Consider the following 138,139-nt stretch of genomic DNA (forward strand, 5'->3'; position numbering starts at 1 on the left):
TCTGGTAAAATAGATGATATTTTACTCAAAGAAAATGTTTGTAACATTTCGATTGACAATAGTCATGATAGTGGTAAAACTTTGAGGAGCAGTGTACACACTATTCAAAATGATCTGAAATTAAAAGCATTTATGTTTTAAAGCATATTGTATTGATTAAAGAAGAAAACTGGAAAATAGGATAAAATTTGTTACTTTAAATTTTTTCGTAAGAAAAATGTTAGTTTTAGTTTAAATGTAATGAATTTTGCTATTAGCATCACATTCATAAATTTAACGCACTGTGTGCATTTAAACTAGACCAAGTTCAAAAGCAAAATATAACGAAATGATTTCCAATCCTGACCCCTTTTCTTAAAGTTTGCGACCAGCGAAGCTTTCAGCAATTTAACCAACTTATATGTACAGTAGTTATTTGAATACATAAATAAATGACGATTAAGAAAATACAAAAATTAAAGATAAATTGGGATTTTGTTTTGCTTTATTTTCATTCAGAACTTTTGTTGCTAAACTTTATTTATTAGTACACATTTCTTATGCAAAATACGAACTTATTGCTCGTTATTCTATTTTGATACATAAAAAGTGTGCAATAATCAATAAAATGAAAAATCTAAATCCATAATTCAGAAGTGGAATACATTAAAACAAATTACATCCCAAACAATTGCAACATCCATAGTACATAATATTACACGATTGCATACTAATACTTGGAAGTTATATGATCAATGATTGAGTGCCAGAAGAAGCATCAATATCTGGAGATAATTAGCACCCCGTTGAATAATCTGGCCATGGTATTAGTATCATCGCTTTCCAAAAACCGACAATGACAGTGATCAGCCAATCAGATTACAGTAAACTAATCGGTGTCCATTAATATAGTATAAAAACTCCAGAAACCCTTGCCAGGACAGCTTTAGATTTGTAGACTTGTAAGTATTACAGCGTGTTTCCCTTCATTCCTTTCCCCTTGTACCATATACCTAAAAATTTCAAGCTTAAAATATTTTCAAGATTTTTTTCAAATACTGAACCGATAATGACTAATATAATCAAGGGAGGCTGAACATTTAACATTATTTTATTTTTATTGGATTTGAATTAGTACTATAGAACGGAAAATAACGGGAAAATAATTGAAAGTAATATGCTTTCTTTGGTGCTTCCTTTTTGAAAAAAAACTCAACTGCTAGACAGGGAATCAATCACTTAACACCCGAAAGTGTAACTTTTTTCTTCTCTTCGATCCTTGACATTTAGAGCTATTCTTTTGCAGAGCTAGAGCTGTGTCGGCAATTCTAAACGGACTTGTCCAGAGTATATAAAGTCTCCTTTACATTTTCGCTATATCAAGATGGCGTCTCAAATCGACCCCAAGGATCCTGATTATCCATACTTAATGGTAGATAGGAAGAAGTTATTGGCGCAACAAACCAAGGAATTCGATGGCAAGAAAATGTGCTGGATTCCCGACGATAAAGAAGGATTTGTTAAGGCTGAAATTCAGTCCACTAAAGGAGATGATATTACAGTGAAATGTATCGACTCTAACCAGGTACAGTCCTTTTTTATCCTTATATATTTATTTATCTCGGGTGCTTTACCTTTGTTTTAGCCTACGGTTTTATATAAATAGAGCTGATTTATTTTTATTAATGCTTTATAAGATGTTCGCTCCTCTGTTTTAAATAACAATCTTATAAAACAAAATGAACGATAGGATCTAAAGAAATTAAATTAAAAATCAGAAAAATTAAAGCTCATTGCTTTGTTTTGGAGATTTATATTTAATTCATATATATAGACGGGAATTGATTATACATGTGTATCTGTATTTTTATACATTTAACATTGTGATCTATTTTCTCGCAAGAACTATGAAAAATATCAAATATTTTCAAAAATGTTCAAAAAGTGATTTTAAAACTATATGTAATAAATTATGTTAGCGAGCACATTTTATATTGGCACTCAAATTAAAGTTTTTCAAATATCTGACAAATTGACAAAATCAAGAATAGCGTACATCCTTAACTGTTTGGTTTATATTTAATGTTAAGAGAGTACTTGTACGCTGTGACATAAAATGCTTGAGACGATGTTAGATAATTAACACGCGATGTATTGGAAATAAATTATTACTTGATATCGGAAAGACGAAAAAATTATGGTAATTATCACGATCCTATCACTTAAGCATAGTATAGTTTTGAAGATACATATAATATTTGACACCTGGACGTAAATAATCCACCATTGCAAAAAATGCAGTTAAAAGGACAAAAACAATCAGAATATAGAAAAATATGCCACAAAAAATAAGAGAAAAATGGATAAATATTTAAAAAATAGAGAAAAATAAGCAATACAGATCAAGAATAGAGAAGAATGGTCTAAAGAATAAGAAAAATAGAATCCCAATCAGATCTTCATTATACTCACCAGAGATGTTTTATTTCTTTACAGGACAGAACAGTTAAAAAGGATGACCTCCAACAGATGAATCCACCAAAATATGAAATGATTGAAGATATGGCCAACATGACATTCTTAAACGAAGCTTCTGTACTTCACAATCTTAGAGCTAGATATTCAAACTCACTTATTTACGTAAGTTTGTTAATCATTGAAGGCAGAGAATTGTTGTTAAAAATTCCTTCTGTCTTCATGTTGCACTTTATGTTAATTTTTTAGTAGTTAATTTGATTTCAATGACAAAATATGTTACTACTGCAAATTTCTGTTTCCTTCGTAATGGCCATTTAAATATTGATATAAAAGAAAGGAATCCTTGGAATTAGATAAAATATACTTTTGTCTCTTGTTAAGTTGTCTCATTGGCAATCTCACCACATCTCTTTATTTTCATATTTAAACAGTTCAACATAATACTCTATTGGGATATCCAGAGACCTCTTTTTGTCAGAAAACACTGTCAAACATCCAAACACACTATCCACACAGATCTGTGTCCACACTAGTTTTTATATTTGAATATAGCAATTTTATCTTTGCCTTACAGACTTACTCTGGACTCTTCTGTATTGCCGTCAATCCCTACAGGCGTCTGCCAATCTACACAGACAGCGTTGTTGCTAAATTCAAGGGCAAGAGGAAGACTGAGATGCCTCCCCATTTGTTCTCTGTGGCTGACAATGCTTACCAGTCCATGGTGCAAGATCGTGAAAACCAGTCTTGTTTGATTACGTAAGATCTAAAAATATATTTTTCGGTATTTTTTATAATTTGGTTAAACCCTTAAAATCATTGTTGTATTACAAACAAAATATAGGAAAGTACAGCTGAAAATAATAATAATAAAAAAAGAGATCTAATGTGAACATTCAAATCTTTGTGTTGAATGAGTTCTTTTTCGTGTACATAAACGGCCTTCGATAATTTTTCTTAATTTTTCTTTCTTACTTCCAATAAATCATTTCAAGCTCTGAATAAAATAAAATCGATTTCATGTCATTCAAATCATTTTCCCTTACAGAGGTGAATCCGGTGCAGGAAAGACAGAAAACACCAAAAAAGTTATCATGTACTTCGCCAAGGTCGCTGCCTCTCTTGGAAAGAAATCTGACGAGGAATCAGAAGCAGCCTCTAAGAAGGTGAATAGTCATACATACTATCATTTATATTATTTGTCAGTTTGAAATGTAAATGTATTAAAAGTGTTGACCATTAAAAACAGTAAGATGAGACAATTTTTAAATGGAATTTACTTAGCAGCTACTTTGTTTTGAACTTTTAATTTTTGAAATGAGATCTGTTTTCATTATACATTAAAAGGGGTACTGTATATTTGTAGGGTTCATTATATTTGTAGGGTTCATTATATTTGTTTTTATTGTACATTAAAAGATGTGTTTGTATATTTGAAGGGTTCATTAGAAGATCAGATCATTCAGGCTAACCCTGTACTTGAAGCCTACGGTAATGCCAAGACTACCAGAAATAACAATTCATCAAGATTCGTAAGTATATTCAAAATGCAGTGTTAACTTGTTATTTCTCACTTTGGAACGTTTAAAATCGTATAGTACCTACAAATACAAGTAACAGAATCATTTTCATAACAGCATGGACAACCGCAATACTTTTGTTGGTAATAATACTAAATGATTTATTACTCTAGTAACTATAAATACAAGTTATAAGTATATTCATCTTTTAACCAAAACAATGCAGTGTATCTGTGTCTGAAAATTAAATGTATTTTGATAGATGATTATAGTTTTTTTTCTTTCTACTTCGTTAAAATTAATTTTCGAAACGTTGACATTGTTTCTGAAAAGAAATATTTTTTTTCTATTTTACAGGGAAAGTTTATCCGAATTCACTTTGGTCCTGATGGTAAAATTGCTGGAGCTGATATTGAAACTTGTAAGTAATTAATTGTTTCTGAAATACTTTTTTATATAAAAAATATTTGAAAGTTTCAAGCTATTATTCCATAATAAATTAACTAAGGCTTAGAATACATAAATTGGATATAAGCCATATAAGACAGATTTCTTAAGGAACTGATAAAACTTGTTCTAAACTCGTTTTTTTTAACAAATTCCGTAACACTAACTTATTTCTTTCTAACAGATCTGCTGGAGAAGTCCCGTGTCACCTTCTGTTTATCTGCTGAGAGAAATTACCACGTGTTCTACCAGCTGTTGACACCCGCCATGGCAGACAATCATGAAATGATGTTGGTTACTCCAGATCCAGCTCTTTATACATTTATCAACCAAGGTGCTCTTACAGTAGACTCCATTAATGATAGTGAGGAAATGAAGGCTATGGACGTGAGTACAAAAATAATGCCATTCGTCACAACTCGGCCGATTCCGTACCTTCATCTGAGAGTAGCGGTTTCTCCCGAGGATTGCCGATTGAAAATAATGCTTCTCGAAACCGAAGCGCTTTAATTCTTACCGCGGATAATATCAAGACTTTTTATGAGATATATACATTCAAATTGGATAGCAAACGTATGTGTAGTTCGGTAAACGAAGAGTTGTTCTGTTAATTTATCTTCAACTTTTATTGATCTGAAATACTGGCAAATTGCGAGGATCCTTACATAAAACGTGAAGTTTATTCAATGTCTTACCGAAAATACTGTTATCTGCTCTTTGGTCGGGTTGTATGACACACTGTACATTTCCATTCTCAATTTTATTTTCCAAATTGAAATGATTTCTCAAAAACTTTTTTTTATAAGCATCATATAGCATAGGATAATGTTTCGAAGCAATTTCCTCCATGCCGATTTTTGCATGATCACGATATTATATTAAAATGAAATATGGCTCAAAACATTTAAACCTCTATTATTTTTTGTTCAGGAAGCTTTCGACATTCTGGGCTTCTCAAACGAGGAGAAGAAGAGTTGTTACAAGTGTACCGCCTCTATCTTGCACATGGGTGAAATGAAATTCAAACAGAGAGGGGAACAAGCTGAACCTGACGGCACCACAGAGGCTGAAAAAGTTTCATTCTTGCTAGGAGTTAATTCAAACGATTTCATTAAATGTCTTGTCAAACCAAAGATCAAGGTCGGCACAGAGGTCGTGGCCCAGTCTCGTACCAAAGATCAAGTCGTCAACTCCATCAGTGCTATGTCCAAATCTTTGTATGATCGTGTGTTCAACTGGTTAGTGAAGAGAGTCAACACAAGTCTTGATACTAAAGCTAAGAGAAACTACTATATTGGTGTACTGGATATTGCAGGTTTTGAAATCTTTGATGTAAGTGCTTTATTATTTTATGATGTCGATCATATTATCTTTTTTTCAAAATTTGAAATTCACAGCAACAAATTATTTCTGATTGAACAAAACTGGAACAGGTTTCATGAAAAATATGTCGCGCCTTTTGTATTGTGTCCATGTAGTAACATAGACAGTTAAGTATAAATTAACAACATCGTGAAATATTAAAAAAAAACACAAATATATATCATAAGAAAAGTCTTTTTATTTCTAGTCTTCATCTTGATTATCAAATAAATGAAATAAAAGACGGTTGCATATATAACCAGTTATTTCATATTTTTTTCGCAGTTCAACACATTCGAACAATTGTGTATTAACTACACCAATGAGAGACTCCAACAGTTCTTCAACTACACCATGTTTGTACTGGAGCAGGAAGAGTATAAGAAAGAAGGAATCCAGTGGGAATTTATTAACTTTGGTATGGATTTGCAAGCCTGTATCGATCTTATTGAGAAGCCTATGGGTATCTTGTCCATCCTTGAGGAACAGTGCATGTTCCCTAAGGCTGATGACAAGTCCTTGAAAGAAATGATGTTTGGACAACACATGGGTAAATCACCCAACTTCACAAAACCAGGAAAGGCTTCCAAGGGCAAGAATGGCGACTTTGAACTCCACCATTACGCCGGAGTAGTAAGTATATAAATAGTAACAAAAATGTTTTGTGAAGTGACAAAACCTTTAATGAGAACGTTAAATGACGTACAATTGCATGTATACATAACAAAGAAAATCAAAATTTAATGCATGGAGAACAAACTATATTTGTTTTCTTTTTTATTCTCAGTTTACGCATCTGTTGAAATAAAGTAATTATTTTATCTCTAATCTCAAAGGTACCATATAACCTCAAGGGATGGTTGGACAAAAACAAGGATCCCATCAACGAAACTGTAGTAGCATTGTTGCAACAATCAAAGGAGCACTTAGTCCAGACCCTCTTTGCAGCAGAAACACCCGCTGAAGGAGCTGGTGGACCCAAGAAGAAGAAGAAGTCCTCTGCTTTCCAAACCATCTCCGCCGTACACAGGGTAGGTCAATCTATAGAGACGGTGTACTCAATTCGCTCCTTAATTTTGAAAAATCAAATATTCATTGGAGATCTTATATTTGTATATGTTTTTTTACCATTCATTCCAAACTCTTGAAATATAGAAATTGTTTAAATTGATGAGATAAAATATCTAGATAAATATTTTCAACTTGTTTACATTATATAGTATTTTGACAATATCATTTTCATTTTCATTTTCATAGGAATCTTTGAACAAATTGATGAAGAACTTGTACGCCACCCATCCTCATTTCGTCAGATGTATCATTCCAAACGAACTGAAACAGCCAGGTAAATGTGTATAACAAAATACGCGTTTTAACATGGTTATTGATTTTCTAGCCATCAGAGTTTAAGCAACGAAAATCGTGTCTTAACCAGTTCTTCCAAATATATGTCAATTATTTTAAATGTCCATATCAGATAGTGCTTTTATATCTTACAACCGGTAATAAAACCTAAAAAAATATCAGAGTCAAACTGGATTAAGTATAAAAAAATATTTTTTAAATACTGACACAGAAAATTATCTATAAATAAAATTGAGAATGGGAATGTGCCAAAGAGACAACAACCCGACCATAGAAAAAAACAACAGCAGAAGGTCTTCAATGTAGCGAGAAATTCCCGCACCCGGAGGCATCCTTCAGCTGGCCCCTAAACAAATATATACCAGTTCAGTGATAATGAACGCCATACTAATTTCCAAATTGTACACAAGAAACTAAAATTAAAATAATACAAGACTAACAAAGGCCAGAGGCTCCTGACTTGGGACAGGCGCCAAAATGCGGCGGGGTTAAACATGTTTGTGAGATGTCTATGCATATATTGAATAGCTTAACAAGAAACATGACATAATGTTGAAATCATTTTAAGAAAAAGCTTAAATTTTTTAAGTGGGGTATACGATGAAAATTAAGATTATTACCACGAGAGTAGTCCGATAGCGTTGTGCGCTTCTTTTGAAAGCTAACACTTGCATTTTGAATTGTTTCCAGGTCTTATTGATGCTTCTTTGGTATTGAACCAGCTTCAGTGTAACGGTGTACTCGAAGGAATCCGTATTTGCCGTAAAGGATTCCCAAGTAGAATAATATATGCTGAATTCAAACAAAGATACTCCATTCTCGCTGCAAGTGCTGTTCCACAGGGATTTGTTGACGGCAAAGTTGTCACAGAAAAAGTACTGTTGGCTTTGCAGCTTGATCCAGCAGAATACAAACTAGGAGGAACTAAGGTCTTCTTCAAAGCCGGTGTTCTTGGAAACCTAGAAGGCATGCGTGATGAGCGTCTAGGTGCTATCATTTCCATGATGCAAGCTCATGTCAGAGCCTTTTTGATCAGGAAGGCCTACAAGAAACTTCAGGATCAGAGGTTAGTAATTGTATTATACCATTTAATTATTGAAATAAAAGAACATACTGATATCAAATGTTTATTTTACCATTATTTTAAACTATTTCTTTCTTCATAATTAGTATTTTGAAGTTAAAAAGATTGTAATAAAAGTCATAAAAAAATATGTTTATGCTTCTATTATACTATTTCTTTGTCTGATTTTCACAAAATGCATAAAGTTTTTATTGACACATTTTAAACGAGACAAAAATGTTATCACCAAAATATCCTTAACTTCCTATCTATCCTATTTTAAAAATTTTCACAAAACCCTTAACACATACTTTCTTTTTATATTAGAGTTGGTCTGTCTGTCATCCAGCGTAACATCAGAAAATGGTTATTGCTCCGCAACTGGACATGGTGGAAGATGTATGCCAAGGTCAAACCTATGTTAAACATTGCCCGTGAGGAGGAAGAAATGCAGAAGAAACTCGAAGAGATGAACAAAATGTCAGAGGATCTAGCCAAGGTTGAAAAGATTAAGAAAGAACTTGAAATGAAGAACGTTGAATTGTTGGAACAGAAGAATGAAGCGTACTTACAATTGCAATCTGAGCAAGACAATGTCATCGACCTTGAACAAAGAGTAGAACAACTTATCCAACAGAAGGCTGAATTCGAATCACAAATGAAAGAGATGGACGAACGTCTGCTTGATGAGGAAGATGCTGCTGCTGAGCTGGAAGGTTTGAAGAAGAAAATGGAAGGTGAAAATTCCGAGCTGAAGAGAGACATCGAAGATCTCGAAACATCCCTAACCAAGGTAACCATGATTTATATTTCTGGAAATGTTTTAACAAAGTATCGAACTTCAATGCAAATTTGAAAAACGGGGAAGTCCATACAACCTGGCAAATTAAAATGCTGGACTATATCAACATACGGAACAATAAATGTTGAATTATATAAAATATCCTATTTTCCAGTATGAAGGCATGACACTAAGCTTTGTTAGTATAATTTAAAAAACATTTTTGTTTTTCGTTTTACTGATATCATAATGATAATGATAATGATAATGATAATGATAATGATGTTGATGTTGATTTTATTGAATAGGCTGAACAAGATAATACTCACAAGGAAAGCCAAATCAAGACTCTCCAAGGTGAAATGGCACAACAAGACGAAAAAATTGGCAAAATGAACAAAGAAAAGAAACACTTGGAAGAGGTTAACAAAAAGACAATGGAAGATCTCCAAAAGGAAGAAGACAAAGTCAATCATCTTACAAAACTGAAATCAAAACTTGAACAGACTCTTGACGAGTTCGAAGATAACTTAGAGAGAGAAAAGAAAATCAGAGGCGATGTTGAGAAATCCAAGCGTAAGGTTGAACAGGACTTAAAGGCAACACAAGAAGTCGTAGACGAACTTGAAGGTGTCAAGAGAGAATTGGAAGAGGCCAATAGGAGGTTTGTACATTATATCTTTTGTTACCTATATTTATACATATTTAGCTTTCCAAAGAATTGGTTCCTGTTACCCAGAATGTAAACTCGGCATACTAGTGTATGCCTCTCGTCTGGTTTGTGTTCGTTTCTGTTTCAAATAAGTTTAATGTCGATCTGTTTTTAAATTTATATAAAAAATCCATTATTTAAAATTTTAGGAAGGATGGCGAGATCAACAGTTTAAATTCTAGAATCGAGGACTGTGAAGGGGTTAATGCTCAACAGAACAGGAAAATAAAGGATCTACAACAAATTATTGAGGAATTGGAAGAAGAATTGGACGCCGAGAGAGCTGCAAGAGCTAAGGTATTTCAATATTAAATTCTAACATTATAATAGTTATCATGTTAAAGTTATAAGTCATTTGAATAGTCATATTTCTCTGATAGTTATTTCAAAAGTGGTTGTTTTCATTTCATAAAAGAAGTCAATATATTTATAAACATTCAGATAAACCATAGTAAGAATCAGAGCAAGCCATTTTATTTTACAATATTTCTTATTTTTAGGTTGAGAAACAACGTTCTGAACTGTCTAGGGAATTGGACGAGCTTAGTTCCCAACTGGAAGAACAAGGCGGTGCTACGCAGGCCCAAGTTGATCTCAACAAGAAACGTGAACAAGAATTGATCAGACTCCGCCGTGAAATGGAGGAAATGACTCTCCAAAATGAGTCTCAAATTGCTCAGTTTAGAAAGAAACAACAAGAATCTGCCAACGAGATGGCTGACCAAATCGATCAATTGAACAAACTGAAATCAAGATTAGAAAAGGAGAAAAAAGACCTTAAACGCGAACTCGACGACCTCCAAAGTCAAGTTTCTCATTCCATGAAAAATAGGGGCGTGTCAGACAAGGTTTCCAAACAGATGGAATCCCAAATCTTTGAAATGAACAGCAGAGTTGAAGAAACCCAGAGAACCATTATTGAAATCAATACACAAAAATCCAGACTTCAGAGTGAGGTTTCCGAAGTCAATCGACAACTGGAAGATGCTGAGCATGTCATTGGCACTTTGACCAAGGACAAAACTTCCCTTACCTCCACACTGGAAGAAACCAGACGTTCACTTGAAGATGAAACAAGGGTAAGTTATTAATCATAAAACATGTAAAATATGTAGTTTTTGTCTGATGTAACCATACAAATGAATTGTCTTTTTGGCTTCTAACGAAACGTGCGTCTGCCGTACAAAATCTGACGCCTGGTATCTATGATGAGTATATCAATCACAATGAAATACTACCAAACTTGCCTCTTTTATAGTTTTTTTTTTTTTTATCTACTTTCTGTATTTGACACTGGAACCGAATCCATTATTTTAATCTACGTGCAGCTAAAATTGTTTTGTGTTACCTAAGAATGATCGATTGTATATTGCTGGTAAATGAAAAAACTTGTTTTTATATAGATACGCCAGAAATTCCAGAGTGAGATTAGAAACTTGAGTGCTGATAATGATGCAGTACGCGAAGCATTTGAAGAAGAACAGGAGGCAAAGACTGATCTCCAACGTCAACTCTCGAGAGCAAAGAACGAAACACAACAATGGAGATCTAAATACGAGAGTGAAGGTGCCAACAAAACAGACGAGTTAGAAGATGCAAAGTATGTATATTTAGGTCGTAGATGAATGAGTTTTCATTTTCAGTGTGTATTATAAAAAGTGTGGACACAAATCGGTGTGGATCATAATTGATTTAAAAAAGTGTGGACACAAATCGGTGTGGATCATAATTGATTTTAAAAAGTGTGGACACAAATCGATATGGATTATAATTGATTATAAAAAGTGTGGACACAGATCGGTGTGGATAATAATTAATTATAAAAAGTGTGGACACAGAGCGGTGTGGATAATAATTGTATTATTTTGGTAATGTTTTCACCACCGAGTTGTGTTGTTGCGCCCCTATAGATGTTTCTAATTTATTTCTATTTTACATTTATATAGCTCTATATTAAACTGTGTTTCGCAGTGACAGCCAACTTGATTCATTGTAAAATTGTAAACAACATTTTATAATGATTTCATGAAAGCAGTCTTGTATTTAATTGTATTTGTCATTTGAAAGTACTAAGGAGAAACACAGTCTGTTGTTAATTATTATATTTTCCTGATTAAAAAAAACATAGAGATTATATCCCATGTTTAGCCAGCATTATTCATTTAAAATGTCTGTCCTTTCAGACGCAAACTTGCTGCAAGATTGGCAGAGGCTGAACAGGCAGCTGAGGTGGCTAATGCTAAAGCAAGTGGATTAGAGAAGGCTAAAAACAGGCTGCAAGGAGAACTTGACGACCTCCTTATTGAGCTTGAACGTGTAAGTATAAGTGCAAAGATTTGTGTAATCTTTTTATTTTAATAGAAGCCAAATAAAAATCTGATAGAATAAACATGATTTTCCCATTTGAAAAAAAGAGATCAAAATAAAACGTGTTTAACGTTTGCATTGTTTTTTCATGTCGGAGCCTTTCATAGCTAACATAGCAAACAAATGAAAATATTATTTAGATACATTTTTTCAACTTTTATATTCTTATTTTCTTTTACAGTCAAATGTTAGCTCCAGTACTGTAGAAAAGAAGCAAAGACAGTTTGACAGGACTATCCAAGAATGGACCGTTAAAGTTAAAGAACTCCAGATCGAGGTTGACACTGCTCATAACGAGGCCCGTAGTTACTCTGCTGAACTCTTTAGAATGAAAGCTCAGTATGAAGAGTCCCACGACACTATTGAGTCTCTCAGAAGAGAAAACAAAAATCTTGCTGGTAAGCTATACGAATGCAAATCTTATTACTTTTTTTTTTAACTATATGGATTTAAAAGATGGTAATTCTGTCTTTAAAGTAAGCATGTATCTTTTTTGAATTTTAACCACCAGTCATTTTAATTTCATACTTAAATGTTCAGTGAGACAAGCCAATTTGTAATGTTTGTTTTCAGCATTTGATTTCGAAAGGTCTTTCAATAAATTCACAGAATATGCAAAGTATAGAAGATTATAATAGGTAATACTTAAATGTTTGTAGATGAAATCCGTGAGGTATCTGACCAACTTACCGATGGTGGCCGAAGCTCCCACGAGATAGAAAAGGCAAAGAGACGTCTTGAGATGGAGAAGGAAGAACTCCAAGCTGCTTTGGAAGAAGCAGAGTCCTCTTTGGAACAGGAGGAGGCTAAGGTCATGCGTGTTCAACTGGAAATTTCTACTGTCCGAAATGACATTGATCGAAGAATCCAAGAGAAAGAGGAAGAATTTGAAAATACTCGGTATGTTAAAAGAAATGACTTATTTGACAAAAATTGTTGCTCTGTATTGTCAACTTTCTGTTATAAAAATATTTTGTTTTAATTTCATTTATTATTGATAATCCTAATGTTGAAGTTGGATGTTTTTAAAATAAGTTTAAACGAGTTAAACAAAAGTTTCAAATCTTCAATGCATATTAACTGTTTAATTGCAGACGCAATCACCAGAGAGCTCTTGAATCCATGCAAATCAGTTTGGAGGCAGAGGCTAAGGGCAAAGCTGAGTCCCACAGGATCAGAAAGAAGCTTGAACAAGACATCAACGAACTCGAGATGGCACTTGATACAGCAACCAGAGCTAAGGCTGAGGTTGAAAAGAACATGAAGAGATATATCCTTCAAATTCAAGAACTCCACATCAAGATTGAATCAGAAACTCGTGTACGTGATGAGTCACGTGAATCTTACGTTCTGACTGAGAGACGTTGCAACGTCCTTATCAGCGAAATCGATGAGGTCAGATCAGCTCTTGAACAGTCTGAGAGAGCAAGGAAGGTTGCTGAAGGTGAACTCTATGAAGCACAAGATCGCATCAATGAATTGGCCGCTCAAGTCAGTTCAGCACAGGCTCAGAAGAGAAAGGTCGAGGGAGATATGCAAGCCATGTCTGTAAGTACTTTGTATTTTTAATTTAAGATCAAGCCCGATTTTCTGCAATGTAGAATTAGTATTACTTTTTATGCAATTATTTCCAATGCAAAAGTGATTTACATTGTCCAAAATAAAAAGTAAAATCACAAAAATATTGAACTCCGAGGAAAAGAATTATTGAAATCAAAAGCAAATTAAAGTATAACGTTATTCAATATTTAAAGTAAACTACTTAGACAATTATGATTTAAGTCTTAAATTTACTTTTGAATTTAAAAGGCGTCTTGATGTATACTTAATATGGTTCATACTTTTTTGCTCAGGCTGATCTTGATGAACTTCAAAGCGAGATCAAGGCTGCTGATGACCGTGCTAAGAGAGCCCTTATGGATACCGCAAGAATTGCTGATGAACTCAGATCTGAACAGGAACACAGTGCTCAGGTCGAGAAAATCAGGAAATCTTTGGAAATTACCATCAAGGAATTACATATCCGTGTCGACGAATCAGAATCAAGCGGTGTAAAAGGAGGCAAAAAAGTCATCGCCAAGTTGGAACAGAGAGTAAGTCACATTACATTAACTCAAAGGAGGAAATTGGGGATCTTGAAACCAGACATAATTCAATGATTTTTTTTCTTCTTTCAATTTTTATAATTTAAAGAAATATAACAAGTTCATTGTTTTCTGAATTAATGTATTTGATAAAATAAAAATGCAATACTACACCGCTGTTCAAAAAATCGTTAGTGAAATTTATATTGGATACATTATTATGATGCGTATTCCCTTATCAGGTCCGGGATCTGGAGAGTGAATTGGACAATGAACAACGTCGCCATGCTGAAACACAGAAAAATATGCGCAAGGCTGACCGCAGAATGAAAGAACTGGCATTCCAATGTGATGAAGATCGCAAGATGCAAGAAAGACTTCAAGATATGATGGACAAACTGCAATGCAAAGTCAAGACATACAAACGTCAAGTCGAGGAAGCTGTAAGCTATTTATCTTTTTACCCTTTCGGAGCACTTACGATCATCCCCAGTGTTCAGTAGTAGCTCGTGTTCATCAGTCATAAGTTTTCTATGCAGGGCTTTGAGGACTTGCTTGTGTTTTCGTTGTCTTTCTTTTTTGTCATTGTATTTGACAAATTTACTGCGATTTATAATGTCCACATGATTTCTTCTACCTCTTTTTTGTATATTTGTCTGAACTTTGAATCTTAAATCATAGTTATTTGTAATGAAGAAAAGGTTTTTAAAAATGGTGCTTTCCCAATAATGTAGTTTTTAATTGTAAAGTTAATTATACAAAAAATATTGTGGTCAAGCGTGCAGATGGCAAAAAAAATTAATTCTAAGTCGATACTATCCCCATACCTGATAGTGTCATATTTTGAAAAAAGAATTTTCTTGAAAGCGAAAACAAAAATGAAATGAAAAAAAAGGGTCTGACTTAGACAAAAATCAATACCCCTCTTGATGTTAAATAGTTGCTCCCTTACTGATTGATGATTTTGCAGTAAGATCTCCATAAAACGGCAATGTTTTTACAAGTAGGTTATGCAGTACAAACACATACTGTAGTAATAATAAGTATATTGGACATCAATTAATTATCTGGTAACTAATTAGTGTATTTACATTAAAACATGTGCCTGCTTAATTGTTACTAACATAGCACAATTAGTAATTAATGGTCATCTGGGATCAATTGTCGGATTCATAGGTTATAAGGCGCATCATTTATGCATACAATTTTTACACCAAGTCATTTCTAGTTGATTCCCACAAAGTTTATCTGAAACAATTAAATTGAATTTTTACCGAAATTTTTACTTTTTTTTTCAACTTTAGGAAGAAATTGCTGCAATTAATCTGTCTAAATACCGCAAAGCCCAAAGCGAGGTTGAAGATGCAGAAGAACGTGCAGAGAGTTCAGAAGCATCCCTGAACAAACTTCGTTCCAAAAGCCGTAGCTCAGTTTCCAGTTCTAGAACAATAAAAAGTGTATCTATTAGCAGAATGAGTCCATCAGTAAGTAGTAGTATTAGTTAAATTATATCATGGTTACCAATTGGTAAATTTGCAATCAACATTCGATAATGGAAACGAATACAACATCAGTAGTACTAATAGCAACAGTTAAACATTTTGAATCAAGGACATGGCTATTTTAACGGCTATTTGCAATTTGATTTTGGAATTTTTTAAATGACCGCCGTTACCATGGAAACAGCTAAAATGTCAAAAAAATTAAAATGCTCCAAACTTAATGAAACTTTGCAAAAATAATAATTCGCATACATGTGTAGTTGAGATCTTTGACTTTGGAATTTTGAAAATGGCTGCCGCTCGTCTGGCAATGGGGGAAGGGTGCCATCCGTTATTGCTAGCAACTACAAATCTAGTTGTTGTTGCATTTATACATACATGTATTATGTTTGGTTCCACATGTAATGATTGATAAAGGGCGTCGAGATTTTTTTTATCATATAGTTACATTTCCTTTTTTCTTTTACAGAAGTAAGATGCGCTCCATACAAAATGACATATGGATATTAAAGGTAACTATGAAACAGTAATTGACTATTACGTTTAATTGACCAATTATAAAGCAATATAATTTACATGCCAACAGAAGTACTATAAATGCTTAGTTATTATCAAAAATATATGAAAAATTACACATGTTTTAGTGGGTAAAAAAAAATTGGCGATGCAATGGCTAAAAAGAAAAAAAGACTAAAAACAGTCAGACAAACAAACAACAGTACACAAAAAAAAACCAGATCGAAACCAAAGACTGAGCAACACAAACCAAACCAAAAACTGGGGATAATTTCAAGTGCTCCTAAAAGGGTAAGCAGATCCTACTTGATATTGACACCCGTGCACCCTTACATTTGTTAAGTTGTTAATAAACATTATATGTTAAATGAACACTTGTTTTTTGTATTACAAATCAGTGTTTTATATAATTTCTTTCTTTTTTTCAGACTAAGACGGGAGACAACTCTAATTTACCCTTTATCATGTGACACAACCAGGGAGTGAAGAAGACCATTATGTAGTTACGTGTGAAATGAACGTTATAATTGAGAACTTGTCAATTGAACTTTTAACTTATTGAATTATTTATTTAATTATTTATTCAATTTCATAAGTCTAATTTTACAGCGATCACTGGCATGTAAATGTATAATTATTGTCTGTATGACCTTTCTAGGATTTGTGTTACATAGATAACTTTTTGTTAGTCCTGCAAATAAATACAAATGAACAAACTTGAAGTCTTCTGCTTTTTAGTGTTTAACAACCTGATGGAATAATTAAGGAGTCAACAATTATAAAAGAGAGATGAAAGATACCAAAGGGACATTCAAACTTCGTAATTGAAAATAATCAAACAAGGCCAAGTAAAAAAACACAACGAAAAAAGACCAAAAGACAAACAACACGGTATACAAAACAAAACATAGAAAAACACAAACCCTACCTAAAACTAAGGATGATACCCCGTGCTCCATGCAAACCTCTGATATATAAAACACAAACCCTACCTAAAACTAAGGATGATACCCCGTGCTCCATGCAAACCTCTGATATATAAAACACAAACCCTACCTAAAACTAAGGATGATACCCCGTGCTCCATGCAAACGTCTGATATATAAATAATGTCTTTTTTACGAATAATGAATGATTATATTTTAATTGTACTCACTAAAGAAGGCTGTATGCAATATGGTAAACATTTAATTTATAAAAATAAGCAAATTTTGTATCGTTGCCAATAAGATAACTACCCCCAGAGTTTTAATGAAGTGGATATACGTCACGCTACGGCCTTCAACAATGAGAAAAGTCCATACCTTATAGAAGGCTTCTCATGAAAGGCCCGACATTTACCATGTGAAATAATTTGTGACAATTTAGACGAGAAAAATAACGGCCAAACATTAAAGTGTTATATAATAAAAAGAAAATTGATTGCTAGCATCGAAAAAAAACCTGAATAAAAACGTTCGCGCGAAAAAAAAATCTGACTCAGAAAATAAAAACCCATACCCCCCTCTTTGAAGTTAAGTAGCTGATCCTTTCTGAAAGCCATTTTGATGATTTGCAGTAGTTTAAAGATATTAAATATGTCTCGATTACGCATTAGTAAACGTAAGCTGCAGCAGCGCGCTTACAGATGAAGAAAAAGGATTGAGATTATTTATTTCTATGTGTATTTTAACGGATCTGATATACTAGACAAAAAATACAATTTACCTCACACTTTTTTAAGTAATGCATTTATGAGTGAATTGTTGCTTGAGTAAGGACGAGTGGAAAATATCTCTGTGTACGTCCAGTCGATTCGGGAAGACCTTTTCAAATGAATTATGTGTTCTGCAATGATGATGCTTTGAGTCTTGATCAGGGGTAATAAAACTACGTAAAGTTTTTTTTTATAACTAAATAAATGTATCAAATTTAGACAAATATTTCTGTAAAGAACTTTTTTAATACTTGTAAATATAAATTATATTCAAAAATCGTTTCTTCCTTTAATATACATGGTAAAATTAATGTTCTACATGCTTAGTTGTGTGTACACTTAACCTACACAAGACCTACATTGACTATCGACTGCATGTAGACAAAACATGATTTAAACTACATGTAAACATTGAGTTTTATCAGTGGGAACGTAATTGTGTTTAGTTTACACTAACACAACACCGAGTTTAGGTCAATGTGAACACGGCCTAAGAAGAAGTGGTTAAAGGTACGATTAAAATGAGACTGAACTGCCCACTAGCGACCAAATGACGTAGAAATAAAAACAAACACATTTCATGTATGTCGAGGTTCAACAGAAACTCTTACATCCGGGAATTAACTGTTGGTGCTTCGATTTTGGTCCCGTATACTTTTCTTGGAAGTGAATCTACTTGGGAATCTTCAATTGTACAAATAAATTTACGTGAAAGGAGATTTGTTGGTTACGCCAATGAGACAACATCCTTACGAAAAAATAACCATAAAGCAGCTAGAGCTCAACGAATACTATCTTTAACAATATAACAAGAAATGAAAATAGCAAATTCATTAAGGATTGTTTTTTAATCCTGGTTGAAAGGAAAATAAATATATCATAAATGGAAATAGAGAATTACCACTCCGACCCCAAAAAAACAACAACAAACAAACAAACTTCAAACAATTTAAAGAAAAACCAATCCACAGTACTAGCCTCCTGACTTTTGATATACAGAGATGTGTCTCGACTGTATACGTTATGTTGAACTATGACCGAAGGTGCAGAATCAAATAGTTTCCGTGTGAATAAGATCATACATATATGCTTATACAACTGCAGTCTAAATACTATTTAGCCTGATAACACTCGTAAGTTTACTGTTCGACAGTACTGACACGAAAAGGATGTTCGTCTAGATTCACAGAAGTCAACGGGAAAAAACCCAAACTAACGGCCTTATTTACAATATATAAGTTCCGAAGAACAAATATGACAGTCATGAAGCACTGAACTACAGGTGCTTGACTTCGGACAGGCACATAGGAAATATGCTCAACCCATCCTAACGTGGGACGAATATAGGAAAAGAGGTCACAGGTACGGAATCCATAAAGGAACACATAAAAAAATCCGTGATATCGAATTAATATATGTTATCTCAGAACTGCTAATAAATTGTTGGAAAAGGGATATTTCTCGTCTGTCGGCCATGTTGGCAGATAATAAAAAAGAGACAATCTTATGAACAGCAACATTGATTATTAATTTAAAATCACTGTACCACAACCTATGGGACAGGGCCTCAAAATGGATGCCACACAGATATGTAATGCAATTTTATACAAAACCTCACTGAATTCTCACTAATAGTGCCTATGAAAAAGACCTACTAGTACGGCCGTAAAAATTATATCTTTGATTTTCAACGCAATCAAACGATGAATACTTAACAATTTTATAGGCCTCACCGGCCTTGCATCCACCAGGAAAGCAACACCTATGTCTTGCTTTCCGCAGCTATCGTCGCAGTCGAGAATAAGATAGGTGAAAAATCAATTTCTATGGGACAATAACTCTTACAGCCGATTTCATTGAGTATGTAAGCAAAGGTAATATATTTGGTTAGCTTGCTTGTTAGCTGAACCATGAAGTCATTATTAGGTCAGATATACTATCCTCCTTTCTAAGTAGCCTAGTCAAACAAACTGATAGATTGGTTATCTGTCGGACTAGTCTACTCTGGAGGGTAGTTTACCAAACCTAATAATGACTCCAAGGTTCAGCTAACAAGCAAGCTAACCAAACATATTAACTTTGCCTACACACTCAAAGTAATCGGCTGTAAACAAGTTGTTAGATTATTTAAAATGTTCAGGATGAATACACCTTATCATGCTAAAATGCTTGTATATCTATACTTTTATACTTGAGTGCACATACTATATAATATCTCCCCGGCTTTACTAATTGGAATCATAGATCACAGATTATCAATATGAGATTACGGATTAGGAATCCAAGATAACGCATCATTAATCCGAGATCAATTTTGGGAATAAGAGAAAACGGATAATCAATCCAAGATAAGGGATTTGATGTCCGAGATAACTGATTATTACTCCAAGATCATGGATTGTTATTCCAAGATATCTGATTAGGAATTGGAGATAACAATTTATTAATCGTATTTAACGGATCTGGAATCCGAGTTCACTGATATTTTAGACGATAGGACGCATCGTGAATCTGAGATAAAGGATAATCAATCCGAGATCATATATTAGTTATTCAAGATGACTGATTAGGAATCCGAGATGACGGATTATTATTTATAAATCACTATTTATAAATCCGAGATCACTGATTATTAAACCGAGATCACTGATTGTCAGTCTGTGATAATAAAATATCTATTCGAGATCAATAGTTATCAATCCCAGATTACAGAAATCTGAGATGGTGGATTATTAACCGAAGATCACAAATTGAGAATCCGAGATACCGAATTATAAATCGAAGATCACGGGTTTGAAATCCGTGATAACAGATTATAAATCCAAGATTACGGCTTTCGAATCTTAAATAACCGATTGCAAGTTAAAGATAACGGATTATCAATCCGAGATCACGGATAGGGAATTTGAGACTACTATTTTGTTATTATTCATATGTCCTTTTTTTATATCGTCCGTACATAGGAAATAAAGTCAGAATTATGATAACAAAACATAACGGAGTTTGTTATCAGTAAATTAAAAGCAAAATACATATTATTGTTATAGATCTATACACTTAAACATCCATGTCGCTACCTATATCTTGGTATTGCACTAGATCATGTTTTTCTCTGATTGTTTATGACGTCTTTACACTAAATCCATTGGAGGTTGGATGTGTTCTGATTAATAATTTAGTTACATGCATGTCTTTTTTTCTTTTTTTGTGTTTTGTTATTATGAGTTGTAAGTGGCTGTGAACTAGCTGTCAGTAACTGCCAGTACCCTTAGACCTGTATTTAGTGTCTTTTTGTTGTTGGGATATACAAGTACTATACTAGTCAACAAAAGAAACGATACACGACTTTAGAATAAAATCTATTAAAAAGTTTTAAAACAAAATCAAAATGAGATACACTATTTTAAAAAGCTTTCATTTGCAATGTATGCACATATGATAATGAAAATCAAAAACTTTTGGAAAGTAACTAAATTCCGTGTAAAAGATCTTAGGGTGCAAATTATTTTTGCGGAAAGTTGGACACACAATTTTCTAAGTATTAAATGAATTTTCAAATTTGTTTATAAATATTCAATATGCTAATCAAGTTATGTTCACATTGCAACTAATGGGTGAAATATTGTTTTTTTTTTTTTTATTTTTGGTAAAAAAAAGTGTTTTTTGAAATCTTAAAAAATGCAAAAAAAAAAAAGAAAAAAATGTTTTCGTCTCAAATAAATTTAGATATGTAAACAACACACTATAAATTTGGAACCTTTTGAGTTAGTTTTAAGGTTATTAACGTTTTTTTTTTTAATTTCGCTTTACACATACTGTCAATGGTAAATCAATTGATAATGTTTACATTCTAACGATTTCTTGTGGGGTCGAACTTTGATTTATAAATAAACAGACACTTTACGATTTAAAAAAAAAAGAATCGATGGTAAATATTGTCTTTATCTTCAAATGAGAGGTTGACATCACTAGTTGGAACTTCTGTTTTTAGAATTGTCGTTTTATGTAAATTTTGTCAAAAAATTAAATTTCGCCAAATGACGTCATGAAAGCAAAAAAATTTATTTTAAACGTATTTTTATTTCCATGGTCATTAAATATTACTACCTTAAATATTGGTCCTATAAACGGAAAACTTCATCTTTCATTTGAAAAAAATAAGTCGTATATCGTTTCTTTTGTTGACTAGTATATATATGTGTTTTTGTTTTTGTTAGATGTATTTCAATTTGTATCCATCTGATGAGTTAAGGTTTTTTCAACTGATTTTTATAGTTCGATCTTATGTTGTACTGTTACACCACTGTCCCAGGTTAGAGGGAGGGTTGGAATCCCGCTAACATGTTTAACCCCGCCACATTCTGTATACATGTATGTCACATTGTGCCTGTCCCAAGTCAGGAGCCTGTAATCCAGTGGTTGTCGTTTGTTAATGTGTTACATAATTGTTTTTTTTTTCATAGTTAGGCCGTTAGTTTTCTCGTTTGTAATTGTTTTACATTTGTGATTTTTGGGGCTTTTTATGGCTGACTATGCGGTATGGGCTATGCTCATTGTTGAAGAATGTAGATGATAATTTCTGTGTCATTTGGTCTCTTATGGAGAGTTGTAGCATTGGCTATCATACCACATCTTTTTATTACTAGTGTGAAGCTAGCAGGCGATAACAGCCGGTCTTAATATTCACGAGATGACTTGCGTTCGATGAAGTGTTGTTAGAAACTATGAACGATTATAATGATACGTTTCTTTTTTCAAACAGGCAAGTCAGTGGGTGTCTTCTTCGCGGTCCGCGTTTACTTATCAATTATGGAAAAGGAACTATTGGTCTTCTGCAAAGGTTGCATCTTTTAACTACATTTAAAATGAAGGTAAAACAAGAATGTGTCCAAAGTACACGGATGCCCCACTCGCACTATCATTTTCCATGTTCAATGGACCGTGAAATTTAGTAAAAAAAAATCTAATTTGGCATTAAAATTAGAAAGATCAGACCATAGGGAACGTGTGTACTCAGTTTCAAGTTGATTGGACTTCAAGTTCATCAAAAACAACCTTGACCAAAAAACTTTAACCTGAAGCGGGACAGACGGACGGAGAGACGAACGAACGGACGGACGCACAGACCAGGAAAACATAATGCCCCTCCACAGGTAGGGCATAAAAAGGCTAATGCTACCCTAAACATAGAACCAAAAACTGATTTATTCAAAGTTTTGTGATTAGTGAAATAATGTAAACTGAAGCAACACAAGTAAAAAGATGAATACATATATAAATTTATCGATCAAAACTATAAAAAAGGAATTAAACGAAAGAAATGAAATATGCTTAATTATGAATCTTAAAAACGGGACATTTCACTGGACAAATAAAATAGCACAGTATTGAAAAATATTTCTGACTTCTCAAAGTATTTACATAATCAACAACTGTACATTACACATACCTTAAAGAAATAAAAAAGAGTTAATTGCCATTTGAGTATTCCATAATGTGTTCGTTGTCTACAAATATAGTCCCACCTTAAATGCAAATGTTTACCACTTTAAATATTAACCGGCGTTTTTCATTCATGCCAATCTGCACTTTAATCGCGCCATTTTTTTTATTTCAATATTCACTTGCACAATTTAAAAAAAAAATCATTTGTGCCAATTTACAGGCAACCACAAGAATTGATATAAGTTTTATACAATTTATTGACAGAATAACAAAAATAACGCTTCCGTCTGTCATTTTCCCCTTCCCCCATCACTGGGAGGTCGAAGTGAGATTTCGAGATGGATAAGTTGATGACGGCATGGTTCGAAACACCTACTGTGAGGAATTGTGGATAATTTTTTTAACATGGAAGTCAATATGATACTTCCATGATATGATAAAGACATATTCATTCAATCAGTCTTAATTAAAGTCTTGAGCTGGCATATCAGTAACCGCCGTATTTCATCTAAATCTCCACACCGAAGTGTAGCGATAAGTGAACCCAACAGGGTTCCAGTATATTGGTAGTGATCCTTGTTAATTAATGTTAATCGTTGACATTTTGCTTAGTTTCTTCTGTTAACTTAACATCGGACTGAGTTTAACTGTGAGTTTTAACAGTAATTGTCTAAAATGTACCCGATCTTATTTGTTGAAATTAAATTTGCGCTAATGAAAAATTAATAATTGGCACAAATGAAAACTTTGTTTCGACGCAATTAAAAAAATTGGCGCACATGTCATGCACCCCTAAAAAAATCAGTGATGACGACAAGCGCTGGATTATTTGTCCAACACATACCGATTGATCAGGTTTTTACCGACAAAATTGTACAAAACGTTTTTTAAGACTAATACATATTTCCGAACATCCTGGCACTTTATTTCTTAGGATTTCAATTCTTTTTAACTCCAATTAAGAATCAAGTAATTAAATATATCACACATATGATTATATGATCCGGGGATCCGATCTCCGATAAATTTTTAGTAATTCAACAAAAAAATATTTAGATTTATCAATTTGTAGTAGTATATATATGGTAAAACCAGAGGTAATTGGGGAAAGGACAATGTTTTTAAGTCTTCCCTTTTTCTTCCAAAAAACGTCTATTTTTGTTTCTTTATTGAAAAAAAAAACTATCATATAAAGTCTTCTTTAACATGTAAAGTGAGACCGACCTTTAACTACAGATCATGTGTACAATAATATGTATGTTATTCAAATTATGTGCAAACTATGCAAATCTCAAAATCAATGGAATACTTTAATAACAAATTATATCATAAAAAGATACAACAGCACGAGTGCATAACATTGCACGATTGCATATTATTATTTGGAAGTTATATGATCAGTGATTGAGTGCCAGATCAATCATCAATATCTGGATATAATTAGCACCCTGTTGAATAATCTGGCCATGGTATTAGTATCATCGCTTTCCAAAAAACGACAGGGACAATTGACCAGCCAATCAAATAGCAGAGAATTAATGAGTAACGTAAGTATAGTATAAAAACTCCAGGAACTCTTGGCTGAACAGCTTTAGACTTGTAGACTTGTAAGTATTACAGCGTGTTCCCTTCATTCCTTTTCCCTTTTCTAATGTGTACCATATATATCAAGATTCAATGTTTTGAATACCGAAAAGAAATGTAAAATGTAAACTTATCACGGGAATATGAAGTTTGAATATTTTTTTTCCATGGAGTTAGAACAGACAACTAATGAACGAATGATATTCTTCATTTTGAAATGACTGCTTTTCTTGGTGCTTCTAAAAACTTTTATTTCGATAAACTCTAGCGACTGAAGGACTGATAATCAATCCATTAACACTTAGTCTAGGAGTTGTTATAACTATTTTCCTCTAATCAAGCCTTCAAATTTTGAGATATTCTTTTGCAGAGCTAGAGCTGTGTCGGCAATTCTAAACAGACTTGTCCAGAGTATATAAAGTCTCCTTAACATTTTCGCTATATCAATATGGCGTCTCAAATCGATCCCAAGGATCCTGATTATCCATACTTAATGGTGGATAGGAAGAAGTTATTGGCGCAACAAACCAAAGAATTCGATGGCAAGAAAATGTGCTGGATTCCCGACGACAAAGAGGGATTTGTTAAGGCTGAAATTCAGTCCACAAAAGGAGATGATATTACAGTGAAATGTATCGACTCAAACCAGGTACAGTTTTCTATTCTTATATATCCCACTAGCCTGAATAATTAAGCCCCTCCTTGTAATCGATCTCTCTTAATTGCGAGGTTAAGCAATCTTTTTCCAATTTTAATGCTTGATAAGACTACAATATTATTTCGAACTGCACTTTATCTTTCTTTTAATTACACCTTATGTAAGAATCCTGGGTTTTGATTGGTTGATAGCCAGTGTAGTTTTCACCAATTTACTGTTTTCAAATGAATATCGTTCATTTTTAAAGCAGCCGGGGTATTTGCCAAATGGATATGCCTTTTTTACCCTCTCTGTCGTGATATTTGCCAAAAAATACTCTATCCGACTGGACGCTTGTAACGTCACGATCATCAATGCGTTTCTGAACATTAACATTCGGTGTAATTAAACAGATATAGCATGTATGAGGGGTATTTGCGAAAAAAAAAAACAGTCTTGAGAATGAATTTCCCTCGCCTTACGGCTCGCGAAATTTAACATTCTCTCGACTGGTATTTTTCGCAAATACCCCTCCTTAACATGATATATCTGTTTAATATACCGATTCAGAACAACGTACAAATGTATCAATTTTCTAGTAACAGTAACTATATACCTTTGAAAAGGCTTTATATTTTTTATCATTGGATGATTTCTTTTAAATGCCTATTTTTTTATTGGATTTTGTTCCGACTTTCTCCCAAGAAATGTATATCATCTACGTAGTCATATAATCATTTTAAATATATTTTTCAATTTGTTTTTAATTATGAAACGTATAGATGCTAAATTTAGACCTACTTTACAGTAAATATTCATTTCAAATACTTTGAAAATACTATGTATACTTCATTATTTGAATTTTTTATAAGACTAAAGTTGACCACCAAAAAATCCTGATATTTGCATGCTATCTGTATATTTTTTGGTTGAAAATGACCTTTGTTTGTTAGTCACTACGTTTGACTCTCAATTCAACGAGAATGTGTCCCCAGTACACGGACTATCGTTTTCTATGCTCAGTGGACCGTGAAAATGGGGTGAAATCTCTAATTTGGCATTACAATTAGAAAGATCATATCATAGGGAACATGTATACTAAGTTTCAAGTTGATTAGACTTCAACTTCATCAAAAACTACCTCGACCAAAAACTTTCACCTGAAGCGGACAGACTGACGAACGAACGGACGAACGAACGTTCGAACGAACAGACGGACGCACAGACCAGAATACATAATGTCCATAATTTGATAAATGGGGCCTAAAATGCAATCGTTTGACTACACGAGGTTTAATTTTGAAAAGAAACCCAAATACATGAGTTTTATTATAAGCCATTCATATTGACATTTTCTTCAAAAGTTAAAACCCTCCAAAAAAAGAAGTTGATTGTTTAGAATAGATTTGATGGTCAGAAATAGCATTTTTTTCCATGAAAGAGAAAGGCACGATAAATTAAATTAAAAATAAATATATACTAGACATCGGAATAAAACGCAACATTATCGTTTTGAAAATACATGTTATATTTGCCACTGCACGTTAAGTATCTACCCAACAATCAAACATGGCTCTTCTTTTTATAGAAGATATGAATAGTGTTGTTACAATAAAAAATAATGGACAAACATACAGTAAAAAGGGCTATGGAAAATAGGCCACAACAAATAAAAGAATAATATAGGTATTAAGTATAGAAAGAATAGTAAGAAATGTAGGGATTTTAAGATATAAAGAAAAAAATCAATAAGAAATAAAGATCAAGAATAACGAAAATGGTCTGAAAAATTTAAGAATAAAGAAATGAAGTACCCAGTCCAGACCCTCATTTTACTAATCAGTGATGTTTTATTTCTTTACAGGACAGAACAGTTAAGAAAGATGACCTCCAACAGATGAATCCACCAAAATATGAAATGATTGAAGATATGGCCAACATGACATTCTTAAACGAAGCTTCTGTACTCCACAATCTTAGAGCTAGATATTCAAACTCACTTATTTACGTAAGTTAAGCTTCTGTATTTTACAATCTTAGAGACAGATATTCAAATTCACTTATTTACGTAAGTTAAGCTTCTGTACTTCACAATCTTAGAGACAGATATTCAAACTCACTTATTTACGTAAAATAAGCTTCTGTACTTCACAATCTTAGAGACAGATATTCAAATTCACTTATTTACCTAAGTTAAGCTTCTGTACTTCACAATCTTAGAGACAGATATTCAAACTCACTTATTTACGTAAGTTAAGCTTCTGTACTTTACAATCTTAGAGACAGATATTCAAACTCACTTATTTACGTAAGTTAAGCTTCTGTACTTTACAATCTTAGAGACAGGTATTCAAACTCACTTGTTTACGTAAGTTAAGCTTCTGTACTTTACAATCTTAGAGACAGATATTCAAACTCACTTATTTACGTAAGTTAAGCTTCTGTACTTTACAATCTTAGAGACAGGTATTCAAACTCACTTATTTACCTAAGTTAAGCTTCTGTACTTTACAATCTTAGAGACAGGTATTCAAACTCACTTGTTTACGTAAGTTAAGCTTCTGTACTTTACAATCTTAGAGACAGATATTCAAACTCACTTATTTACCTAAGTTAAGCTTCTGTACTTTACAATCTTAGAGACAGATATTCAAACTCACTTATTTACGTAAGTTAAGCTTCTGTACTTTACAATCTTAGAGACAGATATTCAAACTCACTTATTTACGTAAGTTAAGCTTCTGTACCTCACAATCTTAGAGACAGATATTCAAACTCACTTATTTACGTAGTCAAGCTTCTATACTTCAAAATCTTAGAGCTAGATATTCAAACTTACTAATTTACATAAGTTTGTTAATCATTGAAGTCAGAAAATTGTTGTTATAAAATCTTTCCTGTTGCACTTTACGTTAATTTCTAACAGTTGATTTCAATGACAAAATATGTTAAATTCTGCGAATACATTTTTCATACGTTATGGTCGTTTGAATATTTGATACCGATAAAATATCCTTTGAATAAAAAAAAAACTTTCATATTTTTATCTATGAACAAGTGTGGACACAGATCAGTGTGGATAGTATGTTTGGATGTTTGACAGTACTTTCTGACAAAAGAAGTTCTCTGTTTATTTCCCATAGAGCTCTATATTAAACAGTGTTGCATAATGACAGTCGACCTGAAACAAACACTAATCATTAGCAGTATTGTTAATTTAATATGTATTACCTATGCATTATAGACTTACTCTGGACTCTTCTGTATTGCCGTCAATCCCTACCGACGTCTGCCAATCTACACAGACAGCGTTGTTGCTAAATTCAAGGGAAAGAGGAAGACAGAGATGCCTCCCCATCTGTTCTCTGTGGCTGACAATGCTTACCAGTCCATGGTGCAAGATCGTGAAAACCAGTCTTGTTTGATTACGTAAGTTCTAAAAATATATTTTTCGGTATCTTTTGTCATTTTGGTTAAAGCCTTAAAATCATTGGTGTATTACAAACAAAATATAGGAAAGTACAGTTGAAAATAAAGCCGTAATGTGAATATTTCAAATCTTTTTGTTGAATGAGGTCTTTTTAGTGTACATAAACAGCCTTCGTTAATTTTTCTTAATTTTCCTTTTTTCCCTTAACTTGCCATAAAATGATTTCTAGCTCTGAATAAAACAAAATCCATTTCATGTCATTCACATCTTGTTGTTGAACGAGGTCTTTTTCGTGTACATAAACGGCCATTCGTTAATTTTTCTTAAATCTCTTTTCTACTTCCCATAAAATAATTTCTAGCTCTGAACAAAATCTATTTCATGTCATTCAAATCATTTTCCCTTACAGAGGTGAATCCGGTGCAGGAAAGACAGAAAACACCAAAAAAGTTATCATGTACTTCGCCAAGGTCGCTGCCTCTCTTGGAAAGAAATCTGACGAGGAATCAGAAGCAGCCTCTAAGAAGGTGAATAGTCATACATACTATTTGTCAGTCTAAAATATAAATGTAATTAAAGTGTTGAACATAAATTCAGTAAAAAGAGACAATTTTTAAATGGAATTTAATTAGCAACTGTTACAACAAACAACAACAAATAATTTATTAGAGTCTCACCTCTTTAAAACATTTGATATAAAACACAATATAATATATAGCATCTACTTCGTTTTGATCTTTCAATATAGGAATTAAGATTTGTGTTCATTATACATATTAAAAGATGTGTTTGCATATTTGAAGGGTTCATTGGAAGATCAGATCATTCAGGCTAACCCTGTACTTGAAGCTTACGGTAATGCCAAGACTACCAGAAATAACAACTCATCTAGATTCGTAAGTATTTTCGAAATGCAGTGTTAACTTATTTTTTTCTGACGTTGGAACGCTTAAAATCGTATAGTACCTATAAATACAAGTTATAGAATCATTTTCATAACAGCGCAATACTTTTGTTGGTAAAAATACTGAATGATTTACCTTTTTTTTTTAACTTGTTACTATAGTACCTATGAATACAAGTTATACGTATATTCATCCTTTTAACAAAAACAATGCAGTGTATTCTCTGTCTAAAAATTAAATGTATTTAAATGGTTGAATGTAGATTTTTTTTCTTTATACTTTGTTAAAATTAATTTTGCGAGATGTGAGATTGTTATTGAAAAGAAATATATGTTTTTTCTATTTTACAGGGAAAGTTTATCCGAATTCACTTTGGTCCTGATGGTAAAATTGCTGGAGCTGATATTGAAACATGTAAGTTATTAATTGTTTCTGAAATACTTTGTGATGTGTATATAAAATGAAAATTTCAAGCTATGATTCCATAATAAATTAACTAAGGTTTAGAACATATAAATTAAATATAAGCTATTTAAGACAGATTTCTTAAGAAACTGATAAAACTTGTTCTAAACTCGTTTTTTTTTTAACAAATTCCGTAACACTAACTTATTTCTTTCTAACAGATCTGCTGGAGAAGTCCCGTGTCACCTTCTGTTTATCTGCTGAGAGAAATTACCACGTGTTCTACCAGCTGTTGACACCCGCCATGGCAGACAATCATGAAATGATGTTGGTTACTCCAGATCCAGCTCTTTATACATTTATCAACCAAGGTGCTCTTACAGTAGACTCCATTAATGATAGTGAGGAAATGAAGGCTATGGACGTGAGTACATAAATAATGTCATTCGTCACAACTCGGCCGATTCCGTACCTTCATCTGAGAGTAACGGATTCACCCGAGGATTGCCGATTGAAAATAATGCTTCTCGAAACCGATACGCTTTAATTCTTACCGCGGATAATCTCAAGACTTTTTATGAGATATTTATACCTCAAATTGGATAGCAAACGTATATGAAGTTCGGTAAATGATGAGTTTTTTCGTTAATATATCTTCAACTGTTGTTGATCTGAAATACCGGCAAATTACGAGGATCCTTTCATAAAACGTGAAGTTTATTCAATGTCTTACCAAAAATACTGTTATCTGCTCTTTGGTCGAGTTGTTGTCTCTATGACACATTCCCCATTTCCATTCTCAATTTTATTTTCCAAATTGAAATGATTTCTCAGAAATTGTTCTTATAAGCATCATATAGCATAGGATAATGTTTCGAAGCAATTTCCTTCCTGCCGATTTTTTGCATGATCAGGATATTATATTAAAGTGAAATATGGCTCAAAACATTTAAACCTCTATTCTTTTTTGTTCAGGAAGCTTTCGATATTCTGGGCTTCTCAAACGAGGAAAAGAAGAGTTGTTACAAGTGTACCGCCTCTATCTTGCACATGGGTGAAATGAAATTCAAACAGAGAGGAGAACAAGCTGAACCTGACGGCACCACAGAGGCTGAAAAAGTTTCATTCTTGCTAGGAGTTAATTCAAACGATTTCATTAAATCTCTTGTCAAACCAAAGATCAAGGTCGGCACAGAGGTCGTGGCCCAGTCTCGTACCAAAGATCAAGTCGTCAACTCCATCAGTGCTATGTCCAAATCTTTGTATGATCGTGTGTTCAACTGGTTAGTGAAGAGAGTCAACACGAGTCTTGATACTAAAGCTAAGAGAAACTACTATATTGGTGTACTGGACATTGCAGGGTTTGAAATCTTTGATGTAAGTGTTTTATTATTTTGTGATGTTGATCATAGTATCTTTTTTATCAAATCTAAATTTGAAATTTACAGCAACAAATTATTTCTGATTGAACAAAAATGAAACGGGTTTCATGAAAAATATGTCGTGCGTTTTGTATTGTGTCCATGTAGTAACATAGAAGTATATTTTATATATTAACGACATCATGAAATTAAAAAAAAACCCAGATATATATCATAAGAAAAATCTTTTTGTTTCTAGTATTCATCTTGATTATCAAATAAATGAAATAGAAGACAGTTGCATACACGCAGTTATTTCATGAATATTTTTTTTTTCGCAGTTCAACACATTCGAACAATTGTGTATTAACTATACCAACGAGAGACTTCAACAGTTCTTCAACTACACCATGTTTGTACTGGAGCAGGAGGAGTATAAGAAAGAAGGAATCCAGTGGGAATTTATCAACTTTGGTATGGACTTGCAAGCCTGTATCGATCTGATCGAGAAGCCTATGGGTATCTTGTCCATCCTTGAGGAACAGTGCATGTTCCCTAAGGCTGATGACAAATCCTTGAAAGAAATGATGTTTGGCCAACACATGGGTAAATCACCCAACTTCACAAAACCCGGAAAAGCATCCAAGGGCAAGAATGGCGACTTTGAACTCCATCATTACGCCGGAGTTGTAAGTATATAAGTAGTAACAAAACATTTCTGTGAAGCTGCAAAACCTTTAACAAGAACGTTAAACGACGTACCATTTACATGTTTATATAAAAAAAGAAAATCAAAATCTTATGACATACCAATTTTTATGGAGTACAAATATATCTGTCTTCTTCTCTATTCTCAGTTGATGCATATTTTGCAATAAAGTTAATATTTTATCTCCAATATTAAAGGTACCATACAACCTTAAGGGATGGTTGGACAAAAACAAGGATCCCATCAACGAAACTGTAGTAGCATTGTTGCAACAATCAAAGGAGCATTTAGTCCAGACCCTCTTTGCAGCAGAAACACCCGCTGAAGGAGCTGGTGGACCCAAGAAGAAGAAGAAGTCATCTGCTTTCCAAACCATCTCCGCCGTACACAGGGTAAGTCAGTCTATAGGGACGGTGTACTCAATTCGCTCCTCAATTTTAAATTATATCAATGCACCAATTTTCTCCTTCATTTTGAAATATCAAATATTCATTGGAGATCTTTTATTTGTATATGTTATTTTACAAATCATTCAAAACACTTGAAATAAATTATAGACATTAATTCATGAGATATATATCTAGATAAAATATGTTCAACTTGTTTGAAATGATAAAATAGTTTTTTGACAATATCAATTTCATTTTCACAGGAATCTTTGAACAAATTGATGAAGAACTTGTACGCCACCCATCCTCATTTCGTCAGATGTATCATTCCAAACGAATTGAAACAGCCAGGTAAGTGTGTACCACATAATAAACCTTTTAACGTTTTATTGATTGTGTAGCCATCAGAGTTTAAGCAACGAAAATCGTGTCTTAACCAGTTATGCAAAATCTATGTCGATTATCTTAAATGTTCATATCAGTTAATGCTTTTACATCCTATAATCGGTAAAAAAAACATTTTTTTTTTTATAAATACGGATACAGAAAATTATCCATGTCTACGTATTTATTGAATTGCTTAACAAGATACATAAAATAACGTTGAAATATTTTCAGAAATATCTTAAATTTTCTTAGTGTTGGAATATGATAATAATTCAGATTATTACCAAGAGAGTAATGAGATATCGTTGTGCGCTTCTTTGGAAAGCTAACACTTGTATTTTGAAATGTTTCCAGGTCTTATTGATGCTTCTTTGGTATTGAACCAGCTTCAATGTAACGGTGTACTCGAAGGAATCCGTATCTGCCGTAAAGGATTCCCAAGTAGAATAATATATGCTGAATTCAAACAAAGATACTCCATTCTCGCTGCAAGTGCTGTTCCACAGGGATTTGTTGACGGCAAAGTTGTCACAGAAAAAGTACTGTTGGCTTTGCAGCTTGATCCAGCAGAATACAAACTTGGAGGAACCAAAGTCTTCTTCAAAGCCGGTGTTCTTGGAAACCTAGAAGGCATGCGTGATGAGCGTCTAGGTGCTATCATTTCCATGATGCAAGCCCATGTCAGAGCCTTTTTGATCAGGAAGGCCTACAAGAAACTTCAGGATCAGAGGTTAGTTCTTATGTACTAATGGTTATATTATACTGAAATAAAAGACAATACTGACATTAAATGTTTATTATACCATTATTTTTAACTATTTCTTTCTTCATAATTAGTATTTTAAAGTTTTAAAAGATAGTAATAATAGTCATCAAAAATATGTTTATGCTTCTATACTATTTCTTTGTCTGATTTTCACAAAATGCTTAAAGTTTTATTTGACACATTTTAAACAAGACAAAAACTGTATCAGCAAAATATGCTTACCTTTCTATCTACCCTATTTTAAATTTTTCACAAAACTCTTAACACACATACTTTCTTTTATCTCAGAGTTGGTCTGTCTGTCATCCAGCGTAACATCAGAAAATGGTTATTGCTCCGCAACTGGACCTGGTGGAAAATGTATGCCAAGGTCAAACCTATGTTGAACATTGCCCGTGAGGAGGAAGAAATGCAGAAGAAACTCGAAGAGATGAACAAAATGTCAGAGGATCTAGCCAAGGTTGAAAAGGTCAAAAAAGAACTTGAAATGAAGAACGTTGAATTGCTGGAACAGAAGAATGAAGCGTACTTACAATTGCAATCTGAGCAAGACAATGTCATCGACCTTGAACAAAGAGTAGAACAACTTATCCAACAGAAGGCAGAGTTCGAATCACAAATGAAAGAGATGGACGAACGTCTGCTTGATGAGGAAGATGCTGCTGCTGAGCTGGAAGGTTTGAAGAAGAAGATGGAAGGTGAAAATTCCGAGCTGAAGAGAGATATCGAAGATCTCGAAACATCCCTAACCAAGGTAACCATGATTTATATTCCTGAAAATGTTCAAACAAAAATCTGAACTCTAATGCTAATTTTTTTTAAAAGTAAGAAGTCCATATAATCGGACAAAATAAAAACGCTCGACTGTATCAACCAAATGAACAATAAATGTTGAGTTATAAGATAAGATAAGATAAGATAAGATACTTTATTTTCCAATTATGGGCCCCAAAGGGCATAAACATTACAACATCAATAAATTTTTTTTCATAATACAATACAAACAATGAGATAAAAAAAAAAAAGTTAAACGAGAACTTTTTAAGTTCTTAACGAATACGTAGATAAAGAATCTATAGTATGTTTTTTTTTAATACTAATGCATTTTATTGCAAGTGTGGTTGATATAGATAACAAACAAGTAGCCCAAAAAGAAAAATAGATATCCACATATGTATAGTAAACAAAAAGTTGGATCAATTAAATATATAATAATTATATAAAATATCATATGTTGCAGTATAACACTAGGCTTGTTAGTATACACTGATTTTTTTTACTGATATCATTTGATTCAGTTATATAGAATCATTTTCACAACAGCGTACACAAGACCATTTCTGTAATGAGTAAGCGTAAAGCGATGAAGAACAATTTACCTTAAGAACAATTTAAAGGTAAATTGTTCAGTATTTTTACCAAAATAAGTATTGCGGTTGTCTACGCTGTTATGAAACTAATTCTATATTGCTCCGATTCTGATATGATTTTGATATTGATTTTTACTGAATAGGCTGAACAGGATAATACTCACAAGGAAAGCCAAATCAAGACTCTCCAAGGTGAGATGGCACAACAAGATGAAAAAATTGGCAAAATGAACAAAGAAAAGAAACACTTGGAAGAGGTTAACAAAAAGACAATGGAAGATCTCCAAAAGGAAGAAGACAAAGTCAATCATCTAAACAAACTGAAATCAAAACTTGAACAGACTCTTGACGAGTTCGAAGATAACTTAGAGAGAGAAAAGAAAATCAGAGCCGATGTTGAGAAATCCAAGCGTAAGGTTGAACAGGACTTGAAGGCAACACAAGAAGTCGTAGACGAACTTGAAGGTCTTAAGAGAGAAATGGAAGAGGCCAACAGGAGGTTTGTACATAGTATCTTTTGTTACCTATATTTCAATGATGATAATACTACTATTCCATATACTTGACCGTAGGCGAAGGTGGCCTTCAGTCTTTTCAATTTCACGTGTATTTGTACATCGTTGGCCTTCCAAACAATTGCTTCCTGTTATCCATACAGTAAAATACTAGTGTATGCCTCTCGTTTGGTTTTTGTTCTTTTTATTTAGTTTTATTTAGTTTCAAATAAGTTAAATGTCGCTCTGTTTTTAAATTTATATCAAAGTTCCATTATTTAAAATTTTAGGAAGGATGTCGAGATCAACAGTTTGAATTCAAGAATTGAGGACTGTGAAGGGGTTAATGCTCAACAAAACAGGAAAATTAAGGATCTACAACAAATTATTGAGGAATTGGAAGAAGAATTGGACGCCGAGAGAGCAGCAAGAGCTAAGGTATTTCAATATTAAAATTTAACATAATAATAGTTATCATTTAAAGTAACAAGTCAGTTGACTAGTCTTATTTCTCTTAAGGTTATTTAAAAACTGGTTGTTTTAAGTTTCATCAAAGACGTCAATATATAGATAAACTATTTACTACATCTTCTTATATCTATATATTATATATGAATCAGAGCAAGCCATTTTATTTTACAACATTTCTTATTTTTAGGTTGAGAAACAACGTTCTGAACTGTCCAGAGAATTAGACGAGCTTAGTTCTCAACTGGAAGAACAAGGTGGTGCTACTCAGGCCCAAGTTGATCTCAACAAGAAACGTGAACAAGAATTGATCAGACTCCGTCGTGAAATGGAGGAAATGACTCTCCACAATGAGTCTCAAATTGCTCAGTTTAGAAAGAAACAACAAGAATCTGCCAACGAGATGGCTGACCAGATCGATCAATTGAACAAATTGAAATCAAGATTAGAAAAGGAGAAAAAAGACCTAAAACGTGAACTCGACGACCTCCAAAGTCAAGTTTCTCATTCCATGAAAAATAGGGGCGTGTCAGACAAGGTTTCCAAACAGATGGAAACCCAAATCTTTGAAATGAACAGCAGAGTTGAAGAAACTCAGAGAACCATTATTGAAATCAATACTCAAAAATCCAGACTTCAGAGTGAAGTTTCCGAAGTCAATCGGCAACTAGAAGATGCCGAGCATGTCATTGGCACTTTAACCAAGGACAAAACTTCCCTTACCTCCTCACTGGAAGAATCCAGACGTTCACTTGAAGATGAAACAAGGGTAAGTTTTTAATTATAAAACATGTAGAAAATGTATTTTTTGTTTGAAGTATAACCATTCCGGCAAATGGAAGCATAAGATTGTCTATTTGGCTTCTAAAAGAAACGGGCGGCTGCCGTAAAAAAAGTTGAAGCCTGGTATCTATGATGAGTATATCAATCACAACGAATTACTACCAAAGTTGCCTCTTTTGTAGTATTTTTCTCCTTTCAATTTAACACTTTATCCGAATCCATTATTTTAATCTACGTACATGCGGCTAAAATTGTTTTGTGTTACCTAAGAATAATCGATTTCATGTTGAATATTTGCTGGTAAAGGATAGAACTTATTATTCATATAGATACGCCAGAAATTCCAGAGTGAGATTAGAAACTTGAGTGCTGACAATGATGCAGTACGCGAAGCATTTGAAGAAGAGCAAGAGGCAAAAACTGATCTCCAGCGTCAACTCTCGAGAGCAAAGAACGAAACACAACAATGGAGATCTAAATACGAGAGTGAAGGTGCCAACAAAACAGACGAGTTAGAAGATGCAAAGTATGTATTTTAGAGAAGAAAATGAATGAGTTTTCATATTTATTGTTTTGTAAAAAGTGTGGACACAGATCGGTGTGGAAAGTAAGTGTTAGTATCTTTGACAGAGTTTTCTGCACTGAGTTGTATTCGTTGTGTCCCAATAGATGTTTGTAATCTATTTCTATTCTACATTTATAGAGCCCAATATTAAACTGCGTTTCACAGTGACAGCAAACTTGATTCATTGTAATAACATTTTAAAACAATTTCATGAAAGCAGTCCTGTATTTTGTTTTATTTGTAAGTTGAAAGAACTATAGAGAAACACAGTCTGTTGTTCATTAATAATTTCCGTGTAAAAATAAATATAGAGATTATATCTCTTGTTTAACCAACACTATTCATTAAAATGTCTATCCTTTCAGACGCAAACTTGCTGCAAGATTGGCAGAGGCTGAACAGGCAGCTGAGATGGCTAATGCTAAAGCAAGTGGATTGGAGAAGGCTAAAAACAGGCTGCAAGGAGAACTTGACGACCTCCTTATTGAGGTTGAACGTGTAAGTATCAGTGCATAGATTTTTGTAATATTAAATATCTTTTTTAACAGAAGTCAAATAAAAAATAGCATAGAATAAGCATGAGTTTCACCGTTAAAAAAAGTTTTTAATGTTTGAAAAGTTTTATGTCATGCAGGGGTCTTTCGTAGCTTCATTAGGATATGGGTTGAAGTCATTGTTGAAGGTCGCATGAAGACCTTTTGTTGTTTCTTTGGCAATCCTACCACATCCAGTAGTCCTCGATAATTGACTATTATTGTGATTAAAATTAAATAGATTGTATATGGATACATTTTTGTCAACTTAAGTATTCTTATTATACTTTTACAGTCAAATGTTAGCTCTAGTACTGTAGAAAAGAAGCAAAGACAGTTTGACAGGACCATCCAAGAATGGACCGTTAAAGTGAAAGAACTCCAGATCGAGGTCGATACTGCTCACAACGAGGCTCGCAGTTACTCAGCTGAACTTTTTAGAATGAAAGCTCAGTATGAGGAGTCCCATACTACAATTGAGTCTCTGAGAAGAGAAAACAAAAATCTTGCTGGTAAGCATAACGAATGCACATCTATTTTATTTTTAAGTATATGAATTTAAAAGATGGTAATTGTTTCATGTATCTGTTTTGAATTTTAACCACTAGTCATTTAAATTTCACATAAATGTTCAATGATATCAGCCAATTTGTAATGTTTCTTTTCATCATTTTATTTCGAACCCGAATGATCCTTCAATCAATTCACACAATATGCAAAAGTATAGAAGATTACAATAGGTAATACTTAAATGTTTGTAGATGAAATCCGTGAGGTATCTGACCAACTAACCGATGGTGGCCGAAGCTCACACGAGATCGAAAAGGCAAAGAGACGTCTTGAGATGGAGAAGGAAGAACTCCAAGCTGCTTTGGAAGAAGCAGAGTCCTCCTTGGAACAGGAAGAGGCCAAGGTCATGCGTGTTCAACTGGAAATTTCTACTGTCCGAAATGACATTGATAGAAGAATCCAAGAGAAAGAGGAAGAATTTGAAAATACTCGGTATGTTAAAAAATAAAATACTTATTTTACAAAAATTGTGGACTTTCTGTCATAAGAATAGTTTTTCTTTTAAATAATTTATGATGATAAGACTTTAATTACTAGTTATCTAAGTATAAATGTTCTTGATATATCATTTTAAACCTAATGTCTAAATTAAATGTTTTTACACTATACGTAGAAGATTTTCAAATCTAAAATGCATATTTATGTTTAATTGCAGACGCAATCACCAGAGAGCTCTTGAATCCATGCAAATCAGTTTGGAGGCAGAGGCTAAGGGCAAAGCTGAGGCCCACAGGATCAGAAAGAAGCTCGAACAAGACATCAACGAACTCGAGATGGCACTTGATACAGCAACCAGAGCTAAGGCTGAGGTTGAAAAGAACATGAAGAGATATATCCTTCAAATTCAAGAACTCCACATCAAGATTGAATCAGAATCACGTGTACGTGATGAGTCACGTGAATCGTACGTTCTGACTGAGAGACGTTGTAACGTCCTTATCAGTGAAATCGATGAAGTCAGGTCCGCTCTTGAACAGTCTGAGAGAGCCAGGAAGGTTGCTGAAAGTGAACTCTATGAAGCACAAGATCGCATCAATGAATTGGCCGCTCAAGTCAGTTCAGCACAGGCTCAGAAGAGAAAGGTCGAGGGAGATATGCAAGCCATGTCTGTAAGTACTTTGTATTTCTAAATCCTGCCCGATTTTGTGGAATGTAGAATTGGTATAACTTTTAATGCAATTATTTCCAAAGCAAAAAATGAATTATATTGTACAAATGATAAAATGATCCAAATGAAAAGCAAATTAAAGTGTTACTATTTTTTGTTAAATTAAACTACTATTCATACAATTATGCTTGAAGTCTTAATTTTACTTTTGAATATAGAAGGATACCTAATTAACTTGATATGGTTTATTTTTTCTTGCTAAGGCTGATCTTGATGAACTTCAAAGCGAGATCAAGGCTGCTGATGACCGTGCTAAGAGATCCCTTATGGATACTGCAAGAATTGCTGATGAACTCAGATCTGAACAGGAACACAGTTCTCAGGTCGAGAAAATCAGAAAATCTTTGGAAATTACCATCAAGGAATTACATATACGTGTCGACGAATCAGAATCAAGCGGCGTAAAAGGAGGCAGAAAAGTCATCGCCAAGTTGGAACAGAGAGTAAGTCACATTATAGTAACTCAAAGGAGGAAATTATGAATCTTTAAACCAGACGTGTTTTTTTCTTATTTCGGTTAAAGAAATATGACAAGTTCTATGTTTCTGAATTAATATATTTAAAAAAAAAATAAACTGCAAAACTACACCGCTATTAAAAAAATCAGTAAATGAAATTTAAATGAGATACATTATTATGATGCGTATTTCTTTATCAGGTCCGTGATCTGGAGAGTGAATTGGACAATGAACAGCGTCGCCATGCTGAAACACAGAAAAACATGCGCAAGGCTGACCGCAGAATGAAAGAACTGGCCTTCCAATGTGATGAAGACCGCAAGATGCAAGAAAGACTTCAGGACATGATGGACAAACTTCAATGCAAAGTCAAGACATACAAACGTCAAGTCGAGGAAGCTGTAAGTTATTTATCTGTTTACCCTTCCGGAGCACTTACGATCATGCTCATTGTTCGGTGTAGTTCGTGTTGCTCAGTCATAAGATGTCTTTCGTTTTTTTTAACCATGGTGTTGTTAATTTTACCACGTCTTATGAGTTTTTAATGTCAACCTCGGGTAATTTATGCCTTTTGTTTTATACGTTTTACCTTTTTTTTTAATATCAAATCGTTTGTATTATAAAAAACACTTTTTTGGAATCCCAGCGTATTAGGGTTCAATTTCAATTTTTTTTTTAAAGAAAAGACTACATAAAAAACTTAAGTATACAAATAAGTATAAGTGTCCCTAGATGATACAGGGGAAAGGTGCGATAACAATCTTAAGATAGCACAGAATTACTAATTGATGGCCGTATAGTGTGGCCCTCAAAAGGCAATGTTTATACAATCACGTTATGCAGTAATAGCACATACCGTGGTACTGATGATATAGATAATGAGTATAGTGGGCATCAATTAATTATCTAGTTACTAATTAGTGTATTTACATTTACGCATGTGGCTGCTTAATTGTTACTAACACAGCACTATTAGTATTTTCATTATCAATGCTAATTAATGGTCATCTGGTATCAATTGTCGGATCTGCTAAATTACATTCATATGTTATAAAGTGCAACATTTATATATGCTATTTTTACATACCAAGACATGTCAAGTAATAGATAATACTGAAATTTTTACTTTTCCTCTTCAATTGTAGGAAGAAATCGCTGCAATTAATCTGTCTAAATACCGCAAAGCCCAAAGCGAGATTGAAGATGCAGAAGAACGTGCAGAGAGTTCAGAATCATCACTGTCAAAACTTCGTTCCAAAAGCCGTAGCTCCGTTTCCAAGGGCCGTAGCTCAGTTTCCAGCACTAGAACAATCAAAAGTGTATCTATTAGCAGAATGAGCCCATCAGTAAGTAGTAGTATTAGTTATTTTTGAATTTAAAGGGTTACCAATAGGGAAACAAGCAATAAGCATTCGATCATGGAGACGAAAACAAAACAAGTATTACCAATATATTAAGTTAAAACATCTCGAAACAACACCATGCCTATTATTAACATTATTGGAGTTGCATTTATACTTATAGTATAACTGTTTGGAGCCAAATGAATTTATTTATAAAACAGGATGCGAATTCTATTTTTATCCAAATGTTTCATTTCTTTTACAGAAGTAAGATGTGCTGCATTAAAAGTGGTGACATATGGAGATTAGAGGTAACTATGAAATAGTAATTGGCAATAACCTTTATTTCACCAATTACAGAGCTATATAATTAACATTAAAGTTGCTTGGTTTTATTTAAACAGTATACGAAACCCTTGTTTAAGTGAGTAAACATCTAACACTGCAAAGTTAACTGACGGTTTTGTGCAGTTCTGTTTAAGCTCTTCTGGTTTTGATATCCACAAATGTTTTACATTCATGGGTTTTCTGTAAAATTATGTCATTTTTAATTTTGTGTCGTTGGTTTGCCGTCTAATTTCTTACTTATAAATCTTTTAGTTCATATTGTATTAGTATTGAAATAATTTTAATTATATCCTTATATATAACTAACAAATCAGTGTTTTTTTTAATAATTTAATTCTTTCTCTTTTCAGACTAGGACGGGAGACAACTTTAATTTACCCTTTATCCTGTGACACAACCACGGGAGCGAAGAAGACTATTGTGTAGTTACATGTGAAATGAACGTTTTAAAGAGAACTTGTATAATTGAACTTTTAACTTATTGAATTATTTATTTATTTATTTATTCAATTCATGCGCATAGTTTCATTGGGATCACTGACATGTAAATGTATAATTATTGTCTGTATGACCTTTCTGGGATTTGTGTTACATAGATAACTTTATGGTTATTCCTGCAAATAAATATAAATGATAAAACGTATTTGTTTTTGATCATCAACCTGATTTAATGTTTAATAAATCAACAATTTAAAAGAAAGGCGAAAGATACCAAAGGGACGTATAAACTCATTAGTCGAAAACAAACTGACGACGCCATGGCAAAAAAAGACAAAAAGAAAACAACATACAAAACTAAACAAAGACAAAAAAGACTGAATAGAATAAACCTCACCTAAAGCCGGGGATGATATACTTTGACGAACAACAGTTTTCAAAAAAAAAATCGGACAACAAAAGACTGAACAATTTAAACTTCGGCTAAAACCGGGGATGATCTTCTTTGAAGAAAGACAAAAAGACAAACAACAGTTTTCAAAACAATACACAGACAACAAAAGACTGAACAACTTAAACTTCGGCTAAAACCGATTATGAACTTCTTTGAAGAAGGACAAAAAGACAAACAACAGTTTACAAAACAGAACACAGACAACAAAAGACTAAACAACTTAAACCTCACCTAAAACCGGTGACGATCTCTTATAACAAAAGACAAAAAGACAAACAAAAGTACACACAAAAAAAAAAAAAACAATTCATGACTGAAAACCCCGAACCTCATCTCAAACGGGGGACGATCTCCTGTTACAAAAGACAAAAAGACGTACAGGAGTATACAAAACAAAACGATGGACAACTTATAACTTATCGAGAACCGGAGAAGATCTCCTGTATAAAAAGACATAAAAACAAAACTGGACATAGAAAAAGAAAGACTGAGCAACACGAACCCCACCATGCTCAATATAAACATCTGATATATATATATAAAAAAAGAATGCATAGATAATGCCTTTTTTAAAGAATATTAAATGATGATTTATTGAGTATACCTCCTTTTATGTGGAGGTAAAAACTGAAGAACAGTGTATGCAACATAGGATACAGTTAATTTAAAAATAAGGAGAAGTGATATGTTATACAATGACACAACTCCCAACCTGGGATTAAAATAAATTGATTATGGCCTTAAACAATGAGAAAAAACTATACCGCAAGGCAGGCTATAAGAAGCATTGGCATGAAGAAATCTGAAGCAATAAGTAATTTAAGGTAGATCATAAGTAAATTTTTTTTGAGACAGAATTTTCTTATACTTAGCCAGAATGAAGATTTAAATATGCTCTTTTCAAAAATATAATAAAAAGGAGGGGTCACCGTGCTATTTTTCAAGCTATGAGTCGTTGAAAATTGCCTTAATTTGGTTAGATTGTTCATGGAAAAACACATTTGTGTGCATAAAAAAAAATCTATGAGATAGAATTTTGAAATAAATTGTGAAAAGATAGGTTTTGTAATATGTTTTAAGAAAATAAAAAGAAAAAATGGTGTCACCGAACTTGTTTTCTTGCTACAAGTAAAAAGAAAAAAATTCCCTATCTGTCCAGTATAATTTTTTTACTAAAAGAGTTATCTTCCCTTAAATGGCTGGTTTGAAAAAAATGATTCTAAAAGCAAGAAAAATGATACTTGTTTAAATATTTTGGATTATACAATAAATTGCCAAGTTTTCTTTATATATTATTAAACAGTCTAACCATTAAATTGCCAATCTGTCATCAAATTTGCAGATTTAGGCAAATAACTAGACCGATTTTTTACTGTGATTGTTCAATCCAAGATGGCGGAATACCATGAATCTACCTTAAACCACAAAAATATGACGGCCTAATTTATAAATTAACATTTTTTTGAGAAAAATAAAAATTACAGACATGAACCAAAGACTACCACTGAACATCATGCACACAAATAATGTTTTTGCGAGCTCAATCCTGTTCTATTTAACTTGGACAGTGGTGTAAAAGAACAACATAAGAACAAGCTATACAAATCAGTTACAATTAGTTAAACTCCAAATTCGGTACAAGAAAAATAACCAACTTAGACGAGAATAATGGGACAGCAGACTATAAATGTTAACTTCCTCTTGGAGTGGTATTAAATAGCCAGTCTGACCAACGGAATAAACGTGGGTCTGGATGGGGGTCGTTCATTTCTGAATTCTTTAATGTTAACGACCATTTGCTCTATTCTTTGTTTATTTTGACCATTGTTCTCTATTCTTGATATTTAAGTAACCCATTTTCTCTATTCTGTACTTTGAAGTCTATTTTCTCTACTATTTATGTTTCTGTCGTAAACTGTAACGTGTCAATATATTTTCGTATGATGGGGTTATATTGGACTCATGCCCGCAAAATTACTGACAAGAAGAGTTAAAGGGTAAACAATATGAAAATAAGAAGATGTGGTATGATTGCAAATGAAACAAATCGCCACCAGAGACTAAAATGAGGTAGATAAAATAGCAAATATCATTTTTGTCGATCTTCAACAGAAACTCTTCCAACAACAAAAAGAAAGAAGTAACAGTTGAGTCTATGATGTCGGTCCAGTATACTTTTCTTGGAATATCTGCTTCGGGAATTTTCAATTGTTTACCATGTGAATTCGATCAGCAAACTGGTTTCAGTGTGGGGTTTACCCCAATGAGACGACAACCTAACGAAAATACCCGTATGACATCTAGAGGACAAAACACTATCTTAAAACTATTGATGAAAATAGCATAATTCATTATGGTCTCAGCAGAAACATATAATACGTCCGACTCTCTGGTATCAGGATAAGAGAACAATTGGCTTCAATTCGAAAGGAAATTAAATATAACATCATAGGAAACAAAAATGAACAAAAAATAAAACAACAAATAAAATGCTTCGCTGAGCGCAGCCTGATACGACCGCAGACGTCGAACCCCGAACCGTTGGGGCAAATGTGGACACAATATACAAGTTTGATACTGTCTGAATTTGGATTGTGATTTTTTTTATAAAGGTTTCTGACACAAAAATAATGTCAAAGATCTTAAAAATCTTTTTCGTAATACTGTACATTAAAAGATTTCTCTTCTTAATTGAAGCTTAAAAAATTTGAAATTTGAAAAATTCTGAAAAAAAATGACACCCCCTGGTGCAATAACCTCCAAACTCATTTCCAACCTTTCCTTTGTAGAATGGAACCTTTTGGTACAATTTTAGAGAGATCCATACACTTAAATCCAAGTTATTGTCTGGAAACTAGAAAAAAAATCTTGTTTTGGTCCCTTTTTTACCCCTGAGTCCTGCATGTTATGGGCAATTACCCCCAAACTCAACCACAGCCTTCCCTTTGTGATATGGAACCGTGTGGTACAGTGTCAAAGAGATCCATAATACACTTACACAAGTTATTGTCCAGAAACTACAAAAAAAAGCGTTTTGACCCCTTTTTAGTCCCTTATACCTCAACTGTTGGTACTATAACCCCCAAAATCAATCCCAACCTTCCTTTTATGGTATTGAACCGTCTTGTAAGATTTCCTTGAGATCATTTCACTTAAACTAAAGAAATTGTCCGGAAACCAAATGTGTCTTCGGACGACGACGACGACGACAGTTCATCATAGCATTATACAAACACCCCAAAAATGGCGGTCGTATGGAACCACAATAGCAGGCTCCTGGAATGTCACAATTATAAACTGGTGTCAAACATAGTGTCTAGCCTGTACATTTATGTAATGTTGATAGTAAAATGCAAATGCTGAAATAAAAAAAAATGGTAGTAATTAAAAAAAATGGCAGTACTTAAAAATATGTAAAGATTTTGGTATGAGCGTCCCCGATAGAGCTAGGTAGATCCAGAAAACACTGCGCTTTGGACGCACGAAATATATTAAGTGATTTTCGTGTACTAGGACTAAGGCGATACCGCTGTGGATAAGAATGTTAGTTCCCGACGATATCATCAGCTTATTGTAGTGAGGCCGTCGAAACTGACGTGAATAATATACGCTTAACAAAAAATTCTCACTAAGTTGTATTAAGAAATCTTTAAAAAAAATAAAATAGGTTCTAACTCCGTAAGACATAGTTGATCTTAGATGAATCTGTTGTTGTTTTTTTCTGTTTAGGTCCATTTGTCAGTGTTAAATAATGAATTAATCCAGTAAATAACCTCGGATTTTTATAAAGTGTTTATTTTATTTCATTTACGATTATTACTTAAAATCCTTATATCTAAAGGGAGTAAAATTTGTATGGTAGTTGGATAAAAAAAAACATGGTAAAAAAAAACAAATCATTTTTGATTTATGCTACTTTTTTTACCGTTAATACTTCTTAGCCACTTTCATTTGAGAAAGTATTTTCCGTCTATTTTTTCTTGAAATGATCTCCTTTAATTCAGTATAAAAAATCGTTATTTTTCAATCACAGTTAATATTTTTACACTTCACTGATTACAAGTGAAATGAATTTATATATGAGTATCATACATACACAATGAAATGTAAATGATCAACACAGTTAGCACCCATTATTTCATCGCGTTAAATGTTTTTTTAAGGATAAACAAATATGAGTAATTTTATAAATAACTTAATAATCTAAGGAATAGAAATATTAAACTAATGCAATGCAACTGAAAAAATATAAAGTTGGTTCTTCATAACAAATATAATTGCAAAACATAAAATGTTGAAATACCGCTACTCAATGTAAATTATAATGCAATAAAATACATACTTGTTTATTTCTCATACTCAGTCCTTACAGCTGAACGGACGTGCTGGGCCAGCTCTCCTTTACCCGCTATCTTCGATGAGGGTTTACAGATAGATATCAACGACTTACTACTTAAGATGACAGAAACCGATCCATGCCGTACAGATAGACGTAGCGTTGGCGTACCCGCGTTAACATGCACTCCAAAACCATTGTATTATGGGGAGTGTTATGCCGATTAACGTCCGAGGGCTGTATCCTAGGCTGTTGGGTGATACGACCTTCATTTCACTGCCTCACGGCTTTGGTCCTGATAATGCTTCCTGTCATCTTTCGAACTACGTCCGAGATCATCTACCAGTACTCCATCATCGAGGCTAGCGGGCTGCCAAGCTGACCAAACTGGCCCTGAAAGCAGCCGTTAGTGAAGAATAAACAACAAAATAGTCAAAAACCAAAAACAACTCACCAAAACCAAGATGGCGGCCTCCATATTGCGACCTCCACTACTTGTTCCTGACCCATGGCTCCAGAATATTTAAAGCTCACCAAACGCCTTCGGGCACCGAGCCGACCGTGCGAGGGCTGAAAGGCCAGTCAAGGTCGTTAAACACCACCACATATATATATCTCATACCGTACTCATACCTAATGAAGTCTAACTGAAGGTATGGGTACCAAACCTTCCCAGACAATGGCAAAACGTAGACAGAGACGACGTTCAACCTAACGGACTGTGGCAAGCACAGCCCTAAAAGAGTTGAACCAATGTACTGCTACAGCCATTTGAATTGTCTTGTATGACACGGACCGTGCGACCGTGAAAATTATAGATATAATTTACTGGGAAGGATGACGGATGAAAATTCGCAAGGGAGAGAAAAGGTTGTGAGTGAGTAGGTTGAGTTGAATGAGTAACTGTGAGAGTGTGAGACTGTGAGAATGTGAGTGAGTGAGTGAGAGACAGACTGTGAGAGAGAGGGACTGTGAGAAAGCGAGAGAGAGGGACTGTGAGAAAGTGAGAGAGAGAGAGAGAGCGAGCGAGAGGGAGCGACACTGTCGGAGAGAGCGACACTGTGAGAGAGAGAGTACATGTGAGTGAGAAGAGAGTGAATGTGAGTGTGAGAGTGAGACTGAGTGTGAGTGATCGAGAAAAGATTGTTAGTGAGAGATAGTGAGAGACAGTCTGAGTGTGAGAAAGTGTGAGTGATTGAGAAGAGAGTGAGAGTTAGAAGAGAGAGTATGTGAGTGAGACGAGAGTGAGTGAGAATGAGTGAAAAGAGAGTGATAGTGAGAGAAAAGAGAGTGATAGTGAGAGAAAATGTGAGTGAGTGAGTGAGTGAGTGAGAAGAGTGTTAGTGTGAGAGAGTGAATGTGAGTGACAGTGTGAGTGAGTGAGAATAGTGAATGTGAGTGTGAGTGAGTGAGAATAGTGAATGTGAGTGAGGGAGGCAGTGAGAGTGTGTGAGAAAATGAGACGGTGTGAGTGAGAAGATGAGAATATGTGAGTGAGAAGATGAGAATGTGTGAGTGATAGAATGAGAGATTATGAGTGACAAAATGAGAAATTATGACTGAGCGAATGAGAAGACGATCACGTGAGTGAGAGAATGAGAAGATGAGAACGTGAGTGAGAATGAGAAGTTGTGAGTGAGAGAATGAAAAGTGAGAGTGGGTGAGAATCTATAAGTTAGTGAGTGAGAAGGCATGAATTAGTGTGTGAGAGGTTGTGAGCGGGATGTGAGAAAAGTTAACGATTAAATGAGAGGATGAGTGACAGAGTGGAAGTGAGCGCCTGAGTGAGAGGGTATGAGCGAGTGAATGAGAGGGTGCGAGAGTGTGGGCAACTAAGTGAAAGGGCCCGAGCAAGTGAGAGGAGATGAAAATTAAATATGCTATTTTCCATATCTCGTCAGTTTATGATATTCGTCGAAAAAAGCGGAATAACTCCGATGAATTTTGTTTAACAGTGTAATTATCCTTATCACTGGGATACACAAAAATAAAACAAAGAAAATGTTATCGCTTTTATGATATTAAAATTCTGGGTATAGAAACAGAATGATAAAGTTTGCATAATCATTATGCAAGTTTTTAATGCAGAATGCCGTTTTATTATACCATTTTGTTATTCCGATTTGGACGTTTAAATATTCGTTGAAAATGAATTCACTTTGCAACGCTTAAGATACAGCCAAATGTTGTTTAAACTCCATAGTTATATCATTGGTTGCTTTCTTTTGAACGAAATGAAGTTTGTTTTGTTTTGTTTTATATGTATTAATTGTTTGTAGTTAAAAAAAAATCTGTAAGATAGAAAATAAATTTACTCAATTTTGTTGGCAAGAATTCCATGATCTGATATCATTTCAAATACTCACATCTAAATGGGGGTAGAGATTCAAAATACCAGTTTGAAAAAAACACCATTATCACGTAATATTGCTAAAAAGACAAAGTACTTATAACTGTACTAATTATCAGATCCAAAGGGTGTTATTTTACAATAGGTATGGGGAGATTTGTGAGGTGTGTGTGTGAAAATATGATATGTTGTGATATCTTTTCAGCCTGCATTTGGGACATAATTACTGGCTAAAACAGCTTAAAATAAATATGATGACTTGAAATTCTGACATAAAAAAAGCTTGGTAAAAGTGTTATGCTATCAATTTTCTGACATGTGTTTGATCCCATATACTTTTTTGGAGCATAATTGCTGTATCATTTTTTTTCAATAGCTATGAATCGATGCTGTTATATTAAAGAGGAGAGAATAATTTACAATGGTAAAACAAGAGACTCTCAAGAGCCTGAATCGCTCACCTTGATTTTTTGGCATTTATCTTTCGTTTAAGAGTTTAAGTTTCCAATTTCAATGTAGTTTGTTTTTTAAACAAATTGTGTAAAATTGTCCTTAAAGGGAAATAACTCTTTAAGGGGTCAATTTATAATTTTGGTCATATGAACTTATTTGTAGATCTTACTTTGCTGTTTACAGTTTATCTTTATCACTAATACTTCAAGATAATAACCAAAAAACTGCAAAATTTCCTTAAAATTACCCATTTTGTGGGAGCAACCCAACAATGGGTTATTAGATTCATCTGAAAATTTCAGGGCTGATAGAACTTTACCATATACACACGTTTACCTCATGTCAGATTCTCTCTAACTGCTTTGGTTTTTGAAATACAAGCCAAAAACTGCATTTTACCAATTTGTTCTATTTTTAGCCATGGCGGCCATGTTTTTTTTAACGAAACAGAAAATAAAACACAAAGTTTATTCTAGACACCCTAAGGATCATTCAGCTTAAGTTTGGTTGGAATTGGTTCAGTGATTTCACAAAAGAAGATTTTTTAAAGTTAGAAAACATGATGAACAAATTGTGTAAAATTGTCCTAAAGGGCAATTACTCTTTAAGGGGTCAATTGACAATTTTGTTCATATGAACTTATTTGTAGATCTTACTTTGCTGAACATATTTGCTGTTTACAGTCATGACAGTTCATCTTTATCACTAATATCATTCAAGATAACCAAAAACTGCAAAATTTCCTTAAAATTACCAATTTTGTGGCAGCAACCCAAAAATGGGTTATTAGATTCATCTGAAAATTTCAGGGCTGATAGAATGTTACCTTATAAACACTTTAACGCCATGTCAGATTTGCTCTAACTGCTTTTGTTTTTGAGATATAAGCCAAAAACTGCATTTTACCTCTATGTTCTATTTTTAGCCATGGCGGCCATGTTTTTGGACGAAACTAAAAATAAAACACAAAGTTTATTCTAGATACCCTAAGGATCATTCAGTTTAAGTTTGGTTGGAATTGGTTCAGTAGTTTCAGAGGAAAAGATTTTTTAAATAGTTTACACCAGACGGTCGACGACGACGGACAACGACGACGGACGCCAAGTGATGGCTAAAGCTCACCGTTCCTTTGGAACGGTGAGCTAAAAAGGGGGGGGGTCAAAATTACGTTTTCAGATAAAGTGTTATAAATCTGTCTTTTTTTCATTTTAGATACTTATTTAATATCCAGATGTTGTGGTTAAAATATTTAAAAAATGACACTTCTTAAAATCTTACATTGACAATAATTGCAGGTTTGGGAGCAGTTTTCCATAATGTTCCATTATATCTGTAATGAAAAATGCATCTTTTTTTCAGACTTAGGATTTTTTGACCAGCTGATTTTGAGTTATGATCTCCCCTTTTTGTTGGAAAACACAGAATAGCACTTGATGATCAAAAGCAATAAGGATAAAGAAAGAGGGTCGATGTTGCCAGTGGATTCAATTTTTTCATGTGGGGGATAATTTTTCATGCATGTTAAACTCTTAAATAACAGTATGAAATTTCAATTGTTATGTGCCTCTAACAAAATTATCATGATAGTGTGTACGACACTTTTAAAATACTAATAAAATATTAATGTTTTGTTTAATTTTCAATTTTCAGGACATTTAATTCATGAAATTCGTCATTCAAACTCTATGATCATAACCATCTGATTTTGTCCCTTTTAGTGAAAAAATTGTTCATTTTCAAATTACTGAAGTTGTTTACATAGCAGAATTTTTTTAAGGAAGAAGTAAATTTATAAATATATCATATTTCTTTTTTTTTTATTTTCTTGTTTACTTTGTTCTTATATTCTGCTGTTGAAAACCTTTATCCAGGTTATGGGGAGTGTTGGGCCACCTCTAAAATGTTAAACTCAGTCAAATTATTTATGTGCCTCTCCCAAGTAGTGAACAAGGTATTCAGTGCTTGTTGTTTGTTGCTGTGTATCATTTTTGTTTAGTGCATAAATCAGGCCATTATAGTTTTCTTGTTTAAAAAGTTATACATTTGTCATTTTAGGGCCTTTTATAGTTTACAATGTAGTATGGGTTTTGCGCATTATTGAAGGTCGTATGAAGACGTATAAGTAATTATTTTTATGAATTTGGTCCCTGATGGAGAGGTGTCTCATTGGCAATCATACCACATTTTCTTCTTATTATATATTTAGTCCATACCTTTACAAAGCAATGGCACAATAAATATGTATCTCTTTACAGTTGTCTTTTAAAAACAATTGTGTGTTATGTGAGAACTGGTAATATTTTTGATTGTGTAAGTGCATATATGGTAATAGGGAATTACAAAATAGGTAGTAATGAAATAAAAATCTATCATGCTTTCATGCATCCAGAAATGTTTCTTCCATACAGTTTCCATTGACAGTTAACAAGTCTATCATACCAAAGAATTGCCTCCCTTTGTAAAAAAATATAACTTTTGAAACATGTTTATGACTTATAATACGCAGAAGTTTATTTATCACAACAGCATGTGTATAATATTGTTATGCATGATAGTTATGTAATAAATCTCATGATAATTTATTTGAATAAAAATTGTTTTGTTTAAAAAAAATGATAATTTATCTGAATAAATATTGTTTAAACTAACACTCTCCCAGTTATAATTTAAGCATATATTAAGCTTACAAGCCAGAACAACAAATGTACATAAGAGTTAAATGAGCTTTGAAACATGCAGATGATGATTTTCTTATATGGTTTGACACAAATTTCAATTAAATTGTTTGTAACTTTATTGTGACCAAACTGCAAGAAAATTCAAAACACCATCATTATAATAACTGCATACTTTTTCTAAATACACCTGACTATTAACACTTTCTTGAAGTTCATATAAAAATCCATATATGGATACATCATGTCTTTGCAAATATTGCTTTTTCTCTCCAGGAATCCAAATGGCTGACACAAAAGGGTCTCCACCAATAGAAAAACAGTTAACATACGCAGGAGCTAAGTTTTTACTAGAATTTTTTCCAAGTTCAAAAACAAAGTTTTCCATAGTTATTTGCAACCAGGATACAAAATTTGATTTCTTTTCTTTGTCAAAAACAGATGAAACAAATAAAGTATCAACTTTCCCTGCAACTGATTGAGTTCTCATTGTGAAGCCACTATTTTTCATTTTTTTCATTCTTATAAGATGTTGAGCAGCATCCAAGTTTAAACAAATCTCTTGCTGTACTTTTAAATGACTTTCTCTTATTCCAATTATATAATAGATGTCATTTTCATAACAATATGACTCCAACATATAAATATATGCATTACATAAATTACAGTCTTCAATCAGATGATAAATATTTTCTATATTTTTGTTGATGAAAACAAGATGTCTGCTTGTTGATTTTTTCCAGATGGCATTCAGGCACAGTGATCCTTTATATTCAGTCATGTCCACATGTGACAAGCAATAACCTGTGAATGATTTTATGCAAGTCTGTAAGGTATCTAATGGTAACAATAAATAAACAATTTGCTCCTCTGAATGAACAACAAATTCATTATTTGAAAGAGACTTGGTCCATAATGGTAGATGTAAAATTTTTGACAGGCCATACTTCATTAGCCCATCTAGGTCCATATCTTTGGCCCAAGTATTGAAAAACAAGGCCCAGCTTAGTCCAGATTTATGACAATGAACATTTGTTGATGTCCCTTCCATGGCTCCTGTATGACCCCAACTTAGTCCACTATTTTGAACATCAATTCCTAATCCATACCACTGGTCTCCGAACTCATAACTCGGCTTTTCAATCATAAGTCTGAAAAATTCTTCTGAAACTAATGGTCCATTGTCACTGCAAGAACATATTGAAAAAATATAACAGATTGACATTTTAACACAATTTCTAGCAATAATTATGCAGTGGGATGGGGGTAAAGTTCCAAGAAAAAGTTGAGGGGGAACAGACTGAAAATGTATAAAACCAAGATTACCAGTATGTGTTCATAAGACACAATATCCAGCCCACACTACTGGTAGATCTCATTTCCATATTCAATATACTACAAAATTCAGGGTCAAAACCCTATTAAATTTGGCATATATTTTGATAATTTTGCATAACTAGAGGCTCTTAAGAGCCTGTGTCGTTCATCTTGGTCTATGTGCATATTAAACAAAGGACACAGATTGATTCATGACAAAATTGTGTTTGGGTGATGGTGATGTGTTTGTAGATCTTACTTTACTGAACATTCTTGCTACTTACAATTTTCTCTATCCATAATTAACTTGGCCCTTTAGTTACAGAGGAAAATATTTTGTAAAAATTTACAAAAACTTACCTAATAAATGAAAATTGTTAAAAATTGACTATAAAGAGCAATAACTCCTTAAGGGGTCAACTGACCATTTTGGTCATGTTGACTTATTTGTAGATCTTACTTTGCTAAACATTATTGCTGTTTACAGTTTATCTCTATCTTCTAGGTGGAACCCCATTCCTAACTCTTTAAATATTTAATTTCCTTTGGGTCAGTGGTCATGACTCCTTTCCGTACACATTCCTCTGTTTAAATTGCGATCGGTTTTAATATAATACGACGTCTAGCGACAGAACGTGTTAATTTTACTCGAAGTATCGTCGTTTGACGAAAGTTACTAACAGAAGGAAGACAACTTGAAGTGATAATTAGAATAACGTTGTGGACTACATTTATTTTAATTTAAAAGTCAAGTCAAGAAAAATATATGCATGCGCATAATTACCTAAACAAACCCTAGACTTGTGATTTGTAGCAAGGACGTATATTAAATGTTATTGATGTTCTTTATTGAAGTAAAATATCGAATATCAGTTACATAACGGTGACATATAAGAAAACTCCACTTCAGTTCTTATATGACAGAAATAGATTTATCGATCGGAATTCAGAGAACTCTCGCATGTTATCAAAACTAGGGAATTCCCTCTGACGTTTTTCTAAATTTATAAAAACACTAAACATAAATACTGCTTAAATCTGAATTTCCGTGTTCTTAAAAACAAGCATACAAGTCGAGGGAAACATGAAGATTATGAGAAGAACATTATAGGACAGTTGTTTAAATTCAATCCTTTTGTTTTTTATACCATTTAAAGCAAGACAATCTCAAGAAACTTCCTTGGTGTTTAGAATAAAACGGTTGACGTGAGGGTATGGCCCTGAATCAATGGTATAAGTCTACAGATTGCTTAAAACCAATCGTATCCCAAAAATTACCAATTAGGGGGACAGCAACCTAACAACTAGTTGTCCAATTCATCTGAAAATTCCAGGGCAAATAGATCTTGACTTGATTAACACTTTGACCCCAGTCAGAATTGCTCTAAGAGCTTTGGTTTTAGAGTTATAAGCCAAAATCTACATTTTACCCCTATGCCATGGCGGGCATCTTGGTTGGTTGGCCTGGTCACCAGACACATTTTTTAAACTAGATATCACAATGATGATTGTGGCCAAGTTTGGTTAAATTTGGCCCAGTAGTTTCAGAGGAGAAGATTTTTGTAAAAGTTTATTGACGACAGATGCCAAGTGATGAGAAAAGCTCACATGGCCCTTTGAGACAGTAGAGCTAAAAATTAACATGCGTATAATCAATTAGTTTGAAGTTGATGTGACTACTTTTTGAATTGAGACAGACAAACAGACCTACTAGTGGGTGAATAGACAGACTGATGCATAGAGAAGGACATAATGCTTTGATAAGTGCATGAAGATTTCTAACAGATATTTTTTTACTGGTTTTGAAAGTAAAAAAAAATCTGACCTGTAAATTTACTGAAAATGATAGAGAATATTTATCTTATTTGGAACTTTGTGTCAACATGGTATAAACCACATTCCTTTCTATATATAGAATCTAAAGATCTAATTTGAATAAAAACATCCAGGTGACAACTTGTGGTAATATATAACCCAGAGCTAACTCCTGTCACATAGAATAATTTGTTGCATAAGGAGAGGGTACACATTACTAGGGTAGAAATTGACAAACCCTGGAAGTCTTAAAGCTTATTCAGAGTATAATCCTCATGCATCATCACATGGATGCATGAATGAGGTTTGTATTGTTAAGATATCGTTATATACCAATTTTTTTCATTTTTAGACTTTATGAATTGAATTTTTGTTCTCCTTTCTAAATTTATACTGAATCATGAGAAAATCTCCAAAAAATGAAACCTCCTTTGAAACTCTAGAGGCTGTTTTGAAGTGAATCTAGAAGAGTGCTTAGACAGCTATAATTATTTGTAAGTATCACAAGGAACTATAAATAAATCCTTCTACACAAAATAGTAAAATTGAGTGTAATTAAAGTAAGATAAGATTATTTTGCTTGTAATTATTTCACAATACCTCTTAATTTGATTAAAGAGTGCCAATAGTTCAACAACTGACATAACTAAACCACCATAGGATTCAGTTCCCTCCATCTTAAATCCTCCATACTGAGCTGGCACAGACCCTTCTCCTTCAAACACAGATGGCTCCAATATATTCTCACGGTTGTTAAAATATTTTACCTGTAAATATATTTTAAATTTATTCACTGCAATTCAAATTTTAATCAAAACATTTGGCATAGTCACAAAATTCCATGCCTAAATTTTTCTCTTAGTTATGTCCCTTTCTATAAAGTATTCAATATTTGGGGAATAAGTGTGCAATATTACTAAATACAATTTCCTTTCAAGTTTGCCATGTTTAAAACAGCTATACATAGTATTGTTGTCATGTTAAAAGTCTTGTCGTACAAATAATGTGTTCAAGTCATGGTGGATTATCAATATATATTTCCTCAGATAGAATTTCCTTATAATTTGCCAAAATAGTCAAAATTAAGTAGGGTCACTGTGCTATCTTACAACCTACAAATCATCCAAAATTGCCCCAATTTGTATTGATTACTCATGAAAAAAAACTTGTTTTTTAAAAAGAAATCTAGACTATGAGACAGAATTTTGAAATAAATTGTGAATAGATAGGTTTTATAGTATGTTTTAGAAAATAAAAAAATAAAAAATCATGTTACCAAACTTGTTTTCTTGCTAAAAATAAAAATTAAAAATACTCTATTATTCCAGTAAAAAATATGTTTCTAAAAGAGTTATCTACCCTTATATGACTAAGTTGAAAAACTGAAACAAACAAAAACTATTGAGTATTTATTAAAACAATCTATATATAGAACACCATAGATCACATATTTTCTTTTAAATGAACAGTCTTACATATTAATTGCCAATCTGTCTAAATATTTGCAGACTAAGCAAAGAACTAGACAGATTGTGTACTGCAATTTTACAATCCAATATACTAAATATAGATGAATATTGTTTATTGTAACATGATCATGCAATATATATTACTTTTATCTCAAATAATATCCATTTTTACCAGTGAAATAATTATATAGAAGAGGATCTGATTAGGGTTTACAGAATAGGGAGAAAATATTATAGAAAGTTGAGATAAAAAATAAGGATTTCATGAATATAAACAAACATTAAAAAGAAAAAAGAAAAATGGCTAAGAACATAAACAATACAATTTTGAAGGACTTCCTATTTCAGACCCACATGGAAAGTCCTTGAAGGATTCTGTTAATATATATAAATACAATATTATTAACAATTTCCCTGGATAATAATTCTCATAGTAATAAGATGTAATATGAAATTGTTTTAGAGGCAAGTGATTATAATCGTGATAATAACTGCGTAATATCAAAAAGATGCAGGCCATTCATGTTAATATTAGAAATTAATATTTTAGATGAATCAAATTTATTGCACCATTATTAAACTGTCCATAATCTAGTTTGTTTGTATTTCAACCGACATCTCATATTGGATACCATAAAATAAGAAATATGATAAGTCTTTTATAGACGAAACCATCTGGCGTATAAAATGACTAGTTTCAGGTATCATTGATGAGATTATTGAACTTTATTCATATTTTACATGACACCACCCACATAAACAAATAAAAATAATCACAATAATTACAATAGTTATCCAGATAAATAAAACAAACATGGTCACCCTGGAAGGTCACTTCGAACTTCTTTACTAATTATGATTGAGTTTATGTTATTTATGTAAAATGAGGTACAAATTCTTTAAAAAATTTACATGAGGTTTTTGTTAATATTTTATCAGGTGAAAATCACAGAAATAAAATTGAGAATAGAAGGTATAAGAGAAGGTATAAGGAATGTGTTAAAGACACCAACACAACCAAAGAAGCAGAATAGACCAGTCCAATGAGTCTTCAACTCAGTAAGAAAATCCTGCACACTGAAGATTACTGAGCAAGGCTTCAGTTGACCCCTACAAAATGTGTATTAGTTTAGCAAATGAATTCTTACAAAAGAAAAAAACACAAATAAAAAACATAAGAACTTGCCTCCAAAGAATAAGCATCAATCTGTTTAGCATATCCTGGAAGAACATTGAATGGTCTACAAATTTCTTGGATATAGTTTATGTATGGCATGTCAGTCACCTCTTCTATCACTTTACCAAGGATCAAGTAACCAAGATTAGAATATGCATGTCTTTTACCTGTAAAAATATAAACAAAGTTTATATACTTTGGCTTGTAAATTATCAGTCCTTGGTTTTTTATCTGCCATGCAGCCAGTTATATGACACAGACCTGATAAATAAAACAAATGTTGTAGCCCTAAGCCACACAAACTAAAACACTTTTATTGAACCACATACATGTGATGGACTGTGAAACTCAGATCAGGAGATTTGGAAATTTTGGTCAGGAGATTAGGAGGTTCAGGAGGTTTTTTATCGACATAAAATTTGTCGTTAATGTAACCGTATGATGTAGAAATTGTGATTTTTCTTCAAATTTCCATCAAATTGTAATATGTTTATAGTACCCTTATTGCCTTTCTATTTGAAAGAAAATAAAATGTTAAGAAGAATCTGTTTCTTGTTTTGTTTTATTTTTGATAATTGAGTGTTCACTGCTTGCAAATAAACCATGTTAAAATATCAGATCCAAAATTGGTAACATTCCCCAAAATAACCCATGGAGGCTGTACTCACAGTAACTTTACATCCATCTTGTTTGACATCTATTTTTTTATGAGACACCTATCGATTTAATCTTAACTTTAAACTGTAAAAACATATACCAGGTGTAAACTGTAATTTCCTGGACAACATATATCTAATGAGAGCTTCATCATTGTATGGATCATCATTCTTTTTCTTAGGCAACTTCCAAAACACAGCATCTCCAACTTGGTCCCTGTCCCATCCCCCAGAATGCTGCAGTAAATGTCTCACAGTTATTTTCAAGAGTCTTTTATCACCTTTACCAGATGGTTTATATTTCTTCAAAATACCATTCTGACCAAATATTTTCTGGTCCAGTTTCAATTTTCCATCTTCTACTAACTTTAGAATGCTCACTGCTGTAATGGTCTTGCTGATGCTGGCTAGCCTAAATAATGATGATGACAGTGCTTTTAGTCCAGAATTAGCAAGACCATATCCTTGTGTGTATATGAGGTTGCCATGGAAACAGATTGCAAGAGAGCCACCAGTAATGTCCTGTTGTTGCATGAAGTCTACAATGATCTGGTCTAATTGATAATAGGCTTCAGGTGTCCGTTCGTTTGGAGATATCTGCACTAAAATAATATAAATACTTCAGCATATAAGTCAATTTATCTTAGAATCCTAATAAGCTAGGCAAATTTCCAAATCTTATAATACCTTTACATAAAAAAGAAGGGGGGCTATGGGGTTTTTTATTCTGGACAAATTTTTTTTTCGCAACAAGTCGAAAACAATTTTTTTTCTTTCAATTTTAGCATTACATATAGTGGTAGCTGAGGGTGAAACAAACATATTTTTTTTTCTCAGAATCAAAAACAAATTATTTTTTTCTCCAAAAACTGGAAACAAACTTTTTTTTCCAAAAAAAACCATAGCCACCCCCAGAAAATCAAATGGTTGCTGCCTAATGAATCCACAGTAGTAGAAGTGGTTGTCTAAGGGAAACAAATAAAAAGGGCCATCTCTTTTGTCCTATACAGAATTTGGTGCTAGTGGCAGACATTTTATTTTCTTTGGTTACATCTTCTGACATCAGACCCGGACTTCTCTTGAACTGAATTTTAATGTGCGTATTGTTATGCGTTTACTTTTCTGCATTGGCTAGAGGTATAGGGGGAGGGTTGAGATCTCACAAATATGTTTAACCCCGCCGCATTTATGCACCTGTCCCAAGTCAGGAGCCTCTAGCCTTTGTTAGTCTTGTGTTATTTTAACTTTTAGTTTCTTGTGTACAATTTGGAGTCAGTATGGCGTTCATTATCACTGAACTAGTATATATTTGTTTAGGGGCCAGCTGAAGGACGCCTCTGGGTGCGGGAATTTCTCGTTGCATTGAAGACCTGTTGGTGACCTTCTGCTGTTGTCTGCTCTATGGTCAGGTTGTTGTCTCTTTGGCACATTCCCCATTTCCATTCTCAATTTTATTTGAAAGTATATGGTTAATTTATTTACAAATTTCCAAGACTCTATGTTTAAGAGCTTGACATATTGTATATCAAAGATACTTGTTTAATGTTAAAGGTTTGAGTTGCTGTCTTATTAACAATATAACATAAATCTTCTTAGTTTATTCCATCTGAATAGGTCTTCTTTGGAAAAAGATAAAATATACTAACATCTGTCAAATTGTTACATTACTTGTTACTGACAAGTTGTCAGCACAAGTCTCAAAAATCAAATTCTATTCCTTCATTCAAATTTCCGCTGTAAATATAAAAATATAGAGATGTGAGATGATTGTCAATTAGACAATAATAAATGTGAGTATGTGATATGATTGCCAATGAGACACTACTAATTACTTAGGCCTTTAACAATGAGCAAATCCCATTCCCTTCTATGGAATAGCTATAAATAACGGATTATACCTGATCTAACACTATAAGTATGATCCATTTATCCTCTCCTTATCAAGTTGGCATTAATATATCTACAGGTTTGGGATATCTTTGGGTCAGCACACACTCATTCAGTCTAATTAATAATTTAAACAAAAACCTGAAAAATAGATAAAGATAATTTTATACTGGTAATTCATTTCATAAAATTATGTGATCTTGTATATATGTAACCAATGTTCATAAATTTTCATATTTCAAGGAAACTAAAAGTACTTTTAATTTCAAGGCTGATTTGAGGAAGAGTTAATCAACAATATCTATATATATGGATACTATATACTGTGAATTCATTTTTAATCAAGGGATACCATTTTTTGTTAATTAAGAGGGTATAGGTGAACATTAGAAACGGGCCAGAGAGTTTTTAAAGTAAATACTCAGGGGTTGTCCAATATCTTAATAGTGATGGGAGCTGCTCAGCTGGATGGTTATAGTTATGCAGCATGAAAAAAGGAAAAAGGGGAGATAGTTGTTACAACTTGAGACTTGGAGGTAGTGACTATTTGTGTTAGGGATGATTTTCTTTGGCTCAATAAGTTAGAGTGCTGCCCTTGGATCCCAAGATTGAGGGTTCAGTACATGTAGTACATGTTCCATCTTTGTATTATTTTCACAATAGGAATTATTTTCTATGTGCCAATTTAGTGTATAACAGCAGAGAGCATGAATTTCATTACAAAAGCAACTTTGTCTCTACTGGAACCTCTATGTTTCAAGACAACGGGTTAACAGACTGAGCTAAAGAAGTACTTCCTTAGCTGAGGACAACCGCTTATGTCTGACTAAGTATCACTACCACATTAACTAAGGGGAGCAATCCTATCCCAAAAGTAAATGTGCCATTTGATTTTTGTATTGTTAACTGCAGAGGGAGGGCAAGACCTTTTTCGGAACGTCGGGATTGGGTGTTATTAAGTTCGGGATTTCGGGATTGATCCATTCGGGATCCGGTAATTCTTTTTTCGAATTTAGGTATGTCTGGATTTAAATTTCTTTAAATTCGGGACATCGGGATTTCATCTTTTAAAGCCCAGGATTTCGGGATCAGGACCCCTCCAACCCCAACCCCCCCCCCTGGTTTAGAAAGTCCCTGCATAAACCATATAATTTTTTTAATGTAAGTCCCTTCATTTCATATATAATTACAGTGTACATTTAGAGTGATTAGAAATTTATTGAAATATTAATTAATAATTTTTAATTATGACTTTTTGTCCCATCAATAATCAGTGTGTGAGTTCCTTCCAGTAATTTAGTGTCCGTTTATCCTTAAATTCCACAAGATTTATCTTTGCATCAGTCTTGGAGTCAAGATTCTTACCACCTATGACACTCTGATAGGCATTATCGTACTGGATATTGAACTTTCAATTTTCCACTGGTTTCTTTCCCCTTCCAGTTTGTGTGTACTTTCATCTGTCATAACACCTATTAAACAAAGGAAGCAAAGTAATAATTATATAATATTTATACAGAGAACAAATGACTATGGACGGTGATTATAAATGTGTTGACTTATCATCAACCAAGTATTTGTCCTTGCAATATGTAAAATAAAATGCTAAAACATGTGAAAAGGGAGACAACAAACACAGTAAAGAAATATATATATACAATGTGATGAAGGGAAGAGCTAGAAGGTCACTGCACAAGTTATTACAAAGATGTTAGTAATTTTGGCTCTTCTAGTCTATTCTAATATTTATACACTTAATAACTGTATTGTTAACTATTATATAATATCTTTATTTTACAGAATCCATTTAATTATATCTTTATATCTTTAGCTGAGCTGAATAGATTGCCTTTATATACCAGAATAGAATTTTCAGCAATAAAATATTGGCTTCATATACTTGAGTCAAATAATTCACTTGCCCTAAAAATATACTGATATTAAAATATATTTAAAACCCATTCAAGAGAGAATCAACGATATAGCCTTCCAGAAGCAAGAGACTGACATCAATCAAAATAAAAAATTAAACTTTTTTAATATACTATATAAACCAAATAAAAGACCCTTGTATGTTGATCTATGCAAATCCAAATGTGATAGATCAACATTATGTAGATTGAGGTTAAGTGCTCATACTTTATCTATTGAAAGACATGAAAGAGGGCGATATATAAAAATACCAAAGCAGAGTAGGGTATGTCTTTGCTGCAACAAAGGAGACATTGAAGATGAACTACATTTTCTTTTAAAATGTTCCTCTTATAACTATGTGAGAGATAACTTCATTAAAAAAAAAATAATAATGTCCTATTGAACAACAAATTACCTTCTTTATCATATAACTTGCTTATATCAATTCTAAATAGTAGTTCCCAAACAATATTAAAAATTGTTGTCAACTATTTGAATGAATGCTTGTTGGTGAGAAACTCATCATTAAAAGGTACTCGATTTCTGTAATAATGTATATGCTTTTCTTTTATTTTTTATATATTTCTCTCATAATTATTCATTGTCACTCCTTCATTGTATATATGTTATTGTAGTTTGTCTTTAATTTGTTGCCATAACCATTTATTGTCAATGTGTTAACTAGTGCTAATAAAGTTATCTTATCTTATATGCCCCCCTGCCCCCAAACTAATTGCAACAGAAAATGTTTTATTTCTAATCTATAATAAACGCCCCAAATATACACAGAAAAAAAAGTCCCATAAAATCTAACTTGAGGAAAACTCAAAATCAGAAATTTGAAATTAACATTGGAAAGGGAAGATATCTCCGCAAAAATTAGTCTTTTTTGTTTGTTGATTTTCTTAAAATTCATGTAAAGCATGATACACTGATGGGGTTATAAATTCGTATTTGACTATAATAATATATCATCTTCCGCTCATAAAATGTGCAAAACTGAAGTGTTATGGGTATTTTTATTTTTTTGGCACATTTTTCATTAAAGAAATTGCAAATTAATTAATGTTGATTTCCAATTGAGGTATCATAACAGGCTTATGACATTTGCACCGATTTTTAAAATTTTCATTCTTTCATTTGCGCTGATTTCATTTTTTATGCCCCACCTACGATAATAGAGGGGCATTATGTTTTCTGGTCTGTGCCTCCGTTCGTCTGTATGTGCGTCCGTCCGTTCGCTTCAGATTAAAGTTTTTGGTCAAGGTAGTTTTTGAAGAAGTTGAAGTCCAATCAACTTGAAACTTAGTACACATGTTCCCCATGATATGATCTTTCTAATTTTAATGCCAAATTGTAGTTTTGACCCCAATTTCATGGTCCACTGAACATAGAAAATGATAGTGCAAAGTTCAGATTAAAGTTTTTGGTCAAGGTAGTTTTTGAAGAAGTTGAAGTCCAATCAACTTGAAACTTAGTACACATGTTCCCCATGATATGATCTTTCTAATTTTAATGCCAAATTGTAGTTTTGACCCCAATTTCATGGTCCACTGAACATAGAAAATGATAGTGCAAAGTTCAGGTTAAAGTTTTTGGTCAAGGTAGTTTTTGATGAAGTTAAAGTTACATCAACTTGAAATTTAGTACACATGTTCCCTATGATATGATCTTTCTAATTATAATTCCAAATTATAATTTTGACTCCAATTTCACGGTCCACTGGGACATAGAAAATGATAGTGCGAGTGGGGCATCCGTGTACTATGGACACATTCTTGTTTCATTTGCGCCGATTTTATATACGCTTTTTATTGTATTTACAGTTTAATTTGGAAGGTCAGTTCAAATGATTGCAATCTAAGCTTGAGTTATGCATTCATTTATAACGAGGAATTAAGGGATGCCAAGTTTTGTCAATTAAGGGAATTTGCATAATTTCTTGTACTTGAAATTTGTATTATATTCCATGTTTTTTTCTGTATTGTAATGTTTTGAGTGGTGCATAACACTTTCCATATAATGTATTTTGTATAGATAGTGTTGTGCACGGCACAGTACATTCTATTGAAAATGTGCTATCTTTTTGTAATAGGTAGTGTTGTGCGCTGCACTGAACATTAAAATACAGAATAAACATGGAATTTATTAAAAATCTCAAGCACAAGAAATTTAGCAAATTCCATAATTAATAATAATTCCAAGTTGAAATAATAGCCTGCATGTTTATTGTTAATTTAATAATATTAAAATTTTGTGAGTATATAAATATAAAATAAATATACGTATGCTCTTTTCAGCTCCTTTTCTGTTCTTTTTGTAAATCATCACTCTTTTCTGTAAATTGTAACTTGGACCGATCTATTAGCATGTGCAGGAAGGTAAATCGTTTTGTTTGATTTCCCACCAACCCATTACAAAAGTACTTAATATGTTTATATATTTGAGCCCTTTAAAGTTTTTGTGAAAACATTTTGCTTTTCATCATGATAATGTGTTTCAAGTGGTTGTTTTTATAGATAAACATTTTATGCTCTGTTTAGTTTTATTAATTAGAAGATAAAAGGTGATTTCTAAAAATCAAAATCATTTGATAGAGTGTGCAATTAAAACCATTGGTAGAGATTTATCCTTTAATATTGATTGTATTTTCACAGTTTTTGTTTTACACACCTTAGTATTATTATATAATTAATGATTGTAGATTGAAAGATAAAGTGACATTTGATTTTTGAACTAGATATTTTCTTTTTCTTTTGAAAGATTTCATTTAAGCATGAAGAGATAACTGATGAAATGGATTGGAATTTGTCCCACTGCCAGAGGAAAAGATATTGTGGATGAATGTGTTTTAATAGGTAAGGTCAGTTTTAATTTTGATATTTTCTTTTTCTGTAAAAGAAAAATGAGAAAGTATGAATTTTAGGTTAAAATACTTGTTTTGATATTTCAAAATTAATATGAACATATTAAATGAATATATATGTAACTAGTTTTTTAACCAATTATGTATCTGAGATATTAGTGATTTACATTTCACATCAGAAGTATAATCAACACAATATGAGTCTTAACATAAGATCACATAATGACTTTGTAAAGAAATAGACATATAATACTACAATGATACATTGTATTATACATGTCATTCTTGCAAAAACAAAGTTAGTCAAAAATGATAAGATATCATTATTGAAAAATTATGACGTAAACAAATATTTGAATCGTCTGGGATTATTAAAGTTAGTATAATAGTCCCAGGTATTGTGGAAACTGATCCCAATCTGATTTTGAACATGCAAACTAACTTGGAAAATTGATAAAAAAGGAAGAAAAAATATGCAAACAAGTTATATTAGAATTTTTGTATTTTTACAATTTTTAGCTCATACATTTCATTTAGAAAAGCTCAAACATCGTTAGAGAATCTTTTATACTTGCAGCTATACCTGGAAAACTGATAGAATAGTAATGAAAAAAGCTAAGTTTTTTTCTTGGCCAGGTATTTAAATCCCTATGGTAAATTAATTTGAAATCTTTGATTATACAAATTTAAATTATTCATTGATCTGCAATGAGCGTCATTACTTGCCTTAAGTAAGTAGACATAGCTATTTCATTTCATTTAATTACAAGGAATAATCTTAGCTCTATTCCCTGGAGGATTATAATACCTGCAGGAAAGTGCTGACTGATATTGGTTACCTCCCCTTTTTTTAAATCAATACTTAAAATTGGTATAACAAATATAACAACACGTTTGTTGTATCACGTATTTATCAATGAGCAGGGTAGAAAGTAGGACAAGAAGATACAAAGCTTGGATTTTTAATTATGTAGGTGAACGAAAAGGTAATTGACTTTATAATGTAGTAGGAGTATTAGTTATCAGTGGTCAGTTATCGTGGTCAGTTATAATCAATTATGGACATTAGTTCATTCTGTATTTTCATTTTCTTTCAATGATAATTTATCTGCTTTTGTACATAATTGGCGTTTATATTGAATAATTAAACTTAAACAGGTGAATAAGTGGTTTATATTTTGCTGGTGTAAAAATGACATTTGAACAGGGTGTCAGTTTAGTAATTTTTTTTACCTACATGTACCCTTTATATATTAAAGGTAATTTATTATTGATATCTGTGGTTAAAATTTGACTATTACTATAAATATAAAATGATAAAAATAGCATTAAATATATTTAATATTTAAAGTATTGAATGAAACATTAGATTTATATGTCAAAAAATGTATTTAAAAATTGAATTTTTTAATTGAAACACATACATGTTAAGCCATATATGTGTTTGATTTATCTATAAATTTGGAACTTTTCTATTTTATATATCAATCAAAAAATTCAAATTTATAAATATGTCAAAAATTACATTTATAGATTTGAATGTTTTAATTGAAATACATATATGATAAGATTTTATACTGAATTGTTTGTAAAATTCTTCTATGGAGTTTTTGTAGGTGTCTTTCCTGGTGATCAACTTCATCTTATAATTTACCTATAGTACTTTGTTTTCCTTAGGTGTTGCTTTGCAGGTGTTCTTTAAAGTTGTGAGATTTTTTTTTCAAGTGTTAAGTGTGTTATATAGGTTTGCTTAATTATTTATAAACCGTGGCAGATTATTTAGATAATAATGTAAAAGTACATGATACATATAATTTTATATTCATTGTTGAAGCCAATTAGAGATATAATGGCTTCAAATTATTTCAGGTAAAAGTTTCACGGATGAAAAATTGATATTAGGTAGAAAAATGAATGAATCTGAATGTCCATCACAAAAAAGATAATTCCAATTGAAGTAATAATTTTTTTTTCATACTTCAGTATGTTTTTTATGTATAAAAACAATGAAATAAATGTGCTATTTCATTCCACAGACTATTTGCCAGTCAATAGTTTCAAAGACTATTACCCCGGTTAATAGTTTCATAATCATCTTTCCCATACTTTTTCATGCTTATTTTTCATTGGACAATAATGATGTCATTGACTATTTTGCTTGGCAACGTCAAACTCTAATATTGTAAACGGTATAATCTGTTTGTGTCGATTGTAATTTCACTTACAAGAAGCAATTATAAAAGAGAGAAAATCTTCGCGTGCATTTTTTAAAGATCTAAAATATAGAACCTTACAAATACAAGAAGAACTATAAAAAAAAACCTGTATAGTTCATCTTGTGCATGTCAAGTTGTGTGACATTTTTATACCCCACCTACGATAGTAGAGGGGCATTATGTTTTCTGGTCTGTGCGTCCGTTCTTCTGTCCGTCCATCCTTCCGTTCGTTCGTTCCTCCGTGCGTCCGTTTGTCTCGCTTCAGGTTAAAGTTTTTGGTCAAGGTAGTTTTTGATGAAGTTGAAGTCCAATCAACTTGAAACTTAATACACATGTTCGCTATGATATGATCTTTCTAATTTTAATGCCAAATTAAAGTATTGACCCCAATTTCACGGTCCACTGAGCATGTAAAATTAAAGTGTGAGTGGGGCATCTGTGTACTATGGACACATTCTTGTTTTTCTTTTCTTTCAGATGATATATGTACACTTTTAGAAAATAAGTTAATTTGGTACATAAAAACACTTAATGACTGTGTTGTTAAGTATAATAAAACACCTATTGACTGGGAGTGAGGGTAATAGCAAGTTTGTTGTCCCTTCGCATACCAACTATTGCTCTCAGCTTTGCCTTGAGCTATAGTTGGTATCTCAGGGACAACAAACTTGCTATTACGTTCACACCCAGTCAATAGGTGTATAATACTGTAATTTATTAGGACAATATCAGCCAATCAAATTGTAAGAAATTACCCTTAAACATGATAAATAACCATACAGATGTACATATTTGCTTCTGCATGTTCTGGATGATTGAGAAATGTTTTAATTATGATAACTCTTTTTAATTGGTTAAAAAAAAGATAAGTTTAAGATACATTTTGTTTCTGTTTTTTTAACAGGTAATGAAGACTTTGTGAAGTGGTAATCTTGGAACAGTACATAACATATCTAATGTCAATATATATGTTCCTGTGGTAATAGGATGTGAATTTTCGTCAGAATAAACCAACACAGATAAAGTAATTTAAGTAAGTTGGGTATTTTGACATATATTTGTACTAGATGATAGACAGATTACAAATTAGATTGATAGCCCCCCTTTTCAGTCTTTATCAAAGGAGTAGGTCCGGTAAGGACCGATTTTGGCCTTAAATTTCAGGTTCATCTGACGAAAGATTTTGACCACTTTTTAAACACTTAAGTGTCTATTTCATTTGAATCAATTAGTTTATGTGAAAGATTTTAACTGATTTAGTCATTAAAAACGATCCGATTCAAGCTCAAATATGAAAAATCTACCAAATATGCAGAAAAATGTCACTTTTCAGATGGTTTTTGATAAAAATGAAAGTGGCCGCATCCGTGTTCATCCTCAACCTTTATATATGTTATGTATTATCATAAAATACATCTTACATTTCAATATTAAGGATGAACACGAATGCGTCCACTTTCGTTTTACACGAAAACCATCTCAAATTTATCTAAAATGCTATAATTGTGAAGATTTCAGTAATTTAACAGGACTTAATGGTGCTTATACCCGATATATGTGCATTGTATTGTCAAAAACAGCCCATATTTATGTAGCAGAAGCATTCTACTGTCCAATAAATAACTAAAAGTTTACATTTTAACAATTTTGTAAAACTGCTATATTTTGGGGCCAAAAAGGGGTCTTACTGGACCTACTCCTTTGAACACCAGGCTTTTAACTTTAAATAGTTCTATTTTTTTAAATTTGACTACTTGTCAAGATCTACCTTCGATTTTGTATAAATCTGGGTTTATTGATTGAAATATATTTGAAACTAATTTTAAATAAAGGAAAGAAATTTAGAAACCTGTAGTTATTCTCATAGTTGAAAGGTCTGACACAAGGGTGCTCATTTCTAAAATCCAGCTTTTTAGGAATTTTTTCCCACTTCGTAAAATGTTAACCCTTTTTTAGCTCACTTGGCCCAAAAGAGCTTTTCCCATCACTTTGCGTCCGGCGTTTGTCGTCTGTCGTCCGTCGTCGTGCGGCGACGTTAACTTTTACAAAAATCTTCTCCTCTGAAACTACTGGGCCAAATTAAACCAAACTTGGCCACAATCATCATTGGGGTATCTAGTTTAAAAAATGTGTCCGATGACCCGGCCAACCAACCAAGATGGCCGCCATGGCTAAAAATAGAACATAAGGGTAAAATGCAGTTTTTATACGCCCGTCGTCTTTTAGACGGGACGTATTATGGTATACCGTTGTCCGTCTGTCCGTCCATCGTCCACACTTCGGACAATAACTCAAAAAACGCTTTCACCAATTTCCATGAAACTTAAGTGAATTGTTTATATCTATTGACGTAAGCTCCCTTTCGTTTTTTTTTAATTTCAGATTTTAAGTTTTGGATTTATGGGGCTTTATTCATAAAAAAGGGGGGATTTTCAACACTTTGGACAATAACTCAAAAAGGCTTTCACCAATGTCCATGAAATTTTGTTGAATTGTTTATATCTATTGATGTAAGCTCCCTTTCAATTTTTATAAATTTCAGATTTTAAGTTTTGCATTTATGGGGCTTTATTCATAAAAAAGGGGGGTTTTCAACACTTCGGACAATAACTAAAAAGGGTTTCACCAATGTCCATGAAACTTTGGTGAATTGTTTATATCTATTGATGTAAGCTCCCTTTCAATTTTTATAAATTTCAGATTTTAAGTTTTGGATTTATGGGGCTTTATTCATAAAAAAAAGGGGGATTTTCAACACTTCGGACAATAACTCAAAAAGGCTTTCACCAATGTCTATAAAACTTTGGTGAATTGTTTATATCTATTGATGTAAGCTCTCTTTCAATTTTTATAAATTTCAGATTTTAAGTTTTGCATTCATGGGGCTTTATTCATAAAAAAAAGGGGGATTTTCAACGCTTCAACACTTCGGACAATAACTCAAAAAGGCATTCACCAATGTCCATGAAACTTTGGTGAATTGTTTATATCTATTGATGTAAGCTCCCTTTCAATTTTTATAAATTTCAGATTTTACATTTCCGTGTTATGAATTTTTATGCTTAAAAAAGGGGGGATTTTCCAATTTTGGGACAATAACTAACACTTTCACAAAATTTTATGCAACTTTGATACATTGTTTATATCTATTGACATAAGCTCCCTTTCCAATTTTATAAATTTTAGATTTTACGTTTTCTAAAGTAATGAATTTTTATTCTTAAAAAAGGGGGATTTTATGAAACTTTGGTGAATATATTAATGTAACATCCCTTTTGATTTGTATATATATTTCTAGTTGATCATATAAATTCATTTAAAGCTTAAAAGATAAGTTAAAAGAGCAACAGGCGTATCATGCGCTAAAGCGCAGCCCTTTATTGGCTTATAACTCAAAAACCAAACCATTTAGAGCAAATCTGACATGGGGGTAAAATTGTTTATCAGGTCAAGATGTATCTGCTCTGAAATTTTCAGATGAATCAGACAACCCTTTGTTGGGTTGCTGCCCCTGATTTGGTCATTTTAAGGAAATTTTGCTGTTTTTGGTTATTATCTTGAATACTATTATAGATAGAGATAAACTGTAAACAATAATAATGTTCAGCAAAGTAAGATTTACAAATAAGTCAACATGACCGAAATGGTCAGTTGACCACTTTAGAAGTTATTGCCCTTTATAGTAAATTTTTATCAATTTTTCGTAAATCTTGGTAATCTTTTACAAAAATCTTCTCCTCTGAAACTAGTGGCCCAAATTAATCCAAACTTGGCCACAATCATCTTTGGGATATCTAGTTTAAAAAATGTGTCCGGTGACCCAGACTTCCAACCAAGATGGCTGCCACCGCTAAAAATAGAACATAGGGGTAAAATGCAGTTTTTGGCTTATAACTCAAAGACAAAAGCATTTAGAGCAAATCTGACTGGGGTTTAATTGTTTATCGTGTCAAGATCTACCTGCACTGATATTTACAGATTGATCGGACAACCTGTTGCTAGGTTGCTGCCCCTGAATTGGTAATTTTAAGGAAATTTTGCCGTTTTTGTTATTATCTTGAATATTATTAAAGATAGAGATAAACTGTAAACAGCAATAATGTACAGCAAAGTAAGACCTAAAAATAAGTGAACATGACCTAAATGGTCAATTGACCCCCTAAGGAGTTATTGTCCTTTATAGTCAATTTTTAACAATTTTCATAAAATTTGTAAATTTTTACTAACATTTTCCACTGAAACTACTGGGCCAAGTTCATTATAGATAGAGATAATTGTAAGCAGCAAGAATGTTCAGTAAAGTAAGATGTACAAACACATCACCATCACCAAAACACAATTTTGCCATGAATCCATCTGCATCCTTTGTTTAATATTTACATAGACCAAGGTGAGCGACACAGGCTCTTTAGAGCCTCTAGTTTTCTGGATCTCACCTTTTTTTAGAATAATGCAGTTATTATATTCCACTGGTCTTTGATAGCTGCATTTTGCGTGGGAGAAAATAAGACATGGAGAGGGATTGAATTATTATTACTCTCTACATCCCAAATCCCATAACCGTTTCATAATTTATGAAGCATTTAACTTTATATTCTAGCTTTGGAACCGTAGCTCATAGGTCCTTTTAATATCTTTTTACAATTTCCGCAAATTATTAAACAGTTTTATTGAGCTATGGTTCCATAACTACTTTTACTCATGCTATCATTTATCACGGTAGTTTAAGATGTGCATGCTGCATTTAGTGCTATATTGTTATCATTACATGTATAAAATTGAGAATGGAAATGGGGAATGTGTCAAAGAGACAACAACCTGACCAAATAAAAAACAACAGCAGAGGGTCACCAACAGGTCTTCAATGTAGCGAGAAATTCCCGCACCCGGAGGCGTCCTTCAGCTGGCCCCTAAACAAATATATACCAGTCCAGTGATAATGAACGCCATACTAATTTCCAAATTGTACGCAAGAAACTAAAATTGAAATAATACAAGACTAACAAAGGCCAGAGGCTCCTGACTTGGGACAGGTGCAAAAATGCGGCGGGGTTAAACATGTTTGTGAGATCTCAACCCTCCCCCTATACCTCTAACCAATGTAGTATATGTATATAGGATAACACTATATAAGTGGATTAAACTTGTGTCTGATACCATTTGTATCATTGATCAAATAAGATAATCATAAACTGAGCAGACTGAAGGTAAATAAATGTTTTCTTATTTTGTCCTTATTCGTATTTAGCTTTTATCAAATATTTATGAATTTTCACATACTTTGATGAATTTATCCCTTAAGTCCTGCATGTCTTTGAATAACTTATCTATTTTAAAAGACCAGATAAAGTATTTAGTAATTTTTTTTTTATTGAAAATATGCATGTGAAAAAATATTCCATGACAATTGTTTAGTGTGGCTTTAGAAGATACTGTGGATTTATTTGTACAATGATGCCAATTTTCATGGATTTAAGAAGACAGAATTAAAGGACCCCCCATCAGGACCCTCATAGAATTGAGAGATATTGATGATTTCATGTTCTGAGAATTTCTCATATATTTACTGGGTTTTTATAAACACCTAAATATAATAAGAAGATGTGGTATGATTTTCAATGAGACATCTTTCCACCCGAGACCCAATAACTGTGAATTTATTATTATTCGTTGGATACCAATTTTTGTGTATTTCATAGGTACAGGTCAGGGCTGATCCAGCCATTTTAAAAAGGGGGTTCCCAACCCAGGACAAAGGGAGGGTTACAACTATATGTCCCCATTCAAATGCATTGATCGACCAAAAAAAGGGGGTGTTCCAACTCCTGGAACCCCCCCCCTGGATCCGCCAATGCAGGTGAATTTTAATGTTCAATGAAATACAAACTTCTATAAAGTTGTATCTAGACTTTGTTTGGCAGAACCACAACATTACATATCAACAAAATGCATGTTTCTGCAATCCACGAAAATTGGTGCGCACGAAAATAAATGAATCCACAGTACCACTTTTCAGCTATAAGTCAAGGTTAGTTGTAAATACATTTGATGATGAAATATTACAGGTTCTAGTTTCTTCGCTGGTCGATTGCCTTTGACCTAATCAATGTTGAACCCGTTATCAGAAATGTGCTCTTTTATAGTGTTTATTATTAAATATTTATACAAATTATCAAGTTGCTTTATTGATGTTAAAGTTAATCGGTAAACATTGTGTTTCTGATATCATACTCTTAATCAGGAAGTAATAAATTGGATAAAAGAAAAAGTCAATTTATCGACTTGGTTATAAACTATAATTGCTAAAGTCCTTGGAGAAAATATCAGATTAAACTAATTAAATATGCTATTAAATTTTACTCATTTATCTTATAAGTAATTCTGTTTTTAAATCATGGACATATTCTATTATAATATTAATTACAGAAAAATGTGTTAATTCAAATTCTTTCTGATATATCACATATAAATAAAATACAACAAAATCTTGAAATATTTCAATAAGGTTAAAATAGTAATAAGTAATTTTGAATAATAAATATATTTTCTCAAAAATAATACATCAAATCTTATTATTATGTATTCTGAGTAAAAATCAACAGTTAAAAATTTGAAGCAGACCATATAAAGTTTGCTACAAAACTGCATCTTTCACAAGATTATAATGGATAAATTCTACATAAAATCAACACAACAAACAAGGCTTTAAATGGTCAGTGACTGTATGAAGCCAACATTTTTATGGTCAAATCATTCAGAATGCACAACATTTAGTGCAGACATCAGTATACTTATTAAAGCAAGGAAAATGTCAAGGGAAGTAACTAAGATTTAGTACAAGTTTTAATGTCTTGTCACTGTGAAAGTATTTTATTAAATATTCCCAAACCCCTTTTTAATTTCTCATCACTTGGCGTCCGTCGTCCGGCGTTCGTTGTCCTTCGTCCGTAAACTTTTACAAAAATCTTCTCCTCTGAATCTACTGTGCCAAATTTAACCAAACTTGGCCACAATCATCCTTAGTTTAAAAAATGTGTCCAATGACCTGGTCATCAAACCAAAATGGCCATCATGGTTAAAAATAGAACACAGGGGTAAAATGTATATTTTGGCTTATATCTTTAAAACCAAAGCATTTAGAGCAAATTTGACAGGGGTTAAATTGTTGATCAGGTCAAGATCTATCTGACCTGAAATTTTCAGACGAATCCTACAACCTGTTGTTGGGTTGCTGCCCCTGAATTGGTAATTTTAAGGAAATTTTGCAGTTTTTGGTTATTATCTTGAATACTATTATAGATAGAGATAAACTGTAAACAGCAATAATGTTCAGCAAAATAAGACCTACAAATAAGTCAACATGACCAAAATTGTTAGTCAACCCCTTTTAAAGGTGTTATTGCCCTTTATAGTCAATTTTAACAACTTTATCGTCATTTTTTGTAACTCGTACAAAAATCTTCTTCTCTGAAATTACTGGGCCAAATTTAAACTTACTTGGCCACAATCATAATTGTGATATATAGTTTAAAAAATGCGTCCGATGACCCTGCTTATTAAACAAAATGGCCGACATGGCTAAAATTAGAACATAGTGGAAAAATGCAGTTTTTGCTTTATATCTTTGAAACTAAGACATTTAGGGCAAATTTGTCGAGATTTGAATGTCCATCAGAATAAAATCTATCCCCTCACAAATTTTCAGATGAATCCTACAACCTGTTGTTGGGTGCTGCCCTAAAATTGGTATTTATCTTGAATACTATTATAGATAGAGATAAACTGCAAACAGCAATAATGTTCAGCAAAGTAAGATCTACAAATATGTCAACATGAACAAAATTGTCAGAGAACCCTTAAGGAGTTATTGTCCTTTATAGTCAATATTGAACAACTTTTCGTCATTTTTGTAACTTGTAAAAAAATGTTCTTTTCTAAAACTATGGGCCAAATTGAACAAACTTGGCTACAATCATTTCTAGGGTATCTATTTTAAAAAAAGTGTCTAATGACCCCACCTACCAACCAAGATGGCCGACATCAGTAAATAAGGTAACAGGTGAGCGACACAAGCTCTTGAGAGCCTCTAGTTTGATGTACAAGACCACAAAAACTATTTGTATTTATATATATATATCTGTATTTTTTGTTTTAAAACTGAAAGTTAAATAAATAAAAATACTAAAAACTTTTAATTATTTATTTAATTGAATTTCATTGAAATCATGGGGTTCAAAGACAGATTTATTTAATTTACTGTAATGCTTAAAAAAGTACATATCTTTTGATTTATTTGTAGGAAACTTTGGTGGCCATGCCTTTTGTATAATTATTTAAAAAACATTCCAAAAGTCCAGGTTCCATGTAACAGACACAAAATCTTTATATTGTTAAGTTTATTTATTGTAAAATCTGAAACTTAAATAAAGATACCCCAGCAAATGTATATATTAATGAAATTTATTGAAATCATAGAGTTAAAAAAATGATTTGAATAACTATATTACTGCTAATATAAAAAAAAAAGAATATGTGGAATGATTTCCAATTAGAAAACTCTCCACAAGAGATCAAATGACATAGAAAATTAACAACTATAGGTAGCCGTATAGCCTTTGACAATGAGTAAAACCCATACCACATAGTCAGCTATAAAAGCTATAAATCTATATTGTCTGATTTTGATTTTATTTTTAATTTGCAGATAATGGGAAACTTTGGCGGCCATGCTTTACCAGGATCTTTCTTTATTGTTTTTTCATTATGGTGGACAGTGCAGATGTTTAACAGATATTACAAATCCCTACGCAGAAACACACGATTCACTTCTACTCCTACCTACTCATGTACTTGTCTATGTGGCCGCTTCAAAGATTTTCCCATTGAATCCATAGGCAAAATATTATTAGTTGTTGTTGGATTTTCCTTAGAAATATATACCGGATACAATTTCTATGTTCATAAATTCACCACTCCTGGAAATGCTCAGCATGCTACAATGTTTTTCTTTTTTGGAATGAGTGGCGTGATAGATTTTCTTGTATATTTAAAAGCACCTATACCTAAAGATTTGGATTATGTTATAGTCCTTATAGCTTTAAGTGTTGAAGCTTTATTATTTCATTTCCATCTTCATGGACGAAATGAACTGAATGTACAAGTACATACGTTACTTATATACGCAATTATCTTAAATTTAATCGGGGTTATTTTAGAAATGAAATATCGTCACAATGTTCTAGCCGCGCTTTCTCGAGCCTATTTCTTTCTTGTTCAAGGGACTTGGTTTTGGCAAATAGGGTTTGTACTGTACAATCCTAACCCATATGCGGAAAAATGGAAACCAGATGATCATGTGGAATTCACTTTTGTGACCATGTACTTCACTTGGCATTGTGGGATCAATTTTTTAATAATGTTCGCAATTGGCAGTTGTGTTGCTTTTTATCAAAAGAGATTTCATACAAACAGAGAAGATGATATCTGTATGAAGAGATTAATTCATACTGGAACCAATGGAGAAACATTAATTTCAATGGGAGACAGTGACGATAGTGATATAGAGTACCAGAAACCAGTTGTCAGATGATACTTGAATAATACAGAGAAGAATAATTTATACCATGATATCAGTTAAGCATTCGGTTAATTTGTCCACAGTCATTATACTGGCGATTCATTTATTTTTGTGGGTACCAATTTTAGTTGTTCAAGGAAAACTTGCATATTCGTGGATATTTAACTTCTTGGTTTTGGCTAGGTCTGTATAAATTCCTATAGAAAATTTGCAGTTTGTTGACTATTTAAATTCGTGGTTTTCTTGTACAACATGAAAACCATGAAAATTGGTATCAAATGAATATTAATGAATCCAGGGTATTTACATAATCTGCACTTATGAAAATCTTGTAGATATATGCGATATTTGTAATTGTCATTTATTTTTTCAACTATCGGTAGTCAGAGGTGGATATAGGGAGAGGTAGGGGACCAAGTCTCTCCTTTTTTGTGGGAAAAATTTGGCTGTTATTTAAGAAAACACTCCTCCTCTTAGGCAGTCAATGGGCCCCCTCTTACGAAAATATGTGGATCCGCCAATGTATATATGTAAAGCACTGCGTAAACAATCACTAGTCAGTCAATCAATTATATAGAGCATGATATACTCCTCATTGCAATGTTATAAGGCTGCATCTGTTAGATTAATATCTAAGTACTATTAGAAAATCAGTCTCCATCTTGTTTAATGTACGATAAATTTCCAATTGTTTGTAGTAACTTAGTGCAATTTTTCCGTTGGGTATTGCAAAATACTGTTTCTTTTATAATCAATAATAGGTATGTATATATACAAACATTTTTACATCCTATTTATTTGTACTTATTCAGGAGTTTATATATATTATATATTATGTTTTTATTATATTTACAAAAAAAAATCCATGCTTTTTATTTATTTTTATTCAAAAGTTTATAAACATTTACATATGAACAAATTTTTGTTCTATTTAAATAAAATGTATAAAATTTTATAATTTTTCTTCATTTCATATGTTGAGGTTAAATTTGTTGACCCAATTCCATGTTATATTATATGTGGCAACCAAAATTAGTTCTGCTTTTGGACACTCCCTTGTCATGTCATTATCTGTTCATGTTCATGTTATGTCATCCATTATGTTCACAGAACTTGTTCATTATACATTCCTTTGTTGAATTATATTTATTGAGTTATCTCCCCTTATGACGAAAATGCATAATTTTCTTCATTTAGATAAAATGTTCAGTTTGTTTTGCAATTGTTGTACCATTTAGTATGTGATAGATATTAAAGTATATTTTTTATTAAGATGTTTAACTATTTTTAAAGACTTAGTAATTGCTTGTATTGTGTTTAGGAATATTTTTATACACCTTGGTAATGTTTCGTAGCCAGGCAAATTTGATTGATTCTGTTGTTTTATGCCACTTCAGTACTATTATATCCAGATGTCATGGTGGCCAGTTTTTTTTTGGTGGAGGAAGTTGGAGTTCTCTGAAGAGAACCATTGATCTTGGTTGGAAAACTGGCAATTCTAATCAATTTTAAACATTGGAGTGGAATGCTTCTACCATGAAGGTGATTGAAACTCACTGAACCTTATCGTTGACAGGCTATTGACTTATTAGATCACTCTTGTGTGTTCTGTTCACACATCGTTGTCAATTTATGGAATTTTATATGACTGTCAGACAAATAAGAGGTTTAGCAAGCTATAAAACCAGGTTTAATCCACCATTTTCTACACAAGAAAATGTCTGTACCAAGTCAGGAATATGCCAGTTGTTGTCCATTTGTTTGATGTGTTTGAGCTTTTGATTTTGCCATTTGGTTGGAGACTTTCTGTTCTGAATTTTCCTCGGTGATTTTTGTAACCAGTTATGGGCAACTGTATGGCCTTTAACAATGAGAATAGACATTATTTATACTGCAAATGAAAATAACACTTTATAAAATTTGTGAATCAGAAGCAATTTTCCAGATTTGCCTAGATCTTGAATGCTCAAACCATCATATTTGAAAGCCCTGGAAGGCCTATAACATTAAGAGAGTTTTGAAGTTATATGTCGTATAATTGCCAATGAGACAACTCTCCACACGAGACCAAATGACTCAGAAATTAACAACTATATGTCACTGTATGGCCTTCAACAATGAGCAAAGCTCAAATCACATAGACAGCTATAATAGGCCCCAAAATGACAAATGTATAATAATTTTAACGAGAAAACTAACGGTCTACTTTATGTAAAACTGAACGAAAAACAAATATGCAACACATCAACAAACGACAACCACTGAATTACAGGCTCCTGACTTGGGAAAAGATGTGGTGGGTTAAACATGTTAGCAGGATCCCAACCCTCCCCTATCATGGGACAATGGTGTAACATCACAATATAAGAACGATATAAATCTGAAAATCAGTTTAAAAGGCTTAACTCATCAGATGGATACAAGTAGAAATGTTAGTTTAAATTCATTTCTTTGAAGGATTAGTATACTGTGGATTCATTTATTGTTGTGGATATCAATTTTTCGTGGATTGACGAAAATAATTGGATTTTTCGTGGATATTTGATTTTGTGGTTTTGCCCAATCTCTGCATAAAAAGCATATAGAAAATTAACAATTCGTTGAACATTTAAATTCGTGGTTAACCTGTACCCACGAAATCTACGAAAATTGTTATCCAACCAATTTTAATGAATCCACAGTATATTAAGAAGTCACATGGGTCTGTTATAGCTGAATATATAAATACATATATGAAGGTATTGGTTTTACTCATTGTTGAAGGCTGTACAGTGACTTATAGTTGCTCATTTCATCATTTTGGGATCTAGTGAAAAGTTGTCTTATTGTCAATCATAGTTATCAGTAGACAGGTCCCAAGTGTAAAAGATAAATGTCAATCAAAATCTAGTTTATTTATGTCTGGTATTGTAATTTCAGAAATTATTGAAATGTTTTTATCAATGCAAAATATGCACATTATCAGACCTGTACATTATATACACTAGAAATATCCTCAAAGACAGACTTAACCCTCGCTATATGCATTTTAGTTGCTGATGTTAAGGGAGATAACTCCAATAATAGCCTATGTTGAATATATCCCCATTATCAGTCATGTAATTTTTTCAGATAAGGGTGAAGATTGCTACCCATTACGTTTAAACCCACTGCATTTGCTGCACCTATCCTAAGTCATGAATCTGATGTTCTGTTTGTTAATGGGGTTCATAAGTTTTTCTTGTTTCTTTTTTTTGTATATAGATTAGACCTTTGGTTTTTCTGTTTGAGTGGTTTTACACTAGTCATTTTTAGGGCCCTTCATAGCTTGCTGTCTGGTGTTAGCCAAGGTTTCTTGTTGAAGACTATATTATGGTTTACTTTTACAAATTATAACTTGGCACTCAAACCACATCGTCTTATATCTATTAGAAAAGATCTTATGGCAACTGATTGACAAAAATAAACATTTCTAGCCCTTCATGAAGTTAATCACAATATTCTAATTCTACATGATTCTTATTTGGACTACTACTTAACAATATAACCCATGACAAAGATTTTTCCATCCAAATAGCATCTTTCATAACTAACCATTGTTTCAAATATTAAAATATCAAAACAGAACGGTTTGGAAATAAACACAATCCTGTAACAAGCTAGCATTCCTTTATTCTTTAACAAACACAATACACATCAATGTAAAGTGAAACACATATTTCTTTCAATTAATTGCTCTTATTTTAAATCAAAGGGAGATAACTATTAAACTGTTCAAAGGGAGATAACTATTAAACTGTTCAAAGGGAGATAACTATTAAACTGTTCAAATTAACTGTTCAAAGGGAGATAACTATTTAACTGTTCAAAGGGAATAATTATTTTTTCAATATGAAAAATAATGTCACTCACTGTCTTGTCCACTTTAAGGTAATTATATAGATAATGACTATCTGAAAATATTGCTCAATATGATTTTAAATTATATAAGATATTAAAGTTATTGGTAAAGATTTAAAAATCAAATGTAAAATTCTACAAAAATACACATGAACAATGGACGGAATAAATAAATAAATAAATATATCTGTGAACTACATGTATCATTTAGTCCATTCAGTTCTATTATTATATTGTCTATTCTGGTAGAAGATCATCTCCCACGTCTTCATCAAACAGTTCATCATGGTCATTACGCTTATTTGCTGCTGTTTTTGGTCTTTCCATCTGTGGTCCTAATGGATCAGAATATGTAGAATCTGTAGAAGAGAAAATCATACTTTTTTATATCTATCAAAACAACATTTCTCGATTCTTTTTTCGAAAACACACACTTATGTCACTATTGATATACATCCGTCTTAGAAAACTATATCTATACAGCATAAATGTACAGAGCATTACAGTCCTACCAGAAAAACTCCATCTTTGATAGAAGAATTAAAGAGACTAAATTTGGATTTCAGGGAAACTTTAATATGATCTTTATAAATGATACCAGTACTCAGTGGCGGATCCAGAGGGGTTGTTCCGGGGGTTGGAACCCCCCTTTTTTCCGGCCAATCAATACATTTGAATGTGAACATATAGTTGGATTCCCCCCTTTATCCTGGGTTGGGAACCCCCTCCCCCTTTTAAAATGGCTGGATCCGCCCCTGGTACTTATGATGCAGTGGTAAAGTTATCAAATCTAGATTTTTTTATTACAGGGTACCACCTTTTGTGGATTAGGGAAAAATAATTATTACATGAATATTTAATTTTGCGATAGTCTGCATACAAGCCTTTAGAATGTTAAAAAATACTTTGTTTTACATTTATATTAATTTTGTGGATACAAATAACCACAACAAAACTGTTATCCAATTAGTAAACAAGAATGATGAATCAGCAGTATCTTTATCTCTGAAAAAATTTTAATATATCAGAATTTTGCTTTGAGTTTGCAGAAGACCTGTTGCCATCATAAGGAAGGCTTGAAAGCAAGCACAGTTGAATCTGTAAACTGACCCAATCACCATCAAACCTTATAAAGCAATTCTGCAAAGTTGTTACAGCTAACACCCAGAAACTGGACAATATGATTATCAGAGGACAGTACACACATAGTAAAATATTGTGACAAAGAAGAAGCTAGTAGTGACACACAATAAATAAATTGAAATGTATATAATAGGAAGAAATTGATAAAATCTCCCTTTTACCATTAACTTACGTATAGTCTAGTGTTCTCCCCAGGCCGTTTAAGCCTTCAGTTATTACAGATTTCATGGTCTTATACCACATCAAAAGGTTTTTTATTTTCCTATATCCAAGCATTTTAATTATGCAAACCCTACTTTGTTATTCAAAATAGATATATCAAGCTTTGATAACCTGTTGATTTTGTGGGTTTGTTAATGCGTAAAAATATATATATTTTTTTATAGTTGTTTGGGCATTCCTTGTTGGTGTTTGTTTAGAAAGTTTGTTCTTGGCCAAAAAAATTGACATCAGACACAGTAAGAATATATAGTAAAGCATGGTATATATAGAAACACAGTATACAAATTTGTGTATACGAACCTGATTGTCCTATAAGATGCATGCAAAAAAACACAAATTTATCAGCATGCAATATGTATATGCAAAGTCCCAACTGTTTAAGTACTGTAAATTCAGAAATTATTGCGAAAAATGTGACAGGGTTATAATCGAAATATTAACTCGTATTTTGAAATTTTGTATATGAATCAAACAGGATTTTTCAGAATAAAGCAAAAATTAAAATCACATTTTTGGGTAAAATGACAAAATTGCAATAATAAATGCATGCAATATTTTCTGAATTTGCAGTAAGTAACTTATGTTCTTTCTTTCTTCAATGTATGAATGAATATACATGCATGCAAATTCTTGAAAATGATATACAATTTAGTATCTTTACACAAAATAGGAAGACAGTCATTTCTCTAAACAGATGAGACAATAAATACAAGTACTATGACATTGATAATATGGGTAAGGACTGTTCGAAATGGAGGGATGAGAGGCACTCAAATGAATTTAATTTTCCTTTGAATTTTGCTACAATTAAGAAATGAAAGTTTTTGCCTTATGGATGGTCAGGGCTTTAAAAGTGCCTCCAATTCCCTCATGAATTTAATTCTGGAACAGCCCTAAGCAGCCTAAACAGATATTCTAAAGCACATATGATAAACATTTCTTATACTGTAGATTCATTAATTTCGTTGGATACCAATTTTTGTGGATTTTGTGGATTTATGGTAACCACGAATTCAAATATTCAACAAATTGCCATTTTTCTGAAGGAATGTATACAGACCTTGCCAAAACCACGAAATTAAATATCCACGAATATGCAAATTCTTCTAAAACCACGAAAATTGGTACCCACGAAAAAAAAAATGAATCCACAGTATTTTTATATGCCTTTTACATCTTGATAGCAATATGAAATATTCCCACTAGGAACAGAGGAAATACTATGTATATAATATATGTAAACTAAAACTGAATGGTATACCTCTATCACACGTTTGAAGCTATACCGGGCCAAAATTTTAAAATTTCAAAAGTAGATAGCACAGGAAAACTGAAATGACTGGAATGTTGACTCTACATTAAACATCAGGAACAGTGTGGAAATTTTAAAAGGGCATTCTAAAACAAAATAAACAAGAATGTGTCCCCAGTACATGGATGCCCCGTCCTCACTATCATAATCAATGTTCAGTGGACCGTGAAAATGGAGAAAAATCTTAAATTTGGCATTAAAATTAGAAAGATCATATCATAAGGAACATGTGTACTAAGTTTCAAGACGATTGGACTTCAACTTCATCAAAAACTACCTCCACCAAAAAACTTTAACCTGAAGCGGGACAGACTGACAAATGGACGGACGCACAGACCCATGCAGACCAGAAAACATAATGCCCATAAATGTGGCATAAAAATCGGCTTTGTTAAAATTTGCTTTTCACTATCCATTGCTTAACAAAGTTAAAAGTGAATTGGACAAAGACCATAAAGACAACTTTTCCAGACCCTTGATTTCCATATATACTACTAAAGCAAACTTTTATTCCAAGGTATATTAATACTTGGTCTTGCATGAACAATGTATGAATTCTACCAATTTTATAACATGGAATAGATTATTTGTTCATGAAGCATACTAAATCAGCGTATTTTTAAGCACAAGTATAGATAGCAGTAAATAGTATCATACCAATTTCCTGTTTGTTGCTCACTTGATATGGTTTACCATCATCATCTAAATCTAGTCGATTTCCACCTGACCTTCGACCTTTAGAGCTAGGTTTCCTTGACCCTCCTGCACTTGTTTCACGATCTGTAATAGAAAAAAATTAACAAAATTCTAAATTATGTCTATGAGCTGATAAACAAAACAACCTCAGCCAATCAGAAGACGCTTTACATCCAAAATTAAATTATTAATATGTTACACATCTTCTGATTGGCTGACGTTGTTTTGTCTATCAGCTCTTTAGACATAAATTAGTCATGTGACTGTGACGTCATCAACAGTTTTTCATGATTTACTCCGGCTTAAAATGGAATTTAGAATTAAATTATAAGGAATGTGTGCGATAGCATGAATAGGTTTTCTGCCTATTAGAAATGACATAAAAAATGTGGTGCACACTTTAAAATAACACAAATACTACGCTTGTAATTCAGTGTACACCACATTTTTGATGTTATTTCTTTATAGTCAGAAAACGTATTACAGTCATTTCAATTAAAAAGAAACAATTCAAATCAAATAAAGAGTTATGCTATTTTACTCTGACGTCTGCTCTATGTCTTTTCAGAATGCAAGTAGAGAATCAGTCAAGGTCTCTTATATGTGATAGAAACCGACCTTATGCAAGTGTATGTAGATATGTATTAAATGCATAAGACTGGTTGATTTTGGAACATTCATATACGAAATACAATAAAATAAAGGATGAAGTTTGGTCTGATTTTAAGCATTCGATAAATAACTCAACTATAGCACAAAGCCCTAGACTTTCTGTTGAACTTATTTTCAAAACCAAATAGGTTAACCATGTATTGTGTAGATTTGCATAAGGTCGATTTCTATCTGACGTGGCTCATGTGTTGTAATTTGAAAATCATATTAAAGGAAAAACTATTAATCTTAAAAACATTCTTGTGAAATTATGCTATGTAAATCTATTAAATGATATTATGTTGATAAATGACTGTAAATTTTCATTCTAATAAGAGGAATACTTAAGCATTTGCAAACATAAAAGTTGTTATAAGAATTTAATAGTTAGCTTTGATTTAAAAATTACACATGATTTTGTGATAATGATGAAATTTAAAATAATTCTTTATAGGCTGCTAAATATTGAAAATTATCAGAAAACTGTAAGAAAATATTTGTTTTTGTGTGAAATAGCTTTCTACCCCCCCTCCCCTAAAATACCTTGTAATTGAACAATTTCTTTAGTTATTGGTTGGACTGGAATCTTAAGTTTATATGATTGTAAAAATCATTATTAAAATCAAATTAACCCAGATTCCGTCCAACCAATAATCAAAGAAATTTTGACCTAATAAAAACAGTGAAAAAGTGAAAACTATTTGGCTCAATTATCTATGATGGAGGTGCCCAATTATTTCTTTTAATTGGTAATTACATTTTGTAATACAAATAAACTTGGATGAAGATTTGTCTCATTAGGACTCGTACCACATCTTCTTATATCTATTTGAAGTCCATGAACTAGGTAACTTAACAAATGATGATACTTTTACAATATTTTATTAATCTTATGAAATAACACATACCACTTCCAGCACTGCCTTCACGTTTGGCTCGACCACTACCTCTTCTTGTCCCACTACTTGCACGCTGAAAAATACAAGTCAATCTCATGAATTTTTATACATAAAAAAAAATCCATCTTTGTTAATTAAGTTCAAAGGATATGCAGATTTGGTACCAAAAATTTGAATGAATTGACAGACTTTCATTTTTCAATCAACGGTACTGCACACAATATAAAAATAAGCAGATCGAATAGGCTAAGAGACTAAGATGAGGAAGCTTATATAACTCCAGAATAAAGCCTTTAACACTTAGAATTATAAATGACAAACTCAACGGAAGCTAATATAACTCCAGAATAAAGCCTTTAACACTTTATTAGAAATATAAATGACAAACTCAACGGAAGCTAATATAACTGCAAATTAAAGCCTTTAACATTTTATTAGAATTATAAATGACAAACTCAACGGAAGCTAATATAACTGCAGAATAAAGCCTTTAACACTTTATTAGAAATATAAATGACAAACTCAACAGAAGCTAATATAACTGCAGAATAAAGCTTTTAACACTTTATTAGAATTATAAATGACAAACTCAACGGAAGCTAATATAACTGCAGAATAAAGCCTTTAACACTTTATTAGAATTATAAATGACAAACTGAATTCTCTTTGATGTTAACCTGTCAGCTGTACTACTCCTGATCCTACTGTTGAAATATAACTCATCTTTTTGCTTCTAATACAAATGTACAATGCAATGTAATGTAAATTAATATGTTTTTCTGTATACCTTTGTTCAAATTAGGTGATACCAGAATAAAATGATATATAACACTGAGCTAAACTAATACCATAGGTAGTAATCTATAAAAGGTTGTGGTCAAACAACATGAAAAACAAAAGATACAATAAATGGGGAAAGTGTTCATGGAACACAGTTGATGCCTCAGCTTGCATAATCATTTAACCTTATAAAGGGACATAACTCATCACGGGTAAAATTTATGATTCTATCAAAATTCATACTTGATGTTGAGTTTTGAGATATAAATAAGCATTGTGTATAAGATTCACATAATTTGGTTGAGGGAAACTTAGGTTAGAGAACAGAAACAAAAAATGCAGCAATTTTTCCACTTGTAAAGTGATGTAAAAGTGATGCCACCCAAATTCAAACTGGATATTATTTGTGTTAATAAGCATTGTGCACAAGCTCCATAAAATTGTGATGAGGCAAACTAAAGTTAGAGAACAACAAGAATGTGTCCTCAGTACACGAATGCCCCACTCGCACTATCATTTTCTATGTTCAGTGGACCGTGAAATTGGGGTAAAATCTCTAATTTGGCATTAAAATTAGAAAGATCATATCATAGGGAACATGTGTACCAAGTTTGAAGTCGATTGGACTTCAACTTCATCAAAAACTACCTCGACCAAAAACTTTAACCTGAAGCAGGACAGACGGACGAACGGACGAACGAACGGACGAACGAACGGACGCACAGACCAGAAAACATAATGCCCCTCTACTATCGTAGGTGGGGCATAAAAATCAGTTTCGGGATGTACGGACGGACGTACAGATGGACAATCTATCTTTTCCAATATGATATCTTATCATTTACCTGGTCCTTCAGTTCTTTAGCTTTCTCAGCTTTCTTTAACTTTGTGGCATACTCCTGAGCCTCTTTTAAACCAAGATCTGAACAAATCCTCACCAAAAATTTCAAACCTACAAATTAAATAAAATATTGCTCATCAATTACTTAATATATATGACAACAACATACTGTGGATTATTTTTTATTGGATACCTATTTTCAAGGGTTTTGAGGGTACAGGAGAACCACAAATTTATGTGTTCTATAAATTATTTTTGTCCTAAAGGCTTGTATGCAGATGTTGGTTAAACCATGAAATCAATTATCCACAAACAAGAATGTGTCCTCAGTACACGAATGCCCCACTCGCACTATCATTTTCCATGTTCAGTGGACCGTGAAATTGGGGTAAAAACTCTAATTTGGCATTAAAATTAGAAAGATCATATCATAGGGGACATGTGTACTAAGTTTGAAGTCGATTGGACTTAAACTTCATCAAAAACTACCTTGACCAAAAACTTTAACCTGAAGCGGGACAGACGGACAGACGGGCGGACGAACTACGGACGGACGGACGGACGGACGGACGCACAGACCAGAAAACATAATGCCCCTCTACTATCGTAGGTGGGGCATAAAAATGAAATCCACGAAAATAAATGAATCTACAGTATTTAAAACAGAAAGTAACCAAAAGTTAAAGCGCAATCACATATTGTAAACCAACCTATTTTCGCGGATACTTTATTTCGTGTTTATCTCCAGCTAGTCTACTTCACGATTTTCTAATTAACTTGATGTAGTTTAATAAGGAGAGATCCAAGTTATACATATTCGCGACGATTTAATTTCGCATTATTTTTCTACTAAGAAAGTCGCGAAAATTAATCACTTACGAAATTAAGTTGGTTTACAGTATATCATATTGTAGTCGCACAAATAAAGCCTAAACGAGTGACGTCTTAAAAAACACAATTATATTTAGATTTTTTTTTTTAATATTTTCTTAACAATAAAAAAGTTATTGCATGAATATCGCTCCTTAGAAAATAGATATTGTATTTGATCTGATTGCCTCCCATTATTCCAACTGATAATGTTAAATAGCATAAAAATTGTTGTAAGTTTGCACTTGGACATTTAGATTGATTTAAACTGGATCGGTTCACTCAGATCAATTTAAGTACAATATGAACACTTTGAGCCGATCTTCAATCTGTCTAAATCAAAACACTAAAAAAGGTAGATTAGTTTAGATCTATCTAAAGTGACCAGAACTAACATTAAATGCAAACCCAAAGATTGATCTTACTTGGCACAATTGAATCAAAAATAATTTTTGTGAATGTATAATAATGGTAACAAGTTTACACAAGTATCAACATTCGAACTTGTATATTTAAGTGAAACAATAACTTTTCCATTATTTTTTGGCAAGAGTGTGTATTAACACATTAATTTGATTAAATATTTCTATTTATTAATGTTTACAATTTCCCAGGTAATTAGGTCAGATTGATTGCAATTTTACTTGTAGTGGGATTCAGATTAGGCAAATAGAGATCGTTATGATTAAAGGTGATATGAAGGCTAACTGGTTTCATTTAGATTGATTAAAAAAATGCTAGTATGAACAGGGTCTAACATTATAAAAAAGCTTACATTCTACATTTTCAGGGAACTTCCTGTGTATATGTTTGTAAGTTTCCAATGCTTGTTGATAATTTCCACTTCGTCTGTGACAGCTTGCTATCATCAACTGCCATTTGACTTGGTTAGGTCTGAAATAGTTAACACTATATGTTACTGAATGGAAATCATTTTTAAGCACACAGAATATAATACAGGGAAACTAGATGTGTCGGAACGACAAGAATGGCCCCGTCTCAAAAAGTTGAAAAATCTGCAATTTCAACAACACATTTCGACACAAACATGATGGTAGTCTCACATATCAAAATTCAGCACAAAATATGAAGGCATAAAGAAAAAAAAGTCTGTAGAACAGATTTTCAACAATTTATCGAAGTCCAAAGACCGTAACTTCGGCAAAAATTAGCGGAGCTAAACAAAACTTAAACTTGATTTGTTACTCATCATGGTAAACTCACATACCAAAAATCAGCCCAATATCTGAAGGCGTTTAGAAAAAAAGTCTGTATAACTATGATTTTTAACAATTTATCTAACTTCCAAGCCCAAAATTAGCATAGTTAACTCACATACCTAATATCTGAAGGCGTTAATAAAAAAATTCTGTAAAATGAATTGTTGCGGAATGATGGAATGAGGGAATGATGGAATAAAGGAAAGGAGTATAACTATATGGCCGACAACTTTGTAGTGAGGCCATTTGTTTGGGCAATAAAAAGGTCTGAACAACTTCTAGGCCAGAATAATTTTGAAAGTGTTCAGTCTTTTCTTTTCAGGTCTTTTTATGCTATAATCAAATGCTAAAATTTAGTACTATCTAGTTTGCTTTAGAAATTATTTCATAACACAACAAATTCTTAAATATATAAAAACTTACTGAACAATAGCAGCTCTCTCAAAATAGTGGATAGCCTTCTCACAAAATTGAGAATCGATGTAGTAGGCTCCTAACCATTCTATAACAGGAATGTTGGATGGGAAATATCTGTAAGACTGAAAATAAAATAACAAAAGCGTTTACATTTTTTAACATTTGGAAACATAGCTCAAACTTAAAATTTCAAACATTCATCTTAACTTTGGTGCCATTAGTTATTAATTCAAACTGTATAAAAACATTTTTATAGATGTTTAGCATTGAAATAAAACCTTTCCCCATGATCAGTTGCTGTTTACCTGGCCATTTAAATTTTTGCAAATTAAACTGCCCAACTAAATTAATAAAATTGCCATTGTTCACTGTGAGTTTTAATTTTGGTACAACCAGAATAATCAATAATTCATTAACTGATTGTTTTTTCAAGGTGAAATCTAAAATTCCCAATAAAAAAACTGAAACAGATACTGAATTCGGCTTTTCAGAATCTAAAGGACTATGAGTCATCTCATTATTCGTACACCAAAATGAAAATAACATTATAAAAAAGAAGATGTGGTATGATTGCCAATGAGACAACTATCCACAAAAGACCAAAATGACACAGACATTAACAACTATAGGTCATCGTACGGCCTTCAACAATGAGCAAAGCCCATTAGGTCATTGAATGGATTTCCATTGTTTAGAACGTTTTAACCCAATCACATCGTTTTAATGTATGCTTTTGAAAATATTACATAGAATGCATTAGATTCTGAAATAGTGAATTATATCTCTTTAGTCCTAATTATTCCAGCTTGTTAATATACCTACATCATAGTAGTATTGGAATGCTTGTGACTTGTCTCCTTCATTGTCATATATCTCCCCTGTCCTAGCCAGTACTGATGTATCTGTTGGTGCAACACCTATCAACTGCATAAACCTGACAAAGAAAATCAAACATTTTATTATCTGTCTTAACTTTTATAAATGCCATTTTATGCGTATCTTCAAAATGTAGTTTTTAGAATATTTTTTCTATGGTATATTTAAAGTTCTTGATAAACTAAAGTTGTCATTTGTTGATGTGGTTCATAAGTGCTTCTCGTTTCTCACTTTTTTATATAGATTAAACTGTTGGTTTACCTGTTTGAATGGTTTTACGCTAGTCATTTTTGGGGCCCTTTATAGCTTGCTGTTCAGTGTGAGCCAAGGCTCCTGGTCAAAGACTGTACTTTGACCTATGATAGTTTACTTTTACAATTGTAATTTGGATGGAGAGTTGTCTCATTGGCACTCATACTACATATTTTAATATCTATATAAAGACACCAAAAAACATTATAGTGGCAGCCTTAAGAAAATTGAGATTTTGTTGCAGGAGGAAAACTTACAACACACCATATTTTGTTCATTGTCGAAGGCTTCTACCTCATTTGATCTCATTGGCAATCATACCTCACCTTCTTATCTTTATATTGAGATATAGTATGGTACTGATAGCTCTTATAAATCATCCCTACATAACTATAATATACATACCACTCTGTTGCTTGTGCTGTGTCTTCTAATTGATCATGTCTTTAACTCAGTTAAGGAAAAATTATTTCAACCATCAAAGTAAAAATCTTTAATATTTTTATGATAGACATAAGCACCTTTGGTGCCTGAAGTATCAAACAACTCTTTTTGATGTTTTAGTTTCCCCAACATGTGAAAAAGTCTACAGGTTTAGAAACACTGGTAAAAAAAATAGTACTGACTCTTTAAATTGCAAAGCAACATGTTTCAGCCAAATACCAATAAACTATAATTTTAAAAACAAAAAGATACATATCAGCGATCTGGTACATAACTTGTGGACTGTTTCTCAGTATAGCGTGAAGCTTGTAGAAACAGTCTAAGGCATCCTCTAAACGTTTCAGGTTCTTATTGGTCAGTCCTGAAACATAGATATCAAAACATATAACACTGATCAAACATAATACTGTAAACAGGCATGTATAATCTGCTGTCCTTTACCTCAACTTCAAAATTGTCAGGAAGGGGTTCTGAGTAATGAGTACTAAAATCAAAAAGAATGAGAGCAACTTAATTTGGCAGTTTTTCTTTTGAAAACATTCCACTATGTTTGATCTTTACTTTTTAGAGAGTGCTATATTTATTTTCAAATACTCCAATAATTTACCTAATCCATATCAATATTCATTTTTTTTTTATGTCAAAGTCTTTTATTTACTGATAAATATTAAAATACAATGCTTCATTACAAAATTTTCTTTTCTTATTAAACAACTGCATACCATAAAACATTATTAGTGCATGTAGTTGTTTGTTCAGTTTTGGTGTTCCCGACTTATGAAGGTGTTTCATTTGAAATTTTCAACCAGAGACAAAAAGTCTTTTTTCCTGTGGCGTTAGAAGATGTGCACTTTATATTGCGACATAATAAGTTTTGTTTCTTTAGTTTTATAGAGTTTTGATATTCTGAGTCTCTTTATTTTTTCTTTTCTTTTGTCCATGATAATTTTTTTGATTTATGGTTATTCATTGTTCCCTTTGCAATCTTTTTTTCCTTTTTTATATTTCAAGCAGCTTCTTTTCGTTAATGTTTTTCAAAAGTAGTAAAGCAGAGCATACTGTGGATTCAAAATTATTTGTTTGATACTAATTTTCATGGGTTAAGGTGAACCACAAATTTAAATAATTTAATTTTGGATGTAACGCGTCTTCTGATTGGCTGACGTTATTTTGTTATGAGCCCATAGACATAATTTAGTCATGTGACCGTGACGTCATCAATGTTTTTTCATGGTTTTCTACGGTTTAAAATGGAATTTAGAATTAAATTATAAGAAATGACTGTAATATTTTTTCTGTCTATTCGAAATAACATAAAAAATGTGGTGTACACTGTTAAATAACCCGCTACGCGCGTTATTCAGTGTGCACCAATTTTTTTATGTTATTTCTTAATAGACAGAAAAAATATTACAGTCATTCCTTAAATGTTCAACAGTTTACACTTTTTCTATAGATCTAAAATTGGTATGCAGTGATTGGCAAAACCACGAAATCAAATATCTGTAAAAATGCAAGTATACCGCATTCCACGAAAAATGATAACCACAAATATAATTGAATCCACAGTATACATTCTTTATGCCACCTATTAATTATTTCTAGTTTGCTTAACACTACATCCTTTTTTTCACCTATGAACTTCTATCTTAATTTTAAAACTGGGTTACAATATTACCTAAATTATACTGAGCCTCCACACATGAAGAGTCATTCTGTAGAGCCTCCTTATAAAACTCTCTTGCCTTCTCAAAATCTCCTTTTGTATATAATACATTCCCTTTGTTTACAAGAGCTGAAAACACAATAGAATTTTCATTATAAATATGCATCATTTAAAATTGGTTTTTTAAACATGTAGTAATTTGTGTGCATGATAAACCAATTCTATATACGAGATTTAGTAAAAAAACTGTATTATAAATCTACCTAAATCAAACTTTGTTTACAAATAAAAAACAATGGAACCAATTTGTTCCCACTTACATGTTCAAGGTAAAATTTTTCCTTTGCACAACAAATAAATTTCAGCATTTATTCTTTTCGTGTAGCATGCCAAAGCTCATTCAAATTTAAAAAAAAAAAAATCTTGTCCAAACATTCAGAATCATTATGACAACTTTTCTGTTAAATATTAGTGACATAGCGTATAACTAGTACAATTTATGGTTGAATAATGTCATGGAATAGATAGGTTTCAATATGACATAATTTGAGTTTCCAATTTATTCCTTGGCCGCCAATTTAGTGGTAAATGAATGATTTTCCTTTGACAATTTTATTGTATCGTAGTGAGGAATCAAGAAAGCCAAATGAAAAAACTTATTTCTAAATTCTAGCAATCTTTGGCAGATTTATGAAAGAATTTTAGCATGTCAACATGGCAACTAAGGGGGAGTAACTCTTGTTCATATTGTGTCAATCAAATGAGCCTCTTTATCAGTATGTTATATACCTGAAGGATTATATCTGTCTGCCTGCATGGCAACCTCAGCATACTTGTCTGCCTGAGCCATGTCATTTTCCTTTAAAATAAATCACATTCATTTAGGCATGAATTTCATTAAAATATCTAATAAATCACAAGAGGAACAACAATTAGGTTGTATTGGTGTTTTTGTGACATGGGATAGAAAGATTGCTCAAATTTAACAGAGAAACTTTTGCACATTGTATTCCTGTACACTGGATATTGCAGTTGGGTTTGCCCATAAGAAATTGAATTTTTAAAACATAAATTTTTTTTAAGCATACATTGAGAAACAAAAGTCTTGCAACACGGCAAAAATTGAAAGATCCCATTAAATTTACCCCCCCCTACCTTTCCACCTTTTCTTTGGTAATTGTTAATTTTTCTGTTTGCAATAAATTTGTATATTAGAATGCTCTAGGAATTTTATGTGTCAATTTGATTTTTTGTAGTGTGAAAAGAACCAGTTACCTTTGTAGGGATGGTATATGAAAGATACCACCGATAGTTGAGAAAAATTTTCAGAGCTAAATCAATTAGATAGGAAGGGGAAGGAAATCACCCTAGAAAAAGTTGATCAATGTATAAATTGTGAAGAATATTGACATGCATATTTATAACGTGTCAGATGAGAAAAGGTGTGAAAACATGCCAAGAAATATGAAAATAGTAATATTGGTGCCAGAAGTATGCAGGCGTTTTGCATTGTACACACACTTGAATATTCTTGTCTGATAAACAAATTGTGGTATCTTACATAGATATTTACTTTATGTGTGATATTTTTAACACAAAAAAAATATTCCCCAAAATACAAAAACAAGTGGGAAAAAAACAAACAAAAAATTTAATTAACAAGAAAACATAAACAAAAACAAAAAATCACAAATACTTTAGTTTATATTTTATTCTACAATGTTTTATAACATTTATCATGAGCGAATTTTACTGAAATAAAAATCAGCTCAAGAAAAAATATTCTTTTTATCATTTTTCCTGCAGAAATGAAAGAGTGGGGAAAAGTAAAAAATAAAGTATTAATCCCTATATATTCATATTTTAATTAAGGATTCAAAAAGGAATTGAATTTATTCCAAGTTCTTAAAATGTCCATAAACAAGAATTGTTTATTTCAATAACATCCTAAGGTGACTGAAAATGCTCTACATATATACATAAACACCGAACTTATTAAAAAGTGAAAGCTATCTAACAACGTCAAAATCATTAAAAAAAACACTAGCTAACACAAAAACAAGATTTCAGGGAAAATGCTGGTCTTTTCCAGGAACTAGTATATAAAAAGGAATAATGGGAGAGAGTCAGAAAAATAAAACTGATGGTAAAAATCACAAAACAAAATTGAAATGTACTGGTAATATCCAACTAGACAGCCCAAACTTAAAAAAGCCTTTACTGTTAATGACCATAATACTACTTAACCAAACATATAAAAGTTGCCTGAAATTTGGAGGCAATCAACCTTTCACAGGGTAAACAAATTTAGTTACTTTTTTATTTTCAAATTTGTAAAATTTACCAATTAGAATTAAAGATTGCCTCTGAAGGTCATACTTATAATTAATCAAAACAAAACCAGGGTTTTTTAATAAGGGCTTTCCGCCATACTTAAAGGTTTCACTGTCACCATTCTGTTAAGTTTTAATGGTCTAGTCTTGTGTTTTCATGTACGTAAGGACTACTGATGATAGGATAAATATCAGATCTTGTACTTCAAGAACTTGTGGAATTTTTATAATAACTAGAACACACCCGTGATATGGCGGGTCCGTGACTGATATATAACTATGCGTATGCCTTATTTTAGTATTGGTATTGTCATCTGATAAAGTCATGCCGATTATAACATGTATAAGGTGCACAGTTTTCTCTGCTTTCAAAATCTTTCTGTTTGAACCCGTCGACCTGGAACCTATCAATTATTGGTAATATTAATAATTTGGAAAACAAAAGGGCCTGGAAAGGAATATTTTTTACTCAACAGTATACAGCAAAATTCTATATACACTGTTTGGTGGTGCGCCTGTCTGATGCGGAACGTACAGATAAGGTAATAGGTAACAGGTGAATATACTATTGGTATCGGTGTCGGACTCGATCCGGAACTTCATAATTATTGGCAATATTAATTACGTGGAAAACAAATGGGCCTAGAGTGGTGTAATTTTTAATCAACACCATTGTACTATATTAGTTATATATAAAGTTGAATTCTTTGATTCATCGTTTTTACGTGATGACGGCTGACAAATTGGACCTCGTAATTTTAGTATTATAGATAACAATAATGAACATACTGGTTCAGTACTGCTGTGTTCAATCTATATCAGGCTTAAATTAAAATATTGTTTGTTTGCAGTTTACCGACCGACCCTTGAAAATCCTCCCGACTGTGAAAATTTTATTGCTTTAAATTTGAAGAAATTTTTTTTAATACTTCTATTGACGCGATCCGGAATTTTGGGTCCTTTCCGGAAATGATTTAAAGTCTGGGTCAATTACGCATTTCAAGTTCGGTTTTTCTTAGCTTCCCGTCAAGCGTTCATGTGACCATTTAAGGGCATACGATACAGTTTTGAACCTGTATTTACAAGTTGATGAAAATTTGCATATAGGCTATTTTTTACCTTATTAAATCAAATATGTAATAAAAAATATACCTTCATGTGCTACTTTTAGAGTCAAATGAGGTCGAAATTTTGTATATTTGCTCAAAATTCAGATTTGTGTCCGTATTTTCTTTTTCGAAAGAAAGACATAACTTTTTTGTTTTAAAAGATAAGCACAAATTGTTTTTTGTTAAATAATCGGTAATTTCTGTATTTTGTAAGTATCATTAAAAATTATGCAATTTTTATTCCGAAATAACTCTATATTTATCAAATGTTCATGAATAGAGGAAAAAACGTCATTTTTTGCTGCATGTTTATCAAAATTAAAAAAATTGCGCTATTTACAGTTTTATAAAATTTGGGTCACATAATCTCCTTGCAAAATGAAACAAATTGCTGTTTTAAAAAATAGGGGTCCATGCACTCGTTTTCAAATTAAATCAGTTTGAATGATAAAAATCAGTCGAAAAATGCATCTTTTCCCGATATGTCATAGTTTGACGTCGCGAAAATAACATTTTACGTTAGCAACGTCATTACCTTTCCTGTAACTGTATCGTATGCCCTTAATGATAAAGCACATGGAAATTGTTTACAGGTATCCATGAAGTCACGGAGGAGTACTTTACGCTGTCGTCTCGTGTCAATTTTAAGACAAATAACAAACAAAAAAGTTTATTAGTAAACTGTTTATACAGATTCAGGCACATGTAATGATGTGTGATGATATCATTGACGATGATGCAGCGGATATTCATAACTGACACGATAACCATTATGTCTCAAACAAATCGGGTACAGAATCTGTGGAGCCTGACTTTATGGAACCAATTTCAGTGGTTAAGTAATTCGACCGCAGCTTGAAGTATGGCATATTTTCTACAAATCGTTGTGAAGACGACAAAGATGAAACCACTCCTCCGTGACTTAAATCTTCATGGATATCTGTAAACACGCCTGTACAGAGGAAGGGCTCATTTGAAATGTTAATGGATATAGATCATGCCAAATCAATAAGAAGCAACCCTAACTACACAAAGATGTAGAGAAAATGAATGGTTAGCTTGAAAAATAAATATACTCTCTCTATATTAAATCTATCTTCGATTGCAATGAGTATGCTCCTTTAGGATAAGGGGGGCTGCCCCACTCATTGCAATTATTCTCTTTCTTACAATATTAAATATACCCAAACTGTGTGGCCTGTGTGAATTCAATTAAAACATGACCTGAGGAGCTATTCTGCCAATTTTTTTTATGCATTAAAAACATTTCAGTACAGACCATTTACTTTTAATGGGGTGCTATGAATTTCACCCCAAACTTTAAATTTCTTTGGTTTTCATTAAAGCCTGACAAAAATATAACCTTATCACATATATAATTAAATATTGTTAGAAATATGAAAACAGTCGAATGTCTTAATACTTCCTTTTTTTCAATTGAGGAAGATTCAATGGTTATTTTTTTTTTTATTAAAAATACTCTTTAATACATTGTCTTATAAATCTTTAATATCTACATTTTTCTGATGAAAATACTCTACTCATGAAAACATTCTAGTCAAGAAGCATACATGTCTGAATATATTTCTTTAAAACAGTTCTAGTCATAATGACAATGACGTTCCAGTATTTAATAATTATACCATATTTTATGTCATAAATTGGATAATGACACTATGTTAAAGTTTCAGTTTTGGTTAAACAGTTTTTTATCTGAAAATGCCTGTTCATTTGATGTTGGTTTTCAGCATGTCCAGTCTTTGTTGTTTTAAAATGTTTTTTTTTCTTCACAAGAAACTTGGTTTAGTGTAACTGCTTGTTTAAACTGTATTTTGGCTGATAAAATAAAATATTTTTCCTACCTACCGACCCTTCAGTCTGAAGGTACAGTCGGAAAACTGCAAACAAACATATTTTTAAGGTTGGCCTCACACTGAAACTTTAAATGGAATGTTTAAGGTGGTACCTAACACTATAGGGAGATAACTCTGTAAAATCAGCTAAACGTTTTAATTACGTTGTGTTGTAAAGGGAATATTAAGCTTCTCAATGATCAAAATTGGTGTTTTTCAGACTGCTATATAACCAGTGTAATTTTTCTGATAAAATAGTTGGTTCAAAATTTTTGAAATGTTTATATTTTTGTCAAAGGGCCAAAGTAAATACTTTGTCAAAATTTTAAGAAAATTAAATTAGCCAAATTAATTTTAGTTAAAGAATTAGGTACCACCTTAAAGGAATATTTAAATAACACTCTTTTAGAATGTAGGTATTGTTTTCAATGATATATTATCATATACAACTACATGCATATCTATTGTGATTCTTATGCACAAAAAAAACGGGCTATAAGTCAGGATGTAATTCAAAAATTCCTTTTAGTGATTTTCAATTCCCCCTTACTCAAATGTTTTGTCTAAGACCCCGTTCACACTAGGACATTTTTATCGATTTAAACTAGACCGGTTCACTTTAGATCTGTTTAAGGGCTAATGTGAACGCATTGAATCGATCTTCAATCGGTCCAAACTAAAACACCAAAAGAGGTAGTTTAGTTTGAATCGCTCTAAAGTAAACCGATCTTACTTTAGATGTGAACGCAGAGATCGGTTTAAACTAGTACGATTGAATCGAAAATAACGTATGCGCATGTATAGCGACAAAACTATCTCAGAGGTTCGTTGTTTAACCCATATTTCTCTGTTAAAAGACCTTTAAAACAAACTGTAAACATGTTGTCTTCGCCATAGCATAGATTTGCGAAATCTGTGTCTTCTTTTCTTATGTTGATTTTTTTTCTTTGCAGGAACCGCAGTATTTCCGGCGTCGTATTGTAACTTCGTTGCTACAGTTATTTTTTTCAAAATTAAAGAAAACTGCAATAACACCAGTATCAAAATTTTAAATTGTGATTCAAGAGAAACAATAACTTTATCCAATTTTTTTTCCCAAGTGTGTGTATCAGTGTAACAGCACATGAATTTGATAAATCAGTTCTATTTATACACAGTGTTCAAAGTTTTACGGGCAAAAAGGTTAGATCGATTGCGTTTTTAATTGTAGTGTGAACGCAGTGGTTCATATTAGACCGATAGAGATCGATATGATTAAAGATAATGTGAACGCTAACTGGTTTTATTTAGATCCATTCAAATTAGATCGATAAAAAAAAATGCTAGTGTGAACAGGGTCTAAGTTATCAAATGACATGTGATTCCTAAAGAAGTAAAATCCATGATGGGTGTAATTTTATGTTCATACTTCAAATTAAATATTTCTTATTGACTTCTGGATAATTTGTGAGAAAAATATCTTAACATCTTGAAAAAAAAAATGAAATTGTAAAACTTAATCAGTTAATTTATACGTGTAAAAAAAAAAGGATATATCTATTCATCTATTTACGATGTCAAAAAATAAAAACATTCCCAAAACTTTTAATATGCACAGATAATGCAGACATGCGCCCAATTCATTTTAACTTAAGCAAACTATGGCTGAATAAAAGAGTCAAATAAAATGTAACCATCCATAATATTGTATGGGAAGACTCAAGCAAGATATGTATAGCATTTTCAGACCGCTAAAGGAATAAACAGAACATGTATAGATATACAACAAAACTAATGTGTACAATACCTCTCCTCGCTGTATAAAACACAATTATCATGTAAGTCACACAACATAAAAAAATTAACCACTCTCGTCGTGTAAAATAATACGAATTTATTTTTTTCACTGTCAGGGTTATTGTCATGTAAGTGAGACAACATAAAAAAACATCTCTAATTGTGTTAAATAATATAAATATTTATCACTATTTTACGAAGTTTTCCTTTGATCTTACCGACTGATATCATTCTCTCTCAGCATAGTAGAGAGATGAAAAAATTTATCACAAGATACTAAGGGCACATTTATGTCATTGTTTATGTAAACATCAATGTCAAAATAGTGATACTGTAAACCTACTTGTTTTCACGGATACTTTATTTCACGTTTAGCCCTTTCTGGTTCATTTTGCTACTCTCAAATTTATTGATGTATTTAAGTAAGAAATAATGTATTTAAGTAAGAAATAATCAAAGTTTTACATATTCCTGACGATTTATATTCATGATTTTTTCTACTCACGAAAAAGTCGCAAAATAAATCACTTGCGAAAATAAGTTGGTTTACAGTAAAAAGATTATATCATTGATCATCTCAACTCAAATGCCTTTCTCACTTTCGCCATACCAGCTGAAGTGAGGAAATCATTCTCATTAAAATGACCAATGATTATCTATAAATAATCAGTGGCGGATCGGGACTATATTGTATAGACTTTTTTAATTGTAAATCAAGTGCTGTGGACTCATTATTATTCCTTGTATACTAATTTTTCCTGGGTTTCATGGATACAGGTCAACCACAAATTTAAATGATCGATGAATTACAAATGTTCTATTGGCTTAGTATGCCGAGATTTGCAAAACAACGAAATCAATTATCCACGAACATGCAAGTTTTCCTCAATCCACTAAAATTGATACCCACGAAAATAAATGAAATCAAAGTATATTTGAAAAAGAAGCTTTATTTTCATGAATTCATTCTCACTTCGTTTTGTAGAAATTTCTTGACAACAAGTATGATACCAGATAAATGAAAATACAGAATTTATTTTCTAAGTGGAATATCTACTTTTTTTAAAACAGTGTTCATTCCATTGAGTGTTAAGTCATTTGCAAGTTCAACTGAAAGAAACATGCTTGAATTTATCATGCTGTTGAAAAATAATTACGGATAGTCAAAACACTTTTCATTAAATCAGTCAAAAGATTTCATTATTAAAGTCTACATGCAAATTTTAATCATACTACATTTTACAGTACAAAAGATGAATAAAAAATAGAAACTTGACGGAGAGGTCACAAAAGCATATGATAGACCAAAATGACCTATTTTGCTAGATGCTGATTAATAAACCAAATTTTTGACATATTTATTACATGGATACAACAATCACACAATCGTGCACAAACATCTCTTATGGTGCCTCATATATGAATGCAAAATCCCATGGTATCAAAACTAGTTAACTCAAACTTTATTAATAAATATTGTTTGGGATAGTGAAACACCATCCTTTTACCCCCCAAAACATTTTAAAAGTCTTATAAAGTGAAGAGCCAGAGATATGATTGCCAATAAGACAACTATCCACTAATTTAATATATAAGAATTTATAGGCAATCATACATCATTCATGCTTTTATGCTTTTTGTAAAGCATAATTCTATTGATGATTTTGCTTTGCTCCACGTGGTACTGATGCTCACTTTCTTTCAGATTCTTGTATTACTCATTGCATCAAAAATGTAGTGTATTAGGTGACTTCATGCATACATTACATTGCACACAGTAAAATATCAAAACAAATGGAATATCAACTTAACAATAATAAGCAAGAGATCCAACTCCTAAATACTTACCAAAAAGTAGAGGAATGATAAATTAGTTGCGGCTGTACTTGCCACCTTGGAATCTTTCTTCTCAAATGACTTCAGAGTCTCTATAGCCTGTCAAATTTAAACATAAACAGTTATCACATAGATATGTCTCGTCTTTTAATAATATTTAATAATTTTGATTATGCAAATGTTGAAATGAAATTGAAATAGAAATAATAATTTGATAAATACATCAATATGAACAGCTGTGGTACTTTCAGATTTATATCACACAATAAAAAGAGATGTATGTATTACCTGATTAAAGTCTTTTTGTTTAAGATACATGATGGCCTTGTCAATTTCAAGGTCATGTGCTAAATCAAGGTACTGTGAGTTCTTCACCTGGTCAACACACCTGAAAAAAATAAAAAAAATGAAAAAAAAACAAATATCAAAAGCAGGTATATTTGTATCATTCTGAAGGGCCTGTATCCCTACACAGGTGTATAGGCCATACAATTAATGTATCCTGTAGGCAGCATATACAATTCATTCCCTCCGCCCAAAGAAAACTGTGATTATATTAAACCAGGTGCTCCGCAGGGCGCAGCTTTATACGACCGCATAGGTCGAACCCTGAACAGTTGGGGCAAGTATGGACAAAACATTCAAGCGTGATACAGCTCTGAATTTGGATTGTGATCAAATTTTTGACAATACATGGTTTTTTTTTACACAAAACAAATGTCAAGATTTTACAAATCAATTAAAGATTTCTTCTTCAAACTTTTTAAATCTAAAATTAAATAGTTGACACAGCATAGGTTTCTGACACAGAATGAATGTGGTCTAATGAACTTAAAAGGTTTTTTTTTGCCTTTGAGCAATTCACTATGCTGTTGAATATTAATCCTCTCAAAAAAATGTTTGAAGAAATTTTCTTTTTATTTATGAAATCTGAAATGAGAAAAATTTAAACCCACCCCCCTTTTTTTCACATCCCCGTTTCCCTTTTTCCAAAAGGCAAATTTCCAATGAAGTTATTTACATAAAGTTATTGGCAAATAAAAATAGAAAATGACATCATAGTCATGTCTGGCAAATGTCCAACATACACTATCTAAAAACATTTTAGATATAAGATAAGGAAAAAAAGCTTCATCAGCAACATTTTATATTGGCAAATTTCCAATGAAGTTATTTACATAAAGTTATTGGCAAATAAAAATAGAAAATGACATCATAGTCATGTCTGGCAAATTTCCAACATATATTATCAACTACTATTCTATACAAAGAAAGAAAACTCCAATTGAAAATTAATTGCTATTGCACAATATTGTGCAATTAGATATTTCTTGCTATTGTGCAATACTGTGCAATTGAAAATTTCTTGCTATTGCACAATACTTGATATGGAATCCTGATTTGGACCAACTTGAAGACTGGGCCCATAATCAAAAATCAAAGTACATATTTAGATAAAGCATATCAAATAAGCCCAAGAATTTAATTTTTGTTGAAATCAAACTTAGTTTAATTTTGGACCCTTTGGACCTTAATGTAGACCAATTTGAAAACTGGACCAAAAATTAAGAATCTACATATATAGTTAGAATCGGCATATCAAAGAACCCATTTATTCAATTTTTGATGAAATCAAACAAAGTTTAATTTTGGACCCCCATTTGGACCAACTTGAAAACTAGGCCAATAATTAAAAATCTAAGTACATTTTTAAATTCAGCATATCAAAGAACCCCAAGGATTCAAATTTTGTTAAAATCAAACTAAGTTTAATTTTGGACCCTTTGGACCTTAATGTAGACCAATTTGAAAACAGGACCAAAAATTAAGAATCTACATATAAAGTTAGATGAAATCACACAAAATTCAATTTTGGACCCTTTGGGCCCCTTATTCCTAAACTGTTAGGACCAAAACTCCCAAAATCAAACCCAACCTTCCTTTTATGGTCATAAACCTTGTGTTTAAATTTCATAGATTTCTATTTACTTATACTAAAGTTATGGTGCGTAAACCAAGAATAATGCTTATTTGGGCCCCTTTTTGGCCCCTAATTCATAAACTGTTGTGACCTCAACTCCAAAAATCAATCCCAACCTTCCTTTTGTAGTCATAAACCTTGTTTTAAAATTTCATTGATTTCTATTTACTTATACTAAAGTTATTGTGCGAAAACCAAGAATAATGCTTATTTGGGCCCTTTTTTGGCCCTTAATTCCTATACTGTTGGAACCAAAACTCCCAAAATCAATCCCAACCTTCCTTTTGTGGTCATAAACCTTGTGTCAAAATTTCATAGATTTCTATTCACTTAAACTAAAGTTATAGTGCGAAAACCAAGAAAATGCTTATTTGGGCCCTTTTTGGCCCCTAATTCCTAAAATGTTGGGACCAAAACTCCCAAAATCAATACCAACCTTCCTTTTGTGGTCATAAACCTTGTGTTAAAATTTCATAGATTTCCATTCACTTTTACTAAAGTTAGAGTGCGAAAACTAAAAGTATTCGGACGACGACGACGACAACGTGATAGCAATATACGACGAAAAATTTTTCAAATTTTGCGGTCGTATAAAAATTCAAGAAAAGTTCATATTTACAGCGCCTTTTTTATTTAAGTTAAGAAAAATTAACTCAATTCTAAAAGCACTATAGATCAGGAGAGCTAATTGTGATAGGTTTGAGTACTAGCAAACTAGATTGACCATTTTTATGTTAAGGAGGCTGTTTTCAGTAAGAAACTATTTTAACTCTGAGAATAATGAATGTTTCTTGGGACATGCTGCTTTTAGGTCGATAAAACATTTCATTACCAGTCATATCCAGATGCAAATGTTGGTTCTATGGCAGGAGAGATAATCTTAGCTGCAGTTTTTATACAATTCTCAGCTTCATATTTCCTACAATATGTAAATATAAATCAGTTATTCAATATTTTTTTACAACTGTTCATTTCTTTGAACAATTTCCCGTTTTAGAATATTTTTTTTTATAGTGCTATTCAATTTCTTGAAAATCTATTAAAATCCTATATAAAACATATACACATATATCTTCCAATAAATAGAGACGACATAGTAATATCTGACAATCAATGTTTCAAAAGAAACACTGATATATATTTTTAAAATAGCTTTTTATAGAAAAAGTAAATAATGACAAGGCAAGGAACTATTATCTGCAGAAAACAAAAGACAACTTGTTTTCTTGTTCAAGGTCATTTTTTTTTGTGTTTGTGTGTGCATCATGTTCCAATTTTTGTGTGTGTGTGCATCATGTACCAATTTTTTTTAATTTGTTTTGTGTATCATGTACCTATTTGTTTTTTGTTTTTTTCAGTCATGTATCAATTTTTTTTTATTTTATTTGTGTGTATCATGTACCAATTTTTGTTTTTTGTTTTGTGTCACATACCAATTCATGTAAAATTATCTTTTTGCCTTGTGGTATGTACTAACTTACTTTTTTTGTTTTGTATCATGTTCTAATTTGTATATTATTACCTTGCTCTTTCATTTTGTCTCAAAGAATCATTCTTTATTACTTCTACAACCAAGTTGTATTGTTTATCATCCTGAAAATAAAATCAATTAGAATGAGAAATAAATTTAAAACAGGTTAATTGAAAATGCTACGACATCTTCTTAGATCATCTTAAAGAAAACTAAAACAAGATGTGGGGGAAATCAGAATATTTTACTCTCCTACCTACATGACTTAGGTGCTTAATTCTGTATACAGAAGAAGGAGAACATAAATACTACAGCAATTCAATGACACTAAAATCTTTAAAGCATTTGAGATTTATTTTGGAAGAGAACTTGAAAGTATAAATAACCTTTTAAATGTACACACAAATTATTCTTTTCCTGTAGATTTAATTCTTGAAAGATGTTTGTGAAATTTAAAATGGCAAATTGTACTCTTTTTTTATATTAAATTTGCTGTCATATGACAAGCAAATATCAACTATCAAAATTAACATAAAAAAAGAAACCCTCTCACAATAATAGAACAATCAAATAGAATTAGTGAAAATGTAAAAAATAATAATACTGTGGATTCATTAATTTGAAGATGAAATTCATTTCTTTTTATATTGTAATAGAAACCATAATAATAGAAAAGTTTATTTTGATTTTTTGATAAATGAGAATATCCACTTTATAAATTTAAATGACATAGATAAAATAACATATACATGTATACCCAACCCAATTTCACACATTCAGGTAAATAAGCTAGGATCCTTTTTTTTCTCTATTGAACTGAGGACAGGGGACTCTTCAAATATTTACCTTTTTTGTGTATATTAATGATCTTGTTGTTATTTTTTATTTTCATTTGTTATGTTGTGTCACAACTATAAATATGTAGTTTTATGACAATAAAGATTTGATTTGATTTGATTTGATTAATATTATTTGGATACCAATTTTTGTGGATTTCGTGGCTATAGTTGTACCACAAATTTAAATGTTCAAAGAATTGCAAATTTTCTATAGGTTTGTATGCAGACTTTGGTGGCAATACAGGCATTCCTCAATCCACAAAAAATTGGTATCCACAAAAATAAATGAATCCACAGTTATATTGTAATAGGAAGATCTCATTGGGGGGTTCTGGTCCTGAATCCCGCTTACTGTTTTGTCAGATTCCTGTATCCCGCTTACACTATGTACGTAGGCAATTCTCATTTTTTTTGTAATTTCCTGTATCCGCTAGACTTCATTTCCCGTTTTCACGGCACAATAAATCAATTTTCACGTGTCACGCTTACAAAAAATCAGCAATCCTGCGTCACGCTAAGACCCAATGAGACCCACTAATAGATGTTAAAACGAGATCTTACACTATGTGCCAGGTATTTGTCTTCATCATCAACCTTTAAATCTACTGTCAACAATTTCTGGAATGCTCTTTTCATTTTCTCACGATCACCAAGAGCAAAGTAACAAAGAATTAAGTTAAAACCAGTCTTAAAACTTGGTGCTTCTGACATGATATGTTCAAAGGATGTAATAGCATCATTATACTGGCCCATCTTAGTAAACACTATTCCTATGTTTTGCATTATCTTTGTTCTGAAATACAAGTGATACAGGTATAAAAATCGTTCATTTAAGGAGGTAGACCTAGGTTAAGGGAAATAACTCTTAAAATCATCAGTACGTTTGTGTCAACGATTTTTTTAAATATATTCTAAGCTTCTAGGTTACATAGATTATTTTCAATCTGTTTCAGGTAAATGCTTAAAATACATTGATGAACTTGACTTTTACAAGCGTACTGATGATTTAAAGAGTTATCTCCCTGAACCAAGGTCTACCCCCTTAATGTAATGTTTTCAACTTCTAAAGCTCATACTTTGAAAATTTAAATTCTAATCTACTATTGAAAATCTCCCACAACAGAAGGAGAATCTATAAGAACATGTATGATATGCTTACTAGTATATTTGATGAAGAATTGCATATTCATGTAAGGGAAGATCAAAGTTGGAAATATTTGCACAATTCATATTCTAGTTATTTTTCTTCTAGTAAATGTCATGAAAATAAGTCAATGAAAAAAATGTGTAGATAGATGTCTTTTCCTTAAACTATGAATTTTAATCATAATTTACTATTTATCTTTCATTTATTTCAAATATGATTCCTTTCTTTCAGTTAGTTCTATCATTCACCGTCCAGTCAACAAAATGAAAAGTCTTATCAGATGAATATAAATACAAGACTTCAGGGTATATTTTTAACCTTTTTTGTCTCTACTTCAAATATATTTTATTGCACTACTAGTTGGGAACAATGTCCCATAGCCCTAAAATGATGTTATGGTTCCTACGTGTGTTTTTTTAAAATTGCTGATGAAACCAGGAGAATTCAACAAAATATATCATACATTTATATTCTGTGTTAGTTGCATTTTGAAAAGTAATTCTACAAGCACAAAAAACAAAGAGAAAAAAAAATGTGTCTGTCATTTGTTTTGATAATAAATTTGAGGTTATACCAAAAGTACAAAAGTAGAATTAATCGAATATTTTTTTTTACCTTTTTATCTTAAAGACACACATGTGTATACAAAACACATTTTTCAAAAATAAACCTTCTTACCTCATTTCTTTATGTGCATTAGGAACCTGATCCAAGGCCATTCTGTAAAACTTGATAGATTTAGGAAAGTTCCTCTGCTTAAAGTATATATTTCCCATGTTGACCTTGAGACGTCCTACAATGTAACAAAACAAATGAATATATACAAGTGTATAACTTAACAAATGAACACACTTTAATTCAAATCTTCTTTTTCTAAATAAAGTAAATATTTTGATAGCTATTATAATAAATCTGATCTCCTAAATTTAAAAACAAATCGTAAATTGTTATAATGTTATTAAACTTAAAACAAGTATGAACATACAAACTCAATTAAATGAGCCTTTTTGGTAAAAATCCACTGTATAAAAACAATTAAGATTGCTTCAGAATCTTAAGAAATTGATTCTTACAAAAGAAATCACTTCATGCCAATTTTCATATTTAATACTTGGGAAGAACAAAACAGTTGATTAGAAAATTCTATTAATCATATGTTTTTTTTATTTTAATTTGTATCCACTGACTTTTGAAGAAAACTTTGTATACTTTCTGCTAACTTACCTGCATTTGAAAACATTTTATTCTTCACTATAACATTGTAAGTATTCAGAGCTTCATTATACATTTCATTAGCTGCATACTGGTTGGCCAAGTTAAAAAGAACCTATAAAAGAAAGGAAAAATGTTTATAATTTCTAAAATAGTGTAATACCTTAATAAAAGGGATATAAAAGTGAGCAATCACATAATGAGAAAATACAACATTATCACTTGGTTCTTAGCTTCAACTAGTTGGTTTACTTAGAATTTTACTTATAAATGGACTTAGTTTTTTTACATTTAACATGACATTCAGCCTGCAGTCAAGGTTTTTAAAACATTTATTAGATTCTTAAACCATCCTGGATTTTTACCATACTTGGATAGAAAGTTCTTGCAATCAAAAGATAGTATCCAGAGGAAAGTTTTAGTAATTTTTTTCCAATTTTTGTTGAGCCTGCAACTAACAGCAAAAGTAGCCGATACTCTGGGTTCAGCAGGACCCTTATGACTTTTTTTTATTACATAGCTAACACTTCCAATTAATTTTGATCTTGCTCCAACTTGGCAGTCTAAATGATTGAATATTCCTTCAATCTTTTTAATAACTTAACAAAATACTAACCGAATAAGTAAGATCCAGATTAATCGAGTCTCCCATGGACTGTTGCTCTCTCTGTCTCACCAATACTCTCTCTTTCCTACCAGCTTCTTTAGCTTTCTCCAATGCCTAAAAAGTAAACAGTATCATTAAAACATGATCCAGATTATATCCATTGACCTGACTAATATAATTGTTTTCACTGTTAAATTTTTGTTGAGAATAAAACATGCAACTATTTAATTTTTAAAGGCTATTTTACCCTTGGGCATGCAATTTTAAATATTTGTCTTTGGGTGAAATATGAAAAGAAATCTTCAACATGTTCAAGATATCAATAAATATACTTATTCTACCATTAAATCTGTGCTTGAGTAGTAAGTTTTTATCTTATTGTAACAAATGATTACTATCACAACACACATATATATAATTGTCTAGAAATCCATTGTTTTAGAAAGTGATATATATATAAATTGCCTTTTTTATTCAGTATTTTTTTATGGTTAGCTGTTTCATATTTATAACAGACACAAACAAAATCTATAACAAATAATTCCAAATATATAAATTACCAGACTAAGATCACCAGTACTGTTTGCAAAGCAGCTTTCTTCTATTAGCTCATTTACTTTCTTCTCAAGTTGTTTTATTTTCTCTTCTGGCCTATTAAAACAAATCATAAATAGATAAAAACATAATAATATACTTCTGAATAAGTAGTGATTTACAATTTCAGATTCTGGTTGGTTGACAATAATTTTCAAAATCATGCACTAATTTGTGTTTGGTTGACAATGTTCTAAACAATGATTATCCAACCAATGGTGTAACATGTTTTTTTCATAATGGTATAGGAAAAATGACTTGACCCACAATCATATAGATTCTGACAGGGTGAAATTTCTCTTCATTAAATGACATCATCTAAAGCAATGAAAAAAAACCCAAAAAATTCAGATCAAGAAAACAAAATAACAGGTGGACAATGGCATTATACTGAGAAAGTTTGATTCAATTCTAATAATATGGGAAGCAATTACAAATGTATACTATAGTGTGCAGATATTACTGTAATTATATGCTCTTGAAACCTAAACAGAATTTTGTGAATCTTTGTAAAATTTCATTTATGTGATGTACTTTTGCACCTCCTATTTCATTACCATACAGTACAAATTAGTGTTACACAATGTAAAATATTTAAGAAACTTCTACTAAGAAAACCTACGTATCCTCTGGCTTTGGTTCAAGTGGTGGAGCTGGTCCAGACTGATTTAAAGGATCAAAACCTGCACCTAGAAAATAACAAAAAATGTACATAAACACAACACAATCACAACATTAAAATTTTCAGTTAAAAAAGAAAATGAAACTGCATTCGTGTAATTCTTTAACCTTAAAGTGTTTTGTGTCCTCACAAATACACTTTGTGTGCTGATGGTTCCTGTTTAAATGTAATATAACTCCTGGTTCAAACAGTTTGTCAAAGAAGAATCCTGACACGTATTTTCAAAGACTGCATAATCAATGTTTGTAAAATGTTCTCACTTTTATAACCTTGATGAGTTTACCAAATATAACTACAAGCTCTTATTCTAAAATAGTGGTTTTTCTTATGTAACCTTATCATCAGACAAAAAAATTGCAGTCTTGTTCCAAGTCTTCATAGTGCATGGTACCAAACACCTTGACTAAAATAAATTTTGCTCGTTTAATTTTCATAAACATGATAAAATATGGACAAAATATTTCATTTGACCCTTTGATAAAAATATGGACAAAATATTTCATTTGACCCTTTGATAAAAATATGGACAAAATATTTCATTTGACCCTTTGATAAAAATTTGGACAAAATATTTCATTTGACCCTTTGATAAAAATATAAAAATTTCCCAAAACTTAAACACACTTTTTGGAAAATTATCATTAGATATATAGCAGTTTAAAAACACAATTTTTGATCATTGAGAAGCTTAATATTTCCTAACAATAGATTGGGATGTAAACACACAGCTAATTTTTACAGAGTTATCTCCCTGAAGTGTTATGTACCACCTTAAATTACACATACCTCTGTTTCCAAAAGAGGTATAACCTGCAGCTCTTACAGCTGTCATTGGTCTAGCCATTTCACCTCCAGCTTGGCCAGTGGTCAAGCGTCCCATTGAAGATGGCATGGCTCCTCGCCCCTTGGCAGCTGTTCCAGGAATCTTTCCAGTCTAAAATGGAAAGTACAATCTATATATATATTTAATTCGTCTGAACATTAGCCCAACAATGTTAGATCTGTAAATTTTTGGCTGCACATTTATTGTTCTTCCCTGGCCGGGATTGAAACTCATGCTACTGAGATACATGTATCGTGGCACCAAATTGCTTTGCACTGTGCCTGACACACTAGACCACTCGACCACCTAGGCTATATTACAAACTTGTATTCATGTTTAAGTTAAATTTAAAAGGACTTCCATTCACGTTGTAAGATACAGATTTGCTCATTTTACTGGTCAACTAATATGAATAACTCTGTATAACACAAAAAAATAATTAAAAACAATGCAGATATATAATACCAAAAATCCTTTATATTTGAAATAGAATCTCTGGTATAGACTGGGGTATTTTTTACATTATGTTTTTTTTCCAAGTTCACAAGAAATAAACAGTGCAACACAAATTATATGTGTAAATTATCATCAAAAAGCTTATATGACTATTTATGACTGCAGAGATATTGCAGGAATTATATACAATGTTCAGTGAGATGACAAAAATAATCTGACAAGTTTTTCATGTTTTTACAGGTGGTACAATGCAAAAGAACTGACAATACATGAGTTGTCTCATTGGCAATTACATATACTACATCTTCTTGTTTTAAATGTATCAGAAAAAATATACATGGTTCTGTACTTACTGGAGGTGGTCTTCTACCATGACTTGTTCTCATTACAGCTTTCTGAAAACTCTCATCATGCTGTAGATCCTGTTTAATAACAGAAAAAAATCATATGTAAAAGAGTGCACATGCATTATCACAATACATGTAATTACTGTATGTTACAATTTCATTTTAAAAAAAGAATTACATTGTATAAGGACATAGAACTTCTTTTCCTAAACATGCTAAAATACATTTCTAAAAAGTAGTTTCATAAAAATGTAGAAATGACATCATATTTTATACCAACATAGTACTAGGATAGAAAAAAATTCAGATTGCTCTCATGTGTGATCTCAGTATTCTTGTCAAGTTGTGTATGTTTTTTAATTTTAGTTCATTTGTATTTTTGGAGTTTGGTATGACATCAATTTTTTACGGAACTAGCATGCATTTTTGTTAAGGAGCAACCTGAAGTTTGCTTCTCCATGCAGGATTTTCTTGCTGTGTTGAAGACCCATTGGTGGCCTTCAGCTGTTTTTAACTCCCTTATTTGGTCTTGTTGTTGTCTCTTAGAAACATTTCCCATTTTCATTCCAAATTTAATATAAGCTTCTTCCTGTAGATCATATGCATATTGTGAACTGCTATCCAATATAAAGTTACTTACATCTGTATCTAAAGTGGCATTATAATCATTGAATCCTGAATACATCTCATCCTCATCTTCTCCCGCTAAATTAGTTTGCTCCATCATACTCATTCGGTTCATCTATACTGATAAATAAAAAAAATATGAGAAGTCTTCTAATTGTAATGACGTTCATTACCAACATTGTACATCCACACACTATTTATACTATAATACTTTTGTTTTCACATAATAATAATTTAAATAATGCATTCTAACTTTCAATTCTAAATTTATAAATTCATATACATATTCTATTTGTTATAATATCATGACGAATATATGCAACTTGGTAAAATTTGACAGACCCAATTTCCTGGATATAATAATGTTAATCAATCGTCCAGGGAAATTCAAATTTTACCGATTGACCGGAAGTGATGTTTCATGGAAAATCTGGGATATCATTTTGAAAACAATAAATATTTGCCCGCCTCAAACATGTCAAATGGAATCAGATGTTTTTTTATCATTTGACATTTTTTTTGCATATATTTCTGGAAATATTTTGCATATATATTTAAATACATGAAATAAGCACAAAAAAGGTATGACTTTGTATAAATGTAAAATTTATTAGCCGCAAATGAAGATTAAATGTCTTACATGCCAAAATATATATGGGTCTTAAAGTTCCCCCAAAAATTCGCTCTTAGACGAGACGTAAAAAAATGGCTTCAGTGTTGTGACGTTCAGAGGAAGGCATCCCAGTAAAAAAAAAAAAAAGCCTTGAAAGACATCATAATTATTTGGACTATATTTTTTTTCTTAAAGATGATCCTGGAATATATATATATAAAGTATAAGAATAAGATATAACATCAGTAAAGATAATTTCCAGCTAAGCCCATGTGTAATAGGAGAGGATGTTTGCTTTCTTCTTCTTTATAATTCAGCACTCCATCAACATACTGATGATAACGTGCCGGGCACTGATTTTACTATGCCGCGCGTGCGTGGGATATACATTTTATTTACCATGTTTACAGTGAAAAATACAAAAATAAAAATAAAAATTTCAACATTTATAACTTTTTCTTCTGTTTTTGTACTATACATTTTGGTTAAAACTATATACATTGTGGAATTTATTTAAATGTTAAGATGTTTATTGAGAACAGATATTGGAATCTGTTCTCGGAAGCTTTCAAGAGTAGTACATTGAACTGCAGCTACTGGGAGAAGGTTCCATTGCAAGATGGTTCTAGGGTAGAATGAATACTTGTATGAGTCTTTAGTGGTTTGTATGGGTCTGAAAGAGTAAATATGTGAATGTTGTCGTGTTCTTGTATCAGATTGTGTAAGTAGGTCTGTCGGATATATGGCAACAAGATGATGTATAATTTTGTAGAGGAAAATGATGCGGGTTCTAATTCGCCTTTTCTCAAGTGTTGCCCAATTTAGAGTTTGTAGCATTTCAGTGACTGAGCTGGTGTTATGGTATCTGTTGCAGGTGTACCTTGCTGCTCTGCGCTGGACCATCTCAAGTTGGTGTGTTTGAGATTTGGTGTGCGGGTCCCAGACGCAGCTGCTGTATTCTAGCTTTGGTCTTACTAGTGCAATGTATGCTTTTTCTTTGACTGTTTTTGAGTTGACTTTTAGATTCCTTTTAATAAAGTTCAGCTTTTGTGTGGCTGCAGCTGTGATATTGTTTACATGTTTGTTCCATTTGAGATCAGTTTGTATAGTTATTCCCAGATATTTTGTGGATGTTTCTTTTTGAAGTACATGTTGGTGGAGAGTATAGTCAAAATTTAATGGGTTTTTCTTAGTTGTTATCTGAAGGACTGAGCACTTGTCTGGATGGAATGACATGAGCCAGTCCTTCTCCCATTTTGCAGCTGATGTGAGATCTTCTTGCAGTTTTTGTGTGTCTTCTTTGTTTCGTATTGTTTTATAAATTATGCTATCATCTGCAAATAATCTGAGGGTACTGTGTTTGATGTATTCGTTAAAGTCGTTTATGTATACAAGGAAAAGGATCGGACCCAAAACTGTTCCTTGGGGAACACCAGATGTTACGTTTATTTTGTCTGACTGAACACCATCAATGATCACTGTTTGTGTCCGAGATGTGAGAAAATCTTCTATCCATTTTAAGGTGTTGTCATCAATGCCATAATGTTTTAGTTTGTAGAGGAGTCTTTTGTGAGGAACTTTGTCAAAGGCTTTGGCAAAGTCCATCACAATTATGTCCGTTTGGATGTTACTGTTGTTATTTTTTGCTAGTTCTTGGATGAAGGATACTAGTTGGGTTTCGCATGATCTATTTGCTCGAAATCCGTGTTGAAGGTCGTACAAAATATTGTTATTTTCTAGGTGGTCCATCATACTACTGGCTATTATGTGTTCCATGATCTTACAAAGTATGCATGTGAGAGATATGGGTCTATAATTTATTGCGTTGTGTTTATCACCTTTTTTAAAAACAGGACAGACATTTGCATGTTTCCAATCTTTTGGGATTTTTCCTGTGTCGAGTGATTTTTGGAAGATGTAGGTGATTGCGGTTGAAATGTCACTACTAAGTTCTTTGAGTACTGTTCCGCAAATTTGATCTGGACCAGTTGCTTTGTTAGGATTGATCTTGTCCAGTAATTTTATGACACCTTTCTTGGAGATGGTGATCTTGTTCATTTTTGGATAGTTCGATTTTCCTTTATCCGGAATGGGTTCACTTGTTGTTTCTTCGGAAAATGCTTTTTGAAACTGACTATTTAGAATGTTAGTTTTGTCAGATGTATTGTCAGTAAGTTTACCATCTTTTCTAAGTGCAGCAATGCCTGTATTGTCATTTTTCATACTTTTTATGTATGTAAACAAGTTCTTAGGTTGTTTTTTTCTGATGTTGTCATCTGGTTCATCTACTGGTAGGTCAAATATCATTTTTTCAATGTAATTCCAGTAGGCATTACGCATTTCTTTTTGTAATGTTCTTTTTAAGTATTTGTATTTTTTCATTTGCTCTGGACTGTTTTTGCTCTTTTTATGTAGTCTTTTAACTTTGTTTATCATGATTTTTAATGTTTTATCAACCCAGGGTAGTTTTTTCTTGTTTGTGATTGTTTTCTGGGGGATGTTTTTCTTGACTGATTGAAGTAGTCTTTCTGTAAATGTATTCCATAGTTCATCAGTAGATGAACTATGGTAATGACCTTTGATTTCTTGTGTGAGTTTGTTCACATCTTGTTTGATGTTTTCCCAGTTAGCTTTTCTGTACTGGTAAGTTTTTCGTGGCATTTTCTTGTTGCGTTTGAGAGATAGTGCACATTCTGCATAGACGATATCATGGTCTGCATTTCCGATAGGAGGCATAGTCTCCACTTTGTTGACTATGCTTGGTATGTTGGTGAAAATAAGATCAAGTGTTCTGTCTCCCCTAGTGGGCTTTTTTACAATCTGCTCAAGTGAATGTTCATTTATAATATTTAGGAGTTGTTCATGTAGCTTAATGTCTGGTTTACTCGGGATGGTGCATGGAATATCCCAGTTTATGTGCCCAAGATTAAAGTCGCCACCAAGAATGATTGTAGATTTTGTATTTTGGTTTATGCGATCTAGTGAGATTTTAAGCTGTTCAATGGATGTGCCATTATCAGATGGAGGTCGATAATAACTTCCAACAATTAACTTCCTGGCATTTGTCATGTTTATTTGTACCCAAATAGATTCTGAGTCTGTTTGTAGATCTCTTATTTCTTCAGATAGTAAGTTTGTTGTTACTGCAATGAGTACACCTCCATGGCTAAGATTTTTATTGCTTAGAGGTCGGTCTTTCCTATATACAGTATAGTCTATCATTGGGAAAAATTCAGATGATAATATGTCTTTATTGAGCCAGGTTTCAGTACCTATGATGATGTCAGGTTTAGTTGATATTAAGATTTCTTGTAATTCTTGTCTTTTATTTTTAAGTGACTGAAAATTGATGTTTAAAATTTTCAGAGGTGTTTCTCTTTTACATTGAGTTCGCTTGTTCACCTGTTTTTTCGGTGTTGAGGATGCAGTAGGTTGTAAGCTAAAGTTTCCCACTGATTGGTCATGTAGGGGGTCAAATGAATTAGATGTTTCGAGTGATGATAGGTCGAATATTGATGATGAAAAGTTAGGCATTCCACATTGTATACAATGCCAGGATATGTTTGATGAATCCAAGCATTTGTAGTTTAGGGATGGCATGCCTTGGCAGTTTGCATGGTACCAGATGTTACATGTATCGCAACAGATAGCTTTTTGGCTCCAAGTGACTGCTTTTTCACATGTACCACAGGGCCATTTAGGTGTTCTAGGTCCTGGGTTTAGCTCTGTGTCGCCGGAAAGAGCTAGTAACATTAGGAATAGGTATTGGTTTGATGCTTTCACATTTTTTGATTTAAGGTGTTGTACAATTTCTCTAAAGTTTGAGAAGTTTACTGATTTTATTGCATGTAAGTTGCCAATGGTGTTTATTGGACTAGTTTCCTGGTTGTTTGTTTGTATAGGCTGATTGCATAGCTTCAGGAGTATCAGGCCAGTCACTAGAGTATAGAGAGTTAGTGGACATGCAAAGGCCATGGTCTTATATCTAGTTGATTTAAATGTTAACTATATAGGTCAAGTATAATAATATTATATGTATTGTTACCTTTTACCTGTTAATATGACATGTTAGATCTTCGTACCCTGGGCTCCACAGGGTCGCAGGTAATGAAGGAATAGATAGCCTTGTTAGTCAGAAGATAGTAATAGGATGGTTCGTAATTTAGACCGGATGTTCAAAAAACCGGATGTTTATGTGTTGCTAGAGTCAGTGAGTGAATTTTGGAAAAAAAAAATTTACAAAAATGTTTAAGTGAATATTTTTTTACAATGTAGTGTACATTTACAGTTAATCATCCAATTTGATGATACAAATGAAAATATGGTAATAATGAAGGCACGATTCGCAATAATTTTAGAAAAATTGTCAGCTCCAAATAGATCGACCTTCTTTCCCCACGCATGCGCCGAGGCGATCACTTCCCTAGTGTTTTTTATTTAATTTGTAGAATACTTTTACTTAAACAATTAGATTCCCCAACCTCTCTGACAGTTTTGGACTAGTGACAGACTGTCTGTCACTGTCAGTCTGAGACTGAGCTCGAGGTGATTTGTGTCTTATATTATATATAAGTTATATGGGGACGAAGTCCCCAATAACAGTAGAAAATTCAATAAAAAAAAAAATCGGGAAAATTTCCCGAATTTTTCATTGTACTAATGAACTCAAAATCGTTAAATTTTTTTTATGTCATGTTTTGAAATCCCGGACCTGCGCAGAAATGTACAATATACTTCCTTTTTCCGGTCTCGTTTGTATGAAACTTTGAGTAAAATATATATTTATCAGTTTAGTATAAAATAGGAAGGAACGCGCAATACCCATTTCATTTTTAATAATTCCTTGATATGAAAAAACGTTACCTAATGATAGCGTTTCTTTGTTTACATTGCATATGACGTCATAATTTAAATAACGTCACAACTAAAATCCCTAACAACAGAACCAAAATCGGAAACGTTACGGTATTTCCGTGTCTTTGTTTTTGACAAATAATTTTAAGTTACAAAAAATAATTCATACAGACTTCGTCCCCATTTACAGGTAATGCCTGCCTCATATTAAATATAGATTTGAGGTTTAATGACAAGATGAAGTTTCAAACTTTCAAGACAAGAAGAAGTGCTTGTAAAGTTGAAAGGCTACACCGTACCAAACTGTTTTAACTATGTTGATTTACCTAACAAACAAATTTCACCTTACTCCGGTGTCTCCAAAAAAATATATATACACTGGAATTTCCCACAATTCAATTTAAGTTTACGGAAGTTCAACCTTAGTAACGACCAAAATAAGTACTACTGTAACCGACCAAGCTTTACCTCAACTTCACTTTTCTATTACTTTTTTCTATTGACGTCAACTTCGACTTCAACATGCTTAATGTTGATTTCTGATGGATGAAAAAAACTTTAAATAATAAAAAGTTTGGATGAACATTAGGGTGGATGAGGTGAGAAAGGGGGAGGGGGGTTCTTAAAATTGTATTTAATTTTCTTTAGTTAACTCCCCTTATTTGACTTAATTAAAAAAAAACTGAATAAAGTAAGAAATATTCTGTATTTTGAAGATAAAAACCTGGCACTACCTTAAATATCAGCTTTATACCAAGGCCATGTCCTATATATTGATTGATTGTTGGTTGCTTAATGTGCAGTGGCAAATATTTCATGCATGTTCATGACAAATACGCTACATATGGTATTTGTCCTAAATAAAATAATAAGTTCAGATGGAAAATGTTTAGGGAAAGATCATTGAACTCCAAAAAGCACTGAAAGGTGTCAAAGCAAAAATTTAAAATAGCCTTACTAGACTTCATACTTTATATTTGGATTAGTATTTTTCTTACAATACAATTAATTATTGGTTCAAGCAGAGGACATAGCCTTACTAGACTTCATAATTATTTGGATTAGTATTTTTCTTACAATACAATTAATTATTGGTTCAAGCAGAGGACATAAAAAACAATTTTGAATCCAGATTTTCTAACCCCATAGTCATCATAGTCTAGTGTTATATTTGACTAAATAAAAATATTTAGTATCAAGCACCTTGTGCTCATACTTTACATGGAAGCCTAACAAATCAATTGTATTTCTGTCTTAAATTGGTCAATCATCATTATTTCATTGAAATCTGAACTAATTGTTTTCTGCTGTTTTACAATCCAAGATTATTTTTTTTTATCTAACAACTGAACAGTAAGGGACTTAGTTTGAAAAAACAAAGAGATTGACTGAGCCTCAAAAATTCAACTGAATTTTTTGGATCCAATGAAATTCAAAATTATTCTGAGATGATTACAAATTTAAACAGCTTTTCAATAGACTATCAAATAAAATTGATTAAATATTGATTTGTAAAGAAAAAATAATTTTTCATTTATCTAACATCAGGATTTACATGTTGCTATGTAAAAGATCTATACAGAATTTTGGTGAATTTCAAAATACTACAATTTGAAAGTCTTGAATTTTTGCAATTTGTATCTTGAACACACTATGGGGATCCCAACTTTTTTTTATATTCTTGAAAACAGCATTTTGGCAATATCTTTAAAAACTTTTACAATATTTTAAACAGATTTTTCTACTGAAAGATGTAATCAATTTGGAGTAGTAAAACTGACAAGAACCTCCTTGAATAAATGAAAATCACAATACTGTGCTACCTACATGTATCATTCCTACTGAGCTAATATAACATACTACTGCTTTTTTCAATTGTTTTCCCTATACTGAATTATCTACAAAGAGAAGTGTTGAGATCTCACACTAATACATGTCTGTTCAAAGGAAGGAAGTTATATCAGTAGTGTTATTTGTTCACTTCCCTAAGTTTCCATCACTTTCTAATATCAGGATCTCTGTGAAATGAAGACAATGTGAACCTGTACAAGAAGCATTATAAATTTCTACTTTAAAATTATGTCCATTTTTTGTTGAAACCCTATCCTTTCTGGTCTTCCTTCACCTGCTGCAATTTGCCAATGGGTAGAAATAGTCTATCTGTCGTCCACAGAGGCGGATTTAGGGGGGCGCCCCCCCCCCTTTTTTGGAAAAAATTTGGTTGGTTATATAGGGAATCACTGAAGCGTGACGGAAGCGGGCCCCCTCTTAGACAGTCAGTGGGCCCCCACTTATGAAAATTTCTGGATCCACCACTGGTCCAACCATTATACACTACACTTCTGAGACCCACTGTCAAAAATCTGCTGTACTCACTTGCTGCTATCATTTACAATTGACCATACTTGACCAGCATTAAGATCTGATCAATTAAGCCAGAGTTATGGGACTTTGATAATTTTGGCTATTGGAAGCATTGTGTCACCAAAAGCTTTAATGCATGTACTTGGTATGAACATTTGTCATCATGTATAATTGATCATACTGTTGGTTTATCTCCTTATGACTTGACATTTTTTGCAGGAGTTATTTCACAATTTTTGGCCTGCTGTAGTACATGTACCATGACACTTTGTGAACACTACATCTCAGGTACCTTGTCTGAAAATTTTTGTTCTAAGTGTGCCCTTAAGATTTTTTGACCATACTACATCATTATTTCAATTTAACAAATTTGTATAAGTAATGGGACTATTGTTGAACAACGCCACCTTTTGACTAATACTCTGCTTTAGAATGTTAGCTAAAAAGCTATAAGTATTGTCTCTGACCATTAATGGCCTTTAGTATGTAGCATATTTTGACCTAGAGAAAACATTAATCCTCAGAAACTAAATTAAGTCAGAAGCTTTCAAACATAGGCAAAATGTTTGTCTTTATGTGTAATTTACCACACTGTTCCACAATTTTGATTTGAAATTTTTGCAGAAGTTATGGGACCTGCGTAATTTCTAAGTTTTTGTATCATGATGTTATGAGACCTTTTGTATTATTCCTTACATCTCAAATTGTCTGACAATTTGGAGATCTGTTAAAAAAACTTCCAATGAAAGTTTGATATTTTGCCTCCATTTTCACAACAGACTCCCAAATGACCACATTCAAAGAGGGAAATTACAACGAGGGGGAAAACTGCCAAAATCCATGCTGGTGTTATAATTTTATGTGTACTATTATGTCATAGATTGTGTCATGAATGTGATTTGTATAAATTCTAGAAATAAGATGTTTTTTCTTTAATTAAAATTGAGAATGGAAATGGGGAATGTGTCAAAGAGACAACAACCCGCCCAAATAAAAAAACAACAGCAGAGGGTCACCAACAGGTCTTCAATGTAGCGAGAAATTCCCGCACCCGGAGGTGTCCTTCAGCTGGCCCCTAAACAAATATATACTAGTCCAGTGATAATGAACGTCATACTAATTTCCAAATTATACACAAGAAACTAAAATTAAAATAATACAAGACTAACAAAGGCCAGAGGCTCCTGACTTGGGACAGGCGCAAAAATGCGGCGGGGTTAAACATGTTTGTGAGATCTCAACCCTCCCCCTATACCTCTAACCAATGTAGTAAAGTAAACGCATAACAATACGCACATTAAAATTCAGTTCAAGAGAAATCCGAGTCTGATGTCAGAAGATGTAACCAAAGAAAATAAACAAAATGACAATAATACATAAATAACAACAGACTACTAGCAGTTAACTGACATGCCAGCTCCAGACTTCAACTAAACTGACTGAAAGATTATGATTTCATCATATGAACATCAGGCACAATCCTTCCCGTTAGGGGTTTAGTATCATACCATCATAACATATATGAGAAGAACATAACCCGTGTCATGACATGTTTTCTGTTTTCCAGGATGCTATATGAATGTGTGGTGAGAAAGCTGTGTAGCCATTGTTCTGCAGTCTTCTCTTGAGACTAGTAAATTTTTTGTGGCTTGGAACCTTTAGCCCCTGTGTATCAACCCGTTTTTAATCATAGCTTTGATAAATATTATACATCCACCAATCCAACAAAGGTGTGAAATAAAACCCCGACTATAAGCAACTTAGTTAGTGCATAAACAACTTGAATACAAATTGAAAAAATCATTTTATTGAATAACATTTTTTAAAGAACACATGATTATGTTGTCCTATCAACAATTATTTCATTGAAATATATATCACAATTTATCAAAATATTAGGAAGCTAATAAATGTTATGATCTTATCATCAAATATATGATATTAAATCGCACAATTTTATTAATATAATATTTAGATATCATTCTTGCTTTGAATGATTAAAAAAAATCCTGTTATGATAGTTACTTTCTAAGCAAAGCATTATTTTAATATCACATGATCAAAGCCAACTTTTGAACTTTGATTTGTTGGCAGTATTTCAACTTGCATACAAATATCTATGTATATATATATCTACAGATCTAAATTATCTCTTTTAAAGTACATTTTTATTCTCTTCTTTTTCACTGTAATTTTTGTTTGAATAGATTTTCTAGCTTAACGGCATCAACAGCAAATCGTCTGATTCCATCGGCTAATTTATCTGTTGCCATGGCATCCTCGTTCATCTCCCAGCGAAATTTGTTTTCGTCTACTGTAACCTCTTCCAAGTCACTAGAATTTGCTATACAAAAGATAATATACAGTTTTTAAGATTTCTGATCGTTTAATGAATTCGCCATTTCAGAATCTAATGCATTCTGGGTAATATTTTCAAAAGCTTACACAAAAACATAATGAGTGGTTAAAAACATGCTAAATAATCGAAATTTAACCAATGACTTAAGATTATTTTCATTTTGGTGTACGAACAATGAGATTACCCATAGTCCTTTAGATTCTGAAAAGGCAAATTGGAGTTTTTATTTTACCCTACTATAAATTTGAATGTAATTCAATCCATAACTAATATATCATTTTTTTATTCAGCACCTGCTCACAGTATTCTCAGTCTATAATTCCTCTTTAAATTAGTTTTATTCAAATATAAAAAAGAAGATGTGGTATGATTGACAATGAGACAACTTGACTTCTTGATCAGTAGCAGTAGATGTTAATTGCTTCATTTGATATTCTTCATAATAATTATGTATATTGTCATGATTGTGTGTGACTAGTAAGCTTATGTATTCATTTAGCACTCATACCACATCTCCTTATCTATACTTCTAAAGGAAGAGACAGATTTCATTTAGACGCAACTCCTCTTAAACCATACAAAGACGGAAATATTTGTGATATGACTTATGAATGTAGTGTTTTGTAATTCCTAAATTGGTCTTTGAAACAGTTTTTTTTTTCACAGAAAACGCCAATTTTTGAGGAAATATCCTAATTTAGAGACTGTTATTGATCAGTCTTTAATATGTTTTCATGCATGCTCCTTCAAGGTACAGCCTGCAAAATTCAAAAACTTTGTTTCAAAACCTTACCAATTGTATCAAGATTTTATGAGCATATTCTAGTTTTTTTACATAAAAGCCAAATGCAAACCACCTAATATCCTATTTCTACGTAAAAGCGAAATGAAAACCACCAAATATCTTTTACAACACATATTATATATGAAAATATTATAAATTTGTGTTAAAGCTTCATATAAGTAAGTGAAAATCTATACGAAAATATTTCGTAGAAGATTATTGATTTTTTATATGAGGAGGGATAGGACCTTTATCAGGATTAGGTGTTTTTCAGCTCAGAGATTTCGGGATTAACCCTTTTGGGATCCGGGAATTCTTTTTTTGAATTTCTGGATGTCAGGATTTAAATTTATTTAAATTCGGGACCTCAGGATTTCATGTTTTTAAGCCCGGGATTATGGGATCAAGACCCCTTCTACCCCCTCTCTTATATGCCATGCAATCAATATAAATATTTCACCTAATTTTTCTGATAGAACAGGAGATATCTGTTCATTTGACTCTGACAGTTTCTTCAGTAAACCAGGTCTGAAAAATAAAAAAATCACATTAATACTCATTATAATAATCAATGAAAGGTGTAACTAGTGAAGCAAAGATTGCTTACCATTTCTGATAAGCTTAGTACATCATAAAACATTGGCAGGATTTGTGTTATTCAATCTTTTATCTTTTATTTTTTGTGTAGAGTTTTTTTAATTTTCATCGATATGCTTTTTGCCATGTTTTCCTTTCACTTTCAAATTCCCCCTTCATATCTTCTTCCTCTTTTTTAAGGCTTCCATTACTGCAGTGAAATAAAGGATTCAATTTTTTGAAAAGTCAAAATGTCTTAAACTTTAAACTTTATCAAGAGAGTATTGAGGACAGATGAACAATTTTAAAGCCAATTGTTTCAAGAATATACTTATGAGTAGCATGATGGTGCCACATGTGAAGTAGGATCTGCTTATGCTGAGATCACCCCTGTTTTTTTGAAGGGTTGATATTGGTCAATGTCTTTTTTTTATGTTGTGTTTTCTGTTCTGTTCTGTTGTTATATTTTTTTTGTTTTGTTTTTAGCCATAGCATTCTCAGTTTGTTTTTAGATTTAGATTTATGAGTTTGAAATCCCTTTAATGTTTTTCACCTCTCTTTTAAGAGATGTTAACTAGAAATTATGTTCATATAGGAAACAAATGCCTCAATTGCAATTTCAGCCAATTTGTTAAGTTACAAAACCCTAACTTGGCATATTTTTAAAAGTTCACATCAACATAACATAAAAATACTCATCTACTTTTTTGTTTTCAAGGCTTTCATAAGAGACTGTCATTTTATCACAATTGGTGATCTTTGAGACCAAACCTTTAGCCTTTAACACCACATATTTCCGGTCATAAAAGTGATATGATCATTTTAAAAGTACTATCAAAACAACCCCTACTTTAACATGTTTAATACCTTCTCATTTTAATCAAGGCTAATTAGTTGTCGAACAGCTGAAACTTACCTGTTCAGGTGACAGGTAAACTATTTTGAACCGGATATAGATCGGTCTATTAAAAGTTATTTTCTTACATTTCAGCGAATTGGATCTAAAAATTTTAGTCAAAAAAATTTAAATTATCAGAAATACGTTTACAAATATGATTTGATAAAAAATTAAAAAGGTGAAAATGAAAAATCGTCATAATCGCATTGTTTGAACCAGAGACTTGTCTCTATTAGAACAAGTACATGTGTGCGCAGGTGTGAAATTTGATTATGCATCCTAATTTTTTCAAAAAATGCTTAAATTGTCATTAATACCTTTATCTCGCGTTTATTTCGAATATTTCCTTGAAGACAACGTAGATAGAGCTAACACTCATTCATGCTTTGCAAACGTTCACGGAATTTATGTATCTGTCTCTGGTCCATGTTTTACCATTGTCAAGATAACATCCAGTTTTAAATTTAAAACGAAAGTAAAGTTTTTGACCATGTTATTTTGCACAAATAAAGATGCTAAGGCAGATACAAGTACGCTGATGTTGCACACTTCGAATGATGCACTGCCAATTTAACAGTTTATGTTAGAACTTCAAATTTGAATCGAAAAAAGTTAAGTATTGTTTTTTTTTAATGTCAATCATTCTGATGGCCAACTGGCAACTTGGTAATGATTACCATAACGGCCTTTTGTTTATTTAGTCTAAAGGGATTCAAATCGGGATAATATATAAATTGTTCGGCTGGCTAAAAATAATTTTGGAAGCCCTGATTGTAACCCACCATTTTTTTTTAATGATCAATGCATATATGAATGGGGACACATGGTTGAAACACCCACTTTTTACATGGCTGGATGAGCCCCTGCTATGCCTCCTTTTTACTTACGAGATTGTTAAGAGATCACATCCAGCTAGACCAAGTATTTGATCTGTATTTCTGAAGGAAGCACCCATTACAACAGTATCATAGCCAAATTTCTTGTAATAGTTGTAGATTTTTGTCACACTTTTCACACCTAAAAGTAAAAAAATACATGCACATTCAATGAACAATTACCATATCCTAGTACCATTTTATTGACTTTTCAAATGATATGCAACCAAACTAAATCCTTCTGTTCAAATGATCTGCAAAAAGACCACCTAAAGGTGCAGGATTGTCTCGCTGCTTTGAAGACCCATTGGTGGCCTTCAGCTGTTTTCTGCCGTTTGGTCAGGTTGTTGTCTCTTTGACATATTCCCCATTTCCATTCTCAATTTTTTTTTATTTCTTTGTAAGGTCTTTAGACAGGGTTGTCTCTTTCTGTGGTGTAACAATAAGAAATTCAAAGGATAGGCGGATAATATTACATCAGAATTGAATTTAGACTAATGAAGAACTGAGATCAAATGAACAACAGGTTGATGAAATGAAAATAATAAACAAGTCAGAAGCAGCATCAATTAGCCAGGAATTAGAAAAATACAGAATTCATCGCTGCAACAAGTTTTACAATATTTCTCTACTCAAGACAGTTAACGTTTAATTTTTTAAAGTGAAAGGCTTGCTGAGCTTTTTAAATATTTCTAAAAACGGTTAAGAGTGGAGAAATATCATAAAACACAAATTTATATAGGGTTGGAATCTGTTTCTCTAATGATTTGTATCCTTCCTTTTCAAAGATTTTCATAAAGTTGTGTTCTATATGCAACTTCATAAGACATGCTCACCTTTTTTCATGATGTCACAATAGGAAATTCAGCAGAAATCAAAAAAATTAAACGTCATAATTAAATTGCAGACTTTTCACTAGTGAGGAGAAATATTTACTCTCACTGCTCAAGAAATGTGAAAATAGCAAACAAAAGAAATAAATAAAAATAATAAACAGACTAGAATGAGTATGAATCTGCCAAGAATTAGAGAAATGTACTTTCACACCTACCTGGATCATCTAATCTTTCAAATGTTTTCTGGTCTGTATTTTTAACAAACCAATCATAAATTCTTCCAACAAAAGGTGAGATAAGTGTTGCCCCAGCTTCAGCACAAGCTACAGCCTGATTAAATATAAATCACGAAATATAAGATCTGTTAAGATTTATCCTACCTTTTTGTACAAGGATTTTGGGGCAATAGCCTATTACGTCTTTTAAAAACAGGGATTTGCAACAAACTGATGACTGTTTTAAACCTGAAGCTAATATGAAAGTAATTTGTTATATTATTAATCTCATATAAGCATCTTAGTGCACTCTCATTAGACTCCTCAATACAAGGTCCAATATTGGGAGAGTTATACCCTCTTTGAGCTTAAAAAGGGGGTTTGATGGGCTCTAAGACATTCTGTTTTAATTAAATAACAAATGCCTCTAAAAAACTTCTTTTTTCAATTGCAGTTTAAATTTTCTAACATAAATTGCAGACATTTAAAATTGTTTTCACTTCCTCATGTGGTTTTTGATTATCTGATTATTTAGTTGTTTTTATAGTGATTACTCGATTATCAGACCAAACATTTCATGATTATTTGATAATCTATGACTGTATTTTTAATTATTTGATTACCTAGTTCTAAAAACTAGAGGCTCTCAAGAGCCTGTATCGCTCACCTGATTCTACTTGGGTTTTTGAAATCATATGAAAAAATATAAAATTTGGCTAAAAGTGACAACACAACCTCATTGATAAGGAAAGGAACATGTTTAATTTCATTCAAAAGTCCCCCACTGGCGGCCATCTTGGATGGCAGATCGGCTACAAAGTAACAACACTTGGTCAGCACCTCATAAGGAACATTCATGCCATGTTTGGTTTTATTCCATTCAGTGGTTCTCTAAAAGAAGTCATTTGTATGCATTTCCCATAGGGTCCTATGTTAAACTAAGTCCCCTGCTGGCGGCCATCTTGGATGATGGATCTGCTACAAAGTAACAACACTTGGTCAGCACCTCATAAGGAACATTCATGCAATGTTTAGTTTTATTCCATTCAGTGGTTCTCTAAAAGAAGTCATTTGTATGCATTTCCAATAGGGTCCTATGTTAAACTAAGTCCCTGCTGGCGGCCATCTTGGATAATGGATCGGCTACAAAGTAACAACACTTGGTCAGCACCACATTAGGAACATTCAGGCCATGTTTGATTTCATTCCATTCAGTGGTTCTCTAAAAGAAGTCATTTGTATGCATTTCCCATAGGGTCCTATGTTAAACTAAGTCCCATGCTGGCGGCCATCTTGGATGATGGATGGGCTACAAAGAAACAACACATGGTCAGCACGGCATAAGGAACATTCATGCAATGTTTGGTTTCATTCCATTCAGTTGTTCTCTAAAAGAAGTCATTTGTATGCATTTCCCATAGGGTCCTATGTTAAACTAATTCCCACGCTGGCGTCCATCTTGGATAATGGATCGGCTACAAAGTAACAACACTTGGTTAGCACCACATTAGGAACATTCATGCCATGTTTGATTTCATTCCATTCAGTGGTTCTCTAAAAGAAGTCATTTGTATGCATTTCCCATAGGGTCCTATGTTAAACTAAGTCCCCCGCTGGCGGCCATCTTGGATGATGGATTGGCTACAAAGTAACAACACTTGGTCAGCACTCCATAAGGAACATTCATGCTATATTTGGTTTCATTCCATTTGGTGGTTCTCTAGAAGAAGTCATTTGTATGCATTTCCCATAGGGTCCTATGTTAAACTAAGTCCCCCGCTGGCGGCCATCTTGGATGATGGATTGGCTACAAAGTAACAACACTTGGTCAGCACTCCATAAGGAACATTCATGCTATGTTTGGTTTCATTCCATTTAGTGGTTCTCTAGAAGAAGTCATTTGTATGCATTTCCCATAGGGTCCTATGTTAAACTAAGTCCCCCGCTGGCGGCCATCTTGGATGATGGATCGGCTACAAAGTAACAACACTTGGTCAGCACCCCATAAGGAACATTCATGCTATGTTTGGTTTTATTCCATTCAGTGGTTCTCTAAAAGAAGTCATTTGTATGCATTTCCCATAGGGTCCTATGTTAAACTAAGTTCCCGGCTGGCGGCCATCTTGGATGATGGATCGGCAACAAAGTAACAACACTTGGTCAGCACCTCATAAGGAACATTCATGCCATGTTTGGTTTCATTCCATTCAGTGGTTCTCTAGAGGAAGTCATTTGTATGCATTTCCCATAGGGTCCTATGTTAAACTAAGTCCCCCGCTGGCGGCCATCTTGGATGATGGATCGGCTACAAAGTAACAACACTTGGTCAGCACCTCATAAGGAACATTCATGCCATGTTTGGTTCCATTCCATTCAGTGGTTCTCTAGAAGAAGTTCAAAATGTAAATTGTTAACGACGACGACGACGGACGACGATGACGGACGCCAAGTGGTGAGAAAAGCTCACTTGGCCCTTCGGGCAAGGTGAGCTAAAAAATGATCATGTGATTATAGTGACAAAACAATTGTGATTATGTGACTACTTGGACACCGCCATGAAAGGCCTCATTCTTACTTACCTGATAGAAGTTAAACAATAAAGTCATGTTGACATGTATTCCGTACTTGCTTTCTAATTCCCTGAAGAAAAAAAACATTAAACATTTAATTTGTTGCAATAAAATGCATCATTGTATATATTGAATTACAGTAGAAATGCATAGCCACTTGTTTGAACAAAAAAATAAAAAATAAGCTATAAAATAAACTACGTTTGTAAATTATTGTACATCATTAGGGTTATGTGTCCTCTAAGCATACATTTACATATACCACTCTAAGAAACCAGTCAGTTTTCTAATCACCCTTAACTGTTCACTTCTGTCTCAGGCAGTAATATAACTGACAACTATTGAATTGTATATATGTAAAGAAAAGGTAATAAAACTCATTCGAATGAGTCAGTTTTCACCTGGTCCTGAACTTTGTTCCATATAAATGTATGTAATGAGTCGAAATTGGATGAGTCAAACTAAATTTACAATCTCAAGGTTAACAAAATTCATTATTTATCTCAACATGCTCAACTAATACACATATGTCAAAACATGACCTCCGGCATATTAATCGATTGAAGAGTTAATCTGACAATAGGTGTGTAATTAAATTTCCAGTCACTGACCACTGTATTGATTTATGACATGCTATTTCCACAAGTGTTTTACCTAAGATTATCTTTTATAGAATTTTTATAAATAATTAGTGATACACTGTTAATGATCATGAAAAAGTATTTAAAAATGTTTACAAAACAATTAATTGTGATTAACACTAATGAGCTTGGTTGTGTATAAAGTAAGGATTATGACTTCCATTGATGATCACCTAAAAACTACTCAATCAGTGTCTTTATTCTTGTTGTATTTTCTTTTGAAAAGAAAGAGTGAGATAAAACAAAATGAAGAGAAATCTAAATTTTCTAAAATCTCTTGTATCCGATAATTAACAATTTTGTCAACTATAAACGACATGAATAACGAAACTATCGATTGGAAATTACTCTCTCTGATAAAAGTCATAGGAAAAAATTGTAACTGAAACAACTGAATAAGTAGAAATAATGTTATTATAATAATGAAAAACAATGACTTACAAATACATTGATCATGTTGATCTGATACCAGAATATCGATCCCCTTCCCATATTCACCCAGATTTATTTTAGCTTTACTAAGCTAAGCAAGAGTTGTGTCCCTTGTTGTCAAACTTCCGGTTTTCGTTTGAGTCGAACTACGTGTAACTCGAAATATTTCTCTGGTCCGGCTGACTTGGAGATAATGAGAGTTGACTGTATATAACATGTATACACTAAAAAATCTCTTTTGCATTGTGAAAAATAATGTGAAGGAAGTAAAAGCTGGTTTTTGTCCTTGTAGTCTTGGTATTTACAAGATTGTACAAAAGCATTTAGTATTTCAGAAAAAAAACAAGAGGCTGTCACAACGACAGCAAACCGGATTTATTTACATTTATTTGTGTCCTGGCAATATCACAAGAACCATTACTGATGAATGGTGAAAGTGAAAATCATCAATATCAAATTTGACCTCCATTTTGTCATCAGTATCAACATTTTGAAATAATAATATTTGAAAAGCTTAGATTGAATGGTTCATGAGTAAATGCAACAACGTGAATGGAAACACCATTTTACGATCTTTCAAGAACCATAACTCCTGAACAGTAAAAGTCAAAATCGTCATTATGAAACTTGACCTCTATTTTGTCATCAGTAACAACATATTAAAATTTCAAAAGCTTTGGTTGAATGGTTCATGAGAAAATGCACGGACACGACGGGAAACACCATTTTTCAATCTTTCAAGAACCATAACTCCTGAACGGTAAAAGTCAAAATCGTCATTATTGAACTTGACCTCCATTTTGTCATCAGTAACAGCATATTAAAATTTCGAAAGCTTTGCTAGAACAGTTCATTCATAAATGCACGGACACGACTGGAAACTCCATTTTTCAATCTTTCAAGAACCATAACTCCTGAACGGTTAAAGTCAAAATCGTCATTATTGAACTTGACCTCCATTCTGTCATCAGTAACAACATATTAAAATTTGGGAAGCTTTGGTAGAACAGTTCATGAGTAAATGCACGGACACGACTGAAAACTCCATTTTTCAATCTTTCAAGAACCATAACTCCTGAACGGTAAAAGTCAAAATCGCCATTATTGAACTTGACCTTCGTATAGTTGTCAGTAATAACATAAAAAAATTTAAAAGCTTTGGTTGAACGGTTCATGAGTTAATGCACGGACAACATTTGATTGCCGTCTTTCAAGAACCATAACTCCTGAACGGTAAAAGTCAAAATCGCCATTATTAAACTTGACCTTCGTATAGTTGTCAGTAATAACATATTAAAATTTTAAAAGCTTTGGTTGAACGGTTCATGAGTTAATGCACGGACAACATTTGATTGCCGCCCGCCGTACATTCCCAAATCAATAACCGACATTTTTGTCACAAAAATCCGGTTAATGAATATAAGCTGTCAATCTGTTTGTCCAGTCATTAACAAATAATTAAAATACCTACTTTGCTGCCTCTATTCCTTCCCATGTAGATGATAATTTGATAAGAATTCTATCTTTGCTTACACCAGCAGCTTTATACATGTCTATCAGTTTTTTGGCTTTAGCAATCATCCCATCTTTATCGAATGACATTCTAAAAATAGCAATACATGTATTATGCATGACAATACAAAATAACTTAAACAAAACATGAAGAAAATTTGAATGAGGTATATATGGGGTTGAACAATGATTTATCAAAATAATGTTTTGTAACTGCTAAACAACTAATATCTGGTTTTGTCTATTCTTGTAAGGTCTCTTTTGGTCATATAAGCTAGCTGTTCACTTTTGTTCAAAAAGTTATACATCTTTTATTTTCAAAATTATGGTTTCCTGTGTTCCTGGTGAAGGTCAATTTAGAAAGTTGTTTATAGAAACATCTATAAAGTGTTATTACAACCAATAAACTTCTTTTTCCATATACTGTAGAAACATTAATTTTTCTTGGGGTCAAAATTTGTGGTTTTGTCTCTATATAAGGTTTCATTGGGATTTAATTTTGTGGTTTTTAATCAATGGATATTATATGTAGGTTAAATTTTCGTGGGTTTTTTAATTTTGTGGATATATTCTTTCCACGAAATAAACAAAATTAAATCCTCCACGAAAATTTCTGCTTTTACAGTATAACATATTTAAAATGTTTGCAAGGTTAGTGGCCGGTTCATTAATCGTTATTCCATATTCTATATCTAACCGCCTGCAATATAGACTTTTGCAATTTCTATTTTAAGTACAGATATCAAATTGGCACTTTGCGTCCTCCGTACATATTAAAGTGACAAAGACAAAAATTAACTGGAACACATGTTTTGAATTTCTGCAAAAAAAAAATATACCTTGCATCAACCTCTGTTGAAACTCTGCCGGGTACAATTTTCAGGATCTCTAAACCAAACAATACATATACCTTATCCATAGCAGCTTCTATTTGTTGTTCCATTGTCCTATTGAAATAAAATTAAAAAAAATATTTTATGTTTGTTAAAAGAGAAAAACATACCTTGTCTTCTTTCTGTTTTTACTCTGATAATGATGACATGTTTAAAGTACAGTTACACAGCATGATGATTTTTTTTTTTTATATTTCTTATTTCAGTTTATTTTCTTTTTTGTCATGATTTCAAAATTCACTATTCATGCTATTCATAAATCTTTTATATGACTGTCATACAAGTGAGAGGTTAGGCTACAAATGTAGCTATAAACCAGGTTCAATCCACCATTTTCTACATAAAAAAGTGCCTGTACCAAGTCAGAAATATGACAGTTGTTATCCATTCGTGTGATGTGTTTGAGCTTTTGTCTTTGACATTTGATTAGGGGCTTTGTTTTGAATTTTCCTCAGAATTCAGTATTTTTGTGATATTACTTTTTATAATTTAATGTAATGTAAAAAAAGAACAATAATCGATAATTTGATACAACAAATTGTGCATTTCATCAACATATAAATATATAAGACATTTATTATTGTACATATTTTTTTCTTTTGAAATGAGTCTTCATCACATGTTCATTAATTACATTCTTGCTTTACATTGATTAAAAGGCTCACTTTACATTGCTGTATTTTAACGAAGTATTAATTTTAATTTTACCCTCCACTTTTTTTGGCAAAAGTAACAGCCTCTTCAATAAGATGTTGGTATGCTGGCATATTTGCTGCTGCTGATATCAGAGAAGGGTTGGTTGTAGCATCAGTAGGCTTATACTCCTTCATAGCTATGAAAAAGAATTAAATAACTTCTGATAAATAATTAAAACATGACATATAACTTCTTTCTCTGTATACATTTTTAAACATGAACTTTGAAGTGTTTTCAGATACACAATTTCACAAAGCTTTTTAAAGTACATGTAATACATAACGGCAGTTTGCCAAAGGTAAACATTGTTGATTAGCGGTTTGTTTGACACTCAAGTGAAGCCATATAAAATTGATATAATTATAGAAGTTCTTTACCTTAACTTCATCAGCATGATCAGTGACAAAAAAACGTAATTAATGTTGACATTGCTGATATTAAATAAATAAACAGCTGTGCCATGAGCACATGATACGCCCATAGCTTTTTTAAAGAATAAAGTACAAAAAATTATTACTGTCATATCAGATATTCATGAAAAACTAAAGGGATGTTATCTAAATAGATATAAACCAGTCACCAAAGTTTCGTGATAACTGCTTAACACATTGAATGAACACTCCCCCCTTTTTTATGAATAAAATCGCTGAAACGTAAAAAATAAAATAGATAAAAAATTGAAAGGGAGCTTATGTCAATAGATATAAACAATACACCAAAGTTTCCTGCATATTGCTGAACCATTTTGAATTACATTGTTCAAAAACTGGAAAATCCTCCTATTCTTAATGAAAAAACCTCCAAAACTTGAAAACTTACAATGTCAAATGTAAAATTTATGAAAATCAAATGGGATCTCACGTCAATAGATATATATAATTCACCAAAGTTTCATGACAATTGGTTAAACCGTTTTTGAGTTATTTTCCGACATGTTGATGAAGGACAGACATACCATAATACGTCCTGTAAACAGACGTATAAAAGAGGGTGGTAATGGGGGTACCTTCATGACGAAAAACGGTAACAATTCTTGCCAAATGATGTTAACTTTCTTTTAGATGATAAAAAAAACATGATTTTGACGAATCACATTAATTTATCACGTTAATTTTTTTGCAAAAATAACGGTAACGATAATTATAGTCACCGTCAGCTGAACTTCGTAGCGGTTATCGGTAAAATTAATCTAAACTATCAACCACGTTCACTTCTGATATAGTTTTTCACATTCCATTCATAAATCGCAAAGTGAAAAACCACTACTGACCTACCTTTTAAGTGATTGCACTGTGATAATCTTGACCTTTACATTTTCCAAGACGATTTTGAATGGTGGAATCCGCCATTGTTTTTACCGGAAGTGTTTCCGTGGAGTTCAATTTCATAAAATTTGCATAAAGCGCGGGAAATCTTATCACATCAATGAAAAGAACATTTCATGAAACTGCGTAAGTGACGAATGTCATATGTAAACAAATGATCCTCATAGAAACGAAGATGGCGGAATTACAATGGAAAACATTCTGGAAAATGTGAAGGTCAGGATTATTACAGTGTGATCACTTAAAGGGTAGGTCAGTAGTGGTTTTTCTTTTTGCAACTTATGAATGGAATGTGAAAAACTATATCTCGAGTGAACACGATTGATAGTTTAGATTATTTTTACCGATAACCGCTACGAATTTCAGCTGATGGCAACTATAGAACTAAGACCTCTGACGAATCACGTTAAGGATATTTTAACGAATCACGGAAAATTTTAAATCAATTTGACGCTAACGATAGCGGAAAATGGCCGTTTGACGCCTGACGGTAAAGGGCATAACTACCCTCATAAAAATAGAGATGGCAAAATATTTGGGGTTGAAATTTTGAAAAAAAAATGCCAATTGTTGTAAATTACTTATTATTATACAGAATTTGCTTTTTTTCCATATGTAACTGGGACACCTGTGTCATATTAACTTGATCATGTTGTGTATACTGTACATGTTTATGAATGAACATGCGACAACAACATGGACAAGATCTCATTTTTGTCATGCAAAAAAAAATATTTACCTTCAAAATCACCAGTGTCTGCAACTATGACAGTTAATTCCTTTAGCTGGTCCAGTGTTGTCATGGCGGATTTTTTAGTTTGTGGCTCAGACATCTCAGGATATTACTGTGAATAATATTTCCGCTAAATCAGGATGCAAAATTTGGGACAAACGTTTACCTGTTAGGCTATTGATATTAAATGAGCTAGGCATGCAACACTGACAAGGAACCAGACATAATGACGGAAGCGCTTTCCTGAATATAAATACTAGGACAAACTCGGAGACGACATGTTTAACAGCATCGAGTGCTAGCTTTCTAAAAAGCTTCTCCAACTTCAGCAATATGACGGAGGAAAATAAGATATTTAAACAAAAGCGCATCGTTAAGTAGCATGTCAGCTGCAGAATACAATATTTTAAAAATCACTAAATAAAACTCATCATAGATACCAGGATTAAATTTTGTATTTACGCCAGACGCGTTACCCTAGCTTGTGACGACGTTTCGGCAATGCTATCATGAAAACATATGCCACAGGGGCTTGTTTAGTGGGTCAGACGAGGTTTTACTGTCAATGGCGATCGCTATCCTATATAAAAAAAAACAATCGCCATTGACAGTTAAACCTCGTCTGACCCACTAAACAAGCCCCTGTGCATATGCCGTGACATTTTATAAAAAAAAATATACCCGCAGCCTTTCTCCGTGTACTCCTATAGTTAGAGTGACAATTTTGGTGCTTAATAGATAGACGAAAGATACAGTGCTAGCAATGATTTCCCTAAAAGAAGTGCATGAATAAAGATATAGACTAATTTTTTTATTATTTTTTATACCCCACGATAGTAGAGGGGCATTATGTTTTCTGGTCTGTGCTTCCATTCGTTCGTTCGTTCGTCCGTCTGTGCGTCCGTTCAGGTTAAAGTTTTTGGTCCAGGTAGTTTTTGATGAAGCTGAAGTCCAATCAACTTGAAACTTAGTAAACTTGTTGCTTATGATATGATCTTTCTAATTTTAAAGCCAACTTTTGACCCCACTTTCACGGTCCACTGAACATAGAAAATGTAAGTGGGAGTTTCAGGTTAAAGTTTTTGGTCAAGGTAGTTTTTGATGAAATTGAAGTCAAATCAACTTGAAACTTAATACATATGTTCCCTATAGTATAATCTTTCTAATTTTAATGCCAAATTAGATTATTACCCAATTTCACGGTCCATGGAACATGGAAAGGGATAGTGCGAGTGGGGCATCCTGTACTTTGGACACTCTTGTTTTTATATAGATTAGACCGTTGGTTTTCCCGTTTTGATGGTTTTGCACTAGTAATTTTGGGGCCCTTTATAACTTGTTGTTCGGTGTGAGCCAAGGCTCCGTGTTGAAGGCCGTACAATCGCCTATAATGGTTTACTTTTATAAATTGTCATTTGGATGGAGAGTTGTCTCATTGGCACTCACACCACATCTTCCTATATCTATAAAGCTAGTAAAGAATGGACTTATTCAAGTACACCTTCTAGATTA

At 32.4% G+C, this 138,139-nt stretch overlaps 6 protein-coding genes across 11 annotated transcripts; 3 read left to right on the forward strand and 3 right to left on the reverse strand.

The window, feature by feature from the left end:
* Positions 1-1,260: 1,260 nt before the first annotated feature.
* On the forward strand, positions 1,261-16,898 carry LOC143047531 (myosin heavy chain, striated muscle-like). Its single transcript, XM_076220588.1, has 26 exons — positions 1,261-1,564; positions 2,476-2,619; positions 3,032-3,216; positions 3,506-3,623; positions 3,897-3,989; positions 4,335-4,398; positions 4,609-4,811; positions 5,355-5,756; positions 6,072-6,419; positions 6,623-6,817; positions 7,044-7,131; positions 7,842-8,217; positions 8,542-9,007; positions 9,304-9,659; positions 9,857-10,004; positions 10,208-10,786; positions 11,111-11,307; positions 11,891-12,023; positions 12,256-12,472; positions 12,734-12,974; positions 13,169-13,622; positions 13,928-14,167; positions 14,401-14,601; positions 15,463-15,642; positions 16,130-16,172; positions 16,605-16,898. Exons 1-25 carry the CDS (start codon positions 1,364-1,366, stop codon positions 16,133-16,135), a joined length of 5,835 nt encoding a protein of 1,944 aa, XP_076076703.1. The 5' UTR covers positions 1,261-1,363; the 3' UTR covers positions 16,136-16,172; positions 16,605-16,898.
* Positions 16,899-25,271: 8,373 nt separating this feature from the next.
* Positions 25,272-42,629, forward strand: LOC143047530 (myosin heavy chain, striated muscle-like). The gene is made up of 26 exons (XM_076220587.1): positions 25,272-25,550; positions 27,403-27,546; positions 28,783-28,967; positions 29,378-29,495; positions 29,772-29,864; positions 30,224-30,287; positions 30,500-30,702; positions 31,254-31,655; positions 31,981-32,328; positions 32,546-32,740; positions 33,001-33,088; positions 33,479-33,854; positions 34,179-34,644; positions 35,404-35,759; positions 36,045-36,192; positions 36,413-36,991; positions 37,335-37,531; positions 37,936-38,068; positions 38,399-38,615; positions 38,865-39,105; positions 39,329-39,782; positions 40,045-40,284; positions 40,500-40,700; positions 41,445-41,645; positions 41,908-41,953; positions 42,341-42,629. Exons 1-25 carry the CDS (start codon positions 25,350-25,352, stop codon positions 41,911-41,913), a joined length of 5,856 nt encoding a protein of 1,951 aa, XP_076076702.1. The 5' UTR covers positions 25,272-25,349; the 3' UTR covers positions 41,914-41,953; positions 42,341-42,629.
* A 9,901-nt stretch (positions 42,630-52,530) lies between these two features.
* Positions 52,531-61,181, reverse strand: LOC143047533 (uncharacterized). Of its 2 annotated transcripts, none has more exons than XM_076220590.1 (5): positions 61,029-61,156; positions 59,232-59,727; positions 58,484-58,641; positions 56,429-56,595; positions 52,531-53,883 (listed from the first exon to the last, which is right to left on the reverse strand). In XM_076220590.1, exons 2-5 carry the CDS (start codon positions 59,662-59,664, stop codon positions 52,815-52,817), a joined length of 1,827 nt encoding a protein of 608 aa, XP_076076705.1. In that variant the 5' UTR covers positions 59,665-59,727; positions 61,029-61,156; the 3' UTR covers positions 52,531-52,814. The 2 variants fall into 2 exon arrangements, with proteins under 2 accessions (XP_076076705.1, XP_076076704.1); XM_076220589.1 differs by having other exon boundaries at positions 52,532-53,883; positions 59,232-59,732; positions 61,029-61,181.
* Positions 61,182-65,674: 4,493 nt separating this feature from the next.
* On the forward strand, positions 65,675-78,862 carry LOC143047535 (transmembrane protein 45B-like). Of its 5 annotated transcripts, none has more exons than XM_076220595.1 (3): positions 65,675-65,789; positions 68,918-69,046; positions 76,718-78,862. In XM_076220595.1, the coding sequence occupies exon 3, from the start codon at positions 76,721-76,723 to the stop codon at positions 77,600-77,602; it is 882 nt and encodes a 293-aa protein (XP_076076710.1). In that variant the 5' UTR covers positions 65,675-65,789; positions 68,918-69,046; positions 76,718-76,720; the 3' UTR covers positions 77,603-78,862. The 5 variants fall into 5 exon arrangements, with proteins under 5 accessions (XP_076076710.1, XP_076076709.1, XP_076076712.1 ...); XM_076220594.1 differs by lacking the exon at positions 65,675-65,789 and adding an exon at positions 66,708-66,783; XM_076220597.1 differs by lacking the exons at positions 65,675-65,789; positions 68,918-69,046 and adding an exon at positions 66,718-66,783.
* Positions 78,863-81,221: 2,359 nt separating this feature from the next.
* On the reverse strand, positions 81,222-119,344 carry LOC143047534 (intraflagellar transport protein 88 homolog). Its single transcript, XM_076220591.1, has 25 exons — positions 119,245-119,344; positions 113,465-113,571; positions 112,831-112,899; positions 111,985-112,132; positions 111,139-111,205; positions 110,483-110,573; positions 109,932-110,036; positions 109,328-109,430; positions 108,782-108,896; positions 107,518-107,749; positions 106,169-106,239; positions 105,479-105,565; positions 102,954-103,053; positions 102,678-102,764; positions 94,548-94,617; positions 93,771-93,887; positions 92,345-92,453; positions 92,054-92,092; positions 91,343-91,454; positions 90,527-90,642; positions 89,659-89,777; positions 88,018-88,124; positions 86,402-86,465; positions 84,804-84,926; positions 81,222-81,828 (listed from the first exon to the last, which is right to left on the reverse strand). Exons 2-25 carry the CDS (start codon positions 113,564-113,566, stop codon positions 81,707-81,709), a joined length of 2,475 nt encoding a protein of 824 aa, XP_076076706.1. The 5' UTR covers positions 113,567-113,571; positions 119,245-119,344; the 3' UTR covers positions 81,222-81,706.
* Positions 119,345-123,073: 3,729 nt separating this feature from the next.
* Positions 123,074-136,878, reverse strand: LOC143047536 (transaldolase-like). The gene is made up of 9 exons (XM_076220598.1): positions 136,634-136,878; positions 134,582-134,705; positions 133,820-133,927; positions 132,940-133,071; positions 130,405-130,465; positions 127,826-127,940; positions 126,787-126,916; positions 124,886-124,953; positions 123,074-123,626 (listed from the first exon to the last, which is right to left on the reverse strand). Exons 1-9 carry the CDS (start codon positions 136,725-136,727, stop codon positions 123,466-123,468), a joined length of 993 nt encoding a protein of 330 aa, XP_076076713.1. The 5' UTR covers positions 136,728-136,878; the 3' UTR covers positions 123,074-123,465.
* Between the last annotated feature and the right edge of the window lie 1,261 nt (positions 136,879-138,139).

The sequence above is a fragment of the Mytilus galloprovincialis genome, chromosome 10, assembly GCF_965363235.1.
Source record: "Mytilus galloprovincialis chromosome 10, xbMytGall1.hap1.1, whole genome shotgun sequence".
NCBI classification, from domain to species: Eukaryota; Metazoa; Mollusca; class Bivalvia; order Mytilida; family Mytilidae; genus Mytilus; species Mytilus galloprovincialis.

Excerpts from the sequence above, each read along its gene's own strand:
- LOC143047531 (XM_076220588.1), top strand. The coding sequence starts at position 1,364 with ATGGCGTCTCAAATCGACCCCAAGGATCCTGATTATCCATACTTAATG. Across the intron at positions 1,565-2,475 it reads AATGTATCGACTCTAACCAG|GACAGAACAGTTAAAAAGGA; the intron begins GTACAGTCCTTT and ends ATTTCTTTACAG. Across the intron at positions 11,308-11,890 it reads GACGAGTTAGAAGATGCAAA|ACGCAAACTTGCTGCAAGAT; the intron begins GTATGTATATTT and ends CTGTCCTTTCAG.
- LOC143047530 (XM_076220587.1), top strand. The coding sequence starts at position 25,350 with ATGGCGTCTCAAATCGATCCCAAGGATCCTGATTATCCATACTTAATG. Across the intron at positions 30,703-31,253 it reads AGGAAATGAAGGCTATGGAC|GAAGCTTTCGATATTCTGGG; the intron begins GTGAGTACATAA and ends TTTTTTGTTCAG. Across the intron at positions 31,656-31,980 it reads CAGGGTTTGAAATCTTTGAT|TTCAACACATTCGAACAATT; the intron begins GTAAGTGTTTTA and ends TTTTTTTCGCAG.
- LOC143047533 (XM_076220589.1), bottom strand. The coding sequence starts at position 61,056 with ATGGATCATACTTATAGTGTTAGATCAG. Across the intron at positions 59,733-61,028 it reads TACTTATAGTGTTAGATCAG|TGCAGATATCTCCAAACGAA; the intron begins GTATAATCCGTT and ends ATATTATTTTAG. Across the intron at positions 53,884-56,428 it reads CTCTTTAATCAAATTAAGAG|TGACAATGGACCATTAGTTT; the intron begins GTATTGTGAAAT and ends ATGTTCTTGCAG.
- LOC143047535 (XM_076220595.1), top strand. The coding sequence starts at position 76,721 with ATGGGAAACTTTGGCGGCCATGCTTTACCAGGATCTTTCTTTATTGTT.
- LOC143047534 (XM_076220591.1), bottom strand. The coding sequence starts at position 113,566 with ATGAACCGAATGAGTATGATGGAGCAAACTAATTTAGCGGGAGAAGAT. Across the intron at positions 109,431-109,931 it reads ATCTGGATCTTACTTATTCG|GTTCTTTTTAACTTGGCCAA; the intron begins GTTAGTATTTTG and ends TTTCTTTTATAG. Across the intron at positions 92,093-92,344 it reads ATGTACCAGATCGCTGATAT|ACATGATCAATTAGAAGACA; the intron begins GTATCTTTTTGT and ends ACTGAGTTAAAG.
- LOC143047536 (XM_076220598.1), bottom strand. The coding sequence starts at position 136,727 with ATGTCTGAGCCACAAACTAAAAAATCCGCCATGACAACACTGGACCAG. Across the intron at positions 134,706-136,633 it reads AGACACTGGTGATTTTGAAG|CTATGAAGGAGTATAAGCCT; the intron begins GTAAATATTTTT and ends TCTTTTTCATAG. Across the intron at positions 124,954-126,786 it reads TGTGATCTCTTAACAATCTC|ACCTGGTTTACTGAAGAAAC; the intron begins GTAAGTAAAAAG and ends TTTATTTTTCAG.